Source organism: Pinus tabuliformis, chromosome 8 (assembly GCF_031772625.1).
Source record: "Pinus tabuliformis cultivar Carrire ecotype Pingquan chromosome 8, CPIR1, whole genome shotgun sequence".
Classification (NCBI taxonomy): Eukaryota; Viridiplantae; Streptophyta; class Pinopsida; order Pinales; family Pinaceae; genus Pinus; species Pinus tabuliformis.
Genome location: NC_142294.1, coordinates 1,255,782,573 through 1,255,926,751, shown reverse-complemented (window position 1 = coordinate 1,255,926,751; position 144,179 = coordinate 1,255,782,573). Strand labels below are relative to the sequence as shown.

Genomic DNA, 144,179 nt, shown 5'->3' with positions numbered 1-144,179 from the left:
TCTGCTCCCACCATGACTTCAAGCCTCCAACGATTGATCTCCTTTGTCCATTCCTTCCGATCCAACAGCCCCTGTACCCCACTTCCCACCAGTCACACGGGGAGGAAATTTGTTGGCTTTATCAGTGTTTTTGACAGTCTGACAGTTGACCTGAAATAACAAAATGCATGGCCGAAAGGGGAAAAAAAACAGCACGATGCAGCCGAACCCAGCACAATGCAACCGAACCAACAGAAATGATCATGGAACATTGCTGGCACGAGAGAACCACCTAACAGCATGGTGAAATTAGCAGAATTTGATTACCGTGTTTGTTAGAAACAGAGCTCTTTGAGCTCATGTTTGTCTAGTTATGGCATCAAGTAGTTAGAAGACAGAGGGGATAGATTAAGACATCTCGAGCCTCAGAGAGTTTGAGAGTATTGTAAAAATCCTATAAATGGCTGAAAGTTCGAGGTAATAGAGGTTCAACTTTTGGAGACTGTGGATACTATGTTCCTCCCAGTGTCTCATCTTCATTCCAATAATACAAGATTCTTTTGTTATTACATGTTCAATTGCCATATTCTCCTTTGTTCTAAGCTTGCACTTTAGGGGTGATTTTAGGGGCGAATGTTCGCCCTTTGGCGAAATTAAGGGGTTTTAAATTTTTAGTGGGCGATTATTTTGTATCATAGTACACTTTTAAAAATCACCTCAAATAGCCCACCTTCTTTTAAGGGAGAGGGTAAAAAAGGTAAATTTAGCCCTTGAAGTTAGGAGTTACAACCTTCCATTCGCCCATTTTCAAGAATAGGTTTTATTGAAGTGAATCCGTTCGCCCATTTTCAAGAATAGGTTTTATTTAAGTGAATCCTATGGGCCAAAGGCCCAAATACCATATTTATAAAAGAGGTATGGTAAATTAATAAAAATATAAATAAATGAGAAGTATGGTAAATAAATAAATAAATAATTATATTTACTCCATAAGTCACCTTATATACATGCGAGGGTGTAAACAAATAAAAATATAAGTAAAGTGGAGGTATGGTAAATAAATAAAACGTTTTTTTATACTTACTCAAAAGGTATGGTAAATAAATAAAAATATAAATAAACTAGACGCATGGTAAATAAATAAAACCTCTTTTTATATTTAGTCCATAACCCTCGTTATATTTATGAAGGCTCAAGAAAGAGGTTTTATTTAAGTGAATCCTATGGGCCAAATACCATATTTGTAAAAGAGGTATGGTAAATTAATAAAAATATAAATAAACAAGAGATATGGTAAACAAATAAAATATTTTTTTATATTTACTCCATAAGTCACCTTATATTTACGAACACTCAAAAAATGAGTTATATTTAGGTGAAACCTATGGGCAAAATACTATGGGACAAATACCATGGACTAGATTGTTATTAATACCATGCAAAAAAACATTATTAACCCTAATATTAATATTAATAAAAATAAAAATGGCACATGGTATTGACCCATGGTATTCACCAAAATGGCACATGGTATTGACCCATGGTATTCACCTGGAATGTAGCCTATTTAAATGGGGGAATTAAACCAGCATAGATCCATCTTTACTCTGGATCTACTAACCTCTGAAAGGTATCAAATATCGGTAATTTTGATTTCAAAATATATTTTAAAGAAATGCAATGATTTCATTTGTGTATTCAATAAACACAAGATTTTATAATTGAGTAAAATATTCGCCATGCCTGGTGAGAGATTCGCCAAAAAATTATATATACATATCATATTATTGATAAAATCGCCTTCCATTTTTCCTATATACCATGGAGATTCGCCCATTTATTATACATGTAAATTTAGGGGGCTTCTTAAAATTTTCCCTGTTGCACTTGAATAGGTTATTCATGTTTTCTTCCTTGTCTAATGCCAGATAACTGTCATCTTATCTCTGCATTGATAAATTATATTTGCAAGCTTCATTTATTTTCTGTAGCTAGCCATTCATATGTGTTTATGTATGTATATGCTGGTACAGTCAGGATTCTCCATCTATTCATTGAATCTATAAACTATTGAGCATTAGTGGTCGAAAGCGTTGTCAAGTTGAGGGTGTTCATGCATGTCTTGAGTGAAAGCATAGTTGAAACAGTCATCTAACTTGATCCAAACCCCAATCCATTCCAATAGTTCAGAGAATGATATTGAAGATTTATATGTTAACAGGCATCTCCGAGCTACAACCTAGGAGAGTTTCCTGGAGTGCTAACATGAACCATTAGAGATAATAGAAATTCAAACGCTTTATGGACATACGTACCTTGTGAATTACATACCTATGATTTTATTAGACTTTTTGCAAGTGCGTCTTGTTGAGTACAAAGTACTTGATTTTCTTAAGTTGGTTCCTTGTGCATGTACTTGATAGATCGCCATAGGAAGTTGTACCACGTTTCATCCCTTCTCACTGTAGTGAACCCTTCTCACTGTAGTGACACAGAATCATTGTGGTGGCACCGAACCTCTTTTCTCCGTAGTTATACCGAGACAGTGATTGCACCAAGACTGTGTTATTGTAGTAACACCGAAACCTACTCACTTTGATATATCACTGAGATATTCTTTCTGTGGTGGCACCGAGTTCTTCTTACTGTGATGAACCCTTTATCATGTAATTGCACTGAAATAATGAATGCACTGAGACTGTGTTACTATACTGAGACCTTGTTACTGAGGTATCACCTAATCCATCTCTGAAGTATGTAGCAAAGTTATATCTTTATTGTGTCTTTACCAAAATGTCAATATTGTGCCTTCAAGAAGTGTTGAGATTGTGCCTTCACTGAAAATATTAAGATTGTGCCATCACCACAAATGCTACGAATCCATTATGGAAAATATCCTACCTTCTTTCTCCTTCATTATTGGTATTTTTAATATGTTGAATGAACTAACTTACTGAAATTTGTTATCCATCCCTTCAAGATACCTCATAATATTAGCCTAGAAATGTCCTTGGGATCTTGATCTTGATCTTCAATGCAAACAAATCCTTCCACTGAGAATACTTCAAAGTGATCTTCAAACTTCCTTTTACCATGACCATAGCTTTGAAACCATGTTGAGAAATCCATAGAGGTGGCAGTTAAACAATTTCTCTTATTATGTGATCAGGTGCTCAAGTTTATGCTCAAAAATCAAAGTATCAGAATCTTGTTAAACTCAACTTCAGATCGAAGAGCTTGTCATTCTGAATCCAACACTATGAACAACACTTAAATCCGAGCTCGTATGCAAAAGTTAAAGCAAGTCAAAGTTCAAGTTTGACTTGTCTACATGGCAAGATTGGATGACGTGGCAAAGGTCTCAAATAATGAGGAGGCGCCAAGTGGCAGGCCGCCATTAGCCCTCACACATCGTAGGTCGGAGGTGGATCGGGTTAAGAATCAGCCCCTAGGAAGTATCGATTGCAATTTGCAATATGACATATCGCAATCACAAGAAAGGAAGGTATTAGGGAAATCAACCCCCGTCAGGTTGGGTTGCGATGTGATATCGCAATCACATATCGCAAGAAAAACAAGGCTGCAAACTTTAAGACCCCAGTTCTTTGCCGATTGCGATGAGCGATAAATTCTCGAATGCGATACACTATAGCTTGTGATTTAATATCCCCTCGAGTCTGCGATATTGTTATCGCAACATTCCTCCATGTTAATAAGACCTTTAGCCCACCAAACCTCGCCGATTGTGATTTGTGATACGACCGACAAGTTATGGCCCACGGTGCGACCAAATTCGTGCTTGGTTAGCGGATTTTGGAGCAAATTTGTAGGATTATGCCGGTTTTGGAGCAATTTGTGGAACAAATAGTGGGAGAACTAGGAGAAGTCATAATTTCTTCAGTTCTTATCCAAATTAGATGCAAAAACAGGCTAAATATCCATTTTTGAGCATTCTGAACTCATTGAAACAGGTTGCAGAGGCATTTGAGTATTATTAACACACTTTTGTTGTAATTTGGAGCATAATAGAGAGGCCCAAGCATTGGAATCTGGACCAAGGAGACAACCCATGAGGGGTGAACTCCTCATCAAATCTCTGTGTTGTGTGTTGTATTTTGATGTTCTTTGTTGTTATTTTGTTGATGTTCAGCATATCTTTTATGTTAAATTGTTTATGACATTTACATAAAAACCTCTCATGGGAATCAGTTAATTAAGCAAACATGGTGAATCCTTAAGCACTTGATAAGCAAATGATAAGCATCTTCAGTTTTATTTTAAATGGGGAATTAGCACAGCATTACTAATCTGCTCCATTTCAGATCAAGTTGGTATCAGAGCACTAGTTTTTGCTTACTAGATTTGCTTTGTGAAAAAATGAATTAATTATTTACAAGTTTGTGTCATGCTAACAAGGTTAAAACTCAAAAGAGGAGAAGGGAAGTTGGTTGAAAGCCCTATAGTTGACTCAAGGGGAAGAAGAGCAAGGTTTCCATAGTCCTCTACATCAATACATCCTCAAGTTGCAGAAGTTGCAGTTGAGTATTTAGAGACCATGTCTCATGAAGGAGAACCTACCATGATAGAAGATGAAAAGACCTTCAGAAAGACTTTCTTTGATATGACAGAGATAGTGAAGGTTTCTATGAAGAGAGGAATAGCATATTTTAAGGAGAAAGTTCCAAACCTCCCAAAGGAGAAGGCTCTTTAGGAGGAGGTAATGGAAAAAGAGGTAATGGGAATGGAGATAAGCCTCCACCCTCTCCACCATCTTCTTCATATTCTTCTTCACAATCATCTTCACACTCTTCCACTAATACAACCCTTACTCATACTCATCATCATTCTGCAAAAGGAACTGGTAAATGACCTTTTCTAAAGTTTGATGTTAAATTCGAATTGCCTATGTATAATGGAGAAGTTAACGCGGAAAAGCTGGATAACTGGATTCGTCAGTTGGAGGTGTATTGTAGAATTCAAAACCTTCAAGAGGATGATATCAAAATTTAGTTGGATTCATTGAGAATGGAAGTTGCAACACTCATTTTGTGGGAAGTGAGGACTCAAGATGAGATCAAAAAACATGGTAAGATCTCTATTACTTGGTCTGATTTAGATTCTTCAGTTGGAGGTGTATTATAGAATTCAAAACCTTCAAGAGGATGATATCAAAATTCAGTTGGATTCATTGAGAATGGAAGCTGCAGCACTCATTTGGTGGGAAGCAAGGACTCAATATGAGATCAAAAAACATAGTAAGATCTCTATTACTTGGAATGATTTCATTGTTGCTATAAAAATGCAATTCTACCCTTTAGCCCATATGCAAAAAGATATCATGAATTGGAAAATTTTCATATAGTTAAAAGGTCAAAATGTGCAAGAGTATACTCAAGAGTTTAGGAGAAGAGCTCTTATGCTCAGAGTAGACTTATAGTCACAAGATACTTTGTTGAAATACATAGGAGGTTTGCACAGCTATCTTTGACATACCATTCTTATGTTTAATCCCACGAATCTTGATGAGGTCTCTGTTCAAGCTACACACCTCGAAGCAAGAAGGAAAAATGTACAAGAAGGTAAGAAGAAGCCATTCCAGAGTGGTGCAAAAGCAAAGACTTTCAAAGGAAAGCAGAAGAAAAATGCTTATGTTGGGGAGAAACCCATGTGCAAGAATTGTTCCAAAGAGGGTCATGATAAAGTGCATTGTTGGAAGCTTCATCTTGAATTACGACCAAATAAATTTAACAATAAAGGGAAACATAAGACAAGTCTTGTTGTACAACAAGACTTAGGTTCTTACTGAGGTGATGAATCAAAGATTGCAGCGATAGTCACTAAGGGAAAATTCGTGGCAAAAGAAAGTAAAGAGGAAGTCATGGCAAGCACCAGCGCATCAAATAACTCCAGTAACGCTTCAAATGAGGAAAACAAAAATTGAGTTGTTCTATATCAGAGTTATTTCCAAACACACCAAGATTGATACGTTGTTTGACAGTGGATCTCAGGCAAATTTAATTTCTACAGACTTTGTCAAGAAATTGAATCTAGAAACTGTGCCTTATCATAAACCGTATCCTTTGGGTTGGATAATCAAGGATGCAAATCTTCAGGTCACAAGGAAATGTGTTTTCAGATTTTCTATTACTGCCAATTTCGTTGATGAAGTCGAATTAGATGTCGTGCTGTTTGATATTTCTGGAATTGTGTTGGGAAGCCCATATTTGTATGATAGGAAAGTTATTTTCCATAGATTTGAGAACAAATATAATTTGTTCAAAGACGAAGTGGAGTATATTGTGAGAGCTCATTGTAGGAAGCTTAATCTATCTTTGGCAAGCACAAGGCAAATGAAACGATTGGTCAATTCCAATAAGAGTCTCGTGCTCCTCATGATCAAGCAGAAGAATGGCATGGAGCATGAATCCTTTGCAAGCTGTGACGCAAAGCTGAAAGTTGAATTGGTTGATGTGGTTAATCAATTTGGGGATATGTTTCAAAAATAAAAGGGATTTCCACCAAAAAGGGGAATTCAACACGAAATTCAACTACAGCAAGACTTTCCACTCAAAAACATCAGTATGTATCGAATGTCAATTCTAGAAAGTTTAGAAATTAAGAAACAAGTCCAGAAATTGTTAGTTAAAGGTGTAATTCGTCCCTCTACTTCGCCATGTGGTTCACCAATTGTTTTGGTACCCAAGAAAGATGAAACCTGAGGCATGTCTGTAAATTGTCGAGCTTTGAATAAAATTACCATAAAGAATCAATACCCATTGCCCAGAATAGATAATTTGCTAGATCGGTTGAAGGATGCAAAATATTTCACTAAATTAGACTTGAGAAGTGGATATCATCAAGTTAGAATAGATGAGGAGTATATTTGGAAGACTGCTTTTAAAATCAAACATGGATTGTTTGAGTGGCTGATTATGCCTTTCGGTCTTTGCAACGCTCCAACTACATTCATGAGAGTTATAATGATATTTTAAGATCTTTTCTTGACGAGTTCGCAATTGTCTATTTAGATGATATTTTGATATTCAACAAATCACAAGAAGAGCATGTCAAGCATGTGAGGAAAGTGTTGGATGTCTTGAGAAAATAACAATTGTTTATGAAGATGTCTAAATGTGAATTCAGGAAACCTTCCTTAGTGTAAGGTCCCCTCTTAGGGTCCTTTACCAGATCTATATTTTCTAATTTTAAATGCAATAAAAGGGCAATTATTTATTTTTTGACAAGACATTTAACAATGATAATTTACCATTTAAAATTTAAATCCTACAATTTAAATAGCAAACATTTTAATTCCATCACTTACATGAGTAATCTATGCATAGAGGAATACATGTACCAATAGCCTGGTGGAGATGCCTTTGAGCTTTGCTCCTACTGAAACGCTCCTCTTGACTACCGACTGAATTTACCTCATAGTGAACTAGGAAGTATTTCCTAGCCCAGGAAACCTCCACAGATTCCCTAGCCCTCCGAGCCCAAGTCCAACCAGATGTAGTGTGTCCAAAATAAAACAATACTCCCCTCCTCTTTCTCAAACAATTCCTCCAAAACCACAGCCTAACCAAAACCAAAGCAAGACCAAGGATCACCCTTCTTTCCCTCATCTTTCCCCTTTTATGCCCCCTTCTCTTCTCCACCTCTCATTAATGCCATGACTTCTCACTCATCCCTACATTTGAGTTCTCTTCTTCCAAATAAACATGAGAGGACATTTGGGAATGTGATATGAATATAAAATTGGGTAATTAATTGGAGAGGACCATGTCTTCTCCCAAGTAAATATTTTGGGGATGAGAGATGAATATATAAATTGGTAATTAATTGGAGAGGACAATGTCTTCTCCTAAGTAAATCTGAGAGGACATTTGGGAATGTTATATGAATATAAAATTGGGTAATTAATTGAGGAGGACCATGTATTCTCCCAAGTAAATATTTTGGGGATGAGAGATGAATATATAAATTGGTAATTAATTGGAGAGGACCATGTCTTCTCCTAAGTAAATCTGAGAGAATCTGAGAGGACATTTCGGAATGTGATATAAATATAAAATTGGGTAATTAATTGAGGAGGACCATGTCCTCACCCAAGTAAATATTTTGGGGATGAGAGATGGATATATAAATTGGTAATTTATTGAAGAGGACCATGTCTTCTCCCAAGTAAATGTGAGAGGAGATTTTTGGGGATGTGATATGAATATAAAATTGGGTAATTAATTGGGGAGGTAAATTGGGAATAATAACAAAATTTATATCAGTAACAAATTTACAGTTTCACCAATGTAGGTATGTACCAATATTTCTCGATAATTATAAGTCCATATTTAAGGAAATTTAAACACTTAGTAAAATTTGTAGCAAAATATTAAATAGGGCATTACATACACTCCTCCTTTAGAAAACTTCATCCCAAAGTTGGAGTGTAAAAGATATAAGAGTTCGAATTAGTTTGGCAATAAGGCATAACAAATGGAGAGAGAGTTATAGTAATAAAATTTGATAAGCCAGACAATGACATTACTTCCCATCAAGAGTCTCCAACTGATCTATATCCTCCTATCCCTCTTGACCTACTTCCATTCCCACCCTATCCATCCTCTGCTGCTATATACAGTGGCATCGGCTATACCAATCTAACCACTGATAAAACCATCATGGCGTAAGCGTCGACTATATAGACCTAACTTCCCCAGCATGCAACTGGAAATTGTTGTCACACGTCTAGGGGAGTGTGTCAACCACTCCCCTCCCACGATTCCAGGTTTGGAGGTTACATGGTGGGAAATACCTCCACCCCTCCTCACAACTAAGGTCAACGCCCTAATATGGACCACACTATTGTTGACCTAGATTGTCATTGATGTCAATATGGCAATAGTCTAGGATACTAAATGATGATATGAAGCCAAGGAGAAGCAAAGCAAATCCGTGAAGAAACAGGAGCAAGAAGCCAAGGAGAAAAGCCATGAGGAGAAGCCATCAAGGAAGCCATCAGAAGAGGAACATATCAAAGGAGTATTGCAGAATATCGAAAGTCACAAGTGCTATCAAGAGAAGCATATCGGAATAGTTCATCGGAAACAGGTTATCGGAAGCCATCATGAAGCCAAAGTGTAAGAGGAAGAGGTGATTGGAAGCAAAGAGGTCATTAGCAGTTGTGTGCAGAGAGAATTCGGAGAAACACAGAGAGGAGAAGAAGAGACAGAGGAATCATAATGGGTCTTTGAATATGAAGATTGAACGCACAGGAACCATTGGATCTTGGAGATCAACAGACGAGATTGTTTGTAATGAACAGCCAGGATGAAGTCGCGCAGCGTAAAGTCAAAAAAATGAATGACGGAGATTAATTTAAGCATTAGCGGATGAGGAAATTGGAGGATCCGTCGTAGCCGTTGATGGTAGAAAATCTACGGTCATCAGGCGCTAAATAGCTTGGGCGTTAGTCAAAGAGAAAGGCGGGTTTATAAGCGGAAATGGTTTATCGGGTTGAGAATAAGCGGAAGTGGTAATAGGAGGGAGTCACCCAATTCCATTAAGAAATTGACACGTCACACGTCAGAAGAGAGAGGAAACTGCTTTATCGGGCGGGTAATCCTTGTGCATGTAGCTCACCTGATATCATTGTCGAGCGTTGGATCAAATGCAGTTTTGATCTACGGTGCAGGATCACTGAGCAGCTTTGTTGGTCGAGTGTAATATCAAATATCGGATGGGATGGTAAGATCTATGGTGGAGGATTGATCTGAAAAAGGCAAACATCGGAAAATGTGCAAAGACTGTAAAAAGGCAGAAAAGGTAAGTTACGCATGATTATTGTGTATTTCTATTATATAAACATTATAATAGAAATAACGTAGATATAAGGATTTCATGTTGTTAACTTCTATATAACCAATGTTATAGAGTGGGAAGGTTAGATATATATGTGTACCCGCTGCACCATTATAAACTGCCCTATTGTTATATCACATCCGCCTATCGGAACTCTCATAGCGCAAGTTATAAAGGGTTGTCACCCCCGAACCACCGATTGCGATATGTATGCAGACCCGCTGCAACATTATAATACGACCTATTGAAATATCACATCCGTTGAATCGCAATGTTCAAAAGAATTGACACCACCGGACTGTCAATTGTGATATATATTACGGACCCGAATGCACCATTTAACATGACTAAATGTAATATCGCATCCGTTGTATCGCTAGTCTCTAAGGGATGTCAAACCGCCGATTGTGATTGTGATTGTGACATGGCATGTGGGACCTCCCTATTGGTACAGTCTCTCCAATGAAATCCTCCATAAATAATGAAGTCTAATGTATGAATATTATTAAAGGAAAAAGGACCTCTCTGATATTTTTTAATAAGCAACATTTCTTTGTATTTTGGCCTCTCTTCCTCCTGAACGTGTCCTGTGAGTATTGGAACACTCAAATAGACAGAGGAAGCCATGGATTGGGAATTCGAAGCGTCAAGCGAGCATAGATGGTTGAGCGAGCGCAAAGGAAGCTAAAGCAATCGGAAGAGGAAAGCTAGAAGGTAAAGCGAGCGTTGAGGAAGCCAAAGCTCAAGTGAGTGAAAGGGAAGCCAAAGGTCAGGCGTATCAAGATAAGAAAACAGAGAATTGTCTTTATGTTGTTGTTGTTGGCGAACTGGAAGAAAGGAAGAAGTGGTAGGCCCAGCAAGACAGGAGGAAGCCGAAGGTCCAACAGGACAGGAGGAAGCCGAAGGACAAGAAACTCTGTTGATTGGGATTCACCTTTGAAAAGCTCAGACTAATGCTAGGTTAATCAGGTACATAACACAACCTGAAAAACAATTTTGTGAAGGGATAGATAAAGTTTCATCTAACATAGCTTGAAGGGAACAGTAACCAGCACCAGCATTGAAGCATATGTGAATTTTTTTTCTGAGAAGTAAGAGATCGCTAGAACAGTGAGAAGCAGTCACGCCTGAAGCATTTACAATGACAGTGAGAACAGATGCCTGAAACTGAGAGTTGATTCTTGTGCAGAGCTTAATGCAATTAATTGTAGACACACTGAAGTTGTGTGGAGACATTATTGGAGATCATGATGGCTATTTGATATCATCATGAGATAACTTTTTGCAGACTCTATGTGGACAGTATGAAGAGTTGTAAAGACTCCTTCATATGAAGATTGATTGTCATTGATGTTGTAGCATGGAGACTACAGTGATGCTGTAAACTGGAAGAGGGTTGGAGCCCTTGGGGTTGGTGCCTTAGAAGTTGGAAGGATTGGTGTCCTTGGAGTTGGTGCTCCTATATCCAAGGTTGGTGTCTTGATAGCAGAGGCTTGGAGCCCTTGAGGTTGGTGCCTCAGAACTGGAAGGATTGGTGTCCTGGGAGTTGGTGCTCCTAGGTCCAAGGTTGGTGCCTTGACAAAACAGAGTTGGTGCTCTGGAGGTTGGAGCCTCACAAAAGTCCAAGTTGGTGCTTGACAATAGATTGGAACCATATATATATTGTATCTATTTTATTGCAAAGATTATATTAATAAAAGAATTTATTCTTGTTGTTCATCTTTTGTTCTGAATATAAATGTTTTAACTGGTAAAATAACAGTTGAAAAGAAATATTGATTCACCCCCCCCAGTATTTCCAACAATTGGTATCAGAGCCAGTACCTTCATTCAAATCCTAACAGCTTGAAGGTTGATCTTTAGAACACAAATGGTGAAGTCAAGGAAGAAAGTTTCCAATCCTCCTAAGGATGTGTCTCCCTCTACCACTAAAATAGAAGACAATCAATTTGAGGAGGCTCCATGGTTCAATGGGAATTTTAATATATGGGAAGCAAGAATGAGGAATTTCTTAAAGACTCAAGGCACTGAAATCTGGAAATCAGTGATTGTTGATAGCATGATGGACGGAGAACCCAAGGAGTACAATGAAAAAGCAATGAAGGCAATCTTGAATAGGCTACCTGATTCTATAAAGAACAATTTAGGAAAATGTTCGTCAGCAAAGGGTATATGGGAAAAACTTCATGACCTTCACTCAAAAGGAGAATTGACCATGACCATCAGTCAAGAAGAAGATGATGTAAATCAAGAAGGAAATCCAGAACCCATCACAAATGCTGAAAATGAGAATGATGATATCAAGTCTAAAGAAGATCTAGAAGATGAAGAGAATGAAAAAGATTTTGTAGAAGATCTCCTCGCTCAACTTATGGCTGCTACGGAAGAGATTATCAATTTGAAAAAGGAAAATGAGGAACTTAAGAAGAAAGAACTAGCTGGTGACCAAGACCAAACAAGGAAGAAAGTTGACCTTGTCAAGCTTCAAGTACAAGAAAGGGATGAAGAGTTTGTCGAGCTTAAGAAGGAATTTCATCAAAGCAAAAGAAAGCAGCATGAAGAAGTCATATCCATGACAAATCAATTGGATAAAGAAAAGAAACAGGAAGATACCTTGTCAAGTCAACTTGAACAAAGGCACAAGAGCTTGAACAAACTTGAAGAAGGGATTGGTCAGTACCAGGTAGAGGTTTTCTCTCTCAAATCCCAACTACAAGAAGTAAGAAAGTTAGCACAAGGAGCTAAGAAGACAATGGAAGCATTGGAAATCATAGAAGAATAGGTCGATGAAGCAGAAAAGGAGAGAAACACCATGATATGTCAACTAGAAGAAAAGGATGAATAAATCTTCGAATTAAAATCTAACATCAAACTTCTCAAGGCCAAAACATGTAAAGCTACAAGAATCAAGGAAGAAATGGAGAGCAGCCTAGCAAAGGAAAATGAAGAAATCTTCAAAATGAAGTCAGATATCATCTCCCTTAAAATAGAAGCAAATGAAGCTGCTCATATCAAAGAAAAAATTGGGAAACAACTTGCTAAGAAGAATAATGAGTGTGAAAGATTGGAAAAAGAGATTGTCTTCCTAAAGAAAAAGGTTGAAGGGATGAACAAAACCTTGAAGAGCTCTCAAGCCTTGGATGATATGCCCAGCGATCAAAGATGTCCATTTGATAAATCAGGTCTCAAGTATGCAGGTGAATCCTCAAACAAGAATGATAATGCTTCAAACAAAAGGGATGTGAAGAAGCAAGAAAGAAATGGTGATGCTCCTAGTTCCAGCAAAGGAAAGGAGAAAAATCAAGGCAACAATGGAAGAAATCTTTCTCCAAGAAGAAATGTAGATAATGTCAAGGATGCTAGAAGCAATGGTTATCATCAAAGGATATCAAGACAGAAAGACTTCAGAAGTACATCAAGGAAATCTCCATCTCCCAGGTACCAAAGTTTATTTCTTGGTTATTGTTATTCTTGTACAAACTTTGGTCACATGGAAAAAGATTGTAAACCATATCATAAAGATAGATGTTATGGTCCCCAACCATATCATAAAGATAGATATTATGGTCCCCAACAATCTCTAAGGAACAACTTTGCAGGAAGAAATCATGCATTCTTATTCATGAACAATGTAGAATGCTTCAAGTGTCATAACATTCGTCATATGGCACATGATTGTAAATTAACTTGAGCTCTTACACAAGCTAGAACCATGCAAAAGAAGAAAGTTACACAAGTATGGAGAAGGAAGCTAATACAATCTGAAAGTCCCTTAAAATCTCCAGCCAACAACACATGTTGTTGACCTGATCTTCGACAATCTGAGCATTTGATGGGAAGACTCTGCCAAAAGAGATGATGCATACAGTTAGGGGGAGCCTGTGATTCTTGATCATTATTGCAGAAGCTATTCGTGAGAGGGTCCTTATAAAATCCTTGTTGAGCTATATTAACTATCATTCTTTGATAAAGATCATTTCTCAGGAGTACTCCATTGAAGAACATGATCTTGTAACCATTCTTTGGACTGTTGTTGAAGCTGCTTTCCACTTGATCACTAAGCAGAAATTGGAGCAGCAGAGAAGGCCATCCAATGCTAGAGAAATAGGGAAAATAACTATGTTGTTGATATTACAGATGTTAAATGTTTCGACTCAGGGATTTGATGTGAGAACAGGTAGATTATGGACACAAATAGAGGCAACCTTCAAACAAACAGATACATCTGGGAATGAAGCATGAAGCAAGAGCAGTTGGCAACATCTAACAAAACTAAAGCATTGCAAAAAGATGCCAATCAGTAAAAAGAATTTAAAAGACAGTCACAGATTGGATATCAAAATCTGCTCGTGGAGATAACTTGCAAAGATCTTTTTTCAAGAACACAAGGAAAAGATGGCTCATAAAAAGACTATAGAAAGGAGAATGTTGTGCAGTTGAATATAGCTCAATAACTTAAGGAGAAGCACAAAAATACAAATGAATTCTGATCTAAAGAGAGATAGAAAGAAAGACAATTTTTGTGGCATTTTCTCTTGATTCGGACTATGAAGGCCTCTTAATTCTGACTGTGGAGACAACAAAATATGGATTGAAGCATAAAAACCTGGACACTTGGTGTGTGGCTATTTGCAATCTGTTTGAAAGCATTGAAGTGGAGCATCTTTAAGCATTGTTGAAGCCATGATAAAGTAGTTCTGAGACATGAATAGGGAATAATGTGCTGATTGATGATAAAGCATCTCCTTCTATCTTGAGTAAAAAGAAGAGCACTATTACAGGGGGAGTAACATACCCATGAAGATCTACTATTCATAAATAATAGAAGCAGTTTGATAGGGGGAGTCCCTGAGCACTCCTTTGCCATCGATGTCAAAGGGGGAGAGAAGAAGAATATTGCCATCAATAACAAAGGGGGAGATTGTTGACCTAGATAGTCATTGATATCAATATGGAAATATTATAGGATATTAAATGATGATATGAAGCCAAGGAGAAGCAAAGCAGATCCATGAAAAAATAGGAGCAAGAAGCCAAGGAGCAAAGCCATGAGGAGGAGCCATTAGGGAAGCCATCAGAATAGGAACATATTCGAGGAGTATTGCAGAATATCAGAGCAGAGAATATCAAAAGTCACAGGAGCTATCAAGAGAAGCATATCAGAAGAGTTCATTGGAAACAGGTTATTGGAAGCCATCATGAAGCCAAAGCGTAAGAGGAAGAGGTCATTGGAAGCAAAGAGGTCATTAGCAGTTGTGTGTAGGCAGAATTAGGAGAAACACAGAGAGGAGAAGAAGAGACAGAGGAATCATAATGGGTCTTTGAAGATGAAGATTGAACGCACAGGAACCATTGGATCTTGGAGATCAACAGACGAGATTGTTTGTAATGAGCAGCCAGGATTAAGTCACACAGCGTAAAGTCAAAGAAATGAATGATGGAGATTAATTTAAGTATTAGCGAATGAGGAAATCGGAGGAGTCATCGCAGCCGTCGATGGTAGAAGATCTACGGTCATCGGGCGCTAAATAGCTTGGGCGTTAGTCAAAGAGAAAGGCAGGTTTATAAGCGGAAATGGTTTATCGGGTTGAGAATAAGCGATAAGTGGTAATAGGAGGGAGTCACCCGATTCCATTAAGAAATTGACACATCGCACGTCGGAGGAGAGAGGAAACCGCTTTATCGGGTGGGTAATCCTCGTGCATGTAGCTCCCCCGATATCGTTGTCAAGCGTTGGATCAAATGCGGTTTTGATCTAAGGTGCAGGATCATCGAGCAGCTTTGTTGGTCGGGTGCAATATCAACCGTCGGATGGGATAGTAAGATCTACGATGGAGGATTAATCCGAAAAAGGAAAACATCGAAAAATGTGGAAAGGCTGTAAAAAGGCGGAAAAAGTAAGTTACGCATGATTATTGTGTATTTCTATTATATAGACATTATAATAGAAATAGCACAGATATAAGGATTTCATGTGGTTAAATTCTATATAACTAATGTTATAGAGTGGGAATGTCAGATATATATGCGGACCCGCTGCACCATTATAAATTGACCTATTGTTATATCGCATCCGCCTATCGGAACTCTCATAGCGCAAGTTATAAAGAGATGTCACCCCCGAACCACTGATTGCGATATGTATGCGGACCCGTTGCAACATTATAATACGACCCACTGAAATATCGCATCCATTGAATCATAATGTTCAAAAGAATTGACACCGCTGAACTGTCGATTGCAATATATATTACGAACTCGAATGCACCATTTAACATGACTAAATGTAATATCGCATCCGTTATATCGCTAGTCTCTAAGGGATGTCAAACCGCCAATTGTGATTGTGACGTGGCATGTGGGACCTCCCTGTTGATACAGTCTCTCCAATGAAATTCTCCATAAATAATGAAGTCTAATGTATGAATATTATTAAAGGAAAAAGGACCTCTCTGACATTTTTTAATAAGCAACATTTCTTTGTATTTCAGCCTCTCTTCCTCCTGAACGTGTCCTGTGAGTATTGGAACACTCGAATAGACAGAGGAAGCCATGGATCAGGAAGTCGAAGTGTCAAGCGAGCATAGATGGTCGAGCGAGCGCAGAGGAAGCTAAAGCGACCAGAGGAGGGAAGCCAGAAGGTCGAGCAAGCTTTGAGGAAGTCGAAGTTGAAGCGAGCGAAAGGGAAGCCAAAGGTAAGGCGTATCAAGATAAGAAAACATAGAATTGTCTTTATGTTGTTGTTGTTAGTGAACTAGAAGAAAGGAAGAAGCGGTAGGTCCAGTAGGACAGGAGGAAGCCAAAAGTCCAACAGGACAGGAGGAAGCCAAAGGTCCAGTAGGATAGTAGGAAGTTGAAGGATGAGCAGCTATGTTGATTGGATTCACCTTTGAAAAGCTCAGACCAATGTTGGGTTAATCAGGTACATGACGCAACTTGAAGAACAATTATGTGAAGGGATAGATAAAGTTTCATCTAACATAGCTTGAAGGGAACAGTAAACAGTACAAGCATTGAAGCGTATGTGAATTTATTTTCTGGGAAGAAAGAGATAGCTAGAACAGTGAGAAGCGGTCACGCCTGAAGCATTTACAGTGACAGTGAGAACAGAGGCCTGAAACTGAGAGTTGATTCTTATGTAGAGCTTAGTGCAGTTAATTGTAGACACATTGAAGTTGTGTGGAGACATTATTGGAGATCATGATGGCTATTTGATATCATCATGAGATAACTTTTTGCAGACTCTGTGTGGACAGTTTGAAGAGTTGTAAAGACTCCTTCATATGAAGACTGGTTGTCATTGATGCTATAGCATGGAGACTACAGTGAAGCTGTAAACTAGCAAAGGGTTGGAGCCCTTGGGGTTGGTACCTCAGAAGTTGGAAGGATTGGTGTCCTTGGAGTTGGTGCTCCTATATCCAAGGTTGGTGCCTTGACAGTAAAAGGTTGGAGACCTTGAGCTTGGTTCCTCAAAACTAGAAGGATTGGTGTCCTGGGAGTTGGTGCTCCTAAGTCCAAGGTTGGTGCCTTGACAAAACAGAGTTGGTGCTCTAGAGGTTGGAGCTTCACAAAAGTCCAAGTTGGTGCTTGACAACAGATTGGAACCATATATATATTGTATCTATTTTATTGCAAATATTATATTAATAAAAGCAGTTATTCTTGTTGTTCATCTTGTGTTCTGAATATAAGTGTTTTAACTGGTAAAATAACAGTTGAAAAAAAATACTAATTCACCCCCCTCTCGGTATTTCCAACAACTACAGCGCTAGTTGGACTTGTCATCGAATAATCCAGTCAGGTTGTCTTGTCACCTATCATTTACATTTTACTCATGTCATAAGAGTGCATATCAAGTAGATACCAAATGTAATAGAACAATGTACATTATACCTTTCCCCATGAGATGTCTCAACCTTCCCTCAATGGAAAAGTAGATCCCGGCTATCATATAGTTCTTTCCAACCTGCAAGTGAGCTCTCATCCATGCATTTATATAACAACAAGATATATATGTGATCCTTAATCATCATGTCATTAAGTCTAGTATCCACGTGTCAATCTTGCAGTTCATACTGGAAATAAATCATAAATTCACTAAGTCACTCATTTAAACAAATCATATCCACAAGGGCCATATACGAAACAAAATAATTCTGATAAGTCACACACTAGATAATTCATCACTAAGCGAGTCATACATTTAGGCCATACATCAACCATTTCCATCATCAATACCAAATCCATCAATTGATTTATATAAGTAGTTTCACATGTCCAACCAAATGCATCAATATTACATAATGTTCATAAATAAATAACATGGAACTGCAAAATAGAACCTTAACATAGGTAGCTATCTAAGTCAAAAATGGGCATCACAGATGCTCAAAAAGTGAGGGGTAGTCCCGATGTATAGTCTCTGCATCCTCCCAGGTAGCAAATCCTGGGCTATACTTGTCCCACTGGACCTTAACTTGGTCCATTGTGCGACGTCTGAGCTGTCGAACCCTACGGTCCAATATGTGTAATGGTTTGACCACTACGGTTCCCATGTCCAAGACCTGCAATTCCCTCCAATCAAGTTTGTGAAATTCATCATAAACATAATGTCCTAAAATAGATACATGAAAAACATCATGAGTTTTATGCAAATGGGGTGGAAGTACAAGACGATAGGCAACTGGTCCAATCTTCTCCTTGATCCTAAAAGGTCCTACGAACCGAGGTGACAATTTCATCCCCTTCCCAAACCGAATGGTGCTTTTGTTGGGTCAGATACAAATAAAAACTTGGTCCCCTACTTCATACCTGCAATCACTTCTATGTGAGTCAGCATAACTCTTTTGTATATCTTGTGCTTCCTTTAACCTTTGTTGAATCTGCTTTACCTATTCCTCCATTTCTTGAACTAATTCTAGCCCAACTATTACTTGGTCCTCCAACTTTTCCCAACTCAACGGCGTCCTACATGGCCTTCCATATAGAGCTTGATAAGGAGGCATCCCGATTGAACTGTGGTAACTGTTATTATAGCAAACTCTACCAATGGTAAGTACCTTTCCCATTGAGTCTGATTATCCATGACGTACATCTTAAGCATGTCTTCCATAACCTGATTTACTCTTTCAGTTTGCCCATCTATTTCTGGATGATATGCAGTGCTCAGGTTCAACTAAGTCCCTAGTGCTGATTGCAAACTTGTCCAAAACCTACATGTAAATCGAGTCTCTATCAGAAATGATCTTTGTGGGTAACCTGTGTAGTTGAATAACTTCACTTATAAACACTCGTGCCACATCAGTAACATCGTAAGTGTCTCTTACTGGAATGAAATGGGCACTTTTGGTCAATTTATCAACTATAACAAATATAGCATTGTGCCTCTGTGAAGTGAGTGGCAAACCTACAACAAAATCCATGGAAATTACCTCCCATTTAGATATAGGGATGTCATGAGGTTGTAGGAGTCCTACTGGATGGCGATGATCAGCCTTCAATCGCTAACATTCAAGACATTTGGCGACAAATTGGACTATGTCTTGCTTCATGCCTGCCCAAAAGAAGAGTTTCTTCGTGTCTGTCTACATCTTCTTTACTCCAAGATGTGCACAATAGAGTGCTCTATGTGACTCTTCGAGGATGGTTCTTCTTATACCCCCTTCCTTAAGTACGTACATTCTCCCTTGAAATCTCAATAGCCCATCTGGTTCAAGGACATATCCCTCAAAATTTGGTTCTATCTGTTTCCCACTCTGGAGTGTTGAGGTGACCTTTAGATACCAACTATTTTCAAAGAGTTTCTCCAACACACGTTCCCTTAAATCTACCTTCAGGGCTACTAGGGAGAAGGTTCGCGATCTCCTGCTTAGTGCATCCGTCACCACATTCTCCTTTCCCTTGATGTATGAGATCTCAAAATCATACTCACTCATGAATTCGCTCCACCGCCTTTGTCTGACATTCAAATCCCTTTGAGTGAAGAGATGCTTCATGCTTTGATGATCTGTTCTTAACTCAAATCTTCTCCCAATGAGGTAGTGTCTCCACAGTTTCAAGGCTAACATCGCTGTTGCTAATTCTAAGTCATGGGTAGCATACAACTCTTCATGTTTCTTCAATTTTCTAGATGCACAAGCTATTACTCTGCCTTCTTGCATCAATACTGCACCCAATCCTTGCGCCGAAGCATCGGTGCACTAGTTAGTAACCTCTTTAGTTCTGTGAAGGCAGTGTCACATTCATATGCCCATTCATACTTGACCCCTTTCATTTTAATGTGGTGATGGGTTTTGCAATCCATGAAAACCCTTCCACAAACCTGCGATAATACCATGCCAGTCCCATAAAACTACGTACCTCATGGGCATTTTTTGGTACTGGCCAATCCATTATGGCTTTCACCTTTTCCAGGTCAACTGAAATCCCTTCTCCTGAAATGATGTGCCCAAGGTAATGAACTTTCTTCTAAAAGAAGGAATATTTTGACAATTTCCCATACAATTGATTTTCCCTTAAGCAAGTCAATACCACCCTTAGGTGCTTTTCATGCTCCTCTTCATTCTTGGAATAAACAAGAATGTCGTCGAGGAAGACTTGCACAAATTGGTCCAAATACTTCCTGAACACACCATTCATGAGGCTCATGAATATTGTTGGTGCATTAGTTAAACCAAATGGAACAACCAAAAACTCATAGTGCCCAAACCGAGTTCGAAATGTAGTTTTTGAGATGTTGTCCTCCTTAATCCTCAATTGGTGGTATCCAGATCGTAGATCGATCTTTGAGAAAACTGTTGCTCCCTTCATTTGATCAAATAGGTCATCTATTCGAGGTATTGGGTACCTATTTTTTATTGTGGCCCTATTTAAGTCTCTATAATCTATGCATAGCCGCAAGGAACCATCCTTCTTCTTGACAAAAATCACTGGTGCACCCCAAGGTGAAATACTAGGTTTGATAAACCCCAAGTCTAAGAGCTCTTTTAACTGCATATGCAACTCACAAAGTTTTGGAGTTGTCATCCTATAGGGTGTCTTAGATATTGGTTCTACACCAGGCTTTAGGTCGATTGTGAAATCAATCTCCCTTACAGGAGGTAATCTAGGCAATTCCCAGGAAAAACATCCTTGAATTCTGACAAAATCGGATGTTGATCTAGGGAGGGTCCTTTCTGGTCACTTATAGCCTCGAACACATAAAGTTTGCAACCTTGTCGGAGACAACATCTTACCTTCATCATGGATATGAATCATAGCAACAATCCCCTCTTGATTCCAAAGATCTCAATTGGCCTACCATCATCATCTAAACAAATCACCTTCTTCTTGAAACAATCTACCAAAGCTCGATGAGCTTCTAGCCAGTCCATTCCAATAATTACATCATACGTCCCCAATGTTGTGACGTATGCCTTCAACTTAGTCATACACACCCGGAGGTTTACCTGACATTGGTCAACACTAGGTTCTTCGCAGAAGCCATCTCAACTTGTTTAAAGTCATCGTGCTCATAGGCTGCCAATCCACATTTTTCTAATGCAACTGGTGAAATGAAGCTATCTGTAGCACCAAAATCAAACAAAATTGTAACTTTTACTTTGTTTATCATACCTGAGGTTTCTACCACGGCAAACTGGTGTTCAACTTGTTGGTTATCAACTGCTGCATAGATTCGATGGTGGCTACTTGCCTCCCCCCCCCTCACTGGTGCTTTTCCTTCTCTATGGTTGTTACCAGCTTGTAACTCAGGGCAGTGCCACTGGCAATGAGGTCCTCTACATCCCCAACAAGTGATGCGTGGTAGACCTTGAACCGAATGTTATGGAGTTCCTTGGAAAGAGTTCCTTCCCTTGGGACCCCTGCCCCTACTTGTTGCTCCTCGCGTATGGCCTTGGTTTGAATGCACCCTTGAAGCTGCGGGTGAAGTTGCACTAGCAACCATTGAAATCCCCACTGTTGGTGCTCTGGGTACCACCCTGTTTCCATATGGTGGTGGCCTCAGAATTCCTCCCCTTTGGAAGGTACGAGGGGCCTTCCCCATAAATCTTGGTTGGTGTGGAAAAATGGTTTTGTTTTCACCCTTTAAGTCTAAGTGTTCTTCGACATAACGAGCCTGTTCCACAGCTTCTACAATTGAAGATTGTTTCCACATTCGAACCATTTCCCTAATCTTAGGGTTCAATCCATAAATATAATGATCTGCATGGTGCTGGTCAGTATCCATGTAGGAGACATACTTGACTAATTCCATGAATCTAATTTCATATTCCTCCACCGTACGATTTCCCTGTACCAGGGCATGGGAGGCTCCTACCTGCTGTTCTTCATAATATGCTGGCAGGTACTTTTTCCTGAATCTCTCCTCAAATAATTCCCAAGTAACTGTGTCTAGAGTGAGGTGTAGTTGACGCTCCAAGTTAACCCACCAATTCAGAGCACTATCTCTGAGTTGGAATATTGCTATTTTAGCTTTTGAATTGGAATTGTAATCCCTTAGTGCGAAGCACCTTCTCATTCCTTCTAACCAGGCTTCTGCATGTTCGCTGGCACGGCCTCCTGCAAACTCCGGGAGTTTAATCCTCTGGAGCTCCCTCGTAATGTCCTCAATTGGAGGTCCTCTATCAGAGTCTCTAGATCCCTCGAGATTCCCTAACCCTGATGGAGGGTGTTCCACTTCCACTTCATTTGTTTGGCGCCCTTTTAAGGTCTCATTAATTGCTTCTAGGGAAAGCAAGATGAGAGTCAACTTCGGTGAAGGTAATGGGTTATTTGTAGGAGGTCCTTATGATGACTCTCCGTGACCTTGATTTCTTCGCGTCCTCACCATTTTGAATTGTTCAAAATCTGCATGATACCTAAGACTTATTAGCACAACTTAGGGCCTTCTCAATTCTTACTCAGCTCACACATGTTTTGCATAATGATAGATGCAAGTTTTCCTTTTGTTATACTTGTAAATGACTATTTCTAATATAGAGATGATAACCGTGGGTCTACTAAATCCTCCCCCATTGTTATCTAAGCCAGTGCTACCACGCATTGCTAGTCACCCTTAAATATCCTTAGATATTCCTAAAAAATCATACTAAATCCATATTATACATTTTGAGCATTCACATAATCATTTTTTTTTTCTTTTCTAAATATGACTAATTCTATTAATATAACAAAAATGGTACAAGGAGACACCAGCCTCTGCAAAGCAAGCCTCAGATTATGCCATGTTTAACAACCAATAACTGAAAGTGACTGCCCGCACCGGGGAAACCAGTCCAAAACTAGAAGTGTTTGTTGTGCACGCAGGGGTAGCAACCTGTAATGCCAGAGTGGAATAGTTTGTCGAACAAACATCAAAATTAACAACATTTACATAAAAGAAAAAAACAACAGAATAAACCCCCGAGGTTGGGAGGCGGGAACCCAAAACCTGAAAAAAAAACTTTGGCCGGGTAGGTGTCATTAGTAGGAGGAGGTTCTTCTACTATCAGACACCTATAGGCTTCCATGCCATCTTCCTCGTCCTGTTGATCTCTCGGCGTTGCTTCCATAGTCTTGAAGCGGCCTGGATTATTGCGTCCTTGAGTTGCGCCTGTGCGGTCCAGAGCTTCTTCATGGCTTCTGTGCGTCCCTGAGCTGCTGCCAGGGGCTTTTATTTTGCTGGTGTTGGTCCTCTCCTGAATGTTGCGAGCTGGGACTTCAGAGCTTTGAGGCTCCTCTCTAAAAGCTACTGAAATGGTTGCAATTATGCATGGGCGTTCCAGTGTGCAGAGAAACTGGAATTGGGCAGAGTGACTGGGTTGCAGAGACGGGACAGAGACAGCAGGAGGCTGTGGAGCATCTTCAGCATGCCGAGAACCCACCGTCTGAGCTCGCCCCCGACTGCTGTAGGTGGCTGGATAATGTCCCGTGATATGAGCCGTCGTCAAGGGGGAGGAAGAGTCAGAAGGGGTCAATTCAGAGAGGGACAGGGAGGGGGGACAAATTGCTCTTCCTCTGCTACTGCCCCTCCTGCAGCGCATCCTGTGACGCAGACGAGGCATGTTTACCTGGTCGAAATTGGGCAGACGAGGACGAGGAGGAGCAGTGCTAGGGATTGAATGGCCAGTGGGAGCAGGAGGACCAGTAATCCACTGTTCAGAACCAAGATTCAAGGCTGAAGCATCAGTTCGAAGGCAGCAAAGAAGACTCTGCGAGAAGTGGGCACCATCTACCATCTCAATGCAGCACAGAATTTGGCATCGTCTTCCCGTTGTCGTGTGTGAGCTTGGCTCTACAGCAGTAGGGAGACAGTTGCAGTTCAGAGGAGGTGGAACCGGGGGCAGGCGATCCAAATATGCCATCTTAATAACCAGATTGAGGTTTCCACGGCCCGCGCATTGCATTAAAATGCCATTAATGTCATTAGTGATCTTCTGGGTGGAAGCGTGGGTTGCCAGGTGGTCGCGCCACTTGCCAGCCCAAATTTTATGCGCTGTACCAACGCTTTTAAACACCCGCATCTGGGACATTCACATAATCATTAACTTACCATTTTTAATCACATTATTAGAACTAGGTTCCCTTTTGAAATTTCATCAACAACGTTAGATCAGTTTTCAAGGTGGGTGCCTAGTTGTCTCAATCAACTCAATATTGACATTATTGTTAGATGTATACTATCCAATTGATGTATATAGAATGGCTAATGCTACATGCTTGAAGATAATAATTAAATGAAATGTTTTAGATGATTTATATTCATGGAACCACAACATAAAAGATGGCCTTGTCATTAGTGTTGATGGAACATTGAAGGCATATACAAAGAAAACCGCAAACCTAGATGTTGTTTTACAATTATAAGCATTGGACAATTGTTAAAGAACAAATATCATGACTTATGTGACAAATATACACCACCAACTTGGACCCCATTCATGTGCATTGTAAAAATATTTCTATGTACCTGGGTACAATCTTAATTCATGGTATGGAAACAATTTCCAATTTAGTTAGCATGTGTTCGAATGATACATAGAACTCAAGGCCTTAATTTAAATAGATATGCATTTGATCCAACTAGGATATCGACACATGGATTGGTATACACAACATTATCATAAGCCAAAACCATTGATTCATTGTATCTTCTCAAGGAATTAACACAAGGAAACTTTCATGTGAATGAGAAGTAACCAAAGAAGTAAGATTCTTAGCAATGAATGCAACATGGAAAATAGAACACTTACATAGGCTAGTAAAAAGTATAAATATACATACATATATATATTATTTTTTTCAACTACAATTTTGAACACATAAACTACTATCGCATAGTGACATCCTACAAGATGAATATTTAATGAGCAATTTGATCACACGCTTTTGAAAAATTCATTCAAACTACCCTCTAAGAAATAGTGGATATGCAAATTTCAATTTCAACCTCACATACTTGATTCATAGTGTTCTCTCTTACATACAAAAAAATGCCTAGACATTGCTACAACAAAAGGCTTTTGCAATAATAAAATTGAGTTTAGTGATGGATCAAGGAATCATAAAACAGGGTATGCAGAGGCTTTGGATCCCAATATTAAAATTAAAGTGCCAGATGATGACTATGGTCTTTATGCAATTGACATGTTGGATCCTTCATGGCTACCCAAACTTCTTCACATTAAGGAATTGTACTATTTTCATCATCTAATTGATACACTACTTGACTGGGGTTACGAAAAGGGGGTCACATTATTTGGCTATGGCTTTGACTTTCGACAAAGCAACAGAATTGCTAAATCAATGGATGGATTAAAAGAAAAACTGAAGGCAGCTTACAAGGCTTCTGGTGGAAAGAAAGTGAACACAGTTTCTCATTCAATGGGTGGATTACTTGTCAAGTGTTTTCTTTCACTGTATCCATATGTATTTGAGAACTATGTAAGCACATGGGTGTGCATTTCTAGTCCTTTCCAAGGTTGTCCAGGTGTCATTAATGATTGTCTTTTGACTGGTATGTAATTTGTTTATGGGTTGGAGAGCTTCCTGTTTATATCTCGTTGGACCATGCATCAACTGTTGATTGAATGCCCATCAATATATGAGATGATGACAAATATAGATTTCAATTGGAACAAACTGTCACAAATACAAATTTTGCGTAAGGAATATACAAAGGAAGGGGAATCATCTACTGAACTAGAATCATATGGTCCTAGCAAGAGTATTTCAAAATTCCAAAAGGCACTAAAGGGAAACATGTTGAACTATGATGGGAAGTCAATACCTGTACCATTCAATATGGCCATCTCTGAATGGTCATTGGAAACTCGTTGAATCCTTGATACAGCAAAGCTACCAGATGGAATTAAATTTTATAATATTTTTGGCAAAACACATGAAACACCTTTTAGTGTATGCTATGAACAGAAACTTCCCCGATTGGCAAGCTAGAAGAAATTTGCAGTTCACAGTCTCATTATTCTTATGTGGATGAAGATGGAACTGTTCTTGCAGAGTCAGCAAGAAAACGAATGCCATGACCATGGGACTTAAGGATGATATAGTTGTTATGGAATTGCTCGAGTTACACGGTATTTGAGTGTACTTGTGGAGAAAGCTCGCTAGCTAGATCAGATTGCTCTAGAAATTGAGGCTAGAATCGCTCCATTGGTCACAGAAAGAAAGAAACTATTTAATTAATAAGTAACTATAAAAGAAAATATAAGGGTATTTTGCCATGTTCGCTCTCTGTTTGAAGATGAGGGGGGTACCAGAAATAGATTTCCTGATAATTTTACGATACGAATAAATCTTGGTGGTGGTCATGTTACAAGTTCTAAAAAGAATTTTTATTTTGACAGAGTTTATGGACCTCTTGTTGGCCAAGGGGATTTCTTTCAAGATGTTTAGCCTTTAGTACGGTCTGCTTTTGATGGATACAACATCTTTGTATTTTCTTATGCCTAAATGGCTCTGGGGAAACATATACAATGGAAGGCTCAAGCCATGACCGTGGACTTTATTTTAGGGCGTTTGAGGAGCTATTCGATTTTTCTAATGCTAACGCATATTCTTCTAAATTCGACTTCCATGTTATAATGTTTGAGCTCCCCAATGAGGAGGTTCATGATTTGCTTTCCAACACCAGTGGAAATCCCTCAAAAATGTGTATGGGTCCAACAGAGTTTTCTGTTGAACTTGTACAAGAAAAGTTGAAAATCCAACTGACTTTTGAGTGTGCTAAAATTGGGAATACAAAACCGAGGAGTGACAATATAGCAAGCTTTCACTAGTTGATTTAGCTAGAATTGGGTGTTTGCCTAAGGAGGAAGCTAATGGGGACCGCCTCAAAGAGTTGCTGCATGCACATAAATCATTGTCTGCGTTGGGGGATGTTTTATTTGTTTTGACATCAAACAAAGACCGCGTCCCTTACGACAACTCAAGGCTCACTCCAACACTCTCATATTCTCTAAGTGATGATTCCAAGACTTTGATTATTGTTAACGTGAGTCCCAACCATGTAGAAGTACAGGAGACAATATCATCTCTAAATTTTGCTGCAAGAGCTCGAAATGTTGAACTAAGTCTCCAAAATCATGATACCATGAAGAAGTGGAGAGATGTGGAAAATGAAGCTCACAAGGAGATATATGAAAGAAAAGGAATTTTCAGAGGCAAGGCAAGAGGTTATGTGTTTAGAGAAAGCGCTGAAAGAGGCAGATGATCAATCTCTTCTCTTATTCAACGAAGTAAAAAAAAAACTTGGAAAGTTGCATTTGCATTGCAGGCAGATCTAAAAACAGAGAGTGTAATGCTACAAGAGAAACAGAAATATGAAGAAGAACAGAATGCACAACTAAGAATCAAGCAGCACATATTATGAAGGTTGAACAGGAACATAAGATCTAGTTGCCAGAACACACAACTGTGATTTAAATTCTTGAGACCAAAGTTAAAGAACTAGAAAATAAGCTTGCTAAGGCTCGGGCTACTAAGACAATTGGAGGTGTTGATGGTCACTGGAAGGGTGATTCAGCCAAAAAAGCAAATGGTAATCCGGAGACCGAAAATTTTGAGATTGGCAATGTTTGTTACAGAACCAAACACAAGTCAAGTTGGAGTTGTTCGCAATGGGTCCATTTGGCCATAGGAACAAGTGGTAAACCTATCGGCTAACATTGATACATCTCATATTAACGATATGATAGATGTCATCAATCATTGGGACTTTCTTCACAGTTGTATAATGCTTGAAGGGCCAAGTATCCCAATAGAAGATGTGAAATTGCTTGCTCGTATGCCTATTCTTTCTGGAGCGATAACGTGTATTGGTAAAAATTATGTTGACCATGTTAAAGAAATTGATACATGGAAAACGGTTCCTTCTCGTAATATACCAAAGTATCCCATTGTCTTCACAAGGGCACCATAGTCAGTTATTGGACCGGGAGCTGCAATAAGATATCCTCACTCCATAACAACCCAGGTGGACTATGAAACTGAGATTGCAGTGCCACATGCGCTAGTTGAATATCTAGATTGAATGTTATAGGCAGTCAACATTGTAACTACTGCCGTTTAAAATGGAACAAGTCTTTTCTAAATAATTGATTTTGTTTGAATTGGTAGTTAAGGATAGCAGACCGTGAGAAGCCAATGCATTGAATATATTGAGACAATGACTTATTGAGAGTAAGGTGGAGAAATCATTTCCACATACCTTCTTTTTTTTAATTTAGTGGAGATTCGTGTCTAGTGGGTCTTGGGTCCAGATTTCGAACCCGCTCTGATACCACGTGTAAGGTCCCCTCTTAGTGTCCTTTACGAGATCTATATTTTCTAATTTTAAATGCAATAAAAGGGCAATTATTTATTTTCTAACAAGACATTTAACAATGATAATTTACCATTTAAAATTTAAATCCTACAATTTAAATAGCGAACATTTTAATTCCATCGCTTACATGAGTAATCTATGCATAGAGGAATACCTGTACCGACAGCCTGATGGAGATGCCCTTGAGCTGCTGCTCCCGCTGGAATGCTCATTTTGACTACCGACTAGATTTACCTCCCAGCCAACTAGGAAGTATTTCATAGCCCGGGAAACCTCTACAGCTACCCTAGCCCTCCGAGCCCAAGTCCAACTAGATGTAGTGTGTTCAAAATAAAACAATACTCCCCTCCTCTTTTTCAGACAATTCCTCCAAAACCACAGCCCAACCAAAACCAAAACAAGACCAAGGATCCCCCTTCCTTCCCTCATCTTTCCCCTTTTATGCCCCCTTGTCTTCTCCACCTCAACCACCTCTCATTAATGCCATAACTTCTCCCTCATCCTTACATTTGACTTCTCTTCTCCCAAGTAAACATGAAAGGATATTTGGAAATGTGATATGAATGAAAAATTGGGTAATTAATTGGAGCGGACCATGTCTTCTCACAAATAAATATATTGGGGATGAGAGATGAATATATAAATTGGTAATTAATTGGAGATGACCATGTCTTCTCCCAAGTAAATCTAAGAGGATATTTGGAATGTGATATGAATATAAAATTGGGTAATTAATTGGGAAGGACCATGTCCTCTCCCAATTAAATATTTTGGGGATGAGAGATAAATATATAAATTGGTAATTAATTGGAGAGGACCATGTATTCTCCAAAGTAAATCTGAGAGGACATTTGGGAATGTGATATGAATATAAAATTGGGTAATTAATTGGGGATGACCATGTCTTCTCCCAAATAAATTTGAGAGGACATTTGGGAATGTGATATGAATATAAAATTGGGTAATTAATTGGGGAGGACCATGTCCTCTTCCAAGTAAATATTTTGGGGATGAGAGATGAATATATAAATTGGTAATTAATTGGAGAGGACTATGTCTTCTCCCAAGTAAATGTGAGAGGAGATTTTTGTGGATGTGATATGAATATAAAATTGGGTGATTAATTGGGGAGGTAAATTGGGAATAACAACAAAATTTATATCAATAACAAATTTACAGTGTCACCAATGTAGGTATGTACCAATATTTCTTGATAATTATAAGTCCATATTTAAGGAAATTTAAACACTTAGTAAAATTTGCAGGATAAGATTAAATAGCGCATTACACTTAGTACATTTGGGCCACATAGTTGGAGGAGGTGAGCTGAAGATTGACCCCTCTAAAGTTTCGTTCATTGTGAACTGGCCAATACCCAAATCAGTCATAAAAGTAAGGAGTTTTCTGGGAGCAACGCAGTACTGGAGGAAGTTCATTGCCAATTTCTCTTCCATAGCAGCTCCACTACATGTTTTGACCAGCGTGAAGGTTGTCTTCAGGTGGGGAGGCAAACAACAAAAAAGCATTTGATCCTTTAAAACGAAAGATCAGTTTAGCCCCAGTTTTAGCATTGTCGGATTTGAAACAACCATTTGAAATACAAATAGATGCAAGTGACTACGCCATGGGTGCAGTTATTTTACAACATGGTAAGCCCATTTCATTTCATTCTGAGATTTTTAATGGTGTTGTTATTAACTATCCTACATATGATAAAGAGCTTTACGCATTGGTGCAAAGTGCGAAGAAATGGAAGCATTACTTGATGGGTAAAGAAACCATTATTCACACTGATCATCAACCTTTGTAATATCTGCAATCTCAAACAAAATTGCAACAATCAAGGCACTTTCGTTGGATGGGATTCCTACAACAATTCCACTTGGTAATCAGGTACAAGAAATGTATTTATAACAGAGTTGTTGATATGCTTTCTAGACTGGTTATTAATGTATCCATTTTACTCGAGAATAATTATGTTTTGCCTGAAAGCTATGTTGAACAATACATGCATAATACTGACTTTCAAGAGGTATATTCAAACTTGAGTCAAGGCCACCAAGTTGAGAAATTAAACTACCATGTACATAATAATTTGTTGTATAATTTGGAAAAACTGTGTTCCACAAGGAGAGAGAGTAAATGTCACAAGGGAAGCACACACTTCTCTTATTGCTGGACATTTCGGTGTAAGTAAAACATTGGCAAATCTTCAGAGGTATTTTTACTGGCCTCATATGCTTGAAAGTGTGTCATGTTTTATCAGAGGTTGTTCATTGTGTGCAGTCAGTAAGCCTAGTAATAAGAAACTAGGATTGTACACACCACTTCCAGTGTCTTCACATCCATGGAAGAGTGTTTCTATGGATTTTGTAGGAGGTCTTCTCTTATCGATAAAAGGTCATGATTATTTGTACCTAGTTGTGGATAGGTTCAACAAGATGGGCATATTAATGCCTTGTAAAAAACAAATTACAATTGAACAAATAGTTCAACTTTTCTTTCAAAATGTATGGGTTCATTTTGGATTACCTACTTCTATTGTAAGTGATCCTGATTCTCGATTTGTTGGGAATTTTTGGTCAAGTTTATGGAACTTGATGGACACCAAGTTGAAAAAAAGTATAGCCTTCCATCCGCAAACGGATGGTCAAACTGAAGTGGTTAACAGGACAATTATTCATTTGCTAAGAGGATATTGCAGCAAACATCCTAAGTTGTGGGATGAACAATTGCATTATATTCAACATGCTTACAACCGAGCAAAAAACTCTTCTACTCTAACTTCTCCTTTTGAGGCATGTCTTGGTTATTTGCTTAAATCTCCCTTGGATTTCATATTTGAGAAAGATGTAGTTGTAGATGGACATAGCGACATAGACAGAGCAAAGAAATTCATTGATAAAATTCAGTTGATTCACCAAACAATTCAAGAACAACTAGAAAAGAGTCAAGGCAAGTGTAAGGCAAGGCATGATAAGCATCGTGTGGATCACTAGTTTCAAGTAGGTGATGAAGTTTGGCTTCACATTAGCAAGGAAAGGCTTCAAGGTGAGGGTAAAAAGCTGAAACCAATCCGTTATGGTCCATTTAAAATTCTGGAAAATATTGGTAATAATGATTTCAAGCTTAATTTTCTTTCATATATGCAAATTTATTCCGTTGTTAATGTTGAAAATTTGAGATTGTATGAGCCTCCTTTGATTGAAGACCAAGGAGAAAGTGTACAGATTCCATGAATTGAAGTTTTTTCTTCAGAATTTCTAGATGAGCTTTAGCAAGACACCATACTTGGCAGAAGAACGAGGTCATCCAAGAAGGGAAATGTTGATTATCTTTGAATGGGTCTCAAAGGTACAAATCTATCAAAGGCCAAATGGATTGGGGAAGGTGAGGGAATAGTACCTTCATCTGTTCAATATCTGAATATAATATTTTGAGGTCCAAAAGGCTTCCAGTGGAGAGGAGTGATCAGGTGCTCAAGTTTATGCTCAAAAATCAAAGTGTCAAAAACTTATTAAACTCAGCTTCGAATCGAAGAGCTCATCATTCTGAATCAGTTGATGTGAATGACACTCAAATCCAAACTCGTATGCAAAAGTTAGAGCAAATCAAAATTAAAGTTTGACTTGTCTACATGACAGGATTGGATGGCGTGGCAAAGGCCTCAACGAATGAGGAGGCACCAAGTGGAAGGCCGTCATTGGCCCTCGCATATTACATATCACAGATTGCAGGTGGATCAGGTTAAGAAGGAAAGGAAGGTATTACGGAAATTACCCACCGACGGGTTGGGTTGCGATGCGATATCGCAATCACATATCATAGGAAAAACAAGGCCGCAAACTTTAAGACCCCGGTTCTCCACCAATTGCGATGAGCGATAAGTTCTCGGACGCAATACAGTATAGGTTGCGATTTAATATCCTGTCGAGTCCATGATATCACTATCGCAACATTCGCCGTGTTAACAAGACCTTCAGCCCGTCAAACCTCGCTGATTGCGATTTGTGATATATCCGATAGGTTATAGCCCGCGGTGCGACCAAATTCTCGCTCAATTAGCAAATTTTGGAGCAAATTTGTAGGATTATGTTGGTTTTGGAGCAATTTGTGAAACAAATAGTGGGAGAACTAAAAGAAGTCATAACTTCTTTAGTTCTTATTTAAATTGGATGCAAAAAGAGGCTAGATAGCCATTTTTTAGCATTCTGAACACATTGAGATAGGTTGCAGAGACATTTGAGCATTGTTAACACACTTTTGTTGTAATTTGGAGCATAGTAGAGAGACCCAAGCATTGGAACATGGACCAAGGAGACGTAGCCTAGTAGGGATGAACTGTTCATCAAATCTCTGTGTTGTGTGTTGTATTTTGATATTCTTTGTTGTTATTTTGCTATTGTTCAACATATGTTTTAGGTTAAATTGTTTATAACATTTACATAAAAACCTCTCATGGGAATCAGTTAATTAAGCAAACATGGTGAATCCTTAAGCACTTGATAAGAAAATGATAAACATCTTATGTATTATTTTGAATGGGGAATTAGCACAACATTACTAATCTACTTCATTTCGGATCATTATGACATTATCTTGTGATGTTTTTCATTATTATTATTAGTTCTTTTGATATATCTTTTCTTTTCTTATCATCAAGACTAATGCCAAGCAACAAATAAAAAGATTACACAAGATGTAGGTAGGCTGCCAAGGAAAAACCCCTCTCTAGTGGAAAACTCGGTCAAAATTCTTCTTTCAGTAGATTCAAGATGAGACGACCAAGACCCTTACAACTTAGACTCGAGACTACCTCCATCAAGTCATCCTCCTTTCACTGTGTTTTCATACCATGATCCATGTCACTATGTTAACTCTGATTTCTTGTCACTTTGTTACACCAAGACTTCTTCACCGATATTTTAACATTGTCATTACATAGAGACCTCACTGTGGTAATACCGAACTGTGGGAGCATACTACCGAACTATGGGAGCATAATAGCAAACTGTGAGAGCACCGGACTATGGGAGCATAATAGCAAACTGTGAGAGCACTGAATTGTGGGAGCATCACTCGAAATGTGGTTATACTTAAATCATCTAAACTCATCCTTGTAATGCCACCAAAACTTTGAAATGCCTTGTCGGAACTTCTCTCCTGAGATCAGCGAAATTCTCCATAAATATCACTGAAACTTTCTCTTAAATTTGAGCTATTGTTCATTGTGGAATGTGAGCTTCTAGGCTTTTATTTATAGTTATTTGTCCATCATAAATGAGCTGACATGATATTATGAAGAGATGTGTCTTTGTTGTAGGATGACATGTATTGGCTTGAGGGGACCTGACCCAAGTTTGGAGTTAATTAGCCAAACAAATCCCTACACTATTGGCCCTTTTGGCATCAACTCGCGGAGCATGGACTAAAGTCTCACCCAAAGCAATATGGGGGGATGCTGGAACCAATTTTCCGCACCCTGAAGATGTCTAAAGGGTCGATTTAGTCCAATTATGCCTACCTTTGCGCAGGTCACTTTGCGCACTATCCTGACCTGCGAGACCTTCCCGATCTGTTATAACATCCTTCGCGCAGCCTTCACCAGGGGCTGAGGTGCTTTTGCGCTGCTTATGACAGCTATCTAAACCATTTCCATAAGTTACACCACAGATCTTGCTTATCTTCTTGCAATTGTTAGTTATCTTTGCATAAACAGATACTTATCTCATATTTACTTAATCAACACAACCATATAAGTTCGCACACCATATAAACAGTGAAAAAGGAATTCATACCTAATATACTCAAAGCATAAAACAAGGAATAGATACACATAATTGATGTGAAACTTCTCTTTATTAATGCTTCAGTGGTTACAGACTCGACTCACCCTGCGCACTCAGCAATAGGGATCCGCGCACTCAATTGTGGACTACTAGGCCTCTGCGCACTTAGCTGCAGAGCCTTCTCCTACTCTATGACCCAAAGACTCGACTCACACTTCAGACAAGACTCAATTCTTCATTCTTCTTCCCCTCTATTCTCTTCTACAACTTAGAGCCTCACTATTTATACAATCCCATGGTCCGCGGACCATGAGTGGATCTCTAAAGTTGACATTACATTACAAAATTAAGGGCGGACAACCCTATGACTCATGTACAAACTTTGCACTCCGCGCCCACAAAATGCGGAGTCTTTACATCATATTTACATCTTCTGACCAAAATCTGGGCTTTAAGCCCCATAACTTCCCTTTGGGGATCTCACGCCCAACAGGCCCCCAACACAAACATCATGACTCACCCTCGAGTCACTCTGTCGATGTGAAGATCTTCGCGTGAAGACCACCCAACTCTGCCTAGACTACTGCAAGATCGGCAGCACAATGAGCAGTTGGCTACTGTATTTCCTGGACGCGCTGTTCAAAGATTGTTGTAACTGAACCGCTACCCTACACCTGTTCATAGTCCCGCGCCTCCTTTCAGCTTCCTGGAGCGCTAAGACTATGCGTTTGTCGGCTAGTTAGATAGTCGGGCCACCTTTGTATGGCTTCAACCAACTGCCATTCACTTTTCTTGGGAAAGGTTCTCGATTTAACTTTACCAACTGCACCTCGCCACCATCTGTGATTTCCTTAATAACATACGATCCCAGCTAATGCATTCTGAGTTTCCCGGGAATTGATCAAACTTACTATCATATAGTAACACTAAATCTTTCACCTTGAAGATGCACAACTTAATATGTCGATCGTTCCAGGCCTTTTCATGTTGCTTTTGTACCTGTTGGTGAAAGCCAGCCAAAAATCGTTCTTCCTCGAGTTCCTCCAACCACACGAGCCTCTCCTCCAGGGCTCCGCGGTCCATCATATCTATGAGCGCTACTATGCGCAGACTATGCACGATGTATTCCATCAGCATTCCGGCTTCAACTCCATAGACCAAGCGGAAAGGTGTCTATCCCGTTAGTTTCTTGCATATTGTCCTATAAGCCCATAATATTGCGGGTGCGCACAAGTCCCAATCACTTCGTTGCGCATTTCATACCTTGGTTAGCACAGTCTCCAGTACTTTATTAAACACTTCTACTGTCCCGTTAGCCTGTGGGTGAAACGGTGTGCTTTTCTGATGATACACCTAAAACTCTTATGTCAACGCGCTGATCATTTTGTTCTGGGAATGTATACCACGATCGCTCATTAAGATGTTCGGACATCCAAATCGTGTCAATATATGTTCAAACAGAAACTTCGCGGCCATCGCAGCCGTGTAATCTTTTACCGGTTGCACTTTTGCCCAACGAGTTAGGTACTCTGTCACAGTGATAATATATCTCGCGCCCGTTTTTCCTTGAGGTTTGATAGGTACTACGAAGTCGATCGCCCACTTTTCAAAGGGCTGCAACATCATTTGCAAATTCAAAGGCATCTCGTCCCTCCGCAATGGTTTACCTGTTCTTTGACATACATCATAGGCCTTGCAATGCGTTATTGAATCTTGATGGAGGGTCGGCCACCACAACCCTGCGCGGAGAATCTTCTGCGCGGTTGCTCTCGCTGTGTAATGACCTCCCGCAGGGCCCTCATAAGCATCTGCGAGGATGCTACTTCGTTCAAACTCTGGTACATACCTTCGCAGTATCTCATCATTCCCCATCTTGTATAGATTCCCCGCAATGACAAAAAAATTTGTCGCGCACACCACCAGTTCCTTCTTCTGCTAGACAGAATAACCTTCTAGCGCAGTTCCAGTTGTTAGAAAGTAAAATATATCTTCAAAATGTCCATCTGCTACGTGAACAACGAAAAGTTGCGCGTCAGGTAGTCCTTCCTCCAAGCTAGTAGGTTTCTCCCCTGTCTCAATGCGCGATAGGTGATCAGGTCCTGCGTTCAGTCACCCAGGCTTCACAACAACTTCAAAATCGTATTCTTGGAACAATAAAAGCCACCCGCATATGCGTCCCCCCAACACAGGCTTATTAACCAAGTATTTCAGCGTGGAATGATCTGTGTACATCTTGAAGTGTCCTCCTAGCATGTAGTGTCGATATTTTTGGAGCACATACACCATAGTCAGTCCCTCGTGTTCAGTGGTTGAATAATTCTTTTCTGCTTTAGACAAACTGCAACTCGCGAACATGATAGGGTGATCCAAACCCTCTCCACCATCCTGTGTTAATATTGCTCCCAGCGTTATACATGATACGTCAACATGGACATGAAACTCTTTGTCCCAGTTTGGGAAGACGAATCGGTGCAGTGACCATCTTTTTCTTCAATATATCCAGACTTTTCTTACAGTCATCGTTCCAGCAGAATGTAACATCCTTCTTCAACAATTTCTCCATGGCGCAGTGATTTGGGCATAACTTTTGATAAACTTTATGTAGTACCATGTATGTCCCAGCGTAGCGCGCAGCTATTTCACACTTCGTGGTGCTTCCAAATTCAGAATCACCGCAATCTTCATGGGATCTACCATTAGTCCATGTCTACAAACCACCAATAGGTTCCCAAAAGGAACAAGAAACACACACTTCTTGAGGTTAAGCGCGATTTGGTATCTTCGGCAGGTATCCAGCATCAAGCGTAAGCTCGCTACATGGCGCTTAACCAGCCCAAATACAGTCCAATCATCAAAATAAACCTCCAAGAACTTATGAATATATTCCTTGAATGTTGCAACAACCACACGCGAAAATATGGTCGGCGCGTTCTTCAACCCAAACAGCATGACAGTGTATTGAAAGCAACCCCACTCAGTCGTGAAGGTTTTCTTGCTCCTATCCTCCGGCGCGATTTTGATCTGGTGGTACCCTGAGAACCCATCAGTGAAAGAATATGCTTCCTGCCCACCGACATTGTCCAACACCTCATCTGTGAACGGAGTTGGGAATGGATCATGCACACAAGCGTCATTCAATTTTCTGAGATCCACGCATATTCTTATCTCGTCCTTCTGCTTCTTTTCCTGCACCACCATTGGACTTACCCAGTCGGATTCTTCCACCGACTCAATGATTCTTGCTGCGAGCATTTTGTCTAGTTCTATGCGGACCTTCTCCTTGTATTTCGGATTTAAGCGGTAAGGCCTCTGCTTAACTGGCTTCGCGTCGAGCTTTAACGTGATCCTCATCATTCCTAAATCTCTGATGATTCCCTTTAACTCCGTAAACTTGGTTAGGAATAAGTCCTGGTACTCGCGAAGTAACTCAACGACCTTATCCACCATCGCATTGTCCCAGTAGTCACCGAGCTTTGCAAACTTAGGTTTGGCCTCGGTACCAATGTTCACCTGCTTTGTTTTTACCAGCGCGGTTATGTCAGGGTTCTCAATTTGTGGTCCTTGAACCTCGCGATGGCCTTCTGTCTCTGGAATATTAAGATTCCTTGGATCATCATCCTCCTCTTCAGCAGTTACATTAACGTTCTAGCACGCAACTCAGCTGAGTAGCCCATTCAAGTTGACTCAAGGTTAAAGGCTCCTGCGGTATCCTAAAGATCACTGCTTTTATCTCTTGTAACGCTTCACCAATATTGTCCCCCATCCATCCTCAAAACTGAAGGTCAACATGAACCCTTTGCACAGGATATCCCATTCACCTGTCCCATGGTGGAACTCCGTCTCTATATACCAATTCACGGGTATAACATCTAGGGTATGATAGAACAGGGGCACCCACTCAGGTTGTGGCTTTTCTCCATAGACCTTTGTCCACTTGGCCAAGTGTGCGTGCAGATCATCCCGTCCATCATACTTGTATGTTAGTCATATCTTAGGCTTCCCAAAATGTGTGCGCATCATCCTTCTACATTTGCGCCAGTCATCAAAGCTCCCTTTGTGCGTACCCCACCACCTCGCGAACATAGCGCGCAGTACCCAATTCAAGGCCTAGAAGCGTTGCTTTTCTGACACCTCCCTTTCAAATTTGTCCAAAAAGGCATCTACCTCACTTAACCCATCATAAGTAGGCAAATCCCTCACTTCCGTCGATACGTATTGCAACGATCTTGTCATCATTTTACAGTTCAGCGTGGTTACCTCCTGTAACTGGTTCTTCCCTCGCTCTATCTCCTCATCAGAATTCGATGTGCAGGAGCTTTCGTGCTCCCATGAGATTCGTCCGTCCACGGTGGGATTTACCCGATCTTGCTCTCGCGTGATTATTTTGTAGATGCAGTCCAAATCATCGTCACTTTCATAGTCGTGCACCGGCTCTATATAGTGCGATCCCTTAGCAGGGTCCAAGAGTATAACTACACCCAAAGACTTTTTCTCAAAATCATCTTGCACTTCTTCAGATTAATCACCTCATTCATGTTAGTGGCCCAATCAATTCCTAAGAGTGCGGGGTAGGGATTGTTGTCATCAACAATCTTTATTACTTCAAAGTCTGCTAGTGTGCTCGCTGTAGTTATACTCTTGGACCCTCTTGAGGGATCGCACTATACAGAGCCGGTGCGTGACTATGAAAGTGACGATGATTTGGACTGATTTGCTTGTTTTTAGCAAAGATGTAAATAGTCACAAGATCCATTTAGAAAAGTTTTATGAGCTGGTTTATAAGCATGGTCTCGTTCTTTCAGATTCAGAAGAAAATTTTCAGATTGGTAAAGTCAGGATAGATTATTTGGGACTGCATATAGAACAAGGACATGTAAATCTGCAACCTCATGTTCTAACCCATTTGTTGAAATTTCCTGATGTTATTCCAGATATTAAAACATTGCAGAGATTTCTTGGTTGCTTGAATTATATAAGACAGTTTTATGAGAAACAAGCAGATGACACAAAAATCCTTCAGAAAAGATTAAAGAAGCAAGCAGCAGGATGGACAGAAGAGATGACCAATGCAGTCAGAAGCATTAAAAGCAAAATCATAGATTTTCCAAAGCTTAAGCTGCCAGATACTAATCTTCCATTTATTCTTGAGACAGATGCTTCAGATCATACTTGGGCTGCAGTATTGTTGCAGAAGCATGGAAGAAAAGAACTGGTATGTGCCTATTCCTCAGGTACATTTGATGACACTAAAAGAAAGTATCCTTCTTCACATAAGGAGATACTAGCTATTAAGAGAGGAATAAAACGGTTTCATTTGTTCCTAAAATGTGTCAGATTCTTAGTCAGAACAGATTTGAAGTATATGAAGAGCATTTTGGCAAACAAAAGACTGCTTGAACAAGGAAGTACCAGACTATTGAGATGGGCATTATGGCTTGATGGTTTTGATTTTGATATAGTCTATAAATCCGGTGCTGAAAATTATCTTGTTGATATGCTCACAAGAGAAGGTTCACAAGAAATCAAAGAAATCAAAATGTTCAGGCCATTGCGACAGGATGAAGCATCAAGTTCAGTCCAGTCTAGAAGAGTCAGTCAAGTAATAGTTTGTAGTCAATGTCATTACCATTTCTGTTGGGATTGTTTTGTAAAAAGGTTTGAGTCTTTGCCATTAAGTCTTAGGGAACTAGTTCTGCAAAAATGGTTTGAGTCTGAGGATAGCATGTGGTCATATGCTAGAGAGCTACCATATAGAGAGAGACCTTGGAGAGTTTATTATACTTTGTCTAGAGAAGTGGAGCCTTCTTATCTTGCATTCATCCAGAACACTGACTGGACATGGCATGATTACTTTACCATTCATCAAAAAGCCAGGATACATGGGTCTGTCAAAGTCATTTTCTTTGCTATAAATATAGATAGTGTTGTCAATTGGTGGAGTCCTTGGTTCAAAATCTTTTTGGTCAAGTATATGCCGAGAGTCAATTGGATGTTAGAACATGATACTAAGTGTACTCTTAGTACTCTAATGTGGGAATTGCATATAGCTGCTCAGAATGATCATGTCATAGAATTCACATTAGTTCATCAGGATTCATTGATAGTTGCAAATGAAGGGGACCAATCTTTTAGTCTCTTTGTAAGTTTCCAAGGTAGGATTTCTGTCGATGAACAATACAGACCCCAAAATCTGTATTCATTCCCATTTTATTGTTGTTTCAGAGAACATGATCCCCCATGGCTATATATTCCTAATGAAGTTTTCGCTCCTGAGTTAAATGGCTTAGCAGATTATTATCAAGAAAGGGATCCTCATCATCAACATGATCATGAAGAAAGAGCAAACAGTGACTGATTGCAGAAGATCACTCTAATGAAATCTTTGCATATCACCTCAATTGATATGGAATAATTGCTTTTGGTTTCCGTGGGATTTGGTCCAGTTAAAAAATCTCCACTGTGTAAATACTTTTGTAAAAGAGCCGATGTCCTAGATTCCAGCCATTCTGATAAGATTTGTTTTCCGTATGTCAAGATTCGGTCCCCATATGGCTTAGCCTCTAAGGGACGAGATAACAAGTGGTTGTCCCCACTTGCCCAAATCTTTGCTTTTAGTACATTTCTTTAGTCAGTTCTTGATTCATGTACACCTCATTATTGTACTCCTACATTCGGACTATGATATCTTGCATGATAATCTAGCCGAAAGCAGATTCTTCTGGTTTCCAGTTTCCAGTAAAAGTTATGACCAGATTACCGGTTCAAAGGCTATATATTGTTGAGCCTTGCATTGTAAAATTCATTCGGAAATTAATGAAGAATTGTTCTAGCTGAGTGTTATTGTTATCTGAGTTTCATTCTTACTTTCTGGTTTTGGTATTGAGTTCTATAGCTCCCTGCTCTGCATCTGCGAGATTTATTCTTGATCTGCTTGCATCACGGAGTCATTGACTTAATACTTAGAAATGGTATCAGAGCCATCTGGTTCTTTGTCCAAGCTATTTGATATTGTCTGGTTTTCCCTATGAGTTGTATTTGTCTAAGCTACTGTCCACGAGTCTAAGTTGGCGGTAAGGCACTGGTAGAGAGCTGTGAAAGCGACGGACTGTTGTGTTTTGCTTTCCTGGTGCACAAAGACTTTGTCTCTCCTCTGTTCAGGTGCTTACTTATACTTAATTTCAATGGCTGGTTATATGAATGAGTTTACTCTTCAAAAACCCGAAGGCAAAAAGATAGCTCATAAGAATAGATGGTCTTTCCTCAATAAATTCTTGAATAGATCTCATAATGATGAAATTCTTTACGATGAAAAATATTGGTACAAGAATTTGAACCTCAGCCTAATTGGACATTACTAGAGATAGAAGTTGATAAGCTTTATAAGATTCTTGTTTTTCAATTCCGTGTTGCTCAGCTTTTCAGATTTACTTCTGTAAATATTCCTATTTCTACTGGACAGTCAGTTTACCAGATTCCTTTGATCAAGAAAGATGACATAGAATGGGGGTTAGAGAATGGTTATAAATATGTCCATATAGGAATGATTCAGTTCGACATCAATCCTCTAGTCCGACCTGGTTTGAATACTTCGTGTTTGACTTGTGTATTAGATACCAGGATGAATAACTTTCATGATGCTTTGCTAGGAGGATTCCAGAGCCCTCTCAATAATGGCCCTGTTTGGTCTTCTATCATTCCTCGCTATCAAGTTTCTTTAACTGACCCATATATCAATGATTTCCTTAATGCTTATATACAGTTTTATGGTTTTGATGTTGCTCCCCAATCTCAAATTGCTCAACTGCATGCATCTATTTGCCTACGGTTTGTCTCTACTTCTATGCCTGCACTCAATCCTAAGTTGAAAGACAGAGCTTTGAAAGAAGGAGTAATTGTTGGCCCTGGAAATACTGCTCCACTACAGATTGGTTTTTGTGAATGTACTTTGCCCGATGAGTGGAATAATAATTATGTTCCATTATCACAGAAATACCCTCAGCTTAATACTCTAAAGACACCTCAGCACTTGTCTTTGATTCAACATCTTGATGGTACATCTGGATTAAAGCTTAGTTCTCCCACACTTACTCGCTCCATGTCTGTTGTCAATGCATCTCCACTCTTAAGAGGTAAGGATCCTACATCCTCTTCCTACCTCTCTGTGCCCAGACACATGCCAGCTATCCCAAGAAGGATGACCCAAAGGTCCCAATCTCATAAATCTGTTGATTTCCAGTTTTGTGTCCCATCTACTTCCTTTCAGACTGAAGAACCTCATTCTCCTAAAAATGATTCTCAAGTCTTCATTCCTGACATTAAAAGCTTTTCTCTTCCAAGAGCTCAATCTGAGATATCTGCAAAAATAAGTGATAGACATTTAGAACCTGGAAATACTAGAAGGACATTCAGCAGTGGAACAAAGAAAGAATATTTTCAATGGTTATCTATGAAAGAGATGTCTGATTCAGATCAGACAGAATCAGCAAAGTTACACAACTATACAAACTATCAAATTGTTTGTATGTTGCAAAATATTGATGATATAGCCAGAGATGTTTTATAGGTCAAAGAGCATATTAAGAAATTTCATTCTGGCTACAATGAAATTTTGGGCACACAGAATGAACATACCCAACAATTGAATGATATCAATTCTAATATGGGTATTATTTCCAAATCTCTTGGTCATTTACGAGATGCTCTTTCGGTCCCTACTTCTCCTCCACATTACAGAGAAGTAGACCTGTCAAGTTCCAAATTAACATTCACTTCTTCTGAGCCTGAGTCCTCCCATAAAAGTATTCTTTTTAAGGGGGTAGAGAATATTGGTAAACTTCAGATTGAAAGAATTCAGAAAGGAATAGATTTAGCCAAGGAGAAAACATAATTAATGAGAAATCGGCTAAACAGATTTCCTTCTCTTGATAGTCTGAGACTACCAAAACAGTATGTTAGTCTCAAAAGTTTGATTGAAAATGGTCAACCATCTGCTCCAAAAGAAATATTAGCCATGTCTGGTGAGTCAAGTTTTAAGAGAGATAGACATGAGCCTTATTTCTTTTCACACAAAGGAAGGAAAGACCAAGAGGACACTACTGCTCATGAAGCTTCTGCTTCTAGCCCTTTTGGTAGATATTCAGAAAGATTATAGACCACCCCCACAAACTTAGATAATCCCTCAGGAAAGGGATATGGTAATACTTTGCTAGTGAATATTGATTGCTTAAGTAATGAAGAAGTGATTAATGTCCTACATAATATTCATGCTTGGGCATTACAAAGGAAAGCAGAAACTAAGGCAAGTTGGTCTCATATTGTTACCCAGATTGTTTGGTCTTTCACTGGTATTGCAAAAATGTGGTGGGATAAATTGTCTGATAGAGATATGACACAGATTGTTGAAAACGAAGATGATCCCTTGAAAGCCTTGTTTGATGCTTTGAAACATGAGTTTGTGGGATGTGTGCCAGAAGACTCAGCTCATCATGCCCAGTTATTCCTGTCTCAGAAATTATGTGATATTGATTATCTACAAGAATATTTTTGCACTATGCAAAAATTGCTTTATCAAGCTCATGACTCTCATAATGTTGCATATCTGAGATATTATATAGCCTCTATGCCAGGAAAAATCCCAGATCTGATAAATCAGTACATAGAGACTAATAAGATCAATATTGAAAATTGGTCTTTTGCAGTTGTTCATCAAATGATAGTCTCTATACTTCAAAAAGAGTGTGTTGCGGAAAAGGCTAAAAAGAATTTCAAGAAGCAGATGCATTTTAGCACCAAGTTATGCAATACTTTTCCTGAAACATATAATTTTGGTTGCCAGTCAAAATCCAAGAGCAAAGCATTGAAGAAATCTAAAGCTACTTGTTCATGTAAGCCTGAGAGGTATTTTCCTAAGAAAAATAAATATTATCCTTCCAGGAAAACTTTCAGCAAAAGAAGAGTAGTATTTAGGAAGAGGTCAAAACCTTCAAAGAAAGTTACTTGCTTTATTTGTGGGAAAGAAGGTCACTATGCAAATAACTGTAGAGAGAAGAAATATAAGAAACAAATGAAAATTATGGATATTTTCGCTACAATTCATGACCCGAAAGAATGGGATCTTATATCTCATTCTGAAGGTGGATATTTTGAGGTTTCTAGTTCCTCTTCATCTGATGCTGAAGAAGATATTCCTGATATAAGAAGAATAGATCTGGATGACAGTTCCTCTGATTCAGAAGAAACTTTTATTCCTGACGTAAAAATGTTCTACAATTCTTCTGACAATTTGCATATGAAGATTACAACAGTCAAAGTTGAATTGGCTCAGCTTGATCTAGTCCACTTCACTGCAAGAAGAAGATTGGCAGAAAAACTTGAAAGCCTAGAAAAACAGCTACCTTCTGGGAAGAGGAATAAAGAAAAATTCACAGATGAAGAGTTAATAGAAAAAGAATTTGATTCCCTGTTCATGCCACTCCAGATAAAAGAAAATTCATCATCAGATTCAGGTATGGATAAAATCAGTTCTTTAAAGAACAAAATAGGACAATTAGAATCCTCAATTCATCATACTAGATCAGAGATGATTCAGTTATCATCCAAACTCCAAATGCTTATCTCAGATTATGATGATTGTAATTCCAAATTATCCAGTTTGTTGCTTAAGAATGTTTCAGAAGAATTCCCTCAGAAAGATGCCAGTATAGAAGAAGTCAAAGTAATGGGAATTGGAGATAGAGTGGTAATCCCTATAAAAATCAAATTGCCAAAAATAAAAGAATACACTCTAGATGCTCAAATTGATTCTGGAGCCATGAGTAGTTGTTGCAAGTATGGTGCAATTCCTTCCTATTATTGGCAGCCGACTAAATTGCAGTTTAGAGCTATTACAAAAGATGTGATGGAAATCAATCACATAGCTCCTGGTTTTCCAATTTATTTGAATAATGTCCAGGTGAAAGTTACATTGTACAGTTTTGATACAGGTTCTAACTTTCTTCTAGGACAAGATTTTTTGAATGATCTATTGCCTGTCACTTTTGGTAGAGGCACAGTCACCTTCACAACTCCTGAAGGACCAGTCAGCTTGCCCTCTTCTAGTGATTATCAAATAAGAGTACAGCCGACAGACCAAGATTTAGTCTACCACAGTCTCCAAGATCTAACCAAGATTAACAGAATTGTCAAGAATGCAGAACTCCATGGTCCTAAAACTTTGGAGAAAATATCAGACAAGCTCCGGAAAGATTGCACTGCCTCTAGGCCTGATGCATTCTGGACCCGAGAAAAGTATTTTGTGGGCCTTCCTTATAAAGAAAATTATGTTCCAAAGCCACAGAAAGCCAGTGCTAATCATATGAGCCCCTCAGAGCAAGACTTATGTCGACAAGAGATAGCACAATTATTAAAACAGAAACTGATAGAGCCTTGTAAAAGCCCTTGGGCTTGTCCTGCATTTTATGTGAATAAACACAGTGAGCAGAAAAGAGGTAAGAAGCGGCTCGTCATCAACAATAAAGCTCTGAATTATGCCTTGTTACCAATCTGCTATCCTTTGCCCAACAAAGAGCTATTACTTGCCAAAATTGCTAACGCCAATGTTTTCAACAAATTTGACTTAAAAAGTGGTTTCTGGCAGATAGGCATTCTTCCTGATGACAGATACAAGACTGCTTTTACAGTCCCTCATGGCCAATATCAATGGACTGTAATACCTTTTGGTTTGAAAAATGCTTCATCCAATCTTGCTCTCGCGCGATTATTTTGTAGATGCAGTCCAAATCATCGTCACTTTAATAGTCGCGCACCAACTCTATATAGTGCGATCCCTTAGCAGGGTCCAAGAGTATAACTACGCCCAGAGATTTTTTCTCAAAAATCATCTTGCACTTCTTCAGATTAATCACACCGTTCATGTCAGTGGCCCAATCAATTCCTAAGAGCGCGGGTAGGGATTGTTGTCATCAACAATCTTTATTACTTCAAAGTCACCTATTTGCAACTAAATAGGAGACCATTGTAGCGTAGGTCTCCCCATGTGCTCCCATGTCTGCTTCCGCAGGACGTTTGCATCTGATCCTAGATCTAGAATTACTTGATCCATTTCATATTCTCCAACCTGAGGGGTTAACCTCATTTCTCTTCCCGTCCTCATCTTATGCTTTCCAATCTTCCGGACTACGCGCGATTCTCCTGGCGCAGTCCCAGCGCATCTGTTAATGAGTTCCTGTAATCCCTTTACAGCTTTACTGTCGCATAGTAACGTCATGCATGTTTCCAAGAACGTCATGATCATAGATGGGTCCATCTCTGGCTTCTGTTTATCCTTGCTTCCTGAAGTGGAGGCATCAATGAAGCTCTTCTTAGCTTCCATAAAGGTTTCCCGAGTGCGCTTCAAATCAAACTCTGCTTCTTTCGCTGGAGCTTTGCGAACCCAAGTACTATCTTCAGGATGTCTGCCTTCGTCATCTCTCGTCGCGATTCCACTTCGGAGCACAATGTTACAATTTGGATCTTCCTCGCGTGGCTCAGACCTCATCATCTGCAAGTTCTGAGTCGGAGGAGGTGGTAGCGCTCCCTTGTCACGTATCCTAGTGATCAGCATAGGACAATCTTCTGTCTCATGATCAAACAAAGTACAATACAGACATGTTGGACGCGTTAGTTTTGTACAATCGCAGGCATAATGTCCTGGCCCTCCGCAATTGTAGCATATCAACCGTCCGCGACCTCTCCCAGGTCCTCCTCCATCTCGGCCTCGTCTGCGCCCCTGAAATCCTGTTTGCGCCACTCCTGCATTCGAGTCTAGGGACTGCGATTCACCCTGAACTCTGTAGGTGTGAGTTCTATCCATCATCAACTCATAACTCCGACAAGTGCGCTCATCGTGTCCCACCAACCTACAAAAGTTACAGAACAACTATTGTGAGTTTTGTGTGTACTTTTGTAACAAATGGCAGTTTTTTGTAGCATGCTTTCCACTGATTTGACAAATCGTGCACCACAAAGCAGGTGTTGCACCTCTTCGCGGACCTCTAGTCGAGTTGTTTTGTCCTGTTTCAGACTCTGCATCTCAAGGCATAAGTTCTACAACTGCATGTGGATCCGCTGAACTCCCAAATTAGGATCCTGCATCGGGGTCTCATGCAGCCTCATCGCGATCTCTAAGGCCTCTGCCTGAGTCGTTAACTTCTGTTGCGATAGCACGCTCCTTAAATGTGGTGTTAGCGATGCTACAAACCATTCGCGATGTTGTCCATCCGTCAAATTCATATTAGCTTCGCGAATCGTACACTTCAACCTTTGATCCAACTCCCAAGGAGTCTCGCCTGGTAGCATCGTGATTTCTTTGAATCCAATGATCGACTGTGCTTCAAACTTCGGCTTGCTAAATTCTCTATTTAGTGCTGCTTGGATATCTGCGATTCCTGCATTTGGATTATCATTGGAGTGCTTAATATACCAGGTTAGCACGCAGTGCTTCATGGCACTAACTAGTGTCGCTTTCTTTATATTGTCATCGGTAACTCCCTGCGCTTCCCTTACGGCTCTTATGACAAACCAAAATTGCTCCAGATCCTCATTTCCCACTCCCTTGAACACAGGCAACTTTATCGTGCTTGCCATATTGACTTGCGGTGGTGGCGAAGGTGGTATGGGTGAAGATGGAGGTGATGGTGGTGAAGCTGGTGGCGGTGTGGGTGGGGGTGGTATGCGTGGAAACCTCTACCTTATCAAATGAATCGCACTTCGCGAAGAGACCTTTGCAAGCTCTTCCTTGTCCCCTCACGAAGGTGAAATCAAAGGGCTATTCTCTGGTCGGTCTTCCTTCATTTCTGTAGGTTTTTCCACTTCGTGTAGCTCATAACATCAAGGTAATTGAATAACCCTCTTTTCACACAATAGCATTTTAATCCAAGTATTAAGAGACTTTACGTACTTACCTCGTTGTCCTTTGAGAAAACGTCGCTCTACCTTGCTATAGCTAACTGAGGTGTCAACCGCGAACTCAGTAATGAATCCTCTATAATTCAATCCAGCCAGTGATCAATAGCGCGCTATCTTATCCTCCGATGCTTCCAATCTATGCACCAACTCTGGGGTCCACACAATAGGACCGTCGAGCTTCCACCTTCCTTGGCTATTTGCTAGCTTCGCGATCTACTCGTACAGCTCAATAGGGAAAGATGCGAAGAAGATTTCGTGGATCTTTGTGTATAGGTAGCAATCTAACCACTCTTATTTTGTCAGTTGCGGATTCTTGTCCCCCCTGCGTCGCAAACTCGTGAATTCTCTTGTCCAACCAACCTTCAATTTCCTTCTTAGTTGGATTCCAATGATACGACATCAGACACCTCTATGCAGATTTTGGTCCCGGCAACAGAGCCATTTTTTGGCTTGAGGGGGCCTTACCCAGGTTCAGAGTTAATTAGCCAAACAAATCCCTACACTATTGGCCCTTTCAGCATCAGCCCACGAAGCGCGGACTAAAGTCTCACCCGAAGCAGTATGGGGGGATGTTGGAACCAAGTTTTTGCACCCTGGAGATGTCTAAGGGGTCGATTTAGTCCAACTATGCCTACCTTCGCGCGGATCACTTCGCAAAACGTCCTGACCTGCGAGACTTTCGCGCTCTGTTATAACCGCCTTTTCCAGCCTTCACCAGGGGCTGATGTGCTTTCGCGCTACTTATGGCAGCTATCTAAGCTATTTCCATAAGTTACACTATGGATCTTGCTTATCTTCTTGCAATTTTTAGTTATCTTTGCGTAAGCAAATACTTATCTCATATTTATTTAATCAACACAATCATATAATTTTTCCACCATATAAACAGTGAAAGTGCAATTCATACCCAATATACTCAAATCATAAAAACAAGAAATAGATACACAAAATTGATGCGAAACTTCTCTTTATTAATGCTTCAGTGGTTACAGACTCGACTCACCCTGTGCGCTCAGTTGCAGGGGTTCGCGCACTCAGTTGTAGAGCCTTCTCCTACTTTACGACCCAAAGAATCGACTTACACTTCAGACAAGACTCAATTCTTCATCCTGCTTCCCCTCTATTCTCTTCTACAACTTAGAGCCTCGCTCTATTTATACAATCCTATGGTCTGCGGACCATGGGTGGATCTCTAAAGCCGACATTACATTACAAAATTAAGGGCGAACAACCCTATGACTCATGTACAAACTTCACGCTTCGCGCCCACAAAATGCGGAGTCTTTACATCGGATTTACATCTTTTGACCAAAATCTGGGCTTTAAGCCCCAAAACTTCCCTTGGGGGATCCCACGCCCAACAACATGAGTTCATTTGATGATTATTCCTTTTAAGCCGACTTGAAGGAGACTTTGAGAAGGCTGACTTGATGATGATCAAGGAGACTTTGATGGAAGGAGTCTTTAACCAATAAACAAATTGACTTTGACAATAACCTAAAGCCTATAATGGAGACTTGACCTAAGACAAATGACCCGAGCATGAAACCCATGCTTTAATAAGTCGATTTCAATAATAATAAAATTGTTTTTGGTTCTCTTTTGACAAGTATATTACATTTTGAACTCAAGTACAATTATGAAGACCAAACCTAGTTACATTCTTCAACATGCAGAAGATAAAACATCTGGAAAGTGAAATTGAGAAAACCAAAGCTTTTAGTGAAGAAAGTTGGCACAACCATTCCACAGTGACTGTAGGTGGCTTCGCCATTGAAAGACAAAACTTACAGAATGAATACCAAAATCAGTTGAACGAACTGAAACTTAAACACAATTCGTAAAGATCCAACGAATCAAAAACGCACATGCACAACAAATTCGAATATTGAAGGAAGAATGTGACAACAACATTCTAACCATGACGACAACAATGAAGGAAGAAATTGAAACTCTTAAGTTTCAATCAATTCAAAGTCATGAAGCAGAGAATAGTCTGGAGATTTTTAAGGCGCAAGCAATACAAGCCAATGAAATATTAAGGAAAGACCAGGCTAATTTTTTAAAGAAATGGACAAAGTCCGTTTATTTTTTCAACAAAATATGGAACAAAGAGAATAGAATCTTTGGTGGAAGAAGACAAGTACATCAAAGAAAAATTCACATCAATTCTTGAATGGGAAACACAGTTCGAGCCTGAAAACATCTCAAAAGTCTCCAAAACGGATAAAAGACTAATGTTTGCTTCTTTGAGTCAACGACAGTTTGAGGCAAAAGAAATCAAAGAATGCATCAAAAGGGCCACTGAACATTTTCTGTCAGTATGGGATATGGGGACATTTTATAGAGGAATTCGATCTGTCAGGATCCAAACCATTAAAAGATGCAAAACCCGGCTCAATGCAACATAATCTCAAAGACAATGCCATAGATGACCAGAGAGTCATAGACAACCTCAAAACCTGGAATCAAGAAAACTTTCAGAGATTTCTGCAGTTTCCCTTCAAGCAGATCAAACTCATTTCTAAATTTAGAATCAAGTACAAAAAAAAGATAAAAGTTGTGCAAAATTTGATATCTATGTGCGAAGTGAATATTACTCATTTTCATCCTATCCACTTCTCAGTAATTTTTCAGTTGTTCTCAAATTGGGCTAAGTACATCAAGGCAAACACACCACATTTTCTCAGCATGGACAAAGAAGACTAAGATGAGGAGGACGAAGCTTGAAGGGTCTGCGAGATTCCCCTACACAAAATCCTTTCGAGAAGGATTACAATCTCCAGGATTTTTGCTTTTTTTGCAAACAAAGCTTACGTATTTTCTGATTCCAGACTATTGAACAAAGTTCCCTTTTATTCAATAGATATGACCACTTACATTGGAGTAAGGGTCTGTATCTGATGATGTCCAAGAATTTTGTTTTCCAAAGTATTTTTTGAAGTCAAAGCTTTTTGAAGACGAATACTTGGAATTGAATGCATCTTGTTCCTCTAACCACTTTCATTTCTTAATGGATGTACCCCTGCATCACTTCTTAAGTTTACTGATGTTTATCTCTGGCTCAATATTGGCATAATGTGCTTGACAATTTTTTCGCATATGATACACCGTATTTTCTTGTTGAACACAATTTGCAAGCAATTTCTAGATCGAAAGGTTTTTTTCAAAAACAAAACTGCTATTTGAATGCTTATTGACATATGGGATTCATTCCCTATGATCTATATCATTTTTAAATGGATGTATATCGTGCTAAATTATTAATTTTATTCATGTCTATATATAGTAGAATATTTCCACATTCTCTTAAAGACTCCTTAAGATATGGCAATCTATTTTCTTCCTTTGTTAAAGCAAATTTATTTATGCTCTGTGCTTGCATATCTCTTTTGCACTCAACTGCAGTATTGTAACTACAGTGCACTAAATTGCTCATGTTTTGATGATGGTTTCTTTTTAAGTTCCTTATTTTTGCCATTGCATGCACACTTATCTATGCAACAAGAGACTTGTATTTCCAATCAAATTTTTTTAGGCATAGCTTTTTCCAACACAAAAGTTTGACTTGAATGTGTATTGACCTAAAACATTGATCTCCTGCAATCACTTTAAAAAATAATGTATGTGTCTGCTCAATATTAGGATATTCTCCTAACCACTCCTAAGCATATGTTACACTTCTTTTTTCCCCTTCCAAAGGAAATTGTTATATGTTCTCTGATTCCATATCTATTTCATATTGATTCCTCTCATTCAAACTATAATGCAAATAACCATTCTCATATACAACATAAATTCTTTTCATGTAATTTTTTTCTTGGCAGTACATGCAAATATATTTTGGGAAGAAGGTTAATATTTCAACATGAAATTTTTGAAGTTAAATCTTTATGCAGAACAAAACTCTTACTTCAATGTGGAATGACCCACCACATTCATTTTCTCTCGACTTTTATCTCTTTATAGACAATTTTTCTACTCAATTTTTAACTTTATTAATGTATATATGTGCCTAGATAAAACAATATTTTGTTCTACACTTGTCAGCTTACCTTGTTGTGTGTTTCTTTATTTCAAAGCAATTTGTTTTATGTTATGTGATTGCATATGTATTTCATAGTCAACCCTCTTATTCAAACTACAATGCACTTAATTGTTTATGTTTTAATCATAACTTCTTTTCAAGTAACTTTTTTCTATCATCGCATGCAAATATATCTTTGGAACAACATTTTCATTTTCATTTCCCAATCAATTGTTGCAGTGGAAGCTTTTGAAAAACAAAATCGTGAGTTGAATGCATATTTAGCTATCACACACATTTCCTGTCTTAAATTTATTTTGTTGGTGCATGTATTTCCTAATAATTGGTTCACCTTATTCATGTTTAACTCTATTTGTATATAACAATATTATGTTCTACACTTGTCAACTTACCTTGTTGTTTGTTTCTTTCTGTCAAAGCAATTTGTTTTATGTTTTGTGATTGCATATGTATTTGATACTCAACCCCCTTATTCAAACTACAATGCACTTAATTGTTTATGTTTTAATCAGGTCTATCTTTTCAAGTAACTTTTTTCTGTCATCACATGCAAATATATCTTTGGAACAACATTTTCATTTTCATTTCCCAATCAATTGTTGCAATGGAAGCTTTTTAAAAAACAAAATCTTGAGTTGAATGCCTATTTAGCTATCACAAAGATTTCCTGTCTTAAATTTTTTTCTTGGTGCATGTATTTCCTACTCATTTGTTCACCTTATTCATGTATAACTCTGGTTGTATAGAGAATTATTTTTTTCAACACTTGTTACCATATCTTGCAATTTCTTTTCTTTGTCAAAGCACATTGTTGTGTGATGTCTGACTACATATATTTTTTACTATGAACCTTGACATTCAAATGATAATCCACCTAATTGTTATGCTTCTCAAAAAAATTTATTTCCAGGCAATGTATTTTCTTGCGATACATGCAACAATATTTTTTTTAGAATATTGTAATTAAACAAAATAAATGTATTGTTTGACTACATATATTTTTGACTGTGAACCCTGACATTGAAACGACAATGCGCCTAATTCTTCTGCTTCTCAACAAAAGTTCTTTCCAAGCAATGTATTTTCTGGTGGTACATGCAACAATATTTTTTTTACAATATTGTAATTAAACAAAATAAATTTGTTACAATGATATTGTCTTTAACCACTCCTCCTCTTTCTTCCTAAGTGTAACATATGCATTGTTTTGCATTTTAGCAAAACGTTGAAAAGAAAAAGGTGGTGAAATCCGCAAACCATCCAACAATTTCACTCTTGATATAGTTGTAAATGTCAAACCCTACCTCTCTCTGTCTCCTATATCAACAATGGCTCGTTGCAAAGTCATCCCTTGTGATTTGTGTATACTAAACTCTGAAGCCATTTGTCAAGGCATCTATTTAAGATTCCTTTTAACAATTGGTGTTATTGGCACAATGTTTTGACAATTTATATCAAACGGAATGCCTATGTACTTCTCAAAAATAACTATAGCAAACATTGGAAGTTTGGGCGGCTTCAAACAGGGCATATAGTAGATATCCTCAACATATCCCAGCGCACAATTTACTAGCCTAGCTTCAACCCACAAATTACATGTCAACATGACACGCTCTCCACGACATAATGACACCTCATGCTCCAACACATCCTCATCGCTATCAACTATTTTTGTTCTTCTGATCTGCTCTGCAACACACCTCACAATTGGGAAATTCAATGATTTGAGCATCTTCTAATTGTTCACCAAATTATTTGTTGCAAACAAGTGAATCGAAGAATCAAATAAACTCTTTTCGTTTGGACGCAGGCAACCGTCAACACGTGAGATGAGAAGATCCCAATCATGCAGAGTAGGCTCTACATTTTTGATATTAGTTAATATATTTTGAAAAGACGCATGTCTAGGATCATCTCCCTGTTGCCTAAAGATTTTATCCAAAGTGAAAACAATATTGAAGCTTTCCCACAACACTTTCCCTATTGTTCTCCCTGCATACAAAGGTTTATCCTTGACAAGAGGCAGTTGCCCTAGGTCACCCACAAGAATCATCGACCTGCCACCAAAAGGAGAGTCCTTTTTTTCAAGAAAGGCTTCTCACAAATGTGCATCTATCTATATAAACAACCTTGGAACTATAAAGCTCATCTCATCAATCAAAACATAATGAATGTGCCTCATTTCTTCTTGAAACATTGTTAGGGCTTGCCCACTCAATGGTTTCATATCTTTTATAGGAATTTTTAAAGCTGAGTGTATTGTCTTTCCATGTATATTGAAAGCAACAATGCATGTGGGAGCGAGAGCAACAACAGTGGACTTCTAACGCCCATTACAGAAGAAGAAAGAGCATGACAAATACAATGAATAAGAGAAGACTTCCTAGTTCTAATTGTTCCTTGAATAATCATTTTCAACACATCATTCCTTTCAGCATCAACAAAGTGGCGTAAAATGATCTCAAAAGCAGCGCGTTGTTTCTCAGATAAAGAGGAATGTGGCAATATTGTCTCTCCAATTGATTCACCATTAACAACACCCATTAACTGAGTATATTTTATAAAACTGATAGCCTATTCCATAATTTCATCTGGCACCATTATTTCCTGCCAATTACAATCAACATCGTAATCCCTTATGCCAATATTGTCAAGGTCAGAAATCATTACACTGTTCAGAGGAATAATCGGGGAAAGAACTTGCCACTCTTTAGAATCTTGTCAACATTATCTTCATGAACAAGGAGCTCGACATCCTCTTCATTACTCTCATACAACAAAGGGCCTCGATCAACATGCCACACGTGATACCTTAAACTCCTCCAATTCTCAATGATAATTTCGCTTGAATTTCATATATCAGAAGAAATGTCACGAAACGGTTTGTACAAAAGCAGCTCGCTCGAGCAAAATGTTTCAAAATCTTTTGACCCCTCGCTCGAAATAGCATAAAAACATGGCCACATACGAAAAATAACATGCACATTACGTGTTCTCCATGGTTCCTGCCTCCACCTCCACTTTCCATCATATCTCCATGATCTCATCATTTCTATCAAACACAAATGCTCCAGAAAATGGGGGCGATTTTGATATAGTTGGAGAAAATTGTTCTCACATGAAATTTCATCAGATTGCACTAACAATCTTTGCAACACTTTCTTGCCAACATTCAATGCAACAAATTTGCAACTACACACAACAAGAGGCAACTTTAGCAACATATGGCATGTTTCTTGTGCACCAATGTCTCACTCAACAAGCGTCTCTGCAAGAAACCTTCTATATGCAGACAACGCAGGAGCGTCAAATCCACCTGCACTTGCAACCCTTGTCAACATCTCATGATAACTTTCAAACCTTCTTTCTGCCTTCGAAGCATATTTTGCAATATATTTCAATATTGCATGTTGAGAAATAACTGCTTGACAATCGACATTTGCTCGCCACATAGTGAGAAGGTCCGCATTATGGACATTCCAATAGTCATTGTTCCTTGTTGCTTCATATTTCTTCCTTCCTTTTTCATCTACGTACATTACAGACTTAGCACGCACCTTCCATGGAGCATCGTAACAGCATGAAAGGATACACCCTTTTTCTGTAAACACAAATCAACACTGCATTTTGTGTGTCTTTGCACTCTGTTGACCAAATGCTCATAATCTTCATTAGGATTGCATGAAAAAATATGTGAGGTTTTCAAAAGGCACGGGTCATCATTAACACTTCAAGGAACCATCACATTACAACAGTGTATGTTGTGTGGATTCCATGTTGTTACATATTTTTCAAAGTAGGACTTGGCTTCATCAACATCCAAACAGTTGGTCCAATCTAGTGTTTCCATATTCGGAGCTCTTGGCAGCCACAAGAAACCATGGATGTGCACTGAGCCCCTGTGCTACCACTCATACCTACCATAAAAAATTTAACTTGTAGTTATCATATAAAAACCAACCAAAACAACAGAGGCATCATTCCAAGCCCATAGACAATATATCAAAAGAAAGAACCACAAACCTATACCAGAAGTCTTTAGCTCCAAGATACTTCTCAAGAACCAATTCACGAAATATATTAAATCTTTGGTGCATGTACATAACAACTATATGCGGTTATTGAATAACATTCTCAAACCTTTTTCGCATGTTTATTTCACGGATGACAACGTGTCGCTGAAGGGATAAGCCAATGCAAGTCATGCCACTTAGTATTAGCTGCACTTAACGTAAAACACAATGTTGGGCAACTTAACTGTGTGATCATGTCAGTCAACTCAAAACGAAATTTTGTCCAATATGCCCTTGTACCCCTAAGACAACAACCAAAACACATTAATTTATCAGCCAATTTATTGTCAGGCAGATCCCCGAGTTGTTGACGCAACTCTTGAACAGTTGCAAGTGCAGTCTCATGGATATTCTTTTTCAAGAAGAAAGAAGTTGTTCCCTGGCTATGATGATGCATAATCATATTCAATAGGAAATACCGAAACCGAGGATGGCTTCCAAATCTTTGATCACAATACCTAAGTAGATGCAAACCATATTCATGCATTTCAACATTGCAAATACATGGATGCAACCAATTAGCATCACCAATGGGAAACAAATTTGGGAAGGCCATGTCTAGCAACCCCTCAATGTTATATTCATTGACAGGGGATGTGCCAATATCTGACCATTCCACTGCTTCATCGCTTCTAGAATCTGCACTTCCAATGAATCTCCTTATCCATTCCACTTCCCTGCACTCATTAGGCATACAAGAGAGAAACGATGATGTATGGAAGTGCAAACCACCATCCCCGAACATTTCTGTTGATTTTTAATGTACCTTGGAAAAGTGGTTTCCCATGGGTTAGTCTCTACCTAGGGAAAAGTGTCCAAAATAATTATTTTCCTAAGTGTGGCTTTATAAAGTGAAATTGAATTTATAAGTGGTAAAGTCAATGTTAAATTATAAAGTGAAAAGTGACTTTAGACATAAAATACAATGTGGGTACTTTATTTGATGGGTGAGTTAAAAAATAGAAAGTGAGAATTAAATGCACATTTATTCTCATCCCTTGATCTAAATGAATATGAGCCATTAGATCTTAGGGTTGCCCAAAAGTCATTTTGGGGAAACAGAAGGGGGAAAAGAAAAGAGAGATACTACATTCATTCTTCATAAGCAAATTGAAGAAAGGAGGTTGAGAGCTGGGGAAAAGGTTTAAAGGAGAAATTTGTTGCAGCAAGCTGAAGGAGTGATTTTTGGGCAAAGCTGGGAATGGAAATCAAAGTTTAAAAGTCAACAGAAGGTGCAGTATGAACATCATTTAATGTTGTGAGCTGCACGCCATTTGAGATAAGTTTTTGAAAAAAAAATCTGTACAGTCCATACAGCGGTACAAAAATCTGTACAGTCTGTATGGGACAATCCGTATAATTGTATCAGTACAGTACATATTTTCAACTTTAAGTGGGCATCAAAATTAAGGCAAAGTGGGCACAGTTTCAAGGAGTTTTGGGCTAAAGAGATAAGTTGTATTTTGCTATTTTGTTTTATCTACAAACGTATTTTTCCTTAACTTGAAAGATAAATAAATTTGAAGAGCTCTCTAACAGGTTTTCCCGGAGAAGATTGAAGGGGTTTTGTCTGGGTCTAAGTTGACCAAAAATCTGTGTATTTTTATGTGTGTCGCTGGTCTGGTTATGTCCATATTTATTTTCAGCATGTGTTGACAGTCCCATGTATTTTAATCTGAAAATTTCATTTCCAAAATTCCGAATGTTGAATGTATGTTTATGGGAAAGGGCATTTAAATGAATGGGAGTGATAAGGTGAAACTAAAACCAGGTTGGGATTGTTGGAAACTTTTTTTTGGTCATCAAATTTCAACATAATATCCAAGGTACAGACTGAAAATTGCAGTTTGAACAGCAGACAGTAGTTTGAGACAACAAATAGTGGTTTGGACAACAAAATGATATTTTGGGACAGCAAGGTGAAATTTCACACAAACTGAACTTTTGAGACAACAAGGTGTGTTGGAAATTTCATTTCTCCATTTTCTTGGTTTTGTAAATTTTGGACAGCAATCATGGCCATGTTCTTAAGGATAGAGGACAGACTGGATGGAATATCCAACTATGCCATTTGGAAGGACAAAATTCAGACAGTGTTTGAGGAGGCAGCAGTTTGAGACATAGTGCGGAAAGTGGTTGTACCTCCTACTATTGCAGATGAACTTGTTGAATTCACAAAAAATAATGCAAAGTCAAAAAGGATTTTGATGGACAATCTGAAGGATCATGTGGTTCCTCAAGTGATAGGAAACACATATGCATATCAAATGTGGAAACTTCTAACCACTCTCTATCAGAGTACCAATGATAGCAGGAATATGGTACTCAGAGATTAATTAAAGAACATTAGGATGACAAAGGTTGAAAGTGTAGTTCATTATCTTGGCAGAGTCAAACAGGTACATGATGATTTGACTGTTATTGGTGAAAAAGTTGACCCCACAGAGTTAGTTAGGATAGTTGTAGCGAGACTTCCTAAGTCTTGGGAGGTCTTTGGAGATATTATTACCTCTAGGGAGAATCTTCCCAATTGAGACAGATTCTATGATGATTGTGTGCAACATGAGATACGAAAGACTGGCAGTGGTGTGGGTGAAGATAGCAGATGAGGAGGATGTAGCCTTGACAATCAGGGGGAAGAACAAAGGGAAGGCCAAGAAAGGGATCTCATTAGATGGAGCTAAGGGAAAGGAGAAGAAGAAAAGGAAAGATACGGATATGTCCAAAGTCAAATGTTGGGCATGTCAAAAGATGGGACACTATGTTGCTACGTGTCCTGAGAGGAGAACAAGGGGAAGAAGGGTATTGCAGCTTCAGCAGAGGTGGAGTAGTTTTCTTCACAATTTGACCAGGACTTTTCATTTATTACTTCTACATCTAGTAGGAGTACATCATCTAATGTGTGGTACATAGACAGCGAGGCTTCCGCCATATGATAGGGGCACGGGAGTATTTTTCAGAGCTTGCCGAGAGGACACTTGATATTGAGATAGTACTAAGAGATGACTGCACTGTGAGAGATGTTGGTGTGGGGATGTAACCTTTGAGAGGGAGTCTTTGCCTCCTTTGAAGGTCATGGATGTTTTGTATGTTCCAGGGATGAAGAACTTGATTTCAGTGTCTGCTATGGAGGAGAAGGGGTTTGACATCATTTTCTCAGGAGGGCGGATATTGATGCATCCCAAGGGAGCTTCCATCACTTCGGCCAAAGTGATTGGAGTCTGCTCTAGGAAACTATACAAGCTCAATTTTCAATCGGTAGGAGCATTGGCGAGTAGCACATCTGGTAGCACTCACACTAGTACCACCAGCAGTAGAGACTTGTGTGAGTTATGGCACTAGAGGATGGCGCATATGCATCATGGAGCTTTGAGAGTACTGAGGGAGATCACTAATGGAGTTCCTGACTTCAGTGTCGAGCATTATGAGGTTTACAGAGGGTGTGCTTTGGGTAAGTACACCAAGTTACCATTCCCAGCAAGCGACAGCAGATCTACAGGTATACTAGACTTGATTCATACTGATGTTAGTGGCCGTATGTCTCATAAGTCTTTGGATGGTTATGAGTATTATGTTATATTCATTGATGACTACTCTAGGAGGAATTGGATATACTTCCTGAAGACCAAGGGTGAGGTCTTCAGTCGGTTTAAAGAGTTCAAAGCTCTTGTGGAAAAGCAGACAGGTAGCAAGATTCAGGTCTTGAGGTCAGACAATGGTGGTGAGTACACCGATGATGGGTTTTCTGACTTCTGTGCACAGGAGGGCATTAGGAGAGAGTTCACGGTTCCTTACAACCCCCAGCAGAATGGGGTGTCTGAAAGGAAGAACAGAGCTATTGTTGGGGTTGTTAGAGCGATGATTCATGATCAGGGGCTCCCTTTGTTTTTGTGGGCTGAGGCCTACAATACTATTGTCTATCTTCAAAACAGGGGTCCTCACAGAGTATTGGGGAATATGACTCGGAGGAGGCTTTCACTGGAGAGAAGCCTCATGTGGCACATCGTCGTATCTTTGGATGTCTCACATATTCTTATATCCCCAAGGAGCAGAGGATGAAGCTGGAACCCATGGCAGAGAAGGGTATCTTTATGGGTTACAGCGAGACTTTGAAGGCCTATCGGATCTTCATTCTTTCTAAACCGAGAGTGGTGATTAGGAGATGTGAAGTTCGAGGAGGAGTGGACCTATCGGAGATCACGGGAGTATGATGAGAGAGAGTCACGAACTTCTCCTCAGCAGGGAGGTCAGGTACAGGGAGCAGGACCTCAGGGTTATGGATCGACTGGTACAGGAGGTACTTAAGTGTCAGTGACATCTGGGGCACTAGTGGCGAGTTCACGAAGCACTTCTTTAGGGAGTCCACTGGTACAGAGTTCACATGGCACTTCAACTGACACAGGCACAGGTGCCAGTATAGGTACTTCGAGGACAGGTGTTGGTATAGGCACACTGGGGTCAATTGGCAGACCTTCAGGTTCCCCAGACTGGGGGGTAGAGGATGAGGTTCCCTATGGGGAAGAATCTTTAGGGAAGAGGAGGCCCAAGTGGCTTCAAAACACCTTGAAGGAAGCAGAGTCGTTGGTCCTCCGAAGAGGGTGAATAGGGAGAGTGTGCCACCTGAGAGGTTTTGCAGTTATGTATCCAAGACTACCAACATTGTTGACTCTGAGCCTACTAGCTATGAGGAGGTTGCCAGCCAAGAGCTATGGAGAGAGGCTATGGTGGAGGAGTATGCCTCTATCATTAAGAACAATGTCTAGAAAGTGGTGCCCAGGCCTGAGGGAGAGTCAGTTGTGACTTCCAAGTGGCTCTACAATATCAGTCATGTTGTGGATGGCAAAATTGAGAAGTTCAAGGCAAGGTTTGTGGCTAGAGGGTTCTCACAGATAGAGGGAGTTGACTATGATGAGACCTTCGCTCTCGTATCTCAGTGCGCTTCTATTCGGTCCCTTATTTCTATTGCTGCAAAAATGGATTGGCAGATCCATCAGTTGGATGTGAAGACATCATTTCTGAATGGAGTTATAGAGGAGGAGGTGTATGTTAAGCAGCCATAAGGCTTTGAGGTACTTGGGCGGGAGACCCATGTATGTTGGTTGAGGTGAGCACTCTACAGACTTAAGCAAGCTCCAAGAGCTTGGTATTCGAGGATTGATACTTACTTGCAGCAGATGGGTTTCACGAAGAGTGATGCAAATCTGAACCTATACTACATTGTTGTAGGGGATGATCTGCTCATTCTTGTGTTGTATGTTGATGACTTATTCATTACTGGGGCAAAGAGACTGATTAATGGTTGTAAGGAGGATCTTGCTATGGGGTTCGACATGAAGGACATTGGGTTGATGCATTACTTTTTAGGGCTTCAGGTGTGGCAGGTGGAGGAGCATATATTTCTGGGACAGGGGGAGTATGTTGTGGATGTGTTGAGCAGATTTCACATGGCAGACTGTAGACCCATGTCCACACCTATGATCACCAAATGGAAGAAGCTTCATGCTTCAAATTCTAGTTTGGTGGATCCCACATTGTATAGGCATCTTATTGGGTCCTTGATGTATCTGGTCAACACTATGCCAGATATATGTTTTGCAATGAACACACTTAGCCAGTTCATGTTGAGCCCAAGAAGGTGCACTGGGTCGCTGCAAATCACATTCTTCGCTACATGCAGGGGGTCGTTGATTATGGTCTGGACTATAGGTGGGGAGATGGAGTGAGGTTGGCAGGTTACACATATTCAGATTGGGTAGGTTGTGCTTCTGACAGGAAAAACACTTCACCGTGTTGCTTCGGATTGGGTTCGGCAGTTGTGTCGTGGTTCAGTCAAAAGAAAAAGTTGGTTGCTTTGAGCTCTTCTAAGGCTGACTATATGGCTGCTAGCCAAGCTAGTTGTGAGGCCATTTGGCTTCGCGAGTTGTTGTATGGCATATTTGATCGAGAGTTGAGACCGATGATTATTCATTGTGATACTTAGAGTTGCATTAAACTCACGGAGAATCCAGTGTTTCATGAAAAGTCAAAAAAATTGACATCAGATATCATTTCATCGAGGACTATATTCAAAAGGGGACAATGAAGTTGGAGTATATATCAACAGATGAGCAGGTGACCGATGTTCTCACAAAGTCCTTGCCAAGAGGAAAGCATGTCCATTTTAGGGACAAAATGGGTGTGATGAGAAACAATTTACTCGGTAAGAGGGCATCTTGATTTTTAATGTACCTTGGACAAGTGGTTTCCCATGGGTTAGTCTCTACCTAGGGAAAAGTGTCCAAAATAATTCTTTTCCTAAGTGTGACTTTATAAAGTGAAAAGTAACTTTAGACATAAAGTACAATGTGGGTACTTTATTTAATGGGTGAGTTAAAAAATACAAAGTGAGAATTAATGCACATTTATTCTCATTCTTGATCTAAATGAATCTGAGCCATTAGATCTTAGGGTTGCCCAAAAGTCATTTAGGGGAACAAAAGGGGGAAAAGAAAAGAGGGACTACATTCATTCTTCATGAGTAGATTAGAGAAAGGGCGCTGAGAGCTGGAGAAAAGTTATGAAGGAGAAATTTGTTGCAGCAAGCTGAAGGAGTGATTTCTGGGCAAAGTTGGGCATGGAAATCAAAATTTAGAAGACAACAAATGGTACAGTACGAAAAACATTGAATGTTGTGAGCTGCACGTCATTCGAGAGAAGTTTTTGAAAGAAAATCCGTACAGTGCGTACAGTGGTACAGAAATCCGTATAGTATGTACAGTTGTATCCATACAATACATATTTTCAGCTTCAAGTGGGCACAAAAATTGAGGCAAAGTGGGCACAGTTTTCAGGGAGTTTTGGCTTAAGAGATAAGTTGTATTTTGTTGTTTTGGTTTGTCTGCAAATGTATTTTTCCTGAACTTGAAAGATAAAAAAATTTGAAGAGCTCTCTAAAAGGTTTTCCCCAGAGAAGATTGAAGGGGTTTTGCCTAGGTCTAAGTTGACCAAAAATCTTTGTGTACTTTTATGTGTGTTGCTAATCTGGTTATTTCCATATTTATTTTCAGCAAGTGTTGGCAATCCTATGTGTTTTAATCTGAAAATTTCATTTCCAGAATTCTATATGTTGAATGTATGTTTATGGGAAAGGGAATTTAACTGAATGGGAGTGATAAGGTGAAATTAAAACCGGGTTGGGATTGTTGGAAACTTTTTTCTGGTCATCAAATTTCAACAATTTCAATGTCCTCATCGGCTCTCCCTATTTCACCAGATAAATATCTACATACTGTCGCCTACTAGACACATTAGCTAGTCGTTATGGCAGAGCAGCCACATAATCCATATAGATTTCAACATCCCTGTAATATTTATCCATCTGAATTTTGTATACCAATGCATCTAGCACACATTGTCTCTTGAAATAGCATTCATAATACTTGGACTCAACGCTGCATCTCCTAACAATCAAAAAATCGAGTTTCTCTACACGTCATGGAAGCTTCCTTGCAATCAAAGATATGTCCTCAAGAAAACTAATTGTATGCCCACAATATTTATATTGGCCACCAAGAGCATGTGTCACTTGCAATATTGGATTCACTCGTGCTATTAGCATTTCTTCAACCTACATCAAAACTCCTAAGACCTCAGGTTGCTCACCAAGATCCATGTATTATTAAAAAGAGACAAACGATAAGCACCTCTCTCACTCTTACATATTTTACAAATGGGCCCTTCATGCCATCTCACAACTTGTATACCAGGATAACATTCATTACAGACTCGACACATTTCCACAACAGACAAGTTATCAATCCTACAACGGAACTTTTTATGCACCTCAATCATCTCTCTAGTAAAATGATGTCGGTGAGTACCACTCTCTCTAAGAAACAAAAATCGAGATAGAGGATGATCTAATACACCCTGTCGGGTTTCAACATTGGATTGAACATTTCTTTCCATAAATTCATGGGAATGCATTATTCTATTTTGGTTGCAGTTGGGTTTGTTATGCTTGCATAAACTAAAAATCATAATGCCAAAATCAAACATAAAAAATGCCAACTTAGTAACTTTTACAGACAAAACACATACATTTTCTTGCCAAACGCACCAACCGAGTTGAAATTGACGAGCCGACAAAGGTTTCCTTGTTTCTAAATTTACTTCTCGAGCACTGTTTACTCCACTATTGCTTTGCAAAAAAAAAGGATTAAAAGATGAATGTAGCAATTGCCAAATACATATTCAAATGCACAAATCCAAGGAAAATAAATCCACTTGCATGACCTGCCTGTCCAACGAGAGGGACTCTCCATAGATTCTCTACGAATAACAACATTGTCTACGCACTTGCTTCGAGATATGCTTGTTTTGACATTCGCAATTAGTTGTCGCAAATTGTCAAATATACCAGGAAGCACACTACTATCAACAAAAGCCTTAGATGGTCGAAATCCAACTCGACAAACGCACAGAGTCTTTGTTCCTTCCGCCTCTATCTCTCCACCAATGTTCCTTCTAACATTATCTTGCACAAAGCAATGAAAGAAGACAACATAGAACAATTCATATATTCCATTCACATGTAAAAATCCTATCAAAACAAAAAATACTTCAAGCACCTATTCTCTTCCAAGAGACCGAGCACGAACAGAATCCGGTGGAGTTGCGATATTCACTATATAGTTGTTGGAAGGAATGCCCAACCCCTGATTACCACAAGAGTAACCGAAATTCCTCGCCATGTCACCGAGCATATTGTTACCACCAATTAAACCCAATGTTGCAAACCGCTCATTGCCATGAATGTGCCCACGTTCCAATACTCCATTTATTCCATTGTCCGCAGAGGAACCATTGTCGTTGCCTACACGGACACTTTCTTTGCAAACACAATGTTTGCAAAAAATAGAACGGTAAGAAAAAAATTCTTTGTCAAACAAATTTCAACATCCGCGCAAAGGAACGATTTCAAGCAAATCTTCTTCCCATCATACTACTCATATTCCCATATGTACCATTGTCTACTCCATCATGTTGATGAATTATTGATGTTCTTTTCTTTTCCTAGTATGCGAATCTTCTCTGTGTATTTACTGCATCCTTGTTTTGTCGATACCATTGTCGATAATACTCATTCGCTCGCTCATGCAAATCAAGCGACCAAGCTCTTTTCAAACCACGCTTGCTTGTTCCTTCACTTGACATTTCTACACCAAATTTCAACCCAATTTTAATTTCTCTTTTCAATCTTGTTTCCCATCCCTCCCACATGCTCAACAAGTTGAAGTGTTTACGCACAGAGACCTTACACAACAACTAAATTTCAATACTAAATAAACATAAAATACTTACAATCAACCTTCCCTATTATAGATACATACATATATATATATATATATATATATATATATATATATATATATATAATATATATATAAACAACATCTCTATTACTGCAACACACAATAAACCACCACTTCCATAGTCTCACATAACCAATAGGAAATGACTAATCAATGCAAATAACATCCAACAAATTAAATGACAAATTTACATCATTGTCTCCTCATTGAACAGTGGAAATGTCATGTTCATAGGCCCACCCACCCACACGAAGGGGGTGTTTCCATTGTGCAATTGTCACTCCCAACATGCAACTATCCGAACGGGACCTGCAATTTTCAAGTTTTTGTTTTCAACGATTTTCCTTACACCCATACTGACCTGCGCCATGATGCCAATCTTCACGAGACGAACTTGGCGATGGGAAATTGTGCCTCCATAGGACCTTCGCATTAGGAGATCTTGCACATGACAGAACAAACTAATTATGTTAACCTTTTTCACTTTCCCACGTCGCACTACTAGATAGCCCCACAAGTCAGTCAGGTTCGTCCATTGACCCCGCCTATTCAAACTTCCCCGTCGCCCTCTCACTTCTCTTGGTCCGACCCCCAATCATTAACGTCACCGCAGTCGGTGTTACAATCAATCCTGATAAACCTCCCCACCTACAGCCCAGCTTCCAAACTCCGACCTCGTTTAGCACCCGACTTGCCACGGTCTTCCTCTTCGTTCGTCAGCATAGTCAATGTCGACTCTCTTCTCCCCCCGCTATTCCTCCCCACCTATCCCAACCTCCAACCTCCGATCTCAACTTCGTAGCTTGACTTCACAATCGAGATAAACAACTAGGCTCTGCCACCAACCAGAGGTCACCACATGTATCGTCCTTTTCTGACCAATGGCCACCCTCGGCCATCACACTAACCAACGAGCAATCACCACACATAGGGTTTACCTCTCAGGGATGCAGCATGCTACACCCAATCTACACTATAAAGCTACAACAATCCTCTCTCAGGCACATCGAACTTGCTCTCTGCCTTCACCATGAATTCACAAAGGGATCCCTTCCCTCCCATGTCAAATGCATCAGAGGAAGCCCTTCATGCCTGCCATGGCAATAGCTCTCATCTCTACATTCATCATGTCAAGTTGCTTTCCTCGACCATGGCTTTGCAAAAGAGGTTCATAGACCCCCAGATTGACAACGTCGCTTCCTCCAAATAGCTTTCGCTATTTGAGATGTTGTCTGGTGCTACCCCTTCTAAGCTTCGACCCTACATTTGTTAAGGTCTTCTGGCCCCTCCTTTCCCCGAACTCGAATGGGGAATTCCATGCATGGCGGCTCCGACGATCCAACGGCCATTATTCCCCACGAGTTTGGCTTGGACTTCTAGAGGGCTTACAATTCTCCTCGCACGGGTCATTTATGCGCGGACCCTTCTTGAGCTTGAAAGCAGCTCCATGTTGCTGTGCAGAAGCTTTCACTGGCCAACCACCAAGGCCAGGACACTAGCAGCAGATATCCAATCTACTTAAAATTAAACGCTGGCAAGGCTGCTTAAAATGCAAGGTTGGCAAAGCCTTCCTTCAAGCACCTCAAGACACCATCACAGGTAGAAGAAAAAATAACTCAAAGCCTTCCTTCAAGCACCTCGAGCCACCATCATAGGTAGAAGAAAAAATAACTCAAAGCCTTCCTTCAAGCACCTCGAGCCACCATCACAAGTAGAAGAAAAATTAACTTCATCAACACTGACGTCGCTTTCTCTCTACACAAACACAACTTAGAAGCGGAGAAATCAAGAGTCAAGAAGAACAGCCAGACCACTCCCATACAGGTAGTTTACATGTAACCTTTTACATTAATAAATGGGTCTCTCAGACCTCTATTTTCTTTTAAGGTTTCATCCATAGTTTTGCAGCATTCACTACAACCCATAACTTGACCTGCTACTTCTCTGTATTTAATTATGTGTTGCTTTTCAATAAAGTTATGCTTTTAAAAATAAATGGCATCCAACTCAGATTTACCGCTTTGCCTTTATTATCATATGCTTCATTATACTATTTGTGCATTACATGCTTTTCCATAAACACCACCAAATCACTGACAAAGCACTCTGCTTCCAGCTCGTAAGCTTTTGTTGCCTTGCTTACTCCTCACTTTGAAGTATCTAGAAAAACAGCTAGGCATTTTACAAAAACCATTTCTACATTCAGGGGAGGTGTTAGAATAATGTACAAATGTACGCTTATGGAATTGTGAGTTGTCTGCTTTATTAGTTGTCTTGTCACGAGTTGTACTTGTACATTGTTCAGCTAGTTCCACATTCTCCCACCCAGTAACAAACTTCACATACATACTAATTAAAAAATAAAGTTTGGTAAATTTATTGGAGACACTTATTTCCTTGTATTGCTTAAGAATTCTACAAACATTTGTTGCAATCACAAACTTCACTTATAAATTCTCCACAATCTACATACTCCAAAAATAAAATACTGAAAATATATAATATAAATACATTATATATAACAAAATACTCCACACAATCCACAAATGCATGGCAAAAAATTGACATTTAACTACATTCTCTGACCTGCAAAATAGCATATCAATACAAGTAATATCCAAAAAAAATTATGGAAATTTTGCATGCCTATCTTTTCATTAAGCTCTCCAATTCGTATCTCAGTCACCTCCAAAATATCTCTCCATAATTAAACAAACATGACATCCGCAACAATGTCCATCAAAAAACTTCTTGAACCCTCAAATGCTAAATCAGGTTATCTAGAGGCAATAGTGGAATATCGCCAATTGAATCTGTATTTGGAGAAAGTGAGAAAACATTTCCATTTTCAATAACATCATTGAAACCTTCAACTGACTCCACATGGAACCTAGATCTTTCTGATAGGGAGAGACCATCCGCAATTGTCCGTACGCATAATCCAATCACCATATCATATACCTTTAGTTGCACTTCCATAAAACCCAACATAAGTATTTTTCCTTCAACTACATGAAAAGACACATAGTCTGGGCATTTACTATTTATATCCATTGACATAATATCAAGCAATCTCCAACTGAACCCCCACTCATCTTCAAAATATTCTAAGCTTCGTTCAATTGAAACTTGGCCAAACTTGAAATTTTTTTATCTCTTCAAGCGACCAAACAGATGTTGAATTGTTGTTTACAAGACAAACCAGTTGGTTCCCATGCAATCCTAATGCCATACACCATATGTCAAGGATAGGAACAAATGAAAAACCCCATTGGTTTCTTATAACATCCAACCAATAGATAGTGTAGCCATAGAAAGGGTAATCATCATAATCTTTGTCTAAATATAACCAGAAAATTTTCCCTTTGTGAAAGACAACCTCCTTTAGGGGCATTACACCACCAAAAGGGGGTTTCGTCCTTCTCCAAACCATGTCTACACTCATGCAAAAAAAAATGTGATTCCATTTTTTTGCAAACATGTTTCAACACAACTCAATCATATTTTCGCGAACTAAATTTCTCCAACAAAGAAAAGAATCCACACTCTCCAACAGTCACCCTCTCAATATTTCTAAAGGTCTTTATAAAATGGTTTACTATGAAATAATTCTTTGAATGCAAAAACCCCGACGCGAAGTGAATAGAACCATCAATCCCACTATACATTGAATTTTGTACCCAAAGTCTAGAAAAGGAAAAACCATCCGAGTCCTTTGTGATTAAGGTAAGATCCAACAAAGCGGTTATCTTCCATACCAACTGGCAAAGAAATAAATCCAAATTTTGTTATTACATCCATTGCAAAAAGCAAGAAAAATCAAGGTTTCCAACAGAAGACTCCATTCTTTACAAACCAACCGAAATTTTATGAGCACTGATAGAGGAAACCAATGAAATACAAGCTCAAGAATCTCAAATGGCATTTTATAAGAAAAAACTTCCAAATACTTGGATCCATCGAAAAATCAACAACGTTCCTGAAACCAAACCAAAGATTGCACGTTACATTGCTAAGGATAAATTCCTTAAAAAAATCATCATATCAAACATGCAAATAATCAGATTTAAATTGCTATAAAATATCTTTCGCAAACATTTCAAAACAATTTCAAAAACATTCACATTCTTCAAAAAAACATTTTGTTTCTCTCTTAAAACATCATTTCAACCAACAATCCTTGGAAAATAACATTACCAAAAACAATAGGATTGTACCAATACACCGAAAACGTTGTACATCGGGGTCGAGCTCCCCTCCAACTAAATTCTACACAACACCATCCCGACCTCCGACAACTCGACTGTCTTCAGCTCCGACCACCACCACAGTGTTATTTTTTTCCATTTTTGTGCCAACAATGAATTTCTCTTAATTTCAGCTTCTTAAACATCCAAAGTACCATATTAAACATGCTACAAAATATCCTACGCAAACATTTGTTAGAAAAACACAATTTTTTAAAAATAACATCATATTAATACACTTCCAAAAAAAATCTATTCTTGAAAAAAAATCATTTTTCTTTTTTAGCATCTTTTCAACTAACAATTCTTGCAAAATAACATTACTGACAAAAAAAACAATTTAAAAATAAGATTTTGCTAGTACACCGAAAACCCACTGCACCAAGGTCGGCCTCCCTCCAACTAACTTCTTCGCAACACCTTCCCGACTTCCGACTACCCAACTCTCTTAAGATACGACCACCAATACAATATTATTTTTTCCGATTTTTTTGCCAACAATCAGTTTCTCTTACTTTCATCTTCTTAAACATCTAAAGCGATCATAGTAAACATGCTAAAAAATATTCTTCACAAACATTTGTTTAAAAAACACAATTTCTTAAAAATAACACTATTTTAATACATTTATAAAACAGTATCCAAACTTGAAAAAAAAACTCTTTCTTCTTTTTTAACATCTTTTCAAGTAACAATTCTTGCAAAATAACATCAACAAAAAAAAAATCCCATGCACGTCGAAAACACAAGTACAGCAAAAACATTGCATGCTAGGGTCAGCCTCCCCACCAACTAACTTCTACGCAAAACCATCCCAACCTCCAGCCACTCAACCGTCTCCAACTCCAACAACCAAGAGAAAAATGTTTTTATTGATTTTTGTGCCACCAATCGCCTTCTCTTATTTTCATCTATTAAAACGTTCAAACTTTCATGTTAAACATGCAAAAAAATATCCTTCACAAAACGTTTTTGAAAACAAAAAACTATTTTTTTAAATTAATTTTTTTAAATAACATTATATCAAGACAATTTGAAAAAAATTACTTTTTCTAAAAATCAATTTCATTTCTCTTTTAAAACATTTTTTCAAATAACAATTCTTCCAAAATAACATTGTCGTAAAAAAAACATTTCAAAAATATTTAAAAAAAAAAAAATGTTGCACGTCGGGGTTGTCGTCCCCTCCAACTAACTTCTATCCAACAACATCCCGCCTTCCGATTAACCGAATCACTAAGCTCCAACGACAAATACGCCGCAACACCACCTACGTCAAGGTCGAGGACACGACTTTAACCAACTCGTGTGCATTTCCATCCCACCTTCCGACTACTAGACTGAGGCTAGCTCCGACTACGTTTAAAATATTGTTTTTGTGTTTTTTGCATCACAGCTATCACTTTCCTTTACTTTCTTCCAATCACCTTTATTTCAATTAAACCTTCCCGGTGCCAATTCATCCAACCTCACCTCCATGCGCATAAGTTATAGCTCGTCAGTAGGCTCTAAAACAAAATTTTCATGCTTTCCAATTTCTGTTTCGTAATCTCTTGTTTGCACCCTCCTTACATTGTTTATCTGAAACTTGTATCCGTTTACAAAGAAACAAATTCCATTTCGCATTGTCGCTCATTATTTCAAATGTAATTTTTCTTTTTCTTTACACAGGATATTACATAACAAACAAAGGTGAATCTTCTAAACAACTCATAACAAATTATATTATCTAAACAAACAGACAATCTCGTCTCTTACTTCGTACCTCACACACGTTGCCAATTTTCGATCACAAGATCCACTGCAAATTCAACAAGATCATCGGTGTGTTTCTTAGATCCACTCACTGCAACAAAAACACTCGAGTCATTACCAATAGAATTCACACCTTTAACAATTTCGACACTACTTTTACGCTATCAATATAATGAGTCAAGACAACCGAAAAGCAAAATATTTTTTAATAAAACCATAACCATACACTGCATGCAATTATGCAACCACTCACCTCTTTCTACGTCCACAAGCAATCCCCTTCTCTTTCCATGTCCACACGTAGTCCCTCCTCTTCAATTACAAATCCGAACAATCGTAGTCGAAGAATACTAATCTAGTCCAGCAATATAGAACAAAACTCACCTAAGCAACAGCATAAACCGTTCTTCTCTTCCATCTTTAAAATGCCGATCTTTTGTTCGGTACTGAAACATTCCATTTTGCAACATCATACATGTCATTGCCTCTTGACACGCCATGCTTGCCACCACACCCGCCCTTCGCTTTCAAACAACCCTTCGATCTTTTGTCTCCACGCCTCTTCGAACTCCCACTCATCACAGCTATCCATGGAGCTCTTAAACGAAGAATATTTCAGCAACATTCGATCCTGACCCTTGATAAATCAAAAAATTAATTTTCATCGATGGACTTACATCGTGAATTGAAATATATACACCTATTAGCGAAATAATTTTTTAAATAATGAAAACAATAATCATTCATTATTAATTATGAAATTGAATTGCTTCATCATAATTATTCAAGAAAATCCATGCCACTTAAAATAATGTATTGATATTTTATAAGTCAGTAGACTTTCACTATTCTCAAATGCTTTTGGAATTTTGAGCCTTTAAGGAAAACGAGCTCTTAACTAATCAAAAGCAATGTTAGATATTACTAGTGGTTTATAAAGGGGTAGACTTCCACTCCTGCCAAATATGTCCAAGTCCTGGGTCATCAACCTATTTTTGTATGTTTGAATAGGCTTTTAACTAATAAAAAACAATGTTAATTCTTACTCTAAGACCAAAAGGTGGTTTTATGTTATACAATATCCATAAGAAAACCACTATCTCTTTTAAACATAGGCAGGACTACCTATAGTAAGGTCATGTACTTTGTAATAACACTTAACCTTAACTCCACACATGAGACAACAAAGTAACCATGATTGTAATTTAACCTCTTACCCCAAAAATATAAATAAAAATGATACAAAACTTCATCTACTGCTGCAGGCTGATTCTATGGCAAAACTTGAATACTTGAAACCTGCAAAGAAATATCAACACAACAAAAAGGAATTTATGAGGGGAAGCTCTGTTACTCTTTTCGTGTGGCATTGCAAAGCCCATGGATTAGACCAACTTCCATCAATGGCAAAAATTACCAAAACAAAATATAGACTAGTCATTACCAAAACAAAGGATAGATTAGTCATCATAAAAATGATGTATAAGAATGGATTTCATTATTTCCATTAAAATACATTGTATCACCTAGATAATCAGATTCACAGCATAGAACCACCAAAACAATAGTTTTCTTTCCCTCCTAAACCCTCTATCCACAAACCCCTATCATGCTATATCCCTTCCATCAATATGAAGTCCCAGACTACTACTAATTCCCACTAATTCCCGTAAAAGAGTGATGCACCCCTTATTGATTGACAAGAAACAGAGCATATGGAAACCGAATCCCAATTTTAAGTAAATCAAATACCTTAAATTACAACACAAACCAACAGGGACTGAGAGATGTTGGAGAACCCATTGTCAGACGAGGGAGAAGGTGGAATGGTTGACATCATCCTCGCCTCCTTTCATAAATTCTAATCTTCTGGTTCAAGGTTACTTGGTGTGGTTGTTCGACTGTATTTAAGTGGGTCAGCGTCTATGACCCACATGTTGTAGGAATATGGAAGGCCTTCCCATTTAACAAGATTGAGCTTATATGACTTGGAATGTGTTGCAAACAATTTGGTGTCCAACACTCAGTCAACCTGTTCTCTCTTCTTTTTTGTTAAGTGCTTGGTCCGTGTTTGGTACAATTGTCCTCTTTCTCATTTTGATCTCCAATCACCTTGTCATCATTTGTCCCACCTAAGTGTGGGTGGAGGTCAGCAACATTAAAAATAGCACTAATGTCAAACTCTTCTCGCATTTTCATTTATCATTTTCAAGATTTTACAAGGGCCGAATTTCCTTGGCTTTAACTTGTTGTAAGTACCTTTGAGGTACCTTTCCTAGCGTAAATGTATCATGACCATTTGTCCCTTCTAAAAGACCTTTTGTCTTCTATGCAAATCAGCATGCTTCTTTATTGTTCATTCATTGACTGCAACTTGCTAATGCATGTCAACAATATTCTCTACAAAATCTATAGCAGATGGCCTACTATATGGATTTGCAGGCAGATCAATTAAATCCACAAGTCCTTTAGGATTGAGGCACCATATGCAATTTGAAAAGGGGATTTACCTGTAGACTTAGTTATGCTGGAATTAAGAGCAAATTCAATCCAGCGTATTGCTAAATCCCATTGTCGAGGATTGTCACTCATCAGGAACATTAATAAATTTTCCAAGCTCCTATTCACTACCTTGTTTGACCATCAATTTGGGGTGGTATGTAGCACTAAATTGCAATCTGGTATCTAATTTTTTCCAAAAGACTCTCCAGAAGTGGCCTAAGAATTTGGTGTATCTTCACTGGTTATGGTTTTTGGAATACCATGTAGGCGTACTATTTCCCTAAAGAGAAAATGTGCCACTTGACTTGCATCATTTGTCATTTTACAAGGTATGAAATGGGCCATTTTGTAAAAGCAGTCCACTACTACAAGCACAGAATCATGGCCCCTTTGGGTTATCGGCAGTCCCAGGACAAAATCCATTGAAATATTAGTCCATGGTTCCTTTGGCATAGGTAAGGGCATATAAAGGCTCGTATTTTTCTATACACCTTCTTCTATTTGACACACTCTACAAGCAAAGACAAAATATGTTCAAATCTCTTCTCATATTAGGGAAAAAAAAAACTCTCACTATTTGAGAGGTCTTATTGCTTCCAAGGTGTCTGCCCAACCTATTCGAGTATATCTCTCTCACTAGTTTTTCTCGCCTTGATTGAAGGGGAATGCAAAGTTGAAATCCCTTGAACAAAAAGCCATTCAATAAGAAGAAATCCTTAAATGAACATAGACCAATAGGGTCTTGTCCAAATGGAATTTGCAATAACACTGCCAAAGCAGGAATCACTGGCATACTCACCATTCATTTCTTCAAAGCCAGCCAATCCATTACTCATTACTACCAACAGATGAGGTCTGATGCTTAAGACATCAGCCACTAAATTTGTTTTACCACTCCTATGTTGCACAAAAAATGTATAGGCCTACAAAAATGAAGCCCATTTGGCATGTTTGTAGGACAATTTACTCTGGGAATTTATGTACTTCAAGGCTTGGTTATCAATCATCAGAATGAATTTTTTGTGCAGAAGGGAATGCCTCAAATATTTTAAAGCTTTTACCACTGCGTATAATTACTTATCGTAAGTGGTATATTTCTGTTTCGCTTCATTTAGTTTCTCACTAAAACAACCACAGGTTTACCTTCTTGGCTTAATACGTCAACTAAAAATCCTGAAGAATCACGTTCAACTGTAAAATGCTTCTCAAAGTCTGGTATGGTAAGAATGGGTGCTTCTGTAACCCTTCTTTTAAGCTATCCAAAATTTTCAACTGTTTTTGCTGTCCAAGTAAAGACCTTCCCTCTTGCGCAACCAGTCAAGGCAGTCAAGGGGCACTTATACAATATAGCACCGAAATTCCTAATAAATCTATTATCAAGTTTACTCATATATGGAAGCTCTTCACCTCAGTAATACTTTTGAGGAGTAGGCCACTCAAGAATTGCCTTTATTTTTCCTGCATCCATGCTCAATCCACCTGCTGAATGACATTAGTCACATTACCCAAGAATCCCAACTTGTCCTTGAAAAACTCACTCTTTTCAGGGTTGATAAACAACCTTTCTACCTGGAGTATGTCAAGTACCTTCTTCAAATATTCTACATGATCCTCTGTATTTTTACTAAAAATCAGAATATCATCAAAATAGACGATAAATTTTCAAATCTGTAATCTAAATACGTGATTCATTGTCCGGATGAAGGTAGTTGAGGCATTGGACAAGCCAAATGGCATCACTATCCACTCAAACAAGCCATCCTTGGTTTTTAAAGTGTTCTTCCACTCATCACCTTCACGAATTCGAATCTGATGGTATCCACTTCTAGGTCAATCTTGGAGAAGATGTTGGCACCTGATAGACAATCTAGTAGGTCATCCATTCTTGGTAGCAGATACCTATACTTCACAATGATCTTGTTAATGGCTCTAGAATCCATACACAACCTCCATGGCTTTCCTCCCTTCTTGGGAGAGAGTAGGGTGGGTGTGGGATACAGGCTCATGCTTTCTCTTATGATTCCATTTTCTAATAATTTTGTGATTTTCCTTCCCATTTTTCTCATTTTCTAGAGTCATCCTGTAAGCAACCTGATTTGGAAATTTGGCATCAGGAACCAGATTGATTTGATGGGTAATGCCCCTTGAAGGTGGTAAGCCAATTGGCAGGTCACAAGGTGTCAAAGCTGAACGCTGTTAAAGTAATTTATGCACTTCTAAAGGGACTGTTTGCTGGAAAAATTTCTCTTCTTCTCGAAGATAGAGCAGATAGAAAACGTCACCATTGGATTACTTGGAAAGCTTCTTCCAACTCATCTTAATCAACGATAGAACTATTAAGTCTGTTGACTCTTCTCCTTTAGAAGGCTTCAAAATATGGTGTTTTCCTCCATGTTGTATCTCATAGGTGTTTTCTCTACCATGATGAACTACATTCCAGTCATATTGTCAAAATCTACACAGTAAGTGGCAAGCATCCGCTGGCACTACGTCACACAACACTTCGTCCTCATAAAGACCAATTTTTAGGTCAACTAAACAAGATTGATTTACAAGCACACTATGATCCTTCTTCAACCAGGAAATACTATAGGGATGCAATTTTGGAATGCAAGCGAGCTGTAATTTTTGCACCATTTCTATATTTACTAATTGATAGATCCTCCATCTACTATCACCTCGTACACCTTGTCCTTGGACTTGCATTTGTTTGAAACAAACTGTTCCTCTTCTAATCCGCTTCAGGGGTTGCTTTCCCAGAGATCAAGGTCTTCCTTGACAACAGAATCTCTCCTCTCTCTGCCTCAACTTCTTCTATTGAGAGCTCTTCTGCATCTCCTTCTTGGGCTACCATCACCTTTTTGGGTTTTGAGAACAATCTACAATGTTATGGGGTTCATTGCATGTATAACACTTCAATGGCTTCCAACATCCAGAAAACGATTGTCCTTGTCCCCTACTACCAAAGGCTCCCCTACTGTGGAAATTTGGCTTAACATTATCCATTGGCTCTTCTTCATTGGCAGGTTAGGAAGAACTTCCTCTTCCCCTACTCAAATTGCTGTCGCCTCAATTTACTGTTGCTTTGCCCTTCCTATTCAACTTTTACTCTACTTTCAAGGCTAGCCGGGATGCTTCATCCATAGAATTCACTTTGATCAGGGCCAATTCATCCTGTATTTGATATCTAAGGGAATTGACATATCTTGCAAACCAGTCTTGGTTTGCAGCCTCAAAAATTCTCCAGTAAAAAAAGGTATGGATAAATCCCTGTTTTAAATTTTGATATTCTCTAAAACAACCTTAAATTTGGTCTTCAAATGTCTTAGCATCTTTGGCCACATTCCGATCTTCTCTTTTCCTTGTCTTTTCAGAACATTCTAGAGGTTCTCTCACCATAGAGAGGAATGAGATTTCATTTTCGAGGGGCCGCAAACTTTACCCTTCATGGATTGATTTCTTCAATTCCTTCCATGTCATAGTATTTCTCTAACTTGGAAGGAATGTGGACAAAGATGCTATGACATTCAAGCTTGAATGAATGCTTAGCCGCAGAGACTATAACAAAGGATAAGATATGCATTGAACCTGGTCCACTGTAGCTTGGACTCTGGCCATTTCACGTTTGCCCTACTTAAATTTCACTGAAAATGTGTAGAGTAAGCATATAAAGGTACAAATATAATTCATATTCATTAAACTAAGTCTCTTCAATAATAAATATAGACTTTGTAAACATTTCTTTTAGAAGTTGAACATTCTCACATTTTATAATCGTAGTGTATCATACCCCAGTAAATGACCTTAACTAGAAGAGTTTTACTTCTCCAATGAATAGAGTTTCTTGGAAGAACCATTTTGCAATGATTCTATAGAGTAGGTCATATGTAAGAAAACCAACAAATACTGGAAATGCCTCTTTTTTCCAGAAAAATGATTTAGCTGGCAAACAAGGGAACAAAAAATTTTAAACTAGACAGTGACCCTAAAAGTAAGAAAAATCAGAACTTTATGGATTGAACCCTCGCCAACAGTACATAAGACAAAAGGAGACTTCCCCGAGAACAATTGGACACTAATGCTAGAGCTGAAATTCTCCAAAAGTGGTACGGATCTGTATTTGGCCAAAGCAGTCTCTTGAGAGTACTTGTAACAAATAAATCCAAAAGCATACATTCCCTTGGGGTTTGAGGGTTTACTTGTAGCTTTTGCTCCATATTCCCATTTGATCTGGCATGCCTACCTACAGACTGCCCTACCAAACAAAAATTTACAAACTGTCCTACCAACTACGAATTGACACAGACAAACTATCCAATCAATCAACATGTCAGACTATCCTACCAACCAAGAGCTGACACAAAACTCCAATAACTAACCTGCCTCATCATAACAAACTGAACAAACGTATCCAATCCCAACCATCTCAACAACCTTATTGACACAAAATCCCCTGTCAATAGCAATAGATTGTGGATTGGATCCACAACACTGGTTGTCATTTTTACAGTGGATCATTTCATCATCCATTTGCATATTTCATCAATATGTCAAACTTGAAACTTGCAATAGAACAACATTCAAATCAGTCAGAATTGGAGATCGGAAAACACTACAACTATTAAGCCTCATGATATCATGGACAAAATGAGTGGTAGTATTCTAAGCAAACAGTTGAAGACCACTTGATAGTTTTATAGTTGTTGTGCCTCCAACCATCGAACAAATTCAGAAGACACTAACAGGAAAAAGTTAAAACGATCCTATCAATGAAGACTAGAGGCCCGGGGGTATTGAATGGTAGGAGCAAGGGGGATTATCCCCTGAGGAAATATTGAATCCTATTATCATGGAATATGGGTATTGCTTCCAACAACGAATCTGAAGCATATGCCCTCTTAATCTCGAACTGGCCTCATCTCAAGCATTGCATAATCTTAAAGTAGTGGGCTACTCTAAAAACACCATTCGTCATCTTCACTGAGCCACTAATCCTAAAGACTCAGCACTCACATCGATATTTGCCCACATAAGACTCCTCCTCCCTATCTTCTCCTTGATATCCTTTTTTATTTTACAAAGGAATCTCACAATTTGTTTTCGGATCACCAAGCTCCTCCTCCCTATCTTCTCCTCGATATTCTTTTATTTTACAAAGAGATCTCACAATGTGTTTTCAGATCACCAAACAAATATAGTCCTTATGGAAAATATGGGGGTTAGGCTTATCGATGGGAAAAGTTCCTATACCAACCCATCATTTACGAATCTCTCTTGAACACCATCGAAACCATGCATAAGATGCCTCCCCATCACCTTGTCCTAGGTCATTAACTCCACTCTGTTGTTTTAAGTCCTTCCCTTGCTGCTCTCCTGCACAAGGTGGGATTTTGCACACTTTGGTAGTCATGGCAATTCGGATAGCTCATCATTTTTCTCCATGGGCTCCAATAAGTGAGGTGCAGGTCGTTATGTAGCTTGTCTCTCTGCTTAAGTTCATGGTTCCTCTAGCCCCTTCCACAGTCACCACCCTTGCATAATAATCTCACTACATATTTCAATTTACCTCATCGTTGCTCTCAATTGTTCTGGTTGTGGCTCCCTCCATGGACATCACTGCCGCTTGCCCTTGTAATTTCATGGTCCCTCATCTTCATTGTCTACAACCCTGATTTCCTCTGCCCCTTTGCACTGTGTTGGTATTGGAGTCGTTAATTTACAAACAAGAAAGAAATGCAGAAATATACGAAACTGAAAAATCACATATAATCTAACACAAAATTTACGTGGTAAAACCTTGACAGTGCGTTAAGGAAACCTCCACGGGGCAAGGGATTGGAAATCTTATAGCTCAATAATGATTCTTGTTAAAATTGGCAACTAGGCTTAAACTCCATGTGGGTCATCTTATTTATGGCAGACGATATTTTTCTTGGACTCCTCTCATCGAGAGGTGTAGGATTGATCTAAAGATCATCCGATTCCGATAAGTATTCATCGAGATATGAATTTATTTGTGTTATGGGACAATTCGTCAAGGTTGGCCAGCAACTACACTGCCCCCACTTGTGCTCCACGTTTTGGTATAAATACAAGTTCTTGGCAAGTCATTTACACACACAACTCCCTTGAGATTTCTTCTTCTCCACTTGTTTTGGGTTTTAGTGGAAAGAAGAATCTCTAAGGGATAAAAATTATCCTAGAGGATGTCCTCAACGCAACCCTAGATGATGCCCTAGCAGCTCTACGCACCTAGATCTATGACGCAGTCATATTTGTGAATTGTGAAAAAGACAACCCTAATCCATTTGTGCAACACACACATTAGCTGCAGCAAGTAGAGGCAGTCCTGCGTGGGAGAAAGAGGGTTCTCTTAAGGCTTGTTTCAGGGTGACCAAAGGCTGGAAGGTAGGACAAGTACCTTGCTAGAGGCCTGAGGCAATGCGGGTCTGGCTGAGGGCAAAAAAGAGGTAAGGAACGTTGTTTTGAGTGGGTTGTAGGAGGCAGCGAAGGTCTATGGTAGGCCGCAGGCCTAGCCACTCCAAAACAGGGTTGCGTGGAAGTGTTAGGCGCTACAAAAGCCTAGAACAGAAGCTCACGTAAGGAGGAATCTTCCTTGCCTAGGCCGTAGCAAAAAGGGAGACTGTTTGTGTGGGTATTTAAGGGTTGTTGCAGCATGCACATGCTCTAACCAGGGACAGCAGTACAACAGACTTGGAGCAGCAGTTGTGTCGTGTGTTGGGTCAAAGATTTGACCATTTTGGATCGGGTTGTTGAAGCCAAGTGTTGGAGTCGTCTTTGGCGAGAAGGATTTATTTCTCCTACTTGTTTTCACTGCAAGATCTGCACCAAAAGAGTTAACAGCAATGGTACATGGTGCAGCAATGGTACATGGAACGTCAATGGTACAAGGTGCAGCATTGGTACAGCAATGGTACATGGTGCAGCAATGGTACATGGGACATCAATGGTACAAGGTGCAGCATTGGTACAAGGTGCAGCATTGGTACAGCAATGGGAGCAGCAATGAGTACATGTTGTACAGTGCAGCATAGTGCACATAGGAGCAGCAATGCATAGCATGATGTACAGTGCAGCATAGTGCACACAATAGTAGTGATGGTGCAGCATGGTGTAGATCGGTGTTGCTGGACATTGGTGCAGCAATGGGACAACATGGCACTGATGGGCATATAGCAACAGAAGAATGCATACACCAGCAAGATGATGAGGTATTGCAACAGCAGAATGATGAGGTATTGCAGCATGCATTTAGGTGCAGCGTAGAGCAATGAAGAGCTCAACATAGTGCAGCAGTACAGTGACAGACACAGTCATGATCAATGAAGCACGATGAGATGCAGCATAGTCATGATGGGTGCAACATGATGATGGGTGCAGCATGATGATGAGGTGCAGCACAATGATAGGTGCAGCATGGTGATGGAGTCACCTTGGAGAATCAGTTGAAGCAGCATGTCTTCAACTGAGTTTAGCTACCTCATGTATCATCTTCTTAGAGATGATCTATGCTCTTATTTAGATAAGTCAAGGTGTTGACTTTTGTTGTATATGTACAATCTCTCTCTCTCTCTGTTGAACTATTAAAGAACATATAAGAAGAATTGATCAAGGGTTTCCCCACATTGGGGTTTGTCCCTCGCTAACGCCACATCTTGTGTCCTCTTGTCTTGGCTTGTCTTCTGCGATTTATGTTTATGTTCTATCTACAATTTACTATTATGTTGATGTGATTGCTAATCTGGAAAAGATATTGAGCTAATTGTGAAAATTGAAATAAATTGCTCTAAGCATAGAACATACCTAAAATTAACATGGTATCAGAGGTGAGGTAAAGACAAAGCCCAAGCAAAAGTGAAAGAGCAATCACCGAAGATAGTTGGGAAAGGACAAAAGGCTCAATGGATTCCTCATCCCTCTTCAAATTCACGAAAGGTGAAGTTGAAGCAGAGAATATTATCAGAATGGCACAGCGGAAGCTTCTGATGGCCTACCTAAAGATCACTTCAATGGGAAGTCCGGATCTAAGGGTGGAAGGAAAGGCAAATGCCTTGTTTGTAATAAGTTCAGCCATTATGCGAAGGAGTGTCCGAATAGTAGGGACACATCACTTGATGATGATAACAATCATTCCAGGGACATCTTCAATGATCGGAGGGATGACAGGTAATGTAGGTCATCAAGGAAATAGCCAACTCTTCAAAGAAAGCAAGGAACCCCAGGTATGAAGAATCAAATGTTGTTTCTGATAAGATAAAGAAGAATTATCTTATATTGGCCCTGTTGACCACTCCATGTCAACTACCCCATAGCTATACATCTTTTCATGAATGGATTTCCATCGTGTCCGAGCACTCAGATGATCCACAGATTCATCATTATTAGCTATATGTACACTGGAGTTTTGTAAACCCATTATGCATTTTGTAATGTAAATGATCCTAGGAAGACAAATATATGTAACAACCTAGGTAAATTTATTTCTCTGATGATGATTTCTATCTTAGGAGGTTTTTAGTCTCCCCGATTCATGTGTGTTTCTAAACACGGATGAACAGCAGAGTTTTTCCCTCCAGCCTCACCCCAAAGCTAGGGTGGATTTTGTCGTCCGGATTTTAAATGAGCCTTAATGTTATTTATCGAGTCTTAGTGTTATTTATCGAGTCTATAAAAGTGATTTGGGAATAATTCTAACTATTTGGTTAGATTGTTTTACTACAAGTCACTTAGTCTGCTAGATCATATTTTGTGTCGCAGAAATGGGTAATTATTGAGGGTCTATAACAAACGGGTGGTCCCCCTTCATGGGTTAGAAATGTAATATTTCATATAGAAAATATTTAATGCATGATTGTTTTACTACAAGTCACTTAGTTTGCTAGATCATATTTTGTGTCGCAGAAATGGGTAATTATTGAGGGTCTATAACAAACGGGTGGTCCCCCTTCATGGGTTAGAAATGTAATATTTCATATAGAAAATATTTAATGCATGGTCCCTCATAGTTAGACACCATGGCTAAATATTAGAGGGTTGGAAAAATTAATAATCCCCTCATGAATCAATTAATTAAAAATTTTAGCTAAAATAAATTAAAATGCTAAAGCCATAAATTTAATTAATTTAGGTCCTATGAAAAATTAAATTCTCCAACATCTAAAATTCATGGTTTTTAAAGTTTTAATTTTTGGAGGTCCCCGACCAAGGGAATATTGAAAATTTCAAGATATTTTGAACCCTTGGGCCATAGTAGTTAAGTCAGTCAACTTTTTGCGGCAATTAACTCAAAATAATCATTTTTGAGTTAATTAAAAGAAAATTAAAAGTGAAATTCGAATTTCTTCAAAAGGTAATTTTATTTTAGCGATGATGATTAAAAGATCATTTGATCTTCATCAACGGTCGAGATTGCTTTGATGGGGATCAAGCCAACTAGCCATTAGAGAATTTTCCTATAAATGAGAGGCCTCTCTCCATTATTTGCATCCAATTTTTGAATTGTGTACTTGCTCTAAGAAAGCTCTTGTAACTTTTTCCTGGTTAATAAAACGCAAAAACTTTGGGGTTTCAGATCATGGTGTTCCTCTTTCAGATTTATGTGGTAATATTGTTCTTAATACTTTGCTGCTTTTATTTGCATTTGTTGGTTAATAGCCTTTGAGGATTAATCTGTGTACATGTATCTTGCACAAATTTCTGGGTTTTTTAAAATATCATTTTAATTTGATAGAAGTAGCAGGTATCTCTATTTCTTGATAGTTTTATGATCATTTTTTAAATCTCTATTAATCTAACAAGTAGATTTAAGTGTGCAGAAGTTATCATTCAAAATTTGGGCATTTGGGGAAGTCCTCAGCTAGACCAACTGACTCTCAGTTTACAAAATCAAAAAGAGCCTACTATCTTTTTAATTTTTGAAGTCATTTTATAGAATATTTTACATGCAGGGTTTTTCTTGGGATTGTGCCTCTTTAAAATTTCAAATCTATTTCTAAATATTGTGCAAAAATTTGTTTAAATCTGGCTAATAGAGGGCTTTGATTTGCAGATCTGTTAGATATATAGAATATTATTGTAGAATTGTAAATATCAAATTTTTTTATTCATTGGAGTTTTGGGCATTTTATATTTTTGTATATACATGCTTTGGAGTTTTTTCTTTCTTTTATTTGTACAAAAACAAATCTAAAAATTGCAGGTGATTTTTGTGGATTCTGGAGAGAGATCTAAGCCCCGGAGAGCATTCCAATTTTGTTTGCAAGTTGAAGATAAATTTCAAGAGGATCGTGGGCAAAATTTTTTAGGACCTTGAGGCCCTGCGCTGGCCATCTCCAACCTCTTTCTCGGCCTTTTCAACCTTATGGCCTCCCCTCTTTCACCAAAATTCTCTCACTAATTTTTCTTAAATTTTTTCCTAAAAATTTCCCAAAAAAATTTTAACAAAGTTTTTCACAAAAAAAAATATGAGTTGAAGATTTTCAGTGATTCGGACAACATATCTTCAGGTGTCTTCAAGCCCCTAAGGGATGACTGGTGTACATCCTCTAAACCCTTACCTTTTTCATTGATCTAATTGAAAGCAAGATTAATACTGGCATAAAATTTTAGTTATCTGAAATTTAGCAACAAATTAGTTTTTATCTTTCACTGCATTACATTTCAGAAATATAATTACTTTCAATAATTTTTGCATGCTATTTTCTAAATATTATTTCACTGTTTTTCAGTAATTTTCTGAATTTTTTAGATCCAATACATCAAGAGATCAGAAAGAATCAAACTCAGAAATTTTGATGAATTGTAGTTATCAGTTGTCATTTAAAATTTCCAATTGTTATACATAGAAATTTCTAAATATTGCATGGTTACAGAACTATTGTTTTAGAATATATTGTTAGTTTTAGCATTTGATGTGAGAGCAGATTACTAGACTGATATTTCATTAATGTGATCTGAGTTTAAAACATTTAGTTTAAATGAAGTTCATTTGTTTTTTACATGCTTATGCAAGTAGGACTAACCTAGTTTTACTTATGCATCTAATGATCTTGGTTGAGTATTTCATACAAATGTATTTTTGAATTTAAAGGTGTTTTATTCCAGCGTTTTATATTTCAGTGCATTGTGCATTTCAGTAATTATTTGTGCAGATTTTACATTTTGCAGTGTTCGTATAAGTACCTACTTTCACATTTAGATCACCACCTTTCTGAGCCTTAAGTTAAGTAACATTTCAGACATTTCATAAATAATTTTAGGCTCTCATTTAACTAAAATTAACCAAATCTTGGCATTCCACATAGTTTTAATTTTGCATTTGCATATGAGACAGTCAAGTCTTTTCAGCAGCAGTTTCCCATCCTTTACTTGAACCTTATTTTCTTCGCAAGATAGTTGACTCCACAAGGCACTGGTATCACTTTCTTCAAATCATTTTGAATCCTTAAAATCTTGCACAATCTAAAACAAGTATTGGTTGCTTAGCTGTGTCTCCTAGGTTGGTTGTTTCCCAACTAATCTTTCATTTTTCCATTTCCATAGGGTCTACCTCCCTTGGTCTATTATTAGGAGACAACTCAAATGGAATGATTGAGGATCAGTGTGACAGCCCCCAATTTGAGCCATTGTCACAGTGCCTAGACATTCTATGCAACAACATTTTTTGGCACCATTGTCGAGGATAGAGTTTTTCTGTCCTTGGTCCTCACAACATTTTTTCTAATCTTCTAATCTCTTTTGCCATTCATTAGCCCGTCAAACGGCACAACATTTTTTGGCGTCGTTGTCGAGGAACATATTGTTGGACCTTTGCTTTACGACATTCATCTTCATTATTTCAGTCTTTTAATCATTTCTTATCCCATCAACGCCACATTTTCTGGCACCATTATATTTCTTCATCTTTTCATCACCTTATCTTTCATCTACACTTTTAGCACCTGGACATTTCAGTTGGTTTCCTGTTTGAGTGGCGACTCCACTTATTCATCCATTATTTCTCAAAACGAGGCAACTTCCCTTATATCCATCTGCTTCTCCCTGACTGACCTTTCATTTTTTTTCTTTTGGATCTTAGAGCTAGATTCATGTTCAAGTGGTGACTCCACTTCTTTCATTTCTTACAATAATTTCTGCTAGAAGCTCGCTTCTTGGGGATCTCTTGATTTTCTTGAGCAGGGGTATGTCTCTAGCATCCATTTGGTCCCTCCTTATCCCTTTAAGCAAGTCATCATGGATGACTTGTTTTCCCCGTGTCATTTTATTAACTTTCTTCATGATATGCCGAAAGAGGCCATTCATAAATTGCCTTTGTTCTCGGATGGTGATTCAACCACTACTAGAAAGCATCTCTCCAAGGTTACTCATATAATAACTAGATATTGTCTTCCTTCACAATATAATCATGAAAATGTCAAGATGCGTCTATTTGTCTTTTCTTTAGAAGGTGATGCTTTGGATTGGTTTCGTAATTGTCCTAACGATTCTTTCACTTCTTTAAAATATATCATCAATGCTTTTAAAGATAGATATGGAAATCAAGGTGGCTTGAATTGTGCCCCTAGTACTATGCAAAAGAATGAAAGTGATATTCTAAAGAACCCAACTATCAACGAAATATTTCAAGACAATTCTCCATATCAAAATATGCCATATTGCAGGTATTGTGAATGTTCTCATGATAAATCCAATTGTACCGTTGCAAGACAAATCCATGATAATGGAAAAGCAGAAACAAGTTGTCAAATCAGTATCGACAATTAAAGGGAAAATGATAAGCATCTTATTAAAGAACTAAAGTCGTTGGTAAAAAACATGGAGCTTAATCAAGAAAAATCTATAACTTATTACGCCAAGGATATGAGAACTTTGTACACCCAAATAGAAAAACGTGATGAGGAGATAGAAATCATGAAAATTAATCACTCTGATCGCATAGCCATTGTAGTAGAAAAGTGTGCTCAAAAGATGGAGGCTATGAGGAATGACATGCAGAATCATCATGAGAAAGAAATGAGTACTATACAAGCAAATCATAACATAATGATGAAGGACATGGAAGCTAGTGAGATTTCTCTTTAGAACAGATTGTTAGCCCTGGAAGGAAAGCAAGTGCAATTAATTAAAGATATGGAAGCTAGTCGGATATGTTTTCAGAATAAATTATTGACCATGGAGGAAGGCCATGTCAAGGAAATCAATGATATGAAGGTTGAACACTCTAACCAGATTGATGCCATCAAAATCGAAAATACCTCTCCGAGATAAGCTGCATATGATAAAGAACGCACAAGTTCCAAGATTTCAAGTTAGACCAAAAGCACAAAGGGTTTGTCACGACTCACAGATCTCCCAGTCCACCAAATCATTTCCCATCTCATCGCAAGGAGGTTACTTTTCCCATTAAGGACAAGTCGACTGGTTAAGGAAGACTAATCTTATGTATCACCATTAACAGAGTATATTCAGAATAAGATTGGGCATACTTAAGATTCTTCAAATCTTTCATCCAAACATCTTCAAGATCAGGACAAGAAATCTATAGTGGTCTCATTGTTGACATCACAACCCACCTAGAAGAAGAGAAAAAGTAGAATAACAGAAGGAAGCGATTTGATGCATATGATGGCCGAGAGCAACTCGATTTTCGGATAAGACATAGTCCTAAGATATGCAGGATCGAGCATGGCACATCCGAAAAGCAACCAATAGATTCGTCAGAAAGCAGGGAAATGCTCAGTATGTGTTATATTGAACACATATAATGCCATGGGGCATCCTTTGTATTGTATTTCTTACCCTACACCTTGTCATTTTAGCATTTTATTTATGTTCTTAGACTAAGTTTACATTTCATGTTTGTAGAATTGTTATAGAGCTTCTATTTTATATAATGTTCTATGATGATTTTTGGATTATATTTAGATGGACGCTACTTAAGTCATTCTGTGTTTTCTTTGGGTGTAGATTCTGGATTCTCACATTCCTTCGATGAAGCAACATGTCCCCAAGTAGAGCCAGATGTTGACCACTCCATGTTAACTACCCCATAGCTATACATCTTTTCGCACATGGATTTCCATCATGTCCGAGCACTCAAATGATCCACAAATTCATCATTATTAGCTATATGTACACTAAAGTTTTGTAAACCCATTCTGCGTTTTGTAATGTAAATGATCCTAGTAAGACAAATGTATGTAACAACCTAGGTAAATTTATTTCTCTGATGATGATTTCTATCCTAGGAGGTTTTTAGTCTCACCATTTCATGTGTGTTTCTAAACACGAATGATCAGCAAAGTTTTTCCCTCCAACCTCACCCCAAAGCTAAAGTGGAAATGAGCCCTAGTGTTATTTATTGAGTCTCTATAAAAGTGATTTGGGAATAATTCTAACTATTTGGTTAGATTATTTTATTAAAAGTCACTTAGTCTACTAGATCATATTTTGTGTCACAAAAATGGGTAATTATTGAGGGTCTATAACGAACGGGTGCCCCCCCTTCATGGGTTAGAAATGTAATATTTCACATAAAAAATATTTAGTGCATGGTCCCTTATAATTAGACACCATAGCTAAATATTAGAGGGTTGGAAAAATTAATAATCCTTTCATGAGTAAATTAATTAAAATTTCCAGCTAAAATAAATTAAAATGCGAAAGCTAGAAATTTAATTAATTTAGATCCTATCAAAAATTAAATTCTTCAACATTTAAAATTCGTGGGTTTTAAAGTTTTTAATTTTTGGAGGTCCCCGGCCAAGGGAATATTGAAAATTTCAAGATATTTTGAACCCTTGGGCCATAGTAGTTAAGTCAAAATCAACTTTTTGCGGCAATTAACTCAAAATAATCATTTTTGAGTTAATTAAAAGAAAATTAAAAGTGAAATTCGAAATTCTTCAAAAGGTAACTTTATTTCAGCAGTGATGATTAAAAGATCATTTGATCTTCATCAACGGTTGAGATTGCTTTGACGATGATCAAGCCAACTAGCTGGTGGAGAATTTTCCTATAAATGAGAGGCCTCTCTCCATTATTTCCATCTGATTTTTGAATCGTGTACTTGCTCTAAAAAAGCTCTTGTAACTTTTTTCTGGTTAATAAAATGCAAAGACTTTGGGGTTTCAGATCGTGGTGTTCCTCTTTCAGATTTATGTGGTAATATTGTTCTTAATACTTTGTTGCTTTTATTTGTATTTGTTGGTTAATAGCCTTTGAGGATTTATCTATGTACACGTATCTTGCACAAATTTCTAGGTTTTTTAAAATATCATTTTAATTTGATAGAAATAGCAGGTATCTCTATTTTTTGATAATTTTATGATAATTTTTTTAATCTCTATTAATCTAACAAGTAGATTTAAGTGTGCAGAAGTTATTATTCAGAATTTGGGCGTTTGGGGAAGTCTTTAGCTAGACCAACTGACTCTCAATTTACAAAATCAAAAAGATCCCACTATCTTTTTAATTTCTGAAGTCATTTTATAGAATATTTTACATGCAAGGTTTTTCTTGGGATTGTGCCTCTTTAAAATTTCAAATTTATTTCTAGATATTGTGCAAAATTTTGTTTAAATCTAGCTAATAGAGGGCTTTGATCTGCAAATCTGTTAGATCTGTAGAATATTACTGTAGATTTGTTAATATCAATTTTTTAATTCATTGGGGTTTTGGGTATTTCATATTTTTGTATATACATGCTTTGGAGTTTTTTCTATCTTTTATTTGTACAGGAACAGATCTGAAAATTGCAGATGATTTTTGTGGATTCTGGAGAGAGATCTAAGCCTTGGAGGGCATCTCCATTTTGTTTGCAGGTTGAAGATAAATTTCAAGAAGATCGTGGGCAAAAATTTTTTAGGGCCTTGAGGCCCTGCGCTGGCCATCTCCAACCTCTTTCTCAGCCTCCCTTTCAGTGTTATGGCCTCCCCTCTTTCACCAAAATTCTCTCACTAATTTTTCCTAATTTTTTCTTAAAAATTTAACAAAGTTCTTCACGAAAAAATTTCTGAGTTGAGGATTTTTAGTGATTCGAGCAACGTATCTTCAGGTGTCTTCAAGCCCCTAAGGGATGATTGGTGCACATCCTCTAAACCCTTACCTTTTTCATTGATCTAATTGAAAGCAAGATTAATATTGGCATAAAATTTTAGTTATCTGAAATTTAGCAGCAAATTAGTTTTCATCTTTCACTGCATTACATTTCATAATATAATTACATTCAGAAATTTTTGCATGCTATTTTCTGAATATTATTTCACTGTTTTTTCAGTAATTTTTTCAATTTTTTAGATCCAATACATCAATAGATCAGAAAGAATTAAACTCGGAAATTTTCTGAATCGTAGTTATGAGTTTGTCTAAAATTTCGTGTTGTTATACATAGAAATTTCTAAATATTGCATGGTTACAGAACTGTTGTTTTAGAATATATTGTTGGTTTTAAGATTTGATGTAAAAGCAAATTACTAGACTGATATTTCATTAATGTGATCTGAGTTTAAAACATTTAGTTTAATTTGTGAAATTCATTTGTTTTTTACATGCTTATGCAAGTAGGACTAATCTAGTTTTATTTATGCATCTAATGATCTTGGTTGAGTATTTCATACAAATGAATTTTTGAATTTAGATGTGTTTTGTTCCAGCATTTTACATTTCAATCCATTGTACATTTCAGTAATTATTTGTGCAAATTTTACATTTTGCAGTGCTGGTATAAGTATCTACTTTCACAATTAGATCACCACCTTTCTGAGCCTTAAGTTAAGTAACATTTAAGACATATTTCATAAATAATTTTAAGCTCTCATTTAACTAAAATTAACCAAGTCCTTGCATTCCACAGTTTTAATTTTGCATTTGCATATGAGACAATCGAGTCTTTTCAGCAGCAGTTTCTCATCCTTTACTTGAACCTTATTTTCTTCGCAAAATAGTTGACTCCACAAGGCACTGGTATTATTTTCTTCAAATCATTTTGAATCCTTAAAATCTTGCACAATCTAAAACAAGTATTGGTTGCTTCGCTGTGTCTCCCAGGTTGGTTGGTTCCCAACTAATCTTTCATTTTTCCATTTCCATAGGGTCTTCCCCCCTTAGTCGACTACTGGGAGACAACTCAAACAGAGTGATTGGGGATCAGTGTGATAGCCCCCAATCTGAGCCATTGTCTCAGTGCCTAGACATTCTTTGCGACAACAGGCCCTCTCTTGCAGACTCTTTGGGAATCTGGCTTATTGATTGTAGTGCTTTAAGGCACTTCATTGGATAGAAGGGTGCTCTCTCTAAATTGGTAGAGATGGAAACAATCATGGAATTATACTTGGAGTCAATGCCACCTATCCCGAAAAGGGTGTAGGGAATGTTACCCCTCAATTGAATGAGGGTAACTCGATTTATTTACAAGAATCTCTTTTATGTACCTGATCACAAGAAGAACCTGGTGTCCATTTCGACAATGGAAGTCAAAGGTTTTAGGGTGGCATTCATTGACGGAAAGGTACGTGTTTGAAAATGAAATTTTCAAAGATGCTTTTGTTCAAGGTTGGAAATTTGTATCAAGTTGCAGGAAGTCCATTGGGGATCATGTCAATTGACACATCTTGTCTATAGCACCGGAGATCTACTTATTATGGGGCCCCACCCGATGTGAGTCAGATGGTGACAGGGATGCTTAAATTCAAGAAGAGCATGAAGGTACATGTCCATGATGTACCGAAGGAAAGTCTTACAAGAGGACCATTCCCCTCATGTAGCAAGTCCACAGGTTTGGAACAACCCAAGGGGTTTGAGATTCATGATCAGGAATCTCATGTATGCAGGTTGAAGAAAGCTCTCTATGGCTTGAAGCAAAACACCCCCAGGCTTGATATGAGAGAATTGGTGGCTGGCTGAGATTCAGTGGGAGTGAAGCCAATCCAAAACTTTGCTTGAAGGTTGTGGATGATAGTCCTCTCATACTGGCACCTTCTGAAGACAAACTCTTTTTGACAGGTGTAGACCCTCTCATTTGCAAAAGTAAGAGGGAGTTGGATTCTGAATTTGGAATGGTGAATTGCAAGCCCGCGACTACCTCGATGGATCTTAACTTTCAAAAGTTATGTGGTAGGGATGCCGAACCTGATTTGGGAAATGCCTCTGAGTTTCATAAACTCATTCCAGCATTGATGTTCTTGGTGAACTCCCATCCAGATATATGTTTTGCAGTTAGCATGTTGAGCTCATATATGGTTGAGCCCCACTGGATTGGTGCTAAGAATTTTCTGAGATATCTTCAGGGCACAATCTCTCATGGATTGAGATACACTGCCAAAGATGTAAAACTGCATGATTATTCAAATGTTGACTGGGCAGGCAGTGTGGAGGATTGCATGAGCACTTCTGAGTGCTGGTTCTCTCTAGGTTCTACTTCGATATCCTGGATGAGCAGGAAGCAGAAGGTAGTTGCTTTGAGCACTGCTAAGACCGAATACATAGCTACGAGTATGACCTCGTGTGAAGCTGCCTGGTTGAGGAAGCTCTTCAGTGAGCCGTTTGACGCATGATGGATACCAACATGATCTTCTGTGACAACTAGAGGGGGATTCGACTGTTGAGGAATCCCGTGTGTTATGATCGCTCCAAGCATATAGACACCAAGTACCACTTTATCTCGGATATGATACATCGATGAGCAAGAAGGCTCCATTGCATTGGGACCGATGTGCAGGTCGCAAACATTCTGTCAAAGCCCTGAGGAAAGGTCAAATTTGTGACTTTCCAGAACGACTTCGAGTCGTTGAGAGACCCTCTTATGAGGGTCATGTATGATGCATGCATTGAGCTCTGGGAGCTCCGGGGGACTTGGGGTACTTCTTGGAGAAACAAGTGACCATAGGGCAACTCACCCTCCCCTAATGGTGCGTTGTGTACAGGGTGAATGGTTTAGCCTTCCCCTGTGATACCCCGTGGCGACTTATGGACAGGACGAGTGGTTCTCCTGTCGAGGCATCCTACCCATGCAGTCTGGGACTCATGGAAAGTACCTCTCATTTGGCCAATGAATAGAGAAATGGGGTTAGGGACCATAGTAGTACCAATGGATGCATCGCCTATCTACTGTATTCCCTATGCTAGGATGACCGACATTGATCTGGGATCAATTAGAACTAACTTCGGGTCAGTAAGAGTGATATAGCTCACTCTCTCTTAGAACTGATCTGGGATCAGTATGAGTGGTTTGAGACACTCTTTTGATATTGATTTGGGATCAATGAAACTAACTTCCGGTCAATATGAGTGGTTTGAGACACTCTCTTTTGATATTGATCTAGGATCAATGAAACTGACTTCAGGTCAGTAAGAGTGATATAACTCACTCTCTTTTGGAATTGATCTAGGATCAATAAGAGTGGTATGACACACTCTCTTCAAATGGGACTGACTTCGGGTCAGTAGAGAATGGTATGAGACATTCTCGATCAATTCTTCTTCTTCATGGTTCAATAGAGCAATGCAGGGCATTGATGGCAAAGATAGTACAGTCTGGCAGATGGAGTTCTCCATAGTTGAAAGGGAGTATTAAAATTGGCAACTAGGGCCAAACTCCATGTGGGTCATCTTATTTATGGCAGCTGATATTTTTCTTGGACTCCTCTCATCGAGAGGTGTAGGATTGATCTAAAGATCATCCGATTCTGATAAGTATTCATGGAGATATGAATTTATTTGTGTTATGGGACAATTCATCAAGGTCGGCCAGCAACTAAACTACCCCCACTTGTGCTCCACGTTTTGGTATAAATACAAGTGCTTTGCAAGTCATTTACACACACAACTCTCTTGAGATTTCTTCTTCTCCACTTGTTTTGGGTTTTGGCGGAAAGAAGAATCTCTAGGGGATAAACGTTGTCCTAGAGGATGCCCTAAACGCAACCCTATATGATGCCCTAGCAGCTCTACACACCTAGATCTAGGACGCAGTCATATTTGTGAAGAAGACAACCCTAATCCATTTGTGCAACACATACATTAGCCGCAACAAGTAGAGGCAGTCCTGCATGGGAGAAAGAGGGTTGTTTTATGGCATGTTTCAGGGTGACCAAGGGCTGGAAGGTAGGACAAGTACCTTGCTAGAGGCCTGAGGCAATGCGGGTCTGGCTGAGGGCAAAAAAGAGGTAAGAAACGTTGTTTTGAGTGGGTTGTAGGAGGCAGTAGAGGTCTGTGGTAGGCCGCAAGTCTAGCCACTCCAAAACAAGGCTACGTGGAAATGTTAGGGCCTACAAAAGCCTAGAACAACAACTCACGTAAGGAGCAACCTTCCTTACCTAGGCCGCAGCAAAAAGGGAGACTGTTCATGTGGGTATTTAAGGGTTGTTGCAGCATGCATATGCCCTAACCAGGGACAGCAGTACAGCAGACTTGGAGCAACAGTTGTGTCGTGTGTTGGGTCAAAGATTTGACCGGTTTTGGATCAGGTTGTTAAAGCCAAGTGTTGGAGTTGTATTTGGCGAGAAGGATTTATTTCTCCTACTTGTTTTCACTGCAAGATCTGCACCAAAAGAGTTAACAGCAATGGTACATGGGACAACAATGGTACATGGTGTAGCATTGGTACAATAATGGGAGCAGCAATGAGTAGATGTTGTACAATGCAGCATAGTGCACATAGTTGCAGCAATGCATAGCATGATGTACAGTGCAACATAGTGCACACAGTAGTAGTGATGGTGCAGCATGGTGTAGATCAGTGTTGTTGGACAGTGGTGTAGCAATGGGACAACATGGTAATGATGGGCATAAAGCAACAGCAGCAGGATGAGGAGGTATTGCAGCAGCATAATGATGAGGTATTGTAGCATGCATTTGGGTGCAACATAGTGCAATGAAGAGCTCAGCATAGTGCAGCAGTACATGATGGACACAGTGATGATCACTGAATCATGATGAAATGCAGCATAGTCATGATGGGTGCAGCATGATGATGAGGTACAACACAATGACAGGTGCAGCATGGTGATGGAGTCACGTTGGAGAATCAGTTGAAGCGGCATGTCTTCAACTGAGTTCAACTACTTCATGTATCATCTTCTTAGAGATGATCTATGCTCCTATTTAGATAAGTCAAAGCGTTGACTTCTGTTGTATATGTATTATCTCTCTCTCTCTGCTGAACTATTGAAGAACATATATTGATCAAGGGTTTCCCCACATTGGGGTTTGTCCCTAGCTAGCGCCACACCTTGTGTCCTCTTGTCTTGGCTTGTCTTCTGCGATTTATGTTTATGTTCTATTTGCAATTTACTATTATGCTGATGTGATTGCTAATCTGGAAAATATATTGAGCTAACTGTGAAAATTGAAATAAATTGCTCAAAGCATAGAACACAGCTAAAATTAACAATTCTCCTCGATTACAATCCTCTCGAGCAATTCCAATTAATATGGGCTACTTCGTTACATAACTCCTCGTTATACAACTAACTGACAAGGGAAAAACTAAATTTACCCATAATTACATTATTTACATAAATTGTTGTCACTTTTCAACAATCTCCACCTTGACAACAATTTTCCTAATCCCTTGCCCATGCCCATTCATCATCTCTTCTACAAGCCAAGAGAAGCCAAACACCATCACAACTTCTCTACTGTAACTGGCTTCGTGAATATGTCTGCACGATTCTCCTATGTATGGACCTTCTTGAGAGCTACTTTTCCGCCATCGATCACATGTCTCACAAAATGGTACCTGACATCAATGTGTTTGGTCTTGTTGTGATAAGCTGGATTTGTAGCCAAATGAATAGCACTCTGACTATCACAGAATACATTCACTTTCTCCTACGTCCTTCCAATCTCATCAAGTAGACCTTTTAACCAGATTGCTTCTTTACTGGCATCTAAAGCAACTATATACTTTGCTTCGGTAGTGGACAAAGCAACTGTTTCTTGAAGCTTTGACATCCAGCTAATTGCTCCACCTACAAGAGTAAAGATATATCCTGTAGTAGATCTCCTCTTGTCCAAATCACTTGCATAATCAGCATCAACATATCCGCAGACTAAACCTTCACTACCATTAAAGATGATACAATGGTCACTTGGGCCTCTCAAATAACGAAGCACCCATTTGACTACTCACCAATATTCTTCTCCTGGATTTGCCATGAATCTGCTGACAACTTCAACTGCATGTGAAATGTCAAGCCTTGTAGATACCATCGCATACATGAAGTTGCCTACCACATTTGCATATGGAACATGAAACATATACTTCTTTTCTTCATCAGTTCTAGGACTCAAAACCGAAGAAAGTTTAAAATGGGAAGCTAATGGAACATTAACATGTTTCACATTGTTCATACCGAACTTTTCAAGTACTCTTTCCACATACTTCTACTATGACAACCAAAACTTTCCATTTTTCCTATCTTTGTGTATCTCCATACCCAAGATATGTTTTGCCGCTCCAAGATCCTTTATATCAAACATCCTAGAGAGTTGAGCCTTTAACCTGTTGATCTCTTCCGTGTTTTTTCTTGCAATAAACATATCGTCAACATACAAGACCAAGATAATGAATATGCCATTGAAACTCTTAAAGTATACACAATGATCATACTCACTTCTAGTAAAGTTCTGACTCACCATGAAGGAGTCAAACTTCTTGTACCACTGCCTTGGAGACTGCCTCATGCCATACAATGATAACCTGAGCTTGCAAACTAATCTTCTGTTGCGACCTTGTACAAAACCTTCTGGTTGTTCCATATAAATCTCTTCATTCAAATCACCATGTAGAAAAGTTGTTTTAACATCTAACTGTTCTAACTCAAGGTCAAGCAATGCAGTTAGTGCCAACACAAACTAATCTTTTGTTGCGACCTTGTACAAAACCTTCTGGTTGTTCCATATAAATCTCTTCATTCAAATCACCATGTAGAAAAGTTGTTTTAACATCTAACTGTTCTAACTCAAGGTCAAGTAATGCAATTAGTGCCAACACAGTACGAATAGAAACAAGTTTTACAACTGGTGAAAAAATCTCATGAAAATCAATACCTTCAACCTGAGAATACCCTTTTGCTACCAGTCTCACCTTATACCTCTCGATACTTCCATCAGCATTTCGCTTCAATTTGAAGATCCATTTGCATCCAACAACACTTCTCCCTTCAAGAAGTTCTACAAGATCCCAAGTTTTGTTCTTAGCTAAGGAATCCATTTCTTCATCCATAGCCCTTTTCCATTTTTCGCTATCTGCATCATCCACTGCTTCCTAATAACAAGAAGGTTCCCCATCTTCAATAATCAATGCAATAGATGAAGCAGAATCTTCATACCTTTTAGGTGTTTTTCTTTCCCTTGTAGACCTTCTTAGAGTGACTGGTTGTTAAACTGGTTCTGAAACTTCAACAGTTTCCTTTGCATCTTCTTCACTTTTTTCTTCAGAAGTCTCTCCTTCCTTTCGACTTTCTGAAAAAGGTTTAGTCTCCAACTGAATTTGTTGATTCATCGATACCTGTTCCTGTTCAACTTTTTCAACATCTAAGTTTAGAAGAGAAGATTCATCAAATGTTAAGAAGGATCCCACAACCTGTATCCTTTCACCGCATAGTCATACCCAACAAAGACATAACATTTTTCTTTTGGGTCTAACTTTGAACACTGATTCTTTGGAATAAGAGCATAGGCATCACAACCAAAAATCCTTAAATGTGAATAATCACAAGACTAACCCGACCAAACTTCTTCAAGAATTTTACAATTAATGGCAACAAAAGGTGATTTGTTTACTAAATAACAAGCAGTAGATATTGCTTCTACCCAAAACTCCTTTTGCAGGTTAGCATCGCTGATCATACTTCTAGCTCTTTCCATAAGAGTGAGATTCATACATTCAGCAACGCCATTTTGCTAAGGAGTATAAACAGCGGTTTTATGTCAAACAATACCTTGATCCTTACAGTATTGTTCAAATTCTAGAGAAGTAAATTCACCGCCTTTGTCAGTTCTTAAGGCATTTAATTGATTTGCATGTTTTCTTTTCCACCATTGCTTTAAATTGTTTAAAAACATTAAATACATCAGCCTTCCTTTTTAACATATAGACCCAAACTTTCCGTTAGAAATCATCAATAAATGTTAAGTATAATGCACCTCCATAAGATACAGTAGGAGATGGTCCCCAAAGATCAAAATGAATATAGTCCAAATTTCTTTACTATTATGACCTCCAGTTTTAAATTTTTGTTTATATTGTTTTCCATGCACACAATGTTTACAAAAAACCAATTTCAAGGATCTCAAATCTGGAATCAACTTGCAATTCATCAATACCTGAAGACCCTTCTTGCTCATGTGACCCAGTGGCTGATGCCATAGGCATGTACCTTCTTCTGCCTTCTTAGATACATTCGCTGCCTCACTGACCTGAGTACTTCATTTGAGTCTGTAAAGATTTCCAATCTTTTCTGCCTTCATAACAACCAGGGCGCCTTTTGAAACTTTCAGCACTCCATTCTGACCTGTAAACTTGTAACTATCCGAGTCTAACACTCCCAAAGAAATCAATTTTTTCTTCAATTCAGGTACATGTATAACATCAATTAATGTTCTAACTGTATCATCATACATTTTAATTTTGATATTTCCCATCCCAACAATCTAACAAGATACATTATTTCTCATAAACACAGAACTACCATTCACAACTTCATATGTAGTAAACCAATTTCTGTGTGGACTCATGTGATGAGAAGCACCAGAGTCTAACAACCAATTTTCATAGTTTTGAGAGACAATACAAGCAGGTAAAGTTTCATCTACCATACATAATTCTTCAACAGATAAAACTTCATCAATCATACCTGAATCAACTTGATTTGCTTCCTTCTTTTGGTTTCAGACTCCTTTCATTTCCAACAGTGTTTCTTGAGGTGTCCAATTTTGTTGCAGTACCAACATTTGGCTTTACACTTCTTGCCCTTTGATTTTGATCTAGAAGAACCCCTTGCTTTCTCCCCTCTTTCCTTTGACCGGCATCTAGTTACCATGGCTTTTGATGCGTAGGTTTCAATACTGGACTTCCTCCTTACTTCTTCAACTAACAGAGCTCCCACAACTGAATCAAATTCCAAAGACTCAGTTGTGCTCAAACTGATAGAAGTTACGAAGTGGTCCCATGACTCGAGCAAAGAACACAACAAAGTGATAGCTTTGTCTTCTTCCTGAAATTTAACTTCCATATCTGACAATTGGCAAATAAGTGTATTAAAAACATTTAAATGTTCTACAATGTACCCTCATTTATCCGAAGACTGTACACAATTGCCTTTTCAAATAAATTATGTTGGTTAACTGTACACAATTGCCTTTTCAGATAAATTCTATTGGTTAACTGTACACAATTGCCTTTTCAGATAAATTTTGTTGGTTAATTGTACAATGTTTTCAGTTTTCCCCATAAACCTACCGCTGAGGTTTCTTCAACAATATTGAAAAGAACTTGCCTTTTCAGATAAATTATGGTGGTTAACTGTACACAATTGCCTTTTCAGATAAATTATGTTGGTTAAGAATTTGGTCATATACAACGTTTCCAATTTTCCCCATAAACCCACTGCTGAGGTTTCTTCAACAATATTGAAGAGAACTTCATCTGCCAAGCACAACCTGATGGTACTGAGAGCTCGGGCATCCAAGTCCTCTCAATCCAAATCTGTCATGGCAACAGGTCTTCATTTGCGAGGCACAACCTGATGGTACTGAGAGCTCGGGCATCCAAGTCCTCCCAATCCAAATCTGTCATGGCAACAGGTTTCTTCTTCACCCTATCTAAAGCTTTGTGCACTTCACCCTATCTAAAGCTTTGTGCACCAGCAAATGCCTAACTTTCAGTTTCCATAAAGCAAAATTGTTCTTGCCGGTGAACTTTTCCACCTCAAATTTAACATTTGTCATTTTCGCCATTTTTTCTTATAAGATTAATAAAATTTGGCTTCTAGATTTTTCTTTTAGGGTTTATCTTCTGCTTTCAACTAGGGTTTTTTTCTGAATTTGATTCTAATTCTGATTATGTTCTTTTTTTTAAATTTCCAGAATTTCTTTCAAGCTTGTTCAGGTTTCTGAATACGATTCTTTAAACCCTACTCCACAGATTTAAACAAAACAAAAAATAAATAAAAAATAAAAAATCCTGAGATTGCCCCAAAACAAAAAAAAATCCAGAATTTTCTTAAAACTTCAAACCCTATTCCTTTTATCTTTCCACAAATTCACCAGTGCCCAACAGAATTCCAAATTTCTGCTGTTTAGAAATTTAAAAAAAAAAACCTGGACTTCAGACAGGGTCTTTCTGCTGATCGATCTGGCACAATATGACTTCCTCCTAAAACTCGAGCATTCAACTCTGCGACATCCTTCTTTCTCTCAGGCGGCAGTGTCTTGCTCGCCCGGCTGGGGTTTCTAGCAGCGCGGGTCCTTCAACAGGCGGCTTAGTTCAGGCTCAGTCGGTCAACATTCAAAAAAAATGCGGCTGTCTCTTGATAGCGGCTTTGGCTCTGTCGGTGAACTCATTCCTACAGCCAGGGTCAATGGCTCCTCAAAAATGCGGCACCTTTGGACGGTTAAACGACTGCTCATCTGCTCCTCTGCACGGCTTTCTCATCGGTGGACATCGCTCTTCGTTGGTGGCTTCCCGAACTTGTTCTTAATTTTGTCAGCGGTGGCTCGGCGTGCTTTAAAGAACTTTAATACATGATGGTCATTAAAAAAAACGACTCTTAAACCTCAAATGACTGCTTGTTCTTTAATTGCACTGTTCAGAACGATGGCCTCTCACAACTCAAGCTCTTCTCGTTCCTAGCTCTGATCCCACTTATTAGTATTGGAGTTGTTAATTTACAAACAGAAAGAAATGCGGAAATATAGGAAACTGAAAAATCACATACTAACTAACACAAAATTTCTTGGTAAAACCTTCACAAACTTCGGAACTAACTAACACAAAATTTACATGGTAAAACCTTCACAAACTTCGGAAACTTCGGGGAAGGGATTGGAAATTTTATTGCTGAATAATAATTTTTTCCATGGTTACAAGCAAGGTTGGAATTTGACGGCCAAATTGTGCGTCATGGGTGATTTGGGAGTTCGGTTTTGAAACTATGAAAATGGGTGGGGAATTGTGGAAAACATTAAATTTGAAAAGCAAGTTTCTTTTCCAATTCCAACTTTGGTTATAAGCTTTTTAAACAATCCCAAATCCCAATTAATATGGGCTACTTCGTTACCTAACTCCTCGTTATACAACTAACTAACCCGTAAAAAAGTAATTACATTATTTACCTAAATTGTTATCACTTTTCAACACACTGGAATGGCCCTGCACAGCGTCCCAGCGATCAAGATAGCCATCTCTCCTGGAAGTGAAATAATGGAAATTCACTGCTCTCAAGCTGCTTGCATCCGTCTGGCTAATCTTGAAGTTGGTTTGAGCACAACAATAGCGGTGCTGATCCAGCTTCAGGAAGTCACCAGACTGCTGCAGGACAAGGTTGACGTTGTTTGTGGTATGCTCTCTGAATTCTGCACATGTTGTCATCAGGATTCTTCACATAGCCAATCCTCTGGTCACTCAAGTTCTCCTCCCACATGTGCAGAACAGAGGGTCTTCCCTGACCTCAATGCCTCGGCCCCTGATCGATTTTTTGGGCTAACCAATTTCATTGGCATCTCTCCTCCTACAGGCCTATAGTGTATGTATTGTTTATGTTTTCTGGTGCTAGGAATTTTTCTCAGGCTTTTTATTACCAGAGCCGCCGTAATTTTCTTCAGTTTACTTGTTCCTAATAAGCTAGATGAGAATTTGGAGCCTAACCTGGGTATGGCCTCTTTTATGGACAGGACATAAATTTTGTACGCATGTAGCATCCTTCTACGTGTATTTTTGCTAATTCGACATAAATCTCCCATTTCTTGTAACAAAAATAGGTGGTGTTATATTCCATTAACAATGATTCAAAGGTTGAATCATGTCAAGTGTGTATGTTGACGGAGGGCAGGAAGAGCCAAAGTGGATGCAACATTCACTAGGCTTTGTAATTTGTATATGGATAAGTCCCTGAATCTATGTTAAGTTTGCAACTTAAAGCGTGACCAAAAGCAGCACATTGGTAGAATTAGAGCTATTTTGCCACAATAGTTGTAGGGCACAAAAGCCTCTAAAGACACCAATGCAATGATTTTGAATCAGGTTTGATTTGGACATGGAAGGCTCCATTAAAGATATCCTTGTAAGGAGCTATGTTTGAAGCTCTCAACAGGCTTGATCTGTTTGGCCCCCTCCTCTTGTGAACAGCACTGTTGGATCCATTGAGCAGAGGCAATTTGAAGAGTGCCCAAGGACCCAGGTCACTTCGACTGCCATGAACAAAATTATAAATGGATGCCGTACTCATTAGGCATTGTCTATGGGCAGACCCTAACCCTGGGTTATATATGTTGTGACAGAAAGCAACACAGATATACAAAATTAGAGCTGTTTTGATGCAAAACTTGCAAGGTGCACCAGCCTATAAAGATACCAATGGCCTGATTTTGAATCGATTTAATTTGGATAAGGAAAGATTCATTTGGGATAAGCTTGCAATGAAAGTGTGATGCTGTTAACATGATAGTATTTGCAATGAAAGTGTGATGCTGTTAACATGATAGTATTTATCAAAACGCTTTGACAAATGAAAGGAGAGTGTGATGCTGTCAACATGATAGTATTTATCAAAACCCATGGACAAATGAATTTTGAAACATGATAGTATTTATCAAAACCCATGGACAAATGAATTTTGATGTGATTATGGCAGAAAACATGTCTCAAAAATAGTATTTATCTGTTCATCCCTCTCCAATTTCAAGCAACGATGTTAGATTCAAGAGAAGTTGATCGGGAGAGTGCTCTAAAGCCCACATCACAGTGACCACAATGAGCAAAATCATAAGTGGATAGATTGTAATATCAAAAGTTTGTGAGCGGCCGATGCAGACCTCCCAGGCCACGGTGAGAACATACTTTGCAGCTCATAAGCCACGGTGAGATCAACGGTACCGAATAACGATAAACCTATGTTTGCAGTTTGAGCCCTTAGCTTTGCTAGGTCAAAATCAAATCGTAGATCCATTTTCATGATGTCAAATTTTGCTATTATCTTGTGATCTATACCAGTGCCCATCAATATATTCTCTAATTATCTATTGGGGTTCTGATGTGTAATTAAATGATGGTCATTAATCATTGATAATAAATCCGAGGAGTCATTGAACATGTACCCTAATTCCGGGTTCTGATGTGTAATTAAATGATGGTCATTAATCATTGATAATGAATCCGAGGAGTCATTGAACATGTACCCTAATTCTGGATTCTGATGTGTAATTAAATGATGGTCATTAATCATTGATAATAAATCCGAGGAATCATTGAACATGTACCCTAATTCTGCATAACCTAGTTGCAGGATTATTTCATGTATTAGTTGGCCTGCACACAAATATATATAAAACCATATGACATAAAAGAAGCCCTCTGCTAAAATAGATTCAGTGAAGGTTACTCCCTATAGCAAACCAATATTGGATAACTTGTGTCCGGAAGGGAGTTTGACATGCACTTTACACAGTTTAGCAAACCAATATTGGATAACTTTGTGTCCGGAAGGGAGTTTGACATGCACTTTACACAGTTTCTTCCCAAGGAGAAAGTAAAATAAAGGATGATACCAATGGGATCATGGTTCAGCAGTGAGATCGTTGGTGTGTTGGCCAGCCACCAAGATTCAATTCTTTGAGAGGCACACATAAGTTGTTGGAGATTTGAGGTTATTTAAAAAAAACAATAAGCCCACTATAGCAGCCTAGCCAAGGGAAAGTGCTCGTGATTAATGATTCGCCCTTCAAGGGTTGTCTTGCAAGTTGCAAGTGAAAACAGGCTGCTTCTGGAGGCTGACTTATTCAGGCCAATTGTAAAGCCTATGGAGTTAAGAGAACTTAGAAGCACTTTTGGAAAAATAAAAAGGAATAAGAAGCGAATTCAAAGTAATACCTCTAAGTGTTGAATGTGTAGACTGTACTGTAACCAACACTACAGATGATTGTGTAAAGAATTTCAATGATATAAGGTGTTCTACGTGTCCATCATTTGATTGTTTTATCAGCGCAACAAGAGTTTCCATAAACAGGATACACAGTTATACATACACACTGTAATTGTTTGCAACTGTGAAAGAAGAACATCCCCAGTGAAGTTGATAAATAATTTGGCAATTTCATAGGTTCGGCCACTAAAGGCTTAGAAGGGAGTGAATCCAGATTCAACTAAAGCCTCAAGATGCCTAAACAGGGGTTTGGGCAAGTTTGACCATTCCACCCATTCCCATCCATCACATTTCTCAGGCTCTAGATTCTGTGGGTGTTGGTCTGGATCACTCAGCTCTGATTTCATCTTTTATTATAGCATTGGTGACTGTTGCAAACTGTATATTATGTATTGATAGCCCTGTTTCCTCCATGACCTCACGTGCAGCACACTCCTCCCAAGTCTCTCCTGCACATATGTGCGAATAAACAAGGATTTTGCATTCTACCCATTAATGAGTACGAGGGAAAACAATGAATTTGCAAGAGAGAAAGAGGGTCGAACCGAATTCGAGGTGGCCACCAGGAATGGCATAGGTGGAATGGCTGATAGAGGACCGTCGACGTCCGATGAGTACACACTCTCCCTCCACAATAAACGCTCCAACTCCTACCTGCACCAATTGTTCTGACTGAATAGCTGGAGCGAGAGGTTGGGGTGAAGGTACTGCTGCTGCCATCGTTGGATATTCAATGATTTGTCAGTCAATTCGTCCTCTATATTTTTCCTGTCAAGCTTGCTCTGGGGCGAAAGGATGGGCCGAAAGGCAAGCAAAGTGCTAGAAGAGGGCGAGTCTTGAGCTTTCTTCATATTGAAGTGGCTGGACATCTCAAAGTTCCTTCCGATACAGTGTTGGCCGTCGAAAATATACCACCATCGATTTTGACAGTTATCAACAAAGGCTTATGAATCATTGATAGTTTCTGAGTGACTGTGATTGGTATTGACAGTATTTTAGTGGCAAAAATACCTGGACTAGCACTTTGCCATTCAAATTCCGACATTCTGCCATTAGAATATTAAACATAAATTAGAATGGATATTGTCACATTGCCATAAACATTGTGTCATTGTGATAGAATTTAGGGATGGTTTCAAAGAAATTAGTATTTTAATTAATATTTACACTATAAATAATACTCTAATAATACTCTAATTTTAGTTGATTTATTTTAATTTAGAATTTATCAAGGGTTCATTGAGTAAATATAATTTTTGTTGATTTATTTTAATTTAGAATTTATCAAGGGTTCATTGAGTAAATATAATTTTTTATTGCAAAATTTGAAAAGAGAATTGATTTTTTTTAAGTTTAATAGATTCAAAATTAAAATAGATTTAGATTTAGATTGAATATATATATTTATTAGAGGAGGTTTTGTCTTTGAGGGAGTTGGGCGATTGGAACCTTAGCTGCCACAGTGTTTTTTCTCTTTTCATGGTCTCTCGTTTGACAATGCTTTTTGTTGTTGTCATTTCCATATGCGTGTGGTTGCCTTGGTGGGTCATCACACATCAATCCCATTGTGGTTGCTCTTTGGTGTGGTTTCTTTGGCGTTTGTGGCTTCCGTGCTCACAATTGCATATGGGGAGTTGAGGAAGCGAGCTTGTGGTGCTATTGTCACTATGCCTTGGTTCGTGCCTCTTCAGGTTGGCCACTGCTCATTCTTCGTTTTGTGTCATCTCCCCTTGGGTTTTTGTTGGGTGACTGCTTTGTTTTTTTTTTATGAAGGCTTGCTCGGGGCTTGTTTTGTTGGGGCTTTCTAGGCTGCATGTGCCTAGTGTTTTTTGCTAGCTTTTTTTGGCTTGTAAATATTTGCACCTTTTAGGGTTTTTTTCTAGCTTTTGGATGACCCTTATGGGGTTTCTTGGCGAGCCTCCATGCCGTGCTACTTGTTTGGCCTTTTGGACTAATTGCTCTGATGAGAGGCAGTATTGTGTGAATGTGCTTAGCATATACAAAACGTAACTTTGTTCCTCTTTTGATCTACTTGTTTGGCCTTTTGGACTAATTGCTCTGATGAGAAGCAGTATTGTGTGAATGTGCTTAGCATATACAAAACGTAACTTTGTTCCTCTTTTGATGAATGAATTTGCGGGTTTTTTTTGGTAGGAAAAACTATGCTACATTAAAAAATAATGCCACTGAGAAAAAAACATGAATTATCAAAATTGGGAAACAAAAAATTATTGGTAACTTAACCAAATAAAAATATTTATATAACATAGCATAACATTACAACCTCTCTTCTATATTACATTGAAGAATGCAAAATTAAATATAAAATAAAATACATTTGTGGCTTCAAATTTCTAGAAAGCAAAAAAAAATATGGCTTTAATTAATAGGTATACTTAACTTCATTTATGTTTCTATAAAGCACAGAAATTATCACTTTAAATTAATAGTTATACTAAAAGTTTATTAAGTAATAAAGTAAATAATTTTCTTTGAAAGGTTGCAAAGTAATATTATATATTGTTTTGATGAAATAATTTTTTGGTATTTTTATAGGAGTTGTTTTTAGTGCGATTTTTTGGACTTTCTCCTACTAGAATATAGTGGAAAATTTTGAGGTTAAATCTTGATTTGTATTATTTACACTAGTTTTTTGACTCTATTTATGGAATTTGAGGTTAAATCTTGATTTGTATTATTTACACTAGTTTTTTGACTCTATTTATGGAAAACCCTAAAACACTTCGATTATGCAAAGATTACTTATCAAACTTATGATTTCAATAAACTCTTCCCAATTTAAAAAAAAAATAAACACACACAAAAAAACACTTCAAAAAATCACACTAAAAACAATTCGATTTTTATATATCATTAATATATCAGTGTAACCTTAACCTTTTCATGGAGATTATTTTTCAGAGTTATAGAAGCGTGATGAACACCACTTCAATTATGATAGTAACGACAAATGTAAGAATCTTGAAATTTTTTACGTATAAAGATCTTAAAGAGCAAGATATGCACGAGGAGCCAAATAAATTCTTGAGAAAGATAATGGTGTATAATGTGTTTTCCATAATTCCCCCTCGAAATGAAAACAAAGACTACAACCTGGCTTGCTCCAAAATCAAAGATGGTGTCACTCACCCCATCATAAAATAAATACAATATTTTTTAATATTCAAAAATTCAAAAATACCCTAAGATAAAAAAATATGTTCAATTTTCAAATTAATAAGTAGTTAATAATAAATTAATGGCTATGTATACACTCTAATAACAAGTGCTACAATATAGTCTTTATTATTCCGTTGCCACAAAATTTGCATGTAGAAATTGTTAATATGATATTATAAAACATATTAATATAACATGGTTTTTGTTTAAGTTATAAAATTAGTTAAAAAAATTGGAAGAAGGTTATCTAGTTAAAAAAATAAAAATTAATAACAAGAAGTTTATATAATTGTTATATGGATTATATAAGTAATTAAAAATCATAGAAAAAAGTTGAAAACATTAACAAAATGTGTTTAATGAAATATTTATGTATTAAAATACAAATTAATAACTCTAAGTTTAAAAAGACAAACATTAATTTATTATATATATATATATTATCAAATTTAATCATAAAAATATAAATAAATTTGTTTTACTCAAATAAAATTTAAACAAAAACTATGTCTCACATATAATGTTAGAAAAACCAATAAGTAAATTTCAGCTAATAATACATCTGAAAGAAAATTTATATACATAAAAATATATACTTTACATGATACTATTCATGAAAACATAAAAAAAAAAGTACTCCGTACAAATTAAAAAAAAAAAAGTGTTTTTAATCTCACATAACTTTATTCTACATATCCATAGAGCATATAATGTTTGCCCCATTCCATAATCTTATTTGTGAATATAGACTAACTGGATATCAATAATGCATTTTGTCGAGTCCTAGTAACACAACTTATCCAGAAAGGTTTTCGTTAGCAAGCTGACTTGTGTTCAAACCTCACCAAGCTACTAAGCACATGCTCTAGGAGGAGACATTTGACTTACAAAAAAAAATTAATGCATTTTGTACACAAAGATCAATGTGCGCTCCTTTGTTTTGATTCTTTTTCGATAGAGAATTTAAATGCAGACAACTAACACTCTAATTCGTACTCCATTTTCATTTCTATATAAAAATTTAAATGCAAACAAAAAGAAATAAACCCATTGAAAATTTGTGTGGTCCATTAATTGTTGCAATAGCTAGATAAGTGCAGAAATTACGCTTGGTGATGATTCTTAACCAAATCGCAATTTTTACTTTGACACTTAGATTAATGACCAAATATTGGTTGATTCACATTCATCCTCCACCATAAAATATTTTTTTTATAGGCAACCCATAAAATAAAAATTGTACTAAATTACTAACTCAAAAACGAAAATGAAAATGAAAAACAAAATAGAATATATGAGCTTTGTAAGAAAAATAGAATCTGGTGCAATCCCCTTCTATATAAGATATTTAGCATTTAATCGTTGAAAACTATAATAGCCCTAGGTTAAATTTCATGTAATAAAGTTAATAAAGGAAAAATAAGACCAAGGTCATGGGACATGCATTCCAAGCTAAATGTTTGGCAAAGTATCTTAGTGGGCATCACTTGTTATTTATTATGGGTCAAGGGAAATTGGAAAAGGCTTTGAAAAGACAAAAAGACATTATTGGTATTTTATTTATGAAAATAAAGGAAAATAGGAGAAAAGGGAGGTAAAAGGTCACAGGTTTTATGTGAGGAGGAAATTGAAAGAAATTAAAGGAAAAATGAAAAAATTACACGCATTAATAACAAAAAGACATCAGAACATTAGTTTGGAGCATTTCGCCAATTTTGTTTTGGAATTATTCTTAGAGAGGATAAGAGCACCAAGAGGAGAAGGAAAGAAAGCAAGCAAAGGAAGGCAAAGGAAAACAAGGATCAAACAAGGAAATGTTGGATCAAGCAGCTTCAAGAGGAATACTTGTAGGTAACAATTTGCATGTATGATTTTCTAGCTAGTTTTGGCATGCATGGTATATGCATATGTGTATTTGGCTCATTTGTTGTCATTGGCATGGGTTTTGTCAAGTTTCGATAGTGGTTTTAGCCTTGCCTTTCCATTTCCAAATAGCCATGGTGTGATGGGATTCATTCTTGGTTGAGCTTTGGATTGTCAGAAGGTTTTGGATCTGAGTGATGTGGTCCTAGGAAAATCCCAAGGGTTGGAGGGGGAGATGGTTTTCTCTGGGAAGCCCTCAACAGGTGGGTGGAGACAAGAAAATTCCTCAAGGGATGGTGAAGGAATTCTAAGGCATCCAAGCTCAGTTTGGTTTTGTGATCTCGAGACCAGTTTAGGTGAGATCACGGTAGTGTTAGGATGGAGGTGGTTTAACCTCTAGTTTCCCTTGGTTGTTTATGTTTCAATTTATCCCATGAGATTTCACATTCATGCTTGGAATGATCCGAATTTAAACAGGAACGCAACAAATTACAGAGATAACCATATACACAAAGATGCAGCGGAAATAATACTTCATTTCATTAATGGAAAATACTGAAATATGCTTACAACCAGAAATGGAAATAAACCAGCTAGGGCGATGGTAGCTTATCTCTGAGAAGAGATGTGATGGCTACATGCCTCTAAACTGTATTACAATGAGGCTCGAAGGCCTATTTATTGTTGAGAAACAATGGAAAACCCTTAATATTCCAAAACCTAACCCTAGGAGATGAAACGCCAAACTGTGGGCCCCGTTTGGGGTAAATTGGTACATCAACTTCCCGGGGTCGTAACTTTGGCATATGATCTCCATTTGACGCGTACAATAGCTCATTAGAAAGATCTATTCGAGCACTATCATTGTTGGAACGAGCAACATCGGTCCATTCCATGGACCCATTTTGCCCCCAAATTCCCCAAAAAACGTTGTTTAGGGCCTCAAAATGGCTCCAGAAGTTCAGGACCCGAAAAACTGCTAAAAATAGTAAGTTGTGCTACAATTAAGGAAACTGAAAATGCTGAGAAAGACAATGGTGGGGGTCCAGGTGGACTTGGCAGGTGGCCACCAATATCCACCTGGATCATGGAATATGGAAGGGGTGATTGGATGAAAGAAAACTTTGGTACAGCCCAATTTTTGGTCAGGTGGTGCGTGGAAGTCGCTGACTTGGTTGGATTTTTCATATGTCAATAAGAGATAAGTTCCTCTTGTATTTCATGAGTAAAACTTATTATTATGTGCCTTTAATGGTTGTTCTATCATTGTTATTTATTTGGTTATATGTTAGTTATAAGCATGGTTGTATAACATATTCAAGTTATGGCTCTTATCATGTTTGATTGATAAATGAACGGTTAATGAATGCATGACCTAATAGATGTTATTGCAACTATTGTAAGAGGGCATTAGTCCTTCTTGGTAAACCTCGGATAAATTTTAGATCCCTATGTTCGAATATGCATTCATGACCTGTAGATCTCATGTTCTCAATGTGTTTGACATAATGATTATCATGGTTAGACCGGGCTAAGTCAAGTCCTTGATTAAGTTTTGCGTTAGAGGTTTTGTCTCTATGTTATTTATCATTTCTGGGAGTTTAATCAAGTTATCGGTTGAGGTTTGGATCCTATCCCTAAAAATGTGGCTCATATCTCGGGGTCACTGGCACAGAACTGAGTGAAAAAGACTACAGTCGTTGGGAAGTAGGCTTGTGGGAGTGATTGGAGGGTTACAATCACTTGGAGGCCTTATCATGGGAGCGATTGGGGGTCTAGTTCACTGAAAAAGAAATTTAACTGAGGGGTTGGGCACCTAGAGTGGTTGGTTAGCTCCTGGTGGTCCTGTAGCACTTGAGGGAAGTCAGTAAGGTCTTGTTTTGTTGGCTCCATTTCCTTAAGGTTTTCTACGAGGTTGAGTCATGTCATAGTAGTCTTTAGCTCATGTTTACCCTGGGAAATCCGGTGAAAGCGGGTAGATATGGGAAGAGGCGGTTACATGGTGGTATTAGAGCCAAGTTCAAACACTTGGATCAAATGGGATAGATGCATGTTGTTAGGCATGCACTGTCATGGTAATGGTTTTCATGCATGAGGTCATGGTATGAAGTTGGCATTACCATGCATTATGATTGATGAATTGATATGATTATGATTACACATGTATCGTGCTAATGTAGATTGATTTTGCAGATGATAAAATCCTCCCCAGAACGTCATTGATGTATGATTTTAGTTATGGTATCTATTTGGTTTATCTGACATGGTATACTTGCAGGAAGAAGAGAATCAAAGATGACAAGCAAAATGGTAGACTACAATTCACGTCACTCTCCCTACAGATCAGTTGGGCAGCAAGGACATGGGTATTCTCCTGATATAGCAGACATATTGAGGAGTTTGAGGGCAGAGATCAGAAGTTGCAAGGCCGACAATGATAGGTTAGTTGAGGCTCAGGAAAGACTTGTAAAGGCTTCAAAAAAATAGGCAGAGGTCAATGCAGTCATCCTTTAGAGTTTGTTAGACTTGCAGAGGCAGGGACAACTGAGGATTATTAAAGGGTAGGAAGAGAAGACTAATGGAGCCTATGGTAGCAGGTATTGATCAGAATGCATATTGGATATAGGGGACATGGTCATAGGTGCCAGATCATTGGGTACACCTGACAGGAGGACTGGTATGTATGGGTATCACTCTAGTTCCTCATCCATGAGACATTATCATAGTCTTCACTGCCATCATCCTTATACGAGGAGTGAGTACTTGCTTGAGGAGTTAGAAAAATTCAATCTACCTACATTTGATGGAGAGATGAAGAAGTTAGAAGATGCAGAGGAATGGTTGCTTGGGATGAAGAAATTCTTCAAATTACATAACTATTTAGAGAACATGAAATCCAAAATATCCACCTTCAATATGAAAGGGAAAGCAAATATCTGGTGGGAATATGTGAAGAATGTGAAGGGCATTCAGGAAGAAGGGTTGATTTGGGACGAGTTCAAGAGACTCTTCAAGAAGAAGTACTTGTCTGAGAGGTATTATGGCGACAAAGCTAAGGAGTTTTATGAGTTTCAGATGGGTTCCATGGCAGATGATGAGTATATTAACATGTTCCTAGAGTTGTTGAGGTATGTTCAAGGATGAGAAAGTGAACATTCAAAGGTCCATCAGTGGATTGCCAACAACATATAGAGACCAGATTGAGTTTGATGAGCCACGATTATTGGAGGAAGCCATCAGGAAACTGACGCATTGTTATGAGAAGTCAAATCGTAAAGTTGAGCCTAAGTGTGATTTGAAGGACAATGAGAAAGTAAAAGAGAAGTGGCCATCGAAGTAGGGAAGACCTCAAGATGCAACTGAGAAAGAAAATGTTGCTCCTTACTAGAAGTTAAATGCAGCTGAGAAGGGACATGGGTTGTAGGCTGGATAGCAACAGAATAGAGGTGATGGTAGGGGACTGTTGCAATGTTGGATATGTGGCAAAGATCATCGCAAGAAGGATTGTCCATTGTATCAAGGTAGTAGGCCTTAGATCTATAGTGCTTAGGAGGCACAGACAGTTGAGGATGTTGGTCATAGCATTCCTCAAATTTATGCAGTTGTGGAAAACAAGTAGGCAGATCACGAGGCATCCATTATTGAGATGGATGGTAAGCTCTGTGGTCAAGTTTTTTTCTATTTTCATTGACCTTGGATCTAATTATAGTTATGTTAATCTTGACCTGGTGGATAAGTGTGATTTGATAAAAGAAGTGCATGCAAAGTCTTGGTTGGCACGGTTGGCTACAGGTACTAAGAAGAGAGTTCATCATTGGGTAAGAGATTGTGCATATGAGCTTAATGGCATGCCTACATCAGCAAATCTAAATGTGCTTCCATTGGGGTCATATAATGTTCTTTTGGGTATGGATTGGTTGTACCTCCACAGGACCAAAGTAGATTGCTATGACAAGGCTATCGAGTGCCTAAATGATAATTGGGAAAAGAGAATCTTGAAGGGAAAGAAGAAGCCTACATCGGTGAGCATGGTCACGACTATGCACGCTAAGCGCAGTCATAGGAAGGGGTGTGTACTATTTACTCTTCATATTTCCAGTAATAAGGGTAAGGATGTTGATGATGCAAAAATATTCAAGAGGTAACTTGTATTGTAGCAGTTTCAGGATGTGTTTCCAACATAGAATTTAGAGTTGCCTCCTCGTAGGGAAGTGGACTTTTCTATTAAGTTGGTACCAGGGGCGACACCAACATCAAAGGCACCTTACATAATGTGCACTCCATAGCTAGTGGAATGAAGTTGCAGTTGACGGAAATTCTTGACAAGGGATACATTAGGCCAAGTGTATCACCTTGGGGTGCACTAGTGTTGTTCGTGAAGAAGAAGTATGGTACTCTCAGGTTGTGCATTGATTACAGGTAATTGAACAAGGTAACCATTAAGAACAATTATTTGTTTCGAGGATTGATGATTGTTTGACCCATTTAAGGGAGCAACAATGTTCTCAAAGATTGATTTGAGATCAGGATATCACCATGTACATATCAAAGAAGATGACATCTAGGAGAATTCTTTCCGAACTAGGTATGGGAATTATGAGTTTGTTGTGGTTCCTTTTGGTTTGACTAATGCTCCAGCTACTTTTATGTGCTTGATGAATAGTGTGTTGTACCCTTATCTGGAAAAGTTTTTGATTGTATTCATTGATGATATATTGATATATTCTAAGAATGAAGAAGAGCATGCCAAACACTTAGGAGCAGTATTGAGATTGCTAGGAGAACATCAGTTGTACATCGAGCTTAGCAAATGCATTTTCTTTCAGATAGAGGTAAATTACTTGGGAAATATTGTTTCCAAGGAAGGCATAAAATGGGCCCAGAAAATATAAGGGATATCATGGAGTGGGAAACTCCTAAGAATGTGGATGAGGTCAAATCATTCATGGGGCTAGCAGGTTACTATAGGAGATTCATTAGGAACTTCTCAAAGATTGTATACGCTATTACATCCTTGAAGAGGAAAGGAAAGAAGTTTGAATGGACAAAATAATGTGCAACAAGTTTTGAGCAATTGAAGTAGTTCTTGACAAATGCTTCAGTGTTAAAGATTGCAGATTCAGATAAAGAGTTCGTGGTGTGTACAAATGCTTGTAAAAGCGGACTTGGTGGAGTCTTGATGTAGGAGGGACAAGTTGTGTGCTATGAGCCAAGGAGACTGAATGAGGATGGAAAAAATTATGTGACTCATCACCTTGAATTGGAAACGATCATTCATGCATTGAATATTTGGAGGCACTATCTTCTTGGCAGGAAATTTATATTGATGGGCTATCATAGTGAGTCGAGGTACCTATTTGACTAATTGAATATGAATTCCAAGCAAGCTAGATGGTTGGCCACCCTTAGTGAGTTTTGCCTTGAGATCAAATACATTAAGGGAAATGAGAACAAGGTTGTAGATGCTCTGAGTTGGAGAGTGTAGGTAAATCATGTTGCAACTATGAGCTCTTATGGGACAGATTTACAAGACTAGATCTTATAGGTAAGACAATAGGATGACATGTACCAACAACTTAAGCATAGGTTACAACAGAGTACAAGTAATCAAGATGTGGACTATTGTCTCATAGCAGATGGCTTGGTCAAATTTAGGGACAAGATCTATGTGTCGGATGACAGTGAGATCAAGAAGCTTATCATGAGGGAATTTCATGTCAAGCCATGTCCATGCCACCTAGGATCATAAGACATTAACATTGGTGAAGAAGTTATATTATTGATTGAATCTGAAGAAGGAAGTGGTCGAGTTTTTTGCTAGATGCTTGGATTGTCAGCAGGTGAAAGTTGAGTGTAAGCATCTAGGTGGGTTACGACAACCGATTCTGATTCTAGAGTTGAATTAGGTGGTCATTTCCATGGATTTCATTATAGGTTTGTCGAGGACATCGAAGCAACACGATTACATCATGGTTTTGGTTAATAGGTTGAGCAAGATAGTTCACTTCATTCCAGTGAAGACTACTTATTCAACTAGTGAGGTAGCACATGTCTTCCACAGTGTTCCAAAGAATATTGTGCCAGACAAAGATGCTAAGTTGACTTCCAGGCTTTGGAAGGAGTTATTTGAAGGTTTGGGTACAAAGTTGGACTTTAGTACAACTTATCATCCATAGATAGATGGACAGAGAGAGAGGGTCAATAGGATCTTCAAGGATATGCTGAGGATATATGTTAGGCATCAACAATAGAAGTAGGAGGAGTATCTTCCACTGGTTGAGTTTTATTACAACAATGGGTATAAGTAGTCATTGAGGATGAGTCTATTTAAGGCACCTTATGGGTGGAGTTGTAATACTCCTATCAACTAGAGTGATCCAGTGAATAGGGTACTCATATGACCAAACATGTTGTCAAACATGGATCAGGAAATGCAAGTTGTAAAGAAGAATCTAAAGGAAACACAGGATAGACAGAAGAGTTATGCAGACCAACATAGAGCATTTAAGGAGTTTCAGGTTGGGGAGCATGTGTATTCGTGCATCAAGCCCAAGAAGAGCTCCTTGAGGATTGAATAATGTGCCAAGTTGGCACCTCAGTATTGCGGGTCTTTCGAGATCCTTGAGACGATCAAACCAATGGCCTATAGACTTGCATTTCCTTTGACAGTGAAAGTCCATGATGTTTTCCATGTTTCATTACTATGATGTTTTAGTGAAAGTCCTTGATGTTTTCCATATTTCATCAATATGTCAAACTTGAAACTTGCAATAGAACAATATTCAAATCAATCAGAATTGGAGACCCCAAAACACTACAACTATTAAGCCTCATTAATATCATGGAAAAAATGAGTGGTAGTATTCTAAGAAAACAGTTGAAGAGCACTTAATAGTTTTATAGTTGTTGTGCCTCCAACCATCGAAAAAATTCAAGAGACACTAATAGGAAAAAGTTAAAACGATCCTGTCAACAAAGACTAGAGGCCCAAGGGTATTGAAGGGGTGGCAGGAGCAAGGGGGATTATCTCCTAAGAAAATATTGAATCCTATTATCATGGAATTTGGGTATCGCTTCTATCAACGAAGCTGAAGCATATGCCCTCTTAATCTTGAACTAGCTTCATCTCAAGGATTTCATAATCTTAAAGTAGTGGGTTACTCTAAAAACACCATTCGTCATCTTCACTAAGCCATTAATCCTAAAGACTCAACACTAAAATCCATATTTTCCCACATAAGACTCCTCCTCCCTATCTTCTCCTTGATATCCTTTTATTTTACACAGAGGTCTCACAATGTGTTTTTGGATCACCAAGAAAATATGGTTTTTCTGGAAAATATGGGGGTTAGGATTATTAGTGGGAAAAGTTCCTATACCCTGCCCTACCAACCCATCATTTACAAATCTCTCTTGGACACCATCGAAACCATGCACAAGATGCCTCCCCATCACCTTGTTTAGGCTCATTAACTCCACTCCGTTGTTTTATGTCCTTCCCATACTGCTCTTCTGCTCAAGGTGAGATTTTGCACACTTTGGTAGTCATGGAAATCCAGATAGCTCATCATTTTTATCCATGGCTCCAATAAGTGAGGTACAAGTTGTTATGCAACTTGTCTCTCTCCTTGATTTCATGGTTCCTCTAGCCCCTTCCACAACCTCCACCCTTGCATGCTAATCTCACAATCTAACTACATATTTCAACTTACCTCATTGTTGCTCTCAATTTCTCTGGTTGTGGCTCCCTCCATGGACGTCACCCCTGCTTGCCCCTGTAATTTCATGGTCCCTCATCTTCATTGTGAACAACCCTAATTTGTTTTGCCCCTTTACATTGGAATGGTCCTGCACAACCTCCCAACAACCAAGATGTCCATTTCTATCTTGGAAGTAAAATAATGGAAATTCACTCCTCTAAGGCTGCTTGCATCTGTTTGGCTAACCTTGAAGTTGGTTTGAGCACAACATTATCGGTGTTGATCCAACTTCAGGAACTCACGAGATGGATGTAGGACAAGGTTGGCATTGTTTATGGTATGCTCTCAAAATTTTGCACATGTTGTCATTAGGATTCTTCACATAGGTCACTCAAGTTCTCCTCCCACATATGTAGAACACAGGGTCTTCCTTGACCTCAATGTCTCACCCCTAATTAATTTTTTGGGAAAACAAATTTCATTGGCATCTCTCCTACTACAAACCCATAGTGTATGTATTGTTTTGTTTTCTGGTGCTAGGAATTTTTCTCAAGCTTTATATTACCAGAGTTGTCATAATTTTCTTCAATTTACTTGTTCCTAATAAGCTAGATGAGAATTTGGAGCCTAACCTGGGTATGGCCTCTTTTATGGACAAGACATAAGTCTTGTACTCATGTAGCATCATTCTAGGTGCATTTTTTTTATTTCGACATAAATATCCCATTTCTTGTAACAAAAATAGAAGGTATTATATTCCATTAACAATGATTCAAAGGTTGAATCATGTTAAGTGTGTATGTTGACGGAGGGTAGGAAGAGCCAAATTGGATGCAACATTCACTAGGTTTTGTAATTTGTATATGGATAAGCCCCTGAATCTATGTTAAGTTTGCAACTTAAAGCATGACCAAAAGCAACACAGTGGTAGAATTAGAGCTATTTTGACACAATAGTTGCAGGGCACAAAAGCCTCTAAAGACACTAATGTAGTGATTTTGAATCAGGTTTGATCTCGACATGGAAGTCTCCATTAAAGATATGCTTGTAAGGAGCTATGTTTGAAGCTCTCAACAGTCTTGATCTGTTTGCCCCCCTCCTCTTGTGAACAACATTGTTTGATCCATTGAGTGGAGGCAATTTGGAGAGTGCTCAAGGACCCAGGTCACTTCGACTGCCATGAAAAAAATTATAAACGGATGTCATACTCATTAGGCATTGTCTATGGACAGGACCCTAACCTTGGGTTCTATATGTTGTGACCGAAAGCAACACAGTTATACAAAATTAGAGCTATTTTGATGCAAAACTTGGAAGGTGCACGAATCTACAAAGATACCAATGGCCTGATTTTGAATCGATTTAATTTGGATATGGAAAGATTCATTTGGGATAAGCTTGCAAGGAAAGTGTGCTGCTATCAACATGGTATTTATCGAAATGCGTCAACAAATGAATTTTGATGTGATTATCATCGAACACATATCTCAAAAATGATATTTATCTGTTCATCCCTCTCCAATTTCGAGCAACAATGTTAGATTCAAGAGAAGGTGATCTGGAGAGTGCTCTAAGGCCCACATCGCAATGACAACAATGAGCAAAATCATAAGTGGATAGATTGTAATGATCAAAAGTTTGCGAGCTGGTGATGCAGACCTCCCAGGCCATGGTGAGAACATATTTTGCAGCGCATAAGCCACTATGAGATCAATGGTGCCAAATAACCATAAACCTTTGTTTCCAATTTGAGCCCTTAGCTTTGCTAGGTCAAAATCAAACCTTAGATCCATCCTCATGATGTCAAATTTTGCTATTATCTTGTGGTCTATACCAGTGCCCATCAATATATTCTCCTAATTATCTATTGAGATTCTGTTATGTAATTAAATGATGGTCATTAAACATTAATAATATATCCGAGGAGTCATTAAACATGTACCCTAATTCTGCATAACCTAGTTGCGGGATTATTTCAAGTATTAGTTGGCCTGCATAGAAATATGAATAAAACCATATGACATAAAAGAAGCCCTTTGCTAAAATAGATTTAGTGAAGGTTACTCCCTATAGCAAACCAATATTGGATAACTTGTGTCCGAAAGGGAGTTTGACATGCACTTTACACTGTTTCTTCGCAAGGAGAAAGTAAAATAAAGGATTATACCAATGGGATCATGGTTCAGCAGTGAGATCGTTGGTGTGTTGGCCACTCACCAAGATTCAATTCTTTGAGAGGCACACATAAGTTGTTGGAGTTTTGAGGTGATTTGAAAAAAAACAATAAGCCTATTATAGCAGCCTAGCCAAGGGAAAGTGCTCGTGATTAATGGTTCGCCCTTCAAGGGTTGTCTTGCAAGTTGCGATTGAAAACAGGCTGCTTCTGGAGGCTGACTTATTCAGGCCAATTGTAATGCCTATGGAGTTAAGAGAACTTAGAAGCACTTTTGGAAAAATAAAAAGGAATAAGAAGCGAATTCAAAGTAATACCACTTAAGTGTTGAATGTGTAGACTGTACTGTAACCAACACCGCAGATGATTGTGTAAAGAAATTCAATGACATGGGCTGGTCTGCATGTCTACATGTCCATCATTTCATTGTTTCATCCACATAACAATAGTTTTCAGAGCCAGGAAACACAGTTATACATACACATTGTAATTGTTTGCAACTGTAAAAGAAGAACATCCCCAATGAAGGTGATATATAAATTAGAAATTTCATAGGTTCAGCCACTAAAGGCTTAAAAGGGAGTGAAGCCAGATTCAACTAATACCTCAAGAGGCCTAAACAGCGGTTTGGGCAAGCTGGACCATTCCACCCATTCCCATCCATCACATTTCTCAGGCTCTAGATTCTGTGGGTGTTGGTCTGGATCACTCAGCTCTGCGCGCATGTAAATAACAACATAATGACAAGGTCTGATTTCATCTTTCATTATAGCATTGGTGACTGTTGCAAGCTGTATATTATGTATTGATAGCCCTGTTTCCTCCATGACCTCACGTGCAGCACACTCCTCCCAAGTCTCTCCTGCACATATGTGCGAATAAACAAGGATTCTGCATGCTACCCATTAATGAGTACAAGGGAAAACAGTGAATTTGAAAGAGAGAAAGAGGGTCGAACCGAATTCGAGGTGGCCTCCAGGAACAGCATAGGTGGAATGGCCGATGGAGCACCGTCGTCGTCCGATGAGTACACTCTCTCCCTTTACAATAAACACTCTAACTGCTGCCTGCACCATTTGTTCTGACTGAATAGCTGGAGCGAGAGGTTGGGGTGAAGGTGCTGCTGCTGCCATCGTTCGTTATTCAATGATTTTCCTGTCAAGCTTGCTCTTCTGGGGCGAAAGGATGCGCAGAAAGTCGAGCAAAGTACCCTAATGAGTAAAGCACCGATTTGGGCGCTTTTTCTTTCTTTTTTTTTCTTCTTGATTGGCGCTGACTGCGCGAGCTGTTTTCCACGATCATTGTGAGAATCTCTTGGCAGGTAGGGCAGGGAGAAAGTACTGGAACTGACTGCCTGCCTTCCTTTTCATTTTTTATTTCTGTAAACTTTTTGCCTGGGTGGGTGCGTGGGTGTTTCTCGCCATGGAAAGTGTGTAACCTCCGACTCCTCCTTTCACATACGACGGACTGGAAATGGTAAACATGTGAATCGCTTCATTCATACAGTCAGACAGACATGGGACGTTGTCAGATTTTTATTTGGAATTTTGTGGTAAGAAAACTGCACTCTCTTGGATGGTTATGGAAATTGAAATTATTAGGCGGTGATGCAATGCTTGGGCATTTTACCCAGCGGTTCTCTGAATTTTTTTTGGTTGCACTCATGCACTGACCGGACTTCATGTATAAATTGTCTGTCAGTGAGCTCGACAGATTCATCGTCTGTTTCATAGTTACCAAGTTCGGCTGTATGAGAAAAAAAAATTCGAAAATTCGCTGATTCCGTTCGGTACAGCGAATAATTCGTCATTTTCCAATTCGGTACGGGTCAGCATTGAATAATTTTGGTCAAAAGTTTCTATCAGTAATGTCGAGCGTCCACTGTGCTGCCACTATGCTGTGCGTCCTGTCGTAACTCTTAATTTCCTCGAGAGGTTCACAGGCTGAAGTGCAGAACATTGAAAGCATGATGTTCCTATCATCATCTTAAAAGAGAATAATTTATCGATTAGCGTATTGTTTTGGGCGGAGGATTGTTGAGGTGAACCACTTTCTCTGACGCTTCTTTCAGGACTTATTGAAAAAGGATGGCTTCTAGACCAGTGTACTGTCATTTACAAGGTATTATTGGGAAAGAGATGGGTAATGCTGACGGCAAGAGCTAATCAGTCATACATTCAGTATTAAATGTCCTTATATAGATTGGCTTGTATAGATTGGCCAGCTATGTATGTCATGGGTGCGCTGCGTTTATCTCCAGCGGACACCTTTATCGCCTTTCCGACCGCTAAAACAGCAACCGACGCTTTGTGGGAAGGCATTTACGCAGTGTACAGTACAAGAAGCTGTAACGAATTCAATTCTCTGACATGGAATCTTTCTGCACTTAACTTTTATAAAGTATAGATTTATGTAAAAAAAAATATTAACAGCGTTACATGGCTCGCATTATTTAGATTTTTGAAATCGGTGATTATTCTTTGTCACCTTTATTTCTCAAAAGAATAATATGTTATGTAGAATATTTCAATAATAATTCCCAACGGGGTAGATTTTTACTTAAGATTTTGAGCTATTATTATCTCGTTCCTTATGTTTGTTTTTCCTTTCTATATATTTTTTTTCCAATTAAAAATAATATTAAATTAATACTTTTAAATTTTATAATAATTACTCATAATTTAATAATATATATCTATTTTAAATACAAATCTAACATGAGTTTAGAGGAATTAATTTTCTTCACGTTCAAATTTCTTTACAATATAAAATACAATGTGTTATTTTTCATTGTTTAAATTGTATTTTTAAACGCTGAATAAAATGAGTATATAACAAAATAAACATTTTAACCATAAAAACTTAATTTTTCATGATATATACAATTTTTTTTTAAATGATATATATACACAATTGACATTAAAACATTTTACATAACATGACACAAATTAAAATGGTTTTCTATTGTTAACATATTTTCAAGTATATGTCAATATTAATTCGTATTAAAATATTTTATCAATAACCAAATTATAAGATTTAAACATCTTACTCACATTTTTTTACTTCCAATTACCTTACAACATATTTATTATTATAGAATTCGTATTAAAATATTTTATCAATAACCAAATTTTAAGATTTAAGCATCTTACTCACACATTTTTTTACTTCCAATTTCTTTACAACATATTCATTGTTTTTATTATAGAATTCTTATTAAAATATTTTATCAATAATCAAATTATAAGATTTAAACATCTTACTTACACATTTTTTTACTTCTAATTACTTTAGAACATATTCATTTTTTTATTGATGATGATGGTGGTGGTGGTTAACGTCCATTGAGACCAAACTTTGGTCTATCGGACCGAAAGAAAAGAATTATTTAGTTTGATTTAAGATTTTATTCCTATGCTCAAAAATCTTGCAGAGAAGCCTCCCTAGTTCACTGTAATTTTGACAAGGTAAAAGGTGAATCATTTAGTTTGATCAGCATCAATATAGGTCTCGACTATGTGTATACACCATGGTTGTCATTTTTCTTGGGATTCTCATACCGTGGTTCTTTCAGTAAAATACTCGTTAATGTACTTTTTTTTGGTTTTGTAATATCATTCACCTTAGATGTCCAATCATGTTATAACTGAATTCATGTGTCCAATTATGTACATTATATTTGAGGTGAACTAATTATTCTTAACCTACTAGTGGTTCAGCGAATATTATTGTAGCTTCATTTGAATTTAATTTTAATTTCAAGTTTCCGATGCTACCTCTTTAATAGTGTTGATTTCCACTTGGATGGATGCCATGGGAATAAATGAAAGTAACAAAAGAAGGTTATTTACATCTGGTTTGTTGCTTTTCACAACATTGGTGAAGTATAAGTCATTTCTGATGCAAACCCTAGCTATATCCATATCTATATGATGACAGGCCAAAAATAGTTGATGCGTAATCTAATGTGAGATGAAGAATTCCATACCATGAAACCCTCCTAGGAACATTGATGCATAATAATGACAAACTCTAACCTAGTATGAAGTTAATTTTCTTAGGTACATGGTTTGCCCTAGAATGATGCAATGTACGCATATATCAATGAAGCCCTACATGCCCATGATGCCTTTGAAGATGCCATAATCTTAATAAATAAAGTTAATAAATAAAGAACACAAGTTATTGTATGAGACAGATTCTTCTCAAAACTGAAGGAGGGTCAACAGCTTATGTCCTTTGTACATTTCCATATGGTTGTATGCCCTGCAGAGGTTTTAGAAAATCTTGACAAAACCACCCTATTATATATTTTATCTAGTTCCATTGTTGGTTCTGTTCTGACTACAAGTTGATGCTTTGTGCTGCCTCTTGCCTTCTCTTGGCATACTTCTCCAAGATTTGAAGCCTTTCTTGCTCAAATTCCTTCTAAAAAGTTACTTCCTCTTGTAAGTGTATTAATTTTAACTCCTTTCTCCTTTTATCATGAGCTTCAATAAGCTCTTGCCTCTGTTGTTCATATTCTTCAGTATCTTTGATGCTCATTTTGACAATAGCAGTTTGCCTTGCAATCTCTTCCTCAATTCTGCCACAAAAGCATTAAAGTGGAAAACCATAACAGAAAAGAGATTAGAACTCTCTGCTTTTCCAGTCTTTGAAACCTTGTACGATGAATTTCAATTATAAAGACAAGCATGTAAATTTCTATTGGTTAAAAGATTGTCTATAAAGAAAATTTAGAGATTTTGTATCTTTATGTCAGACAAGAAACAGCTAGCTAAAATTGGTAAATGAAGAAGCCAACAAGAATCACAGTGCTTTACAGTTAATAATGTATAATTTCTTGCAAAGCACACACGGATCAGCTCAACATAATATACATTTTGTTTCATACAACATGGGAGAACTCATATCTCTTCCAACTACTTTTATATCACCATGAGCTGTTCATGCGAATCACATTCTTAAAGCCATAAAATATATCACAGTATGATACAGGCATGCAAGATATGAGACTGATGGAAACTTCCTATACTATATCTTCCCTCGTAGAAGTGTATCCAACCTATTAAGAAAAAGAAATACTGCACATGCTACAACAGTGCAATGTAAAATTCCTATTCTAATTTCCTTTTTGGGGAGATAAAAACTGTAGGACAGTTGATGCAATCATCAATGTCATGAACAAGTATAAGAGGCCAACCTATAATGACTTATTCATATCTTTGCCCCATAGTCCCCAGGTCAATATCACTTCGAATCCCGAACTAAAGTTTCCCAAAACAAATGCTCAATATGTTAAAAAATCTACATTCTCTGCATATAAAGACAATAAACGAGAGTTGACGGCCAAAGGACACAACTGACCTAGATAAAGTATCATTAAGTAGGAAATAAATAGGGCACCCCATCCCTCTCCTTATTCTTTCATTAATATATCCTAAAATAATGATATAGTGAAATGATGAAGGCCCAACTGTTGATATCCTTATTATTGTTATGTCCTTTGTCTTTTCATTCAGAATCAACAATGCCTATCAAGTATACATATAACCCTACTGTTGTAAGATAATTATAAGACTTTGTCTGGTGAACAATGAGTTACTAAATTTCTTCTTTGCTAGAAGACTGAATTAATGCTTCTGGATGATTGGTTACTTTCCCACTCATAGATGCTTCAAGCTTGTATATGACAATCCTTAGCTATAGCTATCGTCTTGATTATGTCAGTCCGTGATGAACTGCATCAGGATGTAAGCTTAATGCAATTCACACATTCAACACTGCCTTTTCACTTACCGACACATTGGACTACACAGACATGCCATTAATGATTATTTGAAGCTTCAATGATTTGTACATGAGAACTTGACATTTCTTAACATACTTGTGCCATATTATTTCTTCAAATTGAACTCACTTTCAAGGACCGAATTCCCAAACCAGAAATACTGATCTTATCATTGTCATAAGTATATGCCAGATTTGAATCTAGTTCATTACACAGGGATCCATTCTTGATTGAAATGATTGTTGTAGAAGTTATTGTAAGTAGACCACTGATAAATGTGCAAACTTCCATGTCCAGTAAAACAATTTCATTATATATGAAGAATAATAGCTACCAGATAAAAAAATAATTATATTGAATTATCTCCATATGATTCCTATATATACTATAAACAAATGTTCCAATTAAAGTTGCTCCATATAATTTTTATAAAAGGTATAGTAAATAATCTTATTAAACTCCTTCATTCCTATAGATTAATAATATTAGTGAATCTATATATATGTTCTAATCTAATGTATAAAATTGATTTAATAAAAAACTTAATGTGTAAAATATAGATAATTTTTCAAATTTTTTTCATTTTTATATTAAAAACAATTTAATTTATCATATTAATATCAAACTAAAATGTCAAAATATAAATGTAACCTTTATCTTCAAATTTATTCCTACAAACTAAATATCAAAATATAAATGTAACCCTTCTCTTCAAATTTATTCCACTCCATGTACAAACCAAAGTTACCCAGTCTTTCCATGGCCGAGTATTTCAATGATTCATTTTACAAGTATAATGATAATCAATAATGCCAAAGTATGAAACTCGCAGCTTTACCGATGTCTTCTCATGCCAGTGTGCCGAATATTTCATGATACCGAGTCTTTGAGCATTTTTTTTTTTGTAAGAAACAAGCAGCCAATTTACACAAATGATGCAGTTCCTAGAATTCATTTTAGTGTGATGCTGCCACATGTCACAGACTGCTAAAGTTTGTTCAGTGGAAATTACTTAGAGCATGATATATGGCTATGTAACTTAGCCTTCCTGGTTTCTGAGGGTTCGGATGGCTCGCTGTGATTGATATGTATTTATGTAAAGTTTCAAAAAGATAGCAAGCCAAAAGAGAAATGCCAAGGCATTTATACGAGAGTACTTCCACCGAAAAAGCTAAAAATGCACATGTAAATCTATACCATTGAAGATGTCCATTCTTCATTGTGAGTGATATGGATAGCATTTGAGTGACTTGGATGATGGAAGGTAGAATTTTAAAATATTTTAAAGAGCTAATTCAATTATTTGATCCTATTTTATCGATAAACAAGAACGAATTTAATTGTTTGATTACATTTCATCGATAAACCAGAGAGAATTCAATTGTTTGACAACATTTCATTTCAATTCGTGTTATTGAAAAAGATACCACATTGCAACCACAACCATGTGTTGTTGATTCAGGTTGTATCAGTACATCCAAGGCCGTGAGCCAACTGATACTAAATGCATACCAATGTACAAATGGAATTGAATTGAAAAATATCGCAGAGCCAAGAGTTTTATAAAAAAGAAGAGATTGATGCATCTCCATATTTTTTTTGACATTTCCATTTCAATAACAAATGTAATGTCTTACAAAGTAGAAAACGAGGAGAACGGGCTCTGATTTATTCATGCACCTAGGAACCCACCCAAGAGAAAATTTCAATGGTGGAACCACAACAACTGCTTGCCATGGAGGAATAGAGCAGTACGTTCAATGTTATCACATGCATATCTAATAATGTTGATACATAATATACAAGTTACAGTGAAGCTTGATATCACAGTTGAGGTTTGACATAAATATATCAAAGCCATCAATAAATTTTTGTAATTTTTAAACACATCTCTTATTGCCACTTTCTTGTGGTCTTGGGTGGCTTCACTGCTGTTGCAGCTATTTGACTTTCTGAGATCTTCAGAGCCTGCAGGTGAGATGTTGCTGTTGGTATCAGTATCGTTAATGCTGTCACATGAACCTGCTGCATTGCCTCTCTGCAACACATAATTTGTATTAATGCTCAGGTTGTTGCAAAAATTCAACCCTTCAAATGCAGGGAATACCGGACCATCAGGAGACTGACAGGGGGAGGAGTCTGAATTGTTGTGCTTGTTGTTAGAATCAAACTGCATCAACCCACCAAACAGTGATGGGCAGGCAGAGTCAAGCTGCAACAATTCCTCAGGGTTGACTGCAGTCATATTGAATGTATCCATATCAGCAGGCTCAAGCCCAAATTGATCCATCTGGTCCAACTGAAACATTTTTGAATCCATGAACAGACACTCTCCAAACCAATTACAGAAACTGTAATTCAAAACCCAATGCCCATACACAGTGAGAGGATCAGATCCTATCAGAAAATGGGGGTAGAAAAGGCCTATCACAAAATGGGGGTAGAAAGGCCTATCAGAACTGGATTGATTGCTCAGTGAAGAAGATCTGGAAGGACATTAATCATGGGACAGAGGAAAGGGCACAATGACTGGTGCGGGCAGCAGATCAGATCTGGAGATGAAGGACTTGACTTGGAAGTTGGAGGAGTAATCAGTGGAATCAGAAGATGATGAGATGATAAACATATGGGAAAAGACATGCAGAGATGTACAGGTGTGCCATTGACAGCATAGAATTGCACGTGCTGTGAATTAACTAGAGATATCTTAGTACTTACCACAATACGAATAGTGATTGACACAGCATATATCTGTGGGCATACAGACCAGTTATTAGTTCTCGTGTGAGAGGTAAACATGTGCGTAAGCAAACCAAAAATACCATGCTACATACCATGTAATTCTTCATTCTCTGAAAGATTGCCCGACTTGTTAAAACAGCACTAATAATAACACTCAGCCCTGGCTCAGTAAGCACAATATCAGACGCACTTCTAGCTGCATCAGTTGCATCTGCCACTGATTTTCTGCATTGTCAATACTTTTTTTCAGTTAGAATTGAATATATTTTATAAAGCTAAGACATGCTATTAACGATTAAAAGCACGAATTCCCGAAAGATAAACCCAAACATAATGATGCAAATTCTTTAACGAAGCATTTTTCTGAAAGGTAACAGCAAATAACAGAGATCCCATGACACACTCAAACAACTGAAATTTCTAGATGCAGAGTACAACCTTCCAGCCCCTCTTATCTAAACCTAACAGAAAATGCTACAAAACCAAAATGCTAGATAGGAAAAAGGGAACAGCCAAATACATTTACAGACTTATTGCTACTCTTTGGATTTAACAGCTAAGTGGATTTTGTGTGAGCAAGGGTGATCTGCTACAGATTTTGCTACTTGCAAGGCACACTAAGAATAAAGCCTTTTGTGTAGAAGGCTCTGCATCTAACTACACCTCTAATCTGCTGTTATAGTAATTGTGCACTGTATTTCAGCAAAAGGAAATTGGAATAACCTTCTATGTAAAGTTTAAACCATACTTATTGTTATCGTTCGACCTGAGCATATTCCCAGTCATAATTACGACTCATTGTGCCATCAATAGAACTGCAGATACATTATTAACTGCAACAACCAAAAAAATCCACACCATAAATTTAACAAAGGAGATCTCAACTGGAGAAAATCCTCTTGGAGCAGACAAAATTCCAGAAATATATTAGAATGATACAGAAGAAGTTCTGCCCACAGATGTTACTTTGTACTTCCTGTCGATCTCAGAAAATACAGTCTTTGGCTGTCTGTGTGGCTGCTACTCTGTCTCCATCTTCCTCCAATCCCTTCCTGTGCTTTAAAGATGGTGGCCATTAGGGCTAGGTGGTCAGGTGTCAACATGCCTTTTTAATATTTTCTTTTCCATTTTCTGACCCTTTTGTATTAGAGATCAGATAGTAGGTACCTTGTCAAAGAACCCCATTTCTTTTTTCGTTAAGGATCCAGAGCCATGAGTAATACATTTTGAGTTGTGTCAATTTTTAAATGATCTCACTATTCTTTTTTCCCTTGATCAAAATCGTCATTTCCAGTCAAGTAGGAAAGAAATCACACTCAGAATGTACTACTGCACTTACAAGGCAAAAAGGTATTGGGGCATTTAGATCTGCATATCTCCCTTATAAACTTCAGAACCAGGAAAAGCTAAACTCTTGAAAGCTCCAGAAAGGGTGTCTTTTCAGACTCTCTACAGTTCAGAACCAATAAAGGACTATTTCCATAAAGTGGATATATGTCAAAAAAAGTGATTCAAAAACTGTTCAGGTTCCTGTATGCTATATTTACCAAAAACAAAACATACTAAGTATATGACTTACAAATACTTTTTGTAAGTATTTCAAAAACTGTTCAGGTTCCTGTATGCTATATTTACCAAAAACAAAACATACTAAGTATATGACTTACAAATACTTTTTGTAAGTATTTCATGTTTTATTGGGTATTACATTCAAGCTTAAAATTAAGCCCATATGAAAAAATTTCCCGCTAAGTGCTAATTACTTTACATGTGGCAAAAATTTCCCGGTTAGCATATGTGCTTTACATGTGGCAAACATTGTCCACATCTCCACATTGCATAGGGACACAATTATAATGGATCCACATCATTATACCTAGTCCACATCATAATAGTATCAGGTTATATAAGTATCAAGATAGAATCCCAATAGAAAACATCCATATCCTTGGTACCTAATCTCCTGATCATCCAATAGTGTGAAGCTTGATCCCCTAATACTTTGAGATCTAATCTCTCAACATCTCACTATTCAGTACTTTTCCATCCACATCACCTCTAACCATTGGTTGCCACCTAGCCTCCTTCTCTTGGGCACCTTAATCCACATCATGTATACATGCCATGTCAGCACCATGTAACCATGCTACATCATCGTAGAGATGACTTTGTGCCACATCATCATGCCATGACATTATTTCATTAGCATGCCAATTTAAAAATACATGTGATGTAACCTACCTACAGACTCTCTATAGTTCAGAACCAATAAAGGACTATTTCCATAAAGTGGATTGTCTGGAGAATGTTGTAGTACAGAGAAAGGTACAAATTGCACAAGCCGAAAATGAACTTAAAGAAGAAGAAGCACATACTGAAGTTCCAGAAATAGGAGAAATTCTATTGATGAACAGGGTATTGTTGAAGCCAAACAAGGAAGTGTGTGAACCAATTCAAAGAAAGAACTTGTTTAGAATAGCGTGGGAGTCAGAAGGTAAGTGTTGTAAATTAATCATTGATAATGGCAGCACTGATAATTTAGTTTCTGCAGAAATGGTGAACAAATTTGGAGCTGGGAGGAATGCCACATCCTACTCCGTACAAGGTTTCGTCACCAAGTGTTGGTAAATGAACAATGTCAGGTTGAGTTCTATATTGGAAGTTACAAAGATCAAGTGCTGTGTGACATAATGCCTATCGATGTTTGCCATGTTCTATTAGGCAGACCTTGGCAATATGACAGGAAAAACATTTATGATGGGAGACAGAACACTTAGACCCTTGAAAAGAATGATCAGAAGCATGAGTTACCCTTAAAGGATGAAGAAGCCAAGGAGTAATCTAATGTACTGTTAATGAGTGGGAAGCAAGTGATGCTTAGAGATAAAGAATTTGTGAAGCTGGGACAAGAAGATGATACAGAGATAGTAGTTATAGATCCAAAGGTAAATGATTCACTTTCAGAAAATCAGAATTTATTAATTGATTATGAGAATAAAATAGCTAATAAAATGTTTAGTGAATGGATGCCAATAGAAAGTGAAGACCAGCCGAGAGTTTCTATAGCAGAATCTGTCATGAAGGAAGAAATTCTGATAGATGAACAGCAAAATTATGTCAAGGGGGACATTGTCTTGAAAGGCAATGAGAGAGACTTGAATGGGAAGCTCAAGAATACTGCCGAAGGTTGTGAAGGGACATAATATTGTGAACAGTATGTAAGCAAAGGAAAACAGAAACAAATGATTCATGTAAAGGATTCCTGGTTGCAAGCAGTCTTAACAATTTTCTGTATGATCTTTATCTTTGTGACAGAGAAAGGACTCTATCAGGTTAAGGAAGAAATTGGTTCTTTTTGATAAATTTGTTTTATGTGCAGGAAATATGGAGCCTTATGATAATTTCATTCTAATTCTTGTTGAAAGAAGGCAATTTTTGAAAAATCCTGCCAGAAGAATTCAGGAATCCAAGTCCCATTTGACAGGAAACTAAAGCCTCAGTCAAATTCTTCAGGCATCCAAGTTCCATATGACAAGAAACGAAAGCCTAAGTCAACTAATCCACACAATATTACAAAAGAAATCAATAGAGAAGAATGTAAATACCCAATGACTTACAAATACTTTTTGTAAGTATTTCATCTTTTATTGGGTATTACATTCAAGCTTAAAATTAAGCCCATATGAAAAAATTTCCCGCTAAGTGCTATGTTAGCATATGTACTTTACATGTGGCAAACATTGTCCACATCTCCACATTGCATAGGGACACAATTATAATGGATCCACATCATTATACCTAGTCCACATCATAATAGTATCAGGTTATATAAGTATCAAGATAGAATCCCAATAGAAAACATCCATATCCTTGGTACCTAATCTCCTGATCATCCAATAGTGTGAAGCTTGATCCCCTAATACTTTGAGATCTAATCTCTCAACATCCCACTATTCAGTACTTTTCCATCCACATCACCTCTAACCATTGGTTGCCACCTAGCCTCCTTCTCTTGGGCACCTTAATCCACATCATGTATACATGCCATGTCAGCACCATGTAACCATGCTACATCATCGTAGAGATGACTTTGTGCCACATCATCATGCCATGACATTATTTCATTAGCATGCCAATTTAAAAATACATGTGATGTAACCTGCCTACAGACTCTCTACAGTTCAGAACCAATAAAGGACTATTTCCATAAAGTGGATATATGTCAAAAAAAGTGATTCAAAAACTGTTCAGGTTCCTGTATGCTATATTTACCAAAAACAAAACAAACTTAAAGTCTATGACTTACAAACATTTTCCAACAGAAAGAAAAAGAAAACCAGCAGATGTCAAAGGCTTTGGTTCGAAAATTCAGTGTCCTAATATTGAGCTTGAAGTTCGAATCCTCGGTCGAGAGGCCATGGTCAGAGTTCAGTGTCCTAAGCAGAACCATCCCGTTGCAAGAATGATGGTTGCATTTAAAGAGCTTGAACTTGAAGTTCATCATGCCAGTGTATCCACAGTGAAAGAGTTGATGATTCAAACGGTTATTCTGAATATGACAGGTATTGTATATACGCAAGAACAGCTAAATGCTGCATTATTAAGGAAAGTAGCAGATCCTGGCCTTAGATAGCATGCCATGACCAATCTTGACTGGTATTTATCTAGAAAGCTGAAGTTCCCTTAGAAGCTTTAGGAACTTCAAGATCAGATTACTTTACTTGCCCAGAAGGAATTGTGCACTGTAAAATAATCCAACTTAATTTACTTTGTAAATTTTTTGACAAGTAATGAAGAACTTTTATAGCAGTTACTTGTAAGCATGGCTGCCCTGTTCCATAAAAATGAAATTTGATGGAACCACAAAAACCAATTAGTGAAAATGGTTCAATCTCAAAGGACTGCAAAGAAAAGGCTAAAAACAGCATATAGTATTGTCAAATGGAGACCTGCTGCCATTGTTAGTGAAGGATGGACTGTAAGTGAAGCTACTTCTCAAATTTAGGCCTGCAAAATAGTGTTTTTTAAAACTGAAATGGGTCTCCGTTCTTCACTGAAAGGGCTATGGCTGAAATTCATGGAGAAAAATTCAACGAATGTACCAAGAGGAATGTAAATTAGCAAATTCATCAAGCTGATCTACAAAGTAACTGTGAATTAATATATTGCAGCCTGAATGAGTTATTAGATTGCTACAATGTGGTCCAGGCTTGAATTGTAAGCCTCGGTGGGGCGAGATCTAGGGTGTAAGCTTGATTGAAACCCTTCTTGTAAAGTTTTGGGGTCGTGGGGAATGTTGGCCATGTTCCCGAAAAGAGATTCTGCTTAAGATGTTCTAGCCAACGACCATTGCTGTAGATTAAAGCTTTGCAAGGCCCTCAAGGGATATATACTTAGATAAAGAAACCCTTGTTCAAATGGCGTTTTTGTGTCTGGCAACTGCTGTTTGCTATTTTTCTTGTAAGCAAGAAAAATGCAATCGATCGAATGCCTCTGTGATTTCCGAGTATCAAGCTACTGCACAGGATTGCTGTTTTTTGTTCGGACATCTAGCGTTTTTGGATCATAGATGTATGTGGTAACTTCAAAATCGTTACTATATGTACAATTTAGTCTTTTGATGTCTGTATTTTAGTGCTGTTGAGCATTGGCCTCTGTTCATAAGGTAAGCTATAACATCACAGAGCCATAAAGGGATATCTTACAAGCTGTAAAACGCTCGTTCTTCGTAAAAAAAAATGTCAATCATACCTCCAAAATTCCTCGGTTGAACAGAGCTTCAGATAGGCGGGTTGCAGAGCTTCCTGACAGGCGGGTTGCAGCGCTTCCTGACAGGCGGGTTGCAGAGCTTCCTGAAGGCGGGTTGCAGAGTTTGGGAGGGTCACGAATGCGTTTTGGCGCGCGATTTGGTTTTGGAGGGTGCTATGTTTTGGGCCCGGGCTATAATTGGTGGGTCCCGCAGCGGCTGCCGGAAAGGCAATAAAGGTCCCCGCCGGAGATAAACGCAGCGCCACATGACATACATGGCATACATAGCTGGCCAGCCTACATAAAGACATTTAATACTCAATATATGACTGATTAGCTCTTGCCAATGCCGACCCACACGACATCCCACTATCAAACAAAGTCGATGGGACCGATCGCAAGACTTAAATCGACTGACACGAGATACCATTCTCAGGCAGCGCCTAACGAGCCATATATCAAGTATTAAATGCACCCGGAGATGCACGCGACATAGCTCGTTAACACGCAAAATGCCTTTTTTTTATTTAGTGAAGAGTTTTGCATTTTGCGTGTTAACGAGTTATGTCGCGTGCATCTCCGGGTGCATTTAATACTTGATATATGGCTCGTTAGGCGCTGGCCCATTCTCAGTCCAAATTCTGTCGGATCAATGCAACACCCATAAAATTTGAATTCCTAAAATGCTGATTTTGTGGGGGCTTTAGGCAATCTCTATAAGATAAATATCACCATATATATTAAAATTAACTAAGTTATATATTTATTTTAAACTGTTATAATTAATTATAAATGTGACATTATTCACACTTGTAATATTTATTTAGTGCATAAAGGTTGTTTTTGTTTTTGTTTTTTTTAGCTTTTTAACATTGTCTCTCATTATTAACTTATAATGGTAATTTTCATTAGTAAATAAGAAATTTAGCCAATTGTTGCAAGTTAGGTCATCCTCTCTCAACTCAAAACATTAATCATTGAATTTATGAACGTGGGCTGAAGTAATTTTATAATGGACTGATTGCTAAATTAACATTGGAAATAAGTAAATACAATGATTTAATGAATTTTCATACAATGATTGCTTATTTAAATTAAAATTAAAAATAAAAATAAATAAAAATAAAAATTAAGTATGTGTAAGATATATAATGTCGAATTTTTTCCGTATTGAATTTTATAGGGTTGAATTTTTTTCGTATCGAATCGAATTCGAATTTGAATTCGAATTCGAATTTGGTAACTATGGTCTGTTTTGTTTTATTTCCATCAATCCATAGGTACATGAACATTACAGACACATGCTAAACAGTTTACAGAAATCGTGGATCTCTCTGGGCCATCTGATGTAGGAGAGGGCTGATAGAGGATTTATACAACATTTTTTTCCGATTAATAAGATAAAGGGGATTGGTGTTTCTAGATAAAGGGGATAAGGTGTGTCAGAAGAGGGCGAGTCTTGAGCTTTCTGAGTGACTGTGATTGGTATTGACAGTTTTTGAGTGGCAAAAATAACTCGACCTATCAAATTCCCACATTCTGCAATTAGAATATTAAAAATAAATTAGAAGGGATAAAAATGGTCAAATTGTGAAATTATCATTTTAATCATGTTTTTTTTCAGAAGAAAAAAACCAGATAGATTATATTAAGAAAATATAATAAAACAGTTGCATACAAAATACAAATTGCAGTATAAAAGAAGCGGCTGTCCAAGAGATACAGTTCTAATTGTTCTGTACAGATAAAATGATCCAAGCCATCTCTCTGTAAAAAAGATTCCTAAGCCAGATAAAAGACAGTATGTAGATTCAGTCAGATCTTTGAAATAAAACCATTGACAGATCTTGCCTATGCATGGATGATCATCAGCCCTACACATCAGCCCTACACATCAGGACAATTTGATAGTTCCTAAACCCTCAGCAGAATAGATTCCAAGGGAGACCTGGAGTCTTGGAAAATCCGGTCGTTCCTCCATTTCCATAAAAGCCAAACAACCATTACAAACAGGGATAGCAAAGATGGACATTGATCACTCCACCATTTGTAACCTTCCTGTACAGAAGCAAAAATTTGGTGAGGGAAACAAAAAGATAATGATAAAGCATACCAGATTTGAAGAGTTGAGGTGCACTGGAAAAACATGTGGACATTGGACTCGAGATCGGAGAAGCACATAGAGCATCTGCTAGGTCCATTCCACCAGGAACCTCTCCAACAGGAACCTCTCTTGGGATTTTTACACTTTATAAATAATACCTTATTTTCTTAGATTTATTTTAATTTATAATTTATCCAGTATTGATAAATCAAATCTGTCAAAGTGGTTTTTTAATATAAAATTTGAAGAAAGAATCGATTTTTTTTTTATTGTTTAATAGATCTATTTAAATTTAGATTGATTTATATATATATATATATATATATATATATATATATATATATATATATATATATATATAATATTAGAGGAGGTTTTGTCTTTGAAGGAGTTTGGCAGTTGGAACCCTAGCTACCAGAGTCTTCTTTTAGCTGCTAGAGTCCTCTTTTCCTCTCTTGGGTCATCTCTGGTTTGACAGTGCCCTAAGTGGTTGTTGTTTATATATGCATGTCATTTCCTCTGGCTGTCACACATCAATCCCACTATTGTTGCTCTATGGTGGGATTTCTTTGGTGTTTGTGGTTTCTCTGCTCACAATTGCATATGGGGAGTTGAGGAAGCGGGCTTGTGGTGCTATTGTCACTATGCCTTGGTTCGTGCCTCTTCATGTTGGTGGTTGCTCATTCGTTGTTTTGTGTTGTCTCCATCTGGGTTTGTTGCCTTGGGTTTTTGTTGGGTGACTGTGTGCTTTTTTTTTTAATGAAGGTTTGCTGGAGGCTTGTTTTGTTGGGCCTTTATGGGCAGCTTCTACCTAGTGTTTTCGGCTAGTAAATATTTGCACCCTTTAGGGTTTTTTTTTTCTGGTTTTTTGATGACCCTTATGGGGTTTCTTGGTGGGCCTTTTTGCCCTGCTACTTGTTTGGCCTTTTGGCCTTATTGTTCTGTCCAGAGATGATATTGTGTGAATGTGCTTAGCATATACAAAATATAACTTTGTTCTTCTTTAGATGAATGAATTTGCGGGTTTCTTTTCACAAGAAAAAATATGCTACATTAGAGAATAATATAATGAGAAAAAACATAGATTATCAAAATTCTGAATCCAAAAATTATTAATAACTTACTAAATCAAAATGTTTATATAATATAACATAACATAACATTACAACTTCTCTTCTATAATACATTGAAAAGCTCAAAATTAAATATAAAATAAAATATATCTATCCCTTCATATTTTCAAAAGCAAAGAAATTATTACTTTAATTAATAATTATACCTAACTTCATTCATGTTTCTATAAAGCAAAGAAATTATCCCTTTAATTAATAGTTATACCTAACTTCATTCATGTTTCTATAAAACAAAGAAATTATCCCTTTAATTAATAGTTATACTCAAGGTTTATCAAGTAATAAAGTAAATTTTTTTTTTTTTTTTTTTAATAAGGTTGCACAGTAATATTATATATTGTTTTGGTTAAATAATTTCTAGCATTTTTATGTGTCAATAATATATCAATGTAGGCTTAACCTTAACATCAAGATTATTTGTCAGAGTGAATTTTGCTCGAATGTGATCTGAGGTGGGATAAGCTCTACGGCTATGATGGAAGGCCAGCCTCATGAAAACCACTTCAATTATAATATAGTAACGACAAATATAAGAATCTTAATTTTTTATGTCATAGTAACGACAAATATAAGAATTTTGAATTTTTTTATGTGAGATAAAGATCTTAAACAGCCAGATGTGGGCGAGGAGCCAAATAAATTCTTGAGAAAGATAATGGTGTATAGTGTTTTATTTTGAGAAAAATAAAAGATGGTGCCACTCACCCCTCATATAATAAATAAATGTTTTTTAATATTAAAAATAAAATAAAAATAAAATAGGTAGTTGATAACAAATTGATGGTTATGTATGTATTATGGTAACAAGTGCTGTAATATAGTTTTTGTTATTGAAATTAAAGATTATGTGGTTACAAATTTTATATCTAAAATTTGTTAGCATGATACATATAAAACATATTAATATAATATGATTTTTGTTTTAGTTAAAAAAATTAGTTAAATACATTCTAGTAACAAGTGTAATCAGTGTTGTAATATAAATTTTGTTATTGAAATTAAAAATTATGTTGCTACAAAATTTGCACATAAAAATTACTAATATAAAACATATAAAACATATTAATATAATATGATTTTTACTTTAGCTAAAAAATAGTTAAAGAATCTTGGAAGAAGAAGGTTATCTAATGTATAATGTATAAATATTAGATAATAATAATAATAATAATAATAATTATTATTATTATTATTATTTATATGGATTATAGAGTTAGTTAAAGAATTATAGAAAAAGGTTGAAAATATTAACAAAATGTATTTAGTAAAACATTTATATATTAAAATACAAACTAATTACTCTAAGTTTAAAAAGACAAACATTAATTTATTATATATATATATAATTAAATTTAATCATAAAATATAAATAAATACAAGTAATTGTTTTTTACTAAAATAAAAGTTAAACAAAGGTTCTTTGTCTCACATATAATGTTAGAAAAACCTATAAATAAATTTTAACTAATAATACATCTGAAGTAAAATTTATATACATAAAAATATATACTTTACATGATATTATTCACGAAAACATAAAATAAAATAAAAATACTGAATACAAAAAAAAAATTGTTCTCAATCCCACAAAACTGTATTCTACATATCCATAGAGCATATTTTGTTTGTCCCATTCCATAATCGTATTTTTGAATATAGAATAATTGGATATCAATAATGCATTTTGTCGAGTCCTAGTAGCGCAACCATTTGAGAAAGGTTTTCATTAGCAAGACGACCTGTGTTCAAACCTCACTGGGCTGCTAAGCATGTGATTTGGGAAGAGACATTTGACTTATAAAAAAATGCATTTTGCACACAAAGATCAATGTGCGCTCCTTTGTTTTGATTCTTTTTCGATAGAGAATTTAAATGCAGACAACTAACACTCTAATATGTGCTCCATTTTCATTTCTATATAAAAATTTAAATGCAAATAGAAAGAAATAAACCCACTAAAAATTTGTGTGATCCATCAATTGTTGCAATAGCTAGATAAGTGTAGAAATCAAGCTTGGTGATGATTCTTAACCAAATCCCATTTTTAGTTTGACACTTAAATTAATGACCAAATATTGGTTGATTCACATGCACACATCCTCCACCATAAAATAAAATTTGTATAGACAACCCATAAAATAAAATTTGTACTAAATTACTAACTCAAAAACGAAAATGAAAATGAAATAAATACATACATACATACGTACATACATACATACATACATACATACATACATATATATATATATAGATATATATATATGAACTCTGTAAGAAAAATAGAATATGGTGCAATCCCCTTCTATATAAGATATTTAGCATTTAATTGTTGACAATTGTAACAACCCCGGGTTAAAACTTCATGTAATAAAGTTAATACAGGCAAAATAAGACCAAGGTCACGTGACATGTGTTCCAAGTTGAATGTTGGGCAAAGTATCCTAGCGGGCATCACTTGTTGTTTATTATGGCTCAAGGGAAATTGGTAAAGGCATTGGTAAAGGATTTGAAAAGGAAAAAAGGAATTATTGGTATTTTATTTATGAAAATAAAGGAAAATAGGAGAAAAGGGAGGTGAAAGGTCATAGGTTGCATGTGAGGAGGAAATTGAAGGAAAATAAAAGAAAAATGAAGAAATTAGAGGCATCAATAACAAAAAGACATCAAGCATAATTTTGGAGCCTTTTTTTTCATATTTGTTTTGGAATTAGTCTGAGAGATGAGAAGAGAACCATGAGGAGAAGGAAAACAAGAAAACAAAGGAAGGGAAAGGAAGGCAAAGGAAAGAAAGGATCAAATAAGGAAATGTTGGATAAAGCAACTTCAGCTGGAATACTTGTAGGTAACAGGTTGCATGTATGATTTCCTAGTTGATTTTGGCATGCATGGTTTATGCATGTGTCTATTTGGTTCATTTTTTGTCATTGGCATGGGTTTTGTTAGGTTTCGACAGTGGTTTTAGCCTAGTCTTGCCATTTCTGGATAACCATGGTGTGACGGGATCCATTCTTGGTTGAGATTTGGATTGTCGGAAGGTTTTGGATTCGGGTGAGGTGGTCTCAAGAAAATCCCAAGGGTTAGGGGTGGATATGGTTTTCTCTGGGAAACCCTCAACAAGTGGGCGGAGACAAGAAAATTCTCCAAGAGATGGTGAAGGAATTCTGAGGCATCCAAGCTCGGTTTGGTTTTGTGATCTTCGGATTTGTTTAGGTGAGATCACGGTAGTGTGAGGGTGGAGGTGGTTTAAACTTTGGATTCCCTTGGTTTTTTATGCATTGGTTTATCCCATGAGATCCCACATTCATGCTTGGAATATGGCAGGGTTGATTAGTTGAAAGAAATATTTGGTTCAACCCAATCTATGGTCAGGTGGTAGGTGGAAGTCCCTGACTTGGCGGGCTTTTGCATATGTCAATAAGAGCTAAGTTCCTCTTGTATTTCTTGAGTAAATGTACTTGTTATTATGTGGCTTTAATGGTTGTTCTATGATTTTTATTTATTTGGTTATATGTTGGTTATAAGCATGGTTCTATGATAGATTCAAGTTATGGCTTTATTGTAGCCGCTGCAACAACCCTCCAAAATTCTTGACTTTTCAAAATTTTGGAGCCCCTGTACTATGTCTGTGTCTATCACTTACTTCCAAAGCTTCATCAATTAGACGAAACCCTTATGACCCCATCACAATTCTAACTCTCAGTGACTCAAAGGTTTATTTTTCTGCCTAAGTTGCAGGTCACATCAAGTCAACTTTCATGAGCCTAAACCATGCGACCATGTGACCTACTTCAATTTTGGAAAAGTCAAGTTGCTAAGTCGCAATACAATATTTGTGACCTTTCACCCTCCTGCGACTTTGTGAAATCACGCCTAATGAGGTCATTGGGTCGCAAGGTCACAAATCCCAAAAACAGCCACCTCGCGACCTCATGACCTTACAACTTTGCTACCTCATGTGATAGGTCGCATGGGTCGTTAAGTCGCAAAAGGGTAAATTACCTCGCCATGTGACCTAGCAACCAATGCGACCCTACACCTGTGACCTTTATTATAAATAGGCTGACCTCATTGGTCATTTTGTTTTGGTTTCTCGTGGGACAAAGAGGCTTGGCGATTTGGAGAAGCACACAACCCTGCCAAGCAAGTGACTCTTCCTCTTCCTAGTTATCATTACTTACTACCATTTGTCCCCTTCCTTTGCCTTGGCCCTGCATCTTCCTAATATAGGGATTTTTATCCAAGGTTAACAACCCATTTTAATCAGAAACCCTTAGCTAACCTATTCTTCCTCCAAAACTCATTTTTGTGCGGTCACTCAGCCCCAATATCTTTCCTAAGCAAGCTTTCCCTCTTAGCGATCAATTTGTCTAGTCCAGTAGGTCCCTAGGGAGTCATTTTGAGCCTTTTTTTCCTTCGTCGAGTCTCCCTGAGGAATAGATCACATGGCCAAAAACCATGATAGGTAAAAGGATGCGACCTAGCAACCCTCATGACCTTGCGACCTCCCTTCATTGTGACCTTGTGACCCATGTGACTTTGCGACCCCCGGGACATTTCCTTACCATGTGACCTATGCGACCTGACTTATCTTGCGACCTATCCTGCCATAGTCGCTAAGTCACATAGTTTACCTTCGCGACTCTGCGACTCACTGACCTTCGTGACCTTGTGACCTTTCTTAGGCATAATTATTCCCCGTGAACTTTCTAGGAACTTTGAAGTTGTGATTTATGTTTTTCTCCTACGTTTAATTATTCATGTTGTCTCTTTGATTGTGGGACTATTTATTTGACATGCCAGGCGACGTCGATCTTGAGTACATCTTGATCTCCTCTTTCTCTGGTGAGATGGCAACTCCGATAGTAAAGGCTTCTCAAAAGAGCTATAAAAGAAACATAAAGGAAACTTACCAGGTCCCACCACCTCCCATTTACGGGGACACTGCGTGCAACCTTAACAAGAGCACCAAGCTCTCCTGGTTTGATATTTATGCAGAGTTTTCTAAACAGGACATCCCTAAAGACTAGGAGGATTTATAGGTGTATATCAATGTTAAGAGGTCTAGGATCCACAAAGTGGCCTCACATCCTCCTATATTTCCATGCGTTGAAACCATCGACTGGATTATACAGAACATAGACATAGATAGGTGGGTAGCAATGAATCACATAGGTGAAGCATTCACAACTATCTCTTTGACAAACATTGTTCCTTATTACAGGTTACTAGAAAAGGAGGAATCATTTAAGATCCGTTGGTTGTCAAGTTTTGTAATTCCAACTAAGGACATTCTAAGGAATTGGTGGCAAGACTGTCCAAGTTTCGGGTGAAGAATGACCAAGCGTACAAGACAAAGGGTCTAAAAAAGGTTTACCAACTCGTTACTGCCATGATGAATCGATTATACTACAAGGCTGACACCGATACCTTCCATGGAACATGAGTCCCTATCATGTATGTCGTCGCTACTAGAGGTACAATTTTCAACTGGGGCAGTAACTTAGTTTTTGCATTAAGGACTAATATAGTTGTAGACAAACATCCTGGGATGGACCAATTGTTATAGTTATACATGGCCATGTACCTATTGGATGTGGTTTGTGTGATATGCCATTTCGACCATTGGAGCTACAACTAGACCATAGCTGCAACATAGCCTGTACACCAAAACTATAAGATCTTTTGGGACCCAATCTATAAGAGTGTACATGCTTTCGCCTTTGAAACGTTCATCACCCCATTGTACTAGTTTAATTTTGGAGAAGACCCTCCTTAAATGTCGCAGAGGGCCATGGAAACTCTCACTAAAGTGGCAGATTGGTTCCCTATCCAGGAGGGCACATTCATCAGGGTCTTTTGCTCATATAAAACTCCTCACGCGCTTTCTTAATTTTCCATCGATAAATTACTGTTGCAGAAGGTATGTTATCAAATGACCCAAGGCTTTTCAAATATGTTGAGTAAAGGGAAGAAGAAATCTTGGCTCACCTTCCCTATCACTATTGGGGCTTACAAGGTTGAAAACTTCAAAGAAGTTGAGGAGGAAGCTGAGGAGATAAATGGGTTACATTTTGTGACTCTGAATCATCGTACCTATGACCCCAAATGAGTAGTAGCGTATCATTGCAAGAAGGCCAATTTCAACTAGTCAAACCCGCACACCAAGAACACTCATGAGGACAAAGTTATAAATTGGTACAATGCAGTGAGGGATTTTAGCCCAAGTGAACAACAAGAAAAATAGGATGAGCAAGCTGGGCATTTAAAAAAAATTTGAGCCTACAAGAAAGGTCAACTTCACTTAAGAGGAAGAAGAAGCAACAAAAGGTAGCGATGAAAGTAAATAAGCACAAAGGAAAAGAAACCGAAGATTCCTTGAGCAACCAAGATGAGGGTGAATATGATGGAAAATTGGAGCAAAGAACTATGACCTTGGTAAGGAAAAATCAAGAGCTCAAGAGGAAAATATAAGAAGAACTCAGACGGTCACAGAAATCAGGAGACCAACAGCTTGAAGACCATATTGAGAAGAAACATCAAGCGGAAGAAAGTAGGAAGAAACAACTAGAGGAGGAACTGTTGAAAAACCAAGAGGTGCATAGGGCCCAAGAGGAAGAAGAAAAGAAAAGACATGAAAATAAAGAGCAAGAGGAGAAACAAAAATAAGCAGAAGAGCTCAAGATGAAATAAGAATGGGAAGAGCAAGCGAAGAAGAGTTTGGAAGAAGAGAAAGAAAAGAAGAGACTGGAGGAGGAACAAAGGAGGAAGGAAGAGGAAGAAAAGAAAAGAGTGGAAGAAGAGGAACTAAGGAAACAATAGGAAGAGGTCGACAAGAAAGCTCAGTAGGATTCTAAACAACAATAACAAATCAATGAGCAAATTGAACTGCCTCCACTAGATGTTCCCCCCTCCACTCCCATCACTCGGGGGCATATTCCTCTCAAAGAGCTAGGCATTATTGATGAGGTTGAGGAGGAATTGCTAGACCTAACCAAGATTACCTTTGATTAGGTCAATTGCAATATCATGCAAGAAAGAAGGAAATATTACACTAGGAACCCTACAGAAACTTTTTCTGTGACCACAAAGAAGGAAATCATCCTAGATACTACAGTAAATCCTGCGATGATCACCTCGGCTGAGACTTCGTTTGTGATCACAACTTAGCTGAATGTTGGAAGAATGAACAAGAAAATTGCATAACTCC

The 144,179-nt window shown here is 37.9% G+C and overlaps 2 protein-coding genes and 2 pseudogenes across 10 annotated transcripts; 1 reads left to right on the top strand and 3 right to left on the bottom strand.

The window, feature by feature from the left end:
- Window positions 1-24,912: 24,912 nt before the first annotated feature.
- Window positions 24,913-26,360, top strand: LOC149239941 (phospholipase A(1) LCAT3 pseudogene; annotated as a pseudogene).
- Window positions 26,361-69,555: 43,195 nt separating this feature from the next.
- On the bottom strand, window positions 69,556-120,842 carry LOC149239939 (nudix hydrolase 1-like). 5 transcript variants are annotated; one of them, XR_016246468.1, is made up of 5 exons: window positions 120,407-120,842; window positions 120,054-120,310; window positions 72,123-72,506; window positions 70,085-71,960; window positions 69,556-69,846 (listed from the first exon to the last, which is right to left on the bottom strand). XR_016246468.1 is itself a non-coding variant. In XM_089373589.1 (3 exons), exons 1-3 carry the CDS (start codon window positions 120,579-120,581, stop codon window positions 69,835-69,837), a joined length of 444 nt encoding a protein of 147 aa, XP_089229715.1. In that variant the 5' UTR covers window positions 120,582-120,813; the 3' UTR covers window positions 69,556-69,834. The 5 variants fall into 5 exon arrangements, 2 of the variants coding, with proteins under 2 accessions (XP_089229715.1, XP_089229714.1); XR_016246469.1 differs by having other exon boundaries at window positions 71,880-71,960; XR_016246470.1 differs by having other exon boundaries at window positions 72,123-72,500.
- LOC149239940 (nudix hydrolase 1-like) lies at window positions 104,350-105,565 on the bottom strand (annotated as a pseudogene). Its single transcript, XR_016246471.1, has 2 exons — window positions 105,078-105,565; window positions 104,350-104,981 (listed from the first exon to the last, which is right to left on the bottom strand). The product of XR_016246471.1 is annotated as a nudix hydrolase 1-like (transcript).
- A 5,975-nt stretch (window positions 120,843-126,817) lies between the features above and the next one.
- LOC149239938 (plasma membrane ATPase 2-like) lies at window positions 126,818-133,689 on the bottom strand. 4 transcript variants are annotated; one of them, XM_089373584.1, is made up of 5 exons: window positions 128,951-133,638; window positions 128,733-128,817; window positions 128,077-128,209; window positions 127,961-127,993; window positions 126,818-127,541 (listed from the first exon to the last, which is right to left on the bottom strand). In XM_089373584.1, exons 2-5 carry the CDS (start codon window positions 128,768-128,770, stop codon window positions 126,948-126,950), a joined length of 798 nt encoding a protein of 265 aa, XP_089229710.1. In that variant the 5' UTR covers window positions 128,771-128,817; window positions 128,951-133,638; the 3' UTR covers window positions 126,818-126,947. The 4 variants fall into 4 exon arrangements, with proteins under 4 accessions (XP_089229710.1, XP_089229711.1, XP_089229712.1 ...); XM_089373585.1 differs by having other exon boundaries at window positions 128,708-128,817; window positions 128,951-133,624; XM_089373586.1 differs by having other exon boundaries at window positions 126,818-127,280; window positions 128,733-133,689.
- Between the last annotated feature and the right edge of the window lie 10,490 nt (window positions 133,690-144,179).

What these genes read in the sequence shown, in the direction of transcription:
- LOC149239939 (XM_089373588.1), bottom strand. Translation starts at nt 120,581, where the DNA reads ATGGCAGCAGCAGCACCTTCACCCCAACCTCTCGCTCCAGCTATTCAG. An exon ending in TGGAGGCCACCTCGAATTCG is followed by an intron (nt 120,311 to 120,406) that starts GTTCGACCCTCT and finishes ACATATGTGCAG; the next exon opens with GAGAGACTTGGGAGGAGTGT. An exon ending in CGCTGTTTAGGCCTCTTGAG is followed by an intron (nt 73,169 to 120,053) that starts GTATTAGTTGAA and finishes ATTTCTTTGCAG; the next exon opens with GTTTCAAGTATTCAAGTTTT.
- LOC149239938 (XM_089373584.1), bottom strand. Translation starts at nt 128,770, where the DNA reads ATGACTGGGAATATGCTCAGGTCGAACGATAACAATAA. An exon ending in AGGTCGAACGATAACAATAA is followed by an intron (nt 128,210 to 128,732) that starts GTATGGTTTAAA and finishes TTGACAATGCAG; the next exon opens with AAAATCAGTGGCAGATGCAA. An exon ending in AGAGAATGAAGAATTACATG is followed by an intron (nt 127,994 to 128,076) that starts GTATGTAGCATG and finishes GTATGCCCACAG; the next exon opens with ATATATGCTGTGTCAATCAC.